This window comes from Lepeophtheirus salmonis, chromosome 14, assembly GCF_016086655.4.
Source record: "Lepeophtheirus salmonis chromosome 14, UVic_Lsal_1.4, whole genome shotgun sequence".
NCBI classification, from domain to species: Eukaryota; Metazoa; Arthropoda; class Copepoda; order Siphonostomatoida; family Caligidae; genus Lepeophtheirus; species Lepeophtheirus salmonis.
The window spans coordinates 26464922-26607359 of NC_052144.2; the positions used below are offsets into that span (position 1 = coordinate 26464922).

Here is a 142438-nt window from a genome sequence, read left to right on the forward strand (position 1 = left end):
ATCATGTCATTAAGCGTCAGATGGACATCCGATTAAAACCCTTCGAGAATGTTTGAAAACGTGTGATTTCTTCACTGTTTGAAATTTTTAGAATACTTGTCCATATTGCAATTCCATAAACAAATTGCCACCCAGTATTTAATTAAAGGTTAAAGATATTGGGTCAGTAAATATAGAATTTAGAAGCAGTATTTTTTTTTAATGAATTAATAACAATTAACCACTTAACCATTCAACCACTTTACCCGGGCATTGAGTTGGGGAGTGTGCTACTGACTGAAAAATAATGTAACACTTTTTTATTTTTTAGACTAAATACTAATTATCTAGTTGGAGTGGAAAAAACATGTAAGCTGGTGCGCTCCTATGACTGCTCATTTAATATTTGTTATATTAACATTTGTACACACATTTTCAAGAAAAGCTCATAGGAGAGCCAAAAGACCTACTTCATTGAATTATCATTGAGCAAATGTTACTTGGAAAAATACATAAAATAATTTATCACAGATGGGTCTATATTCTATAACTGAGCAGCTGATACTACTTTTGACAATGTTACACAAAAAACATTCTAAATTCAAAGTATCTCACATACATCCAAGAGTTAATTTAACATCACTTTTAAAGGGTTATTATTTTGTTTAAATATATTGATGCATTAGCAATAATGCCTAGCATTACAAATTGCAAATCATATCAATCATTCAAATAATTAGATAAAAAATACATGAATTAGAATGATTGACTTGAGTTTCTTGGAAAATAATTTGAAATTTTATTTAAAACAAAAAATATGTAACTAAATGAACTCTAACTAAACTAAAATTATATTTTAAAAATTAAACTGTAAACATATATTAACTGGTAGAAGAGTCGCCCGAAGGATTATATTTTGGGGAGGTCATGATTTAAGGATTTTTTTTTTTTCAAAAAAAATGGAAAAATTAAATGTTTTTGTACAATAATATGAACAATTAAATTTTATATAAAATTAAACTTTTTAAAAATAAATACCAACAAATGTTCAAAAATCCATAGTTACTCACAAAAATTAAGTTTTTGGGCAGAAAATTCCGAAAATTCACAGCTTTTCACAAAAAAAAAGAAATTTGTTGGAAAAAAAACTCAAAAATTAAATTTCAAGTATTATATTTTTTAGAAAAAATAATTGAAAGTTTCATAACAATTCTATAAAAATTACATTTTTTTGAGACGTGTTTCAAAAATTCACAGCTGTGTACTAAAATTTCCACTTTTTATAAAAAAAAATTCAAATCATAAATTCAAAAATCCAAAGCTATTCACAGAAAATTAAATTAGATGGAAAAAAATGTTGAAAATAAAATTAAATTTTCTAGTTAAAAGCAAAAGTATCTTAATTTGGGGGGAGCTACACCCCCTCCAGCCCACTCCCTACAGACATCCCTGAGTAAATAAAGAATAGCTCAACAGTTGGAATGAATGATGATATTAGCCAGGTTTCAAATGATATTCTTTTTTGAAGAAAGGTTAAAAAATGGAAATACGATTATTCATTGAGTACTACGTCTAAAAATGCTTATATGACATCATATCCCTTTTTTTATATTATTTGTTAGCACTAAGTATGGGCAAAAGATAGAGAAAAATAATAATTTTTAGAATAGATAAGGAAAAACGGTGGGAGCTATCGTTTTTTTGGTTTTTTTTTTCATCATTTTTGTAGATTCTTTAATAGATTGTTGTGGAGTTTACATCTTTTTCTATGATAAGAATTCACTGAAATTTACTCTTCTGTATCAGAGTTTTATGAGTATTTTCATTTCTTTATTTTTTTTTGTGACACTTTCTTCCTCCAAAGGTTGTTCTTCTATTTTGTCAGAATTTTTGTAATTAAATGTTTTAAACATTACTTCCAACATTTCATGGGTGTGTTCATTTCTTCTGATGGACTCTTCACGAGCTCGTTTTTGATCTTCCATCAAGATCATCATCATTCTCATCGTCGGATCATCCTTCTTATTTTCATCGACCGATGATAGATTTCCTTTTAATATTTTGACCTTCTCTCAATAAATCCGATTTTCTTTTTCTAATTCATCCTTTGTAGGTATTCTTGAATCTTTCTGTTAACTCGATCTTTGATTACTGCGCCATGTTGTGTTTAGAACGATCCAATAATGATGAGGACTAATTATTATCTTATTGTCACAATTATATCAAATTAAATCATTGATTAATAATCAATAAATTATATATAGAACGTCATAGTCAATCCCATATTAATAATGATTCTTCTCTCCTGTACCTATTGCTAGAGAGAGCGACATTCTAACCTGTTTAGTAAACTACTAAAACCCCAAGACCTTTGGTGTGTTTATATATCCTAATCTAAATTAATGGTTGGTTTTCTCCTTTTTACGTCAGTAATTCATCCTCCCCCTCCCCCTCCCAATCATAATAGACAGCTGATGTTAATAAGGGTCGTAATTATGTTGTATGTATCGCTCCCGCCTTCTCCTTACACTCTGCACAATGCCTACATATAGCTGTTACTAGAGCTAGGATTTAATTCCCATATATTTAGTCTAAAATTACTAAAAAGTTGCATTTTTGAGCAAACTGAAGCCTAAAGGACTGTTCATCATTAGGGTTGTGGAAATCGTGTTTTGCACAAGCGCGCCCGCAAATACAACTTCAACTATCTGGCTCCTTTGTTTTCTTTCGGACATAAAAAAAAACCTTTATTCATAAATCATACTTAATGGCCGATGGGTAATTTCGAACATACTCATAAGATATCTCAATTATGATTTTTTTTAACATTACAACTTATCTGAAAATTTACTACATATAGAAGCTTTCCTACACCAAAATATAGCTTTACTTGGTAATATTTAATCAAAATAATATTATCAAGAAAATGTCTTAATGTTAGTTATAATTTATTGTATGATACAAATAATGTTAAATATTAATTGTCATAATATAAAACTTTGGTATGTAAGTATAGAAAAGCACAATTAAGCTTATTTGATGATGCAAATAAAATATGTGAAGTATATATTAATGGAGAATAGTAGAAACGGCAAAAATGTCTAATGGCTAGTCTAAATTATTTAGTATCAAAGGGTGTTATTGCAAATAAAAAGTCAAGTGGAGTCAATAAATATGGAAGAACAAGAAGTAAAAGCTGTAGGAGATCGTGGAACAAGAGCTAAGAAATATTATGTAGACAGTAGTTTCCAATTTCCTGATAAGAATGGGAATGTTTGCCTTGCAAAAAGTGTCGAATGCACAAGATGTGGCAAGAGAGGGCACTATGCAAGAGTATACATGTCTCTAAAAGAAAACTCTATTTTGATCATCAACTCGATTTAAAAATTTGAACTGAATAAATTACCCATCGATATATGTGTTTCAAAATATAATATCTGCATATGACAGTGGTACAATTGTATCTGTCGCTGGGTCAAGAGTTCAAAGTAAATATCGATTTCAACCCAATTAAAAGAATATATTTTATAATATACCTTTAAATTAAATTATTTATTTATTTACACATGAAGGAAGAGGGATTGTTGTATATTATTAATAAATAACTTCCCTATAAATAACTTTTTAAATGTATATAATATTCTGTAAATTTATGCAAGACAAAATATATTGTTAGTTAGAGAACATAAAACCCATCATTACAGGAAGTGTACTCATAACTTCTTTGTGACCGCTGACCATAAAGGAGGAATAGATAACTTTGGCACGAAATCTAAAGAATAGAAATGAGGCAATAAAGTAACAAACTATTTAAAAAATATTGTTAATATTTACGTGTTGACAATTAAATGATAACAAAACATTAATTCCATTTGGTGGTGATCAACAATTCCCTTAATTTCGTAGTACTTAGACCTCCTTTTCGTATTGATAATATGCATCATACTAAAGACTCTCTCAGCATCACAATTGACAATTGGAGTATTTTTTTATACAAGGTTTTCACTTGTTGAGAGTTTCTTTAGTTTTGTATAGCCAGGATTCTTTTGAAGCACTTCTTTTAACTTGGTCTTGAATGGTACTTCCTTCAAATTTTGAGTCAGATTTTCTATTATGGTTAGGCTGGTAAGAAGAGGCAGTCTTTCCTCAAGTGCAGTTATTGCCGAAGATATTTGAGGAAAATTTTCCTGTATAAGTACGACTTCTTCTCTTAAGGAATCATTATTAATTACTTCTTGTGCTCTTCTGGTTGCTGCCAAATCTTCATCAAGGTTATTCGCTGAAGACGTCAAAGTGATGGTAGTGGTACTCCACTGCTTTTAAAACCAAGTTTCTTATATTGCTATAATTAGTGATGGAGGGAGGGGAATTTTGTACGAAGCAGTAAGTACTCTCATTCTTCTTCCAGAATTCAAAAACATCTTCTTCACATTGGAAATAAGTTTGTTCGTTGGAGGAAACTTTTGTTGAACCATATCTGCAACTGTATGTAATCTATGAGCAATACGCGTAATGTAAATCAATTCCTGGATTTTTTTTTTCGAAGATCTTCTCCTGCTTTGAGACAATACGAGGCGGCATCAGTTTTCCCAATATGACGATATTCTTTACATTGTTTGCGTTTGGAATCTCAATATCAATCAAGTCAATAAGGTAAGGTCTCCCACAGAAATGTCTGTGCAAAGGGCCAATCAAAATTGCCATAATTGATATCCCTTGATGATCTCTTGTCTCATCTATGTAGTACAACGAAAATATCATTTTCTTCCACCTTTTTTTTTATTCTATTCAAAACTCCTTGATATACTTCCCAAACCAAGTTGTTAACGACCCATCGACCTTGAGAAGTTTTTTCAGTATATTTTTTAATAAACCTGGAGAAATTGGGATGATCCAGAACATTTAAAGGGATGTTACAAGACACAAACAACTTTGCTACGTCAAAATTGAATGATTAACCGATTAATTATCCTTCGTCTCCTTGAATCTTGTGTTTCTTGAAGACTTTTACGTTATTGATGTGATGGGAGGTTTTGCAGTGGCGGATTACTTGCCATAAAGAACGAGATAGGTACGAGAAACCGCAAAAATGGCAAGATATACTTTTATTTTCCAAATCATAAGTCCACACATCAGTACTTCCACTGTTAGAAACCCATGAAAAAGGCAAGTTTTCTTCGGCATGATGATGATGCACGTGACTGTGAGAGAGCAGTAAGGGGAAGTTGCCTTGCTGATGATTAGTACAATACTGAGGAAAGTTCATTTAGAAGATGCAAGGGCACCAAGGTGTTTCATTTCTTTTTTTTATATAATCTCTTTCAACCAATCAAATTCGTTCTTTTTCAACAATTCCAACAGCCCTACTCATCATGTACATATTTGTAGCTGGATAAAATGTAAAATAAGCAACTTCATAACAACACATTTTTAAATGAAATCACTTCTAAAATAGTCCAATTTATCCAATCAATTTTCAAATTTTTGGTCAATAATAATTTGCCATTTTTATTTTAAAAATAGGGAAAAGTTGCAAATCGATAACTTGTCCCTATGTTGTCCCATTCTCACCTATATTTTGTGTAAATTGTTTTAAAAATGCATACAAAAATAAAGCTCACGCCTTCTCCTCGCGCTCTCTGAAATGCACACTCCTATTAATAACTTAGTTTACATCACAGTTCTTCATTATATTACAAGGAAGTAATTATTGACTTTTCTATAAAGAGAGGCTCCAATTTGTTTGAATTTCTTCTCAATCAGTCTATTACAATCTACATTTTTAAAGAGTTCACTTTGAAAAAATACCTGTATATTAATTTTATTTATAAAGTATCAAAATTTATTATTCCTCATATACTTGATTTGTGAAGTTTTCTAAAGAAAAAATCCCATAATCAAGCCGTTTTGTGAATAAGAAAGGGAATTCTGATATAAGAAATTAAAGTATAATTTGACGCATAATTTCTTTGTTTTATGCAATTGTATAAACACCCTTATTTCAAGCAAATATGAAATGATTCACACATTCATATAATATCTCGAAATACAATGTGTGTACGTAAGTAAGTACTTGCGAATTTCCAATTCTAGTTCAATTAGCATAATTTAGTCATAAAAGCTTTCAAAAATTGTTATTCTATTGATGTTATAAAGCAATATCGTACAATCAAGAAATAACTTGAAGTTTTTGAAAAATTAAATTTTAAATATTAAACTTTTTAGAAAAAAAAATCAAAAATCCATAGCTATTCTCAAAAATTATAAAAAATATTCTTTAATAGGGAGAGGGGCTACATCCCCTATAGCCCACACCCTGCAAACGCTCCTGTGTCATTATATGTGGTTGCGTATGATGCATCAAAAAAATACATTAGGGTAAATGCAAGTCTCTGTTAAGTCGCAGAAAATCCACATAAAAAATTATTTTAAATTGCTATTGCGACAGTATAATAAACGTATCCGTTGATATGAGTACTATAATTTACAATAATTCAAAAATGTGATAAAGTCCTTAGGGGCCGCGGTTTTTAAGATTAATTGAACCTGATAAAAATCGTTTATTTGGTAACACTGATCATAAAAGATACTGAGACGTCATGACGCGAAAATTATTCTTAAAGAAGAGTGTATAATTATTCAGATTGCGAGGATAACGAAAAGAAAAAAGGGATTATCTGGTCAAGAACCAGCATCACCAACTGAAATTGATGATATCAAAATTCGATTTAGAGTTCAAATATCCCACTAAAACTGAATGAACTTGTATATAATATGTTCAAGTAAAAATTGAAACAAATATCAATCCTATTAATAACTTATTAGATAGTTTTTCAGTGGTGTAATATTGTATTTGACTCTTTAAAAAATCCTCTTCAGTTTTTCATTGAAGTAGAAAACTTATAATGCGTTTTTCTTTGTTTTATCAAAAGAATCCCAGCTTGTTTTTATGTTATCACCATACAATTATGTTAACAACGGAATGAGGGAGTCTGATTGTATATACAACTACAAAATATGGTACCCCTTGTTTCAAATAGTCTGATATTCTTCATTTCTCATTAAATTAGTGATTTTTTATTCTAAAGAGTAATATGTCAAATGTGCAAATCTATATTTTACTGCATATCATCTTCTTTTTATAAGACACTGCCCTTCTTTATATATATATATATAAAACTTCAACATACAACACCATACAACGCGCTTTACTAAAGCGTAACCGTACAGACAAAAAAATATATAAAAAAGTTATAAGCAGTTTTTTTATCAAATAAATAAAAAAATATATTTTAAAGTATCAGTCTTATTTTTAAATATCTCAAAACAACAAGTGAACCTGCGGGATTAATGTGCATAAATTAATCAGCGCATAGACAAATACCATAAATACATATTGCAAATGTATTTATGCAAGTTTATTGTCATGGTGAATGTTGTTGTTGATTAATAGTAACAGGAATACTCAGATATACTCACACCAAATAAAATCCATTATTTAATATATTTAAAATACGATGTCTTATCCCTTTAAAATATAAGAAAATTGTGAAAAAAAGATTTATTTATTATTATTGAACTCATTTTCCCTCTTACAAAATAAAATGTGGAGAGCTCTTTTGTACCTTCAGCTATTACTACTAGTGTGCCTTAATGGAAGTAACAGTCGTCCCATCAAGTTAAGAAAGGATGAAGACTTATCGTTGACGGGTGCCATGGTAAGGAAATCGTTTAGAGAATGCATTTTATACTCTTGTCTATCTAACTATGTACATCTGTTTGACCTTAAAAAAATAAAATAAAACTTGTGCCCTAATAAATATTAATTCAATAGGCCAAAAAGGTTTTTTTAATTTATTTATGTTTTTTCCCAATAAAACTCTGTGTTACTATATACTATTACATGCAAATACAAGAATTAAAGCAAAATTATATATATATTTTGAGACGTCAATCAATAACAAGATATTTCGACTCTTGAAAAAATAGCTTACATAATAATCAATAGTTAGTATTAATTTTATTATATGGTTAAATATTTTTTATTACATTTCTAATGATTTTTGTCTGTTTGAAAGAATAGTAAAAAAATACATAAGCTGGATACAATTAGATCATATATTATTCATTCAATACAAAGTATTTCAACCTTTGTTCAAAGCATATAATTAAGCAACAAATTTCTCTCCATTTAGGCCAATAGTGTATAATTTTTGTATGAAAAAAATATGATATAAAGTAAACTTATTATTTTTTAGCATGAACAAATGTATGTGCAAAAATGAATTGAACTGATTATGGATTAAGGCCCAATAATGTGTTATGAGTACGCTAATGCCCTTATATTAGGTTGGGGAAAAAGTAATTTAGTATTTTTCGCTTTATTTCAATGCTTTATAAGAATCCCATTTAAGACAAGTATGCCCTTTCTGTTAGATATCTTGTTGCCAACGAGAATCCAACTTCATAATGCCTTTCTTGTAGAAGCCCTTGTCTCTATTGGTAAAAAACTCGAACAATTTTTTTTGGACAGGCCTCTATTGAGGTCAAATGTGTACTCCCAAGAGCGTTGGCCATATGCAGGAACAGGTGGTAGTCACTTGGTGTCAGGTCCGTACTGTAGGGTGGATGTATAAGAACCTCCCATCCGAGCTCCCGGAGCTTCATCAAAGATGTGCACGGGCTAGTGTTGTCATGATGAGACACAATTCCTCTCCTATTCACCAATTCTTTTTGCATCGAGCCTTCTACAAATGATTCAAAACAGATTTATGATCGATGTTCAGCTCCTGGGCGATGCTACGAGTGCTAACATGACGGTTTATTCCGAAATTTTCCATGATTTTATCGACCTTTCTGACAACAAGCCAGCCAGTGAGTGGTGCATCATTCACCCCCACTACACCAGAAATAAATTGCTCGAACCACTGTTGTGCAACACGAAACGAAGGAGTATCGGCTCCGTATATATCGCAAATTTTCTTGGTCGCTTTTGACGCGTTTTTCCCTTTCAGATAGTTAAAACGTAAAATATAGCAAATTTCTTCCTTTGAGACCTCCATACACACTCAACGCACTATAATTCACGACGGAACTGTCTACTCTGTCAAAAAAGCGGGTGTAGTATACAATCACACCTTTACAACACCTTATCATATGATCTGATGTGACCAATAATGAACAAGATACACTTAGTTAAACGAAACGGCGGGAAAAAATACGAAATTACTTTTTGCCCAACCTATTATATGATGTTTACGAGTCTTAGCTTGTATAAGCAGATTGTACAAGTTACCATTTGCTAATCCAATAATGCCTTACTTATTTACGTAATCGGGTATTTTAATTACCATCTATGATACCCTTATTTCCTTTGGATCTTTTAAGAAGGCTATTTAATTATGTATTGAGGAACTAAATAATTGTGAAAATTTGAACTTTATAATGTGTAAAATAATAATTTCCATCAAAATAATCAATAATTACACTTTAGGTCCATATTAAGGGTCAATTTAAGATTAATAATTCATTAATTAAAGACTCATGCACGATGAACGGGATACACAAACAATGGATAGAACAATCAAATAAAGAAATACATTGGTCGTTATTACATACATAGCAATACATTAAACAAACCAAATAAATTCTATCGAATTTTGGATATTAAAAAAAATTTCTGTAAATGAGAATAATAATAAGGTCGATATCGATTTGTAAGAGATAAATGAATATAAATGACTGAAAAAATTTGGAAAACAACATAAATAGAAAATATTTTATTAAATAGAATCATTGTTATCTTTTTGTCTTACATCCTGGAACAGTACAACGATCTGGCATTCTTAACAAAATTAAAAATTTAAAACAGCTCTTATAAGTCAATTTATAAAAAAGAAAAAGGGATTGTTAGGACGACTAACGTATAGCTCGCAGAAAAATATGTTCCTTGGACAATATCCTTCTTTTGTGTTGGCCCCATGTGATCTTTACTGCATGTATCTTTCAACCTTCTTTCCTTGAAAGGCCTTGAAAAGACCCAAAATCAGTTGGTACCTATCCTATCCTTTCAACCTTTTGTCCATTATTCATCATTTAAATGAAGGGAATTATTAATAACTTAACGAGAGTTAATTTGAGTTCCATCAATTAACGTTAAAAATACTTATAAGTGTTCTAGTAGTGGAGAAAATGACTTCCTTAAGTGATATTTACTGTCTTTGTTTCATGTATTTTTTTAAATCATATTGAAATAAGATAACATCTACTAATTATAGTTTGTGACCTGGAATAACTAAATTTACTTGTTATTTATTTCTTCATTTCATTTGTTTTCGTCATCTAAATTCTGCGTCGCATAAAATTTTTATAAATATATATTTTGGATAGAAACAAAGTATATACATAGATTGTGTAATGAATTTGACTTTATTTTTTTGGATCCACTTCTACTAAAAAAACAATCATGTTAGTTTTGAAGAGTTTATTCAGTATACGGATTTGCACTGGACTTATAAATGGAGCATATTTATAATATATATTAATTAATTTTTTACGACGCATAATGAATTTGATTATATTGTATGTTCATATAACAGTATTCACATTTCTATTATGAGATTGTTGCTCAGAACTCTGCCTTGTTTTCTCCAGAGTTTATTCTGGAAATGAAATAATATTGAGCTTTTAATGCAAGGAATCGTCATTAAAACTTTGTTAATAACAAATTCAAACATCCTTTTGGGGAAACTTAAAGGCTTTGAATCTTAGTGAAAGTTTTATTATGATCTAAGAAATGGAAATTGATGTTAATTGCCTTGGTAATTACTAATGAACTTGTTCGGTAACTTACTTATTGTACCTGTCGTGTATTCATATAAAAAAGGATGATATGTTCTGGCTGCATGCACTTGTTTAGTTGAAGTAATATTCTTATACCTCTTCTTCAATCACTTGTTTGGAACCCATCCTTAAAAAATAGGTATATTAGATGAAGCAGCCAAAGGAGACACAAGTTATATGTATACATAGTTACATAAAAAAAGAACCGAATTCCCTGCGTCAGTGTTCTTCTTAATACTGTAAACATTATATATGTAGATTGTAGGGCTATTTTATGTGTATACTTGAAAAAGATTTATGTGAATTTTAGAGTGTGTTATCGAAATACATAACGACAAAAAAATGGAATGTCGTATGAATGGTATATCTACTCCATGTCTCAACATGCCATCTATATTGTAGTTTGATTGATTAAAGAATGAATCAGAATGAATTGCATTTTTGTGAGTTTAAAAATTCAAAGTTCAATTATGTATATAGGGTGCGCTATTTTATGTATATACATACAATTTAGAGCGTTTTCACATGACGTCATTTTTGACATTTATGACGTCACTGAAAGTACTCTAATATTAGTGTTTAAATTGAATTGGATCTGAAAGTTCGGGGAAAAATAGTTGATTTTTCAATTTGTTATTTATACTCACGGCCTCTGGACTGTGAGTTTTGGTTTTGTTAAAAGGTTTTGAAGGAAAATCGAATATTGTCCAGAAATTAGTAAAGTTTTATTAGACATTATCTAAAAAACGTCTATGGGGTTACAATATTTATGATAACAAAAATCTGATTTGACAATATTCTATTTCAATATTTCTTCACATTACAAATATTTTACAACAAGTCTTCAATATGTATGTAATGAAAGTAGTCAATTCGTCACTAGAGAAAAATCATTGTTATTATGCCCTATTATGGTGTATGCATAAGAACTCTCTTAAAATAAATGAGTGGACTCTATGCTCAGATAAAAACATAGAATCAAAGCTCCATGAGAGTTTCATCAATGCAATTATCATACATGTTATATGATGATAACCATCTATACAATATATGTAGAATAAATAAAAAATATCAAGACAAAGATGATTTGCAAATTCTTTAAAATAAACACTTATTTTACTACTTATTGAATACAAATTTAGTTTTTAAAGAGATTCAATCAATAATTATGGTAGAAATCGGTCATATCTTTATTAAAAATGTTATTTAATATAAATTCAATTCATAGTACGCTCATTATATTGTTAAATAGTTTTTTGGTATGTTTGTTTGTGTGATAGTTGCAAGGGTCTTGTAGAATGGATTGTTCCATAAAGAGGAGTATTTATTGTTCCTCCCAATTTCCAACTATCTGAAAGACTTAGCACATTGTGTATGCATTTATGACAGTTTCTTAGGAATATTATTCTGTTTTTTTTGCTTTAGGTGGAAGAGGTCAAATAGAACTTAGGTCGTGTTTAAAATTTGTATATCTATTTATGGTATTTATTCGTGATGCAATAAGATCTAAAAACTCGAAATCGATTCAAGATTGTTACAATTATGAGAACAAAATCGGTTTGCATAAAAATAAAAGATTGTTTTTGGTCTTATGTGTACCGAGTGGTCCATTAAAATCGGGACACTTACAATTTTAAAATTCAACTAGGTATATTTTATTAGTTAAAAATAGAATTTCTTGACAGACTTGTGTGAAACTTCAAGATATCTTGTATGCATTGTCATGGACTTGAAGGGATTACCCTGGGTTATTTTCTTTAACTCCTCCTGATCCAATTTGCCCTTAATGACAGAGTCCTTCTTCTTCTGCAACGTTTACAACTTACTGATGGCGTAGACGGTGGTCCTGGAGACCCCCAACTACTTGGAGTGCGCGAATGAAATTCGTCGATCCCATTCAAGTGTCATTTTCTCGACTTATAAGTAAACTTGGGAGCTCAGACTTGTTTTGTAACTAATTGTTTATGCTTTAATATATCGAAATATGAGTTAATTTTAGTCACTCAACCTTAACTAATTATAGAAATAGTAAATGTTCAGATTTCAATAGACCAACCTGTATCTCAACTGTCTGAAACGATATTTCAAAATCAGGGTGAGAGCGATTAAATAATGGACAACAGTTTGAGAAGGCTTGAATCATTCCACGATCAGAGCAATAAATTGAAACCGGATTAAAAAAAAAGCTCCTGAACTGAGTCTTAACACGAGTATTTACCTAAATAAATTAAGAATAGAGTCTTTGACTGATTAAGTATATTTATTGTTATTCAAAAATAAAAAATAAATCGTACATTGCCTACTTAATAATGTAATAATACAAACAGATATGATTTGAAGAAGTGGAGTTTCCGTTTTCATGACTCAATCTGTGTTTTTATACAGAACTGTATTGGAGGAAATGACAAAACATAGTTGGATATCAAATCTTGTTTTCAATTATGCATGAATAACATAGTGACATTGTGCACGTATGTATTCGAGTCAAAAGAAACATGGTTCTTTAATTTTCAACCCCAACTTCTTAGCCTTACAAATGTATGATGTATAAAATTCAATTCCTACTTTTGTGAAGTTTTTTTGTTTGTTATGTTGTTGGTAGAATAGATGATAAATTCTACAAAAAAAAAAACAATCATAAAGTTATTATCATTACAATTCTGGCAACGCCATTATGTAATAGACGTATTTTGCTCAGCAGAGCAAAAAAAACAACAACGTGATGTGCATATATGATACTCTGATCAAACTGATGATGCGAACATTATTGTTGAATCATGAAGAAGTATTTGACTTTTGAAATGTAAATACATTTGTAAATAAAATGAGAATTATTCATTTCATCTAATTAGTACTTTTTGCAATTCCTTTCATTGAAGGGCTGAACTTACGAATATATTCAGCTAGTGTAGTAGAGTCCAAAATTCATATAGTGCACTGGTTCCTAAACTTTCAAAGATATCGATCAATTTTAGAAAAAGTAACGGAAAAACGACCCCAATTCTTTTGTCCAAAAAACTTCCATTTATAGCGATAATAAATTATGGGTTTTTTAATCGTAAAGTAACTATACAAATTGTAAATTCTTCATCGGAGAAGAAGATCTCCCGATCGACATGATGAATGAGGTTATTAATAATACTTCTACAACGCTTCATACGGAATTGTGTATGGTTTTAAAGACAAGAAAGCAGTGGCGTCAGAAGGGGTGGGCTGGGGCACCCAAAAAAATATATTAAGTAATTTTTGTTTTGAAAGAGGAAAAGCTATCGTTCTGGAAGAAAAATTAAATGAGAAAACAAGTTTTACAAATTATTTTTAAGGATTTCATTCCTAAAAAAACATTGAATATCATTTAGTTATGACTAATGATGTTACAATATGTGAGCCTACTGATATATTGTTTTATACTAGTGGAGTCCTTTGCTAGATAAGATGGGGCTACACTGTAATATTTGTTGTTTTCATACGCTAACAACCAAAATTGTATCCCAAATAAGCTGATTGCTGATACATTGGGTAAATGGACACCGTCTCTTTTGTGGGAACAACTATTCATTAACTTCCTCAACATAATTGGGAATATAATATTTGGAACAATTGTCTGTAAATTCATTCCACACTTGGGAAATCATTGAAAAGTTTTCAAACCTCAGGTTTTTTTATACTTCTCATTATAAATCAAATGTCAAAAACTTTAGTAGGATTTCTCAATTTTGGATCATTGTGTTCTTGAATAGTTGACCCCCTACGTTTTCGACCAAAGTCGAATGTATGTTAGACAAATGTAGTACGCCTCTGGTAAGATAAGTCTAATAAACTTCTCAGGTTTAAGTAAGTGCATTATAAAGTAGGGAAACACAACAGTTGACGTGAACATTCGCAACACCAGTGCCCTCTAAGCATTATCTATGCGACTAACACAAAAATGTTTTCGTAGACAGCCTCGATTTTTCAGCTTATTTTCTACTGATCAGTATTATTAACGTTGATTGGTTAAATTGGAATTAGCTCTTATGCAGCTAGGAACAAATTGCCGAAAAATTATTAAATAATAAATCTGTATTTAGGAAGAACTGATTTTGGGTCCCATTTTTTGAGGAAAGGTACAAAAATACAATAAAGGTAACGACGTGCACTACAATGAATGAATATATACCGTCTATGCCGTCGTTAGAATAGATCCGAATACATTTGTTTACATACAAAAATTGATGGAATCGCATGAATAGTTGTTTTTCTTTTCAGGGATAAAAATTTCTTTATTGCCATTACACTGTAATTGTAGAATAAAAACCTATGAAAGCTCCTCAAAATGGATTTAGATTTCAATAGTTATATACATACAGGGGCGTTCGAAGGATTATATTTTGGAAGGCCTTGATTTTTAAAAAAAATTGAAAAAAATTTCTAAAATCCATGGCTATTCACAAAAAAATTCAAAAATTAGTTTTTTTGAAAAAAAAAAAAATTAAATATGAAATTGTTTGGAAAAAATGTTTCGAATATTAAATTTTTCGGAATTTTTTTTTTTTTTAATTTTTAGTTATTCACAAAAATTAATTTTTTTCGAAATTTAATTTTCTACAATTAATTTTTTCGTATATGAAATTTTCTAGAATTAAATATTTTAAAATTTTTCTCAAAAATCCACGGGAATTAACAAAACAATTTTCAAAATTAATTTTTTTGAAATAAAAATTTCAAATATTACATTTTTTGGAATTTTTTTTAAAAGAAATTTCAAATATTACATTTATTGGAATTTTTTTTTATTAGAAATTTAATTTTTTGGAGGAAAAACTATCTATATGTAATTTTTTCGGAAATGAAATTTTCGAAATTTTTTTTTTTTTTAAAGTTTCAAAAATGAAATTTGAAATATTAAATTGTTTGAAATAAAATTTCAAACAATAATTTTTTTCATAAAAAATTCAAAAATGTACACCTACACACAAAAAATTGAATCTTTTGGAAAAAAAACATTTTAAATATTATCTTTTTGGGAAAAAAAAATCAAAAACCCACAGCAATTCACGGATTTTTTATTTTTATTTTTTTTTTTAAATTTAGATATTTGGGTGTAGGGACAACCCTTCCAACCCACCTCCTTCGGACACCTCTTAGATAGGTTATCATCGATGAAATCTAAGTTAGAGTCTCAAATATGTACTAATATGTACATTAACAAGACTTAATTGATATTACATGTATGTTGTCACATATTGACTTCCTAAGTAGCGTTTAAATCATTCTTTGTCTTCGTTTTAACAAAAAAAAAATCCTACTTTATTTCAATGAAACGATTCTATTTCCTTCTAGGGTTAAGTTTTAAGCGTCCGAGATGACACAATGATGTAGTACTATTATAGTAGTATAAATTGTAAATATGACTCCTTGTATCCTTCAGAACTCAACTTTATTCTTTCATCTCTCAAAAATGATTTTGAGTTCAAACATTAAAAAATCAATTTACATCATGCTTCAAATATAACTGCAAACTCAGTGCAGTTTACTGTAGACCATGACAATGTATGTAAGACATGCATTCGCACGCCATTAAAAAGAGTTCAAGTAAGCTTCTAAGGTCATATAAGAATCACAAGGTTATTTGGGCTTCAAACAATGAAAACCGGTTCTATGTTCATAGATACATATTACATTACAAATCCATTATTGAAACAATTAACGTTTGTCGTAAGTTGTAGAAGTTGGACTCTTGGCTTAGTAGTTTTGAAAAGAGTCAAAATTAGCATGAGATAACGTGGAATATAAATGTTTGTACAACTCATGAGTCATCCTAATGTGAAAAGAGAGTCCTAATTATCCAATAAATGTTGTCGAATAACATCACATCTATATTTATGAACATTTGCTCCTCCTCTTTGAAAGGAAGGCATTGATGGATGAACTGATATCCTTACACTTGGGAATTCCAAATAATTGACAACAAGACAAATATATTTAGGTAAATAATACAAGAATGATTCTTTTTGATTTTAAGTTAATATTCAACTAGGGAAATTATACGTTTTTGGCTCTTATCCCTATTTTTAATAACTCTTTAAACTTTTTTTTTTTTTAACTTCTGTGCTAAGCCCAGAATTTTGCATTCTCTTTTAAATGATTATATTCACAAAAATAAAAAAACGTTTTATATAATTATTTCAAAAAAAATTATGTAAATACTTTACGCTCTATACCTTTATTTAGAGATGGGATTTGTGTAAGAGCACACGCAACAACCGTTTTTCCTTTTTTAATTGATATACTAATATTTTTCTTTACCCACATCCCTTCTTTACTTATCATTTGTATAAGCTATTACAGTGATATTAAAATAGAAATTAGCTCACGTGTTTCTATAAAAAGAAGCCTTAAGTCAATTTCGTAAGTCCAACTCCTAAATTCATTCTGAAATATGTGCAAACATTTTGTCATAAAATCCATGTAATTTTGGATTTTTATTAAAAATGATAATTTTACAGGAGACTAAGCGACTGTTTAGGAGTAAATTGCATTGCTGAAGAATCATTTTTAAAATAAAGATGTAACTTTTAGGATATTTGATCAAAACCTAACACCGATTTTTCCTTAAAGATCTTTCTATTAGAATCTGAAGCAGAAATTAATTCTTGATGTAAGCTATTTTCTTCATATGAAACTTCCACGATTATTTGCTTGTCCTATTTTTTCTTTTTTATATAAATGGGTATTCTAATTTATTAATTGTTAATAATGATTTACTATGAACAATAAAATATTTATTACCTATATCAAACTTTCAAAAAGTTATTGAGATATTTCCAAATGGTTGCAAAACTCTGCTTATCAACTTATTTTATAATGTAACACCATTTTCTAGATCTAAAAAATTCGGACTCGAGTCCCATTTAAAATTAAAGGATTCAGACTTGAATATGACTCAAGGATTGACACTCAAAAATATCCTTTGATTCAAATTATTTTTTTAGCATCATTTATATATTTTGATCATTTAGTTATATTACATCCGACTAACGAACTCTTGTTCACGACTTGGATATAAGTCTCATTATACTGCCACACATGATTTAACTTGGAATTGAAGTGAAAAGACTAATGATTGGTATTGTGTCAGTCCTTATTAAGGACTGCAGCCCCATCCAGTTTAGTCTTGGTACGGTGCGGTTCAGTCCTACATATAATTCCAAAAACTTTTAAAGGTCCGTCAAAGTTGACGTCACTCAACATTATTTCTTCTTTTTTTTAGTCAGTTCTAGTAGCGACATCCCAAAAGACCTACAGTATTAAGGCCCGATCCTTAGATTGGGCTTGGACCGGACCGAATATATAAGAACTGACACAACACTACTAATTAGTAGTCGTCTTCTTGTAAAAAATATTTGTGAACATCTCCATCCCAAGATACACTAAATTAAACGTACTTTGGAGCTATTAACTTTGATTCAATAAAATTATTGTAATAATTTTTATTCGCATACAATATATTTAAAAAATATTTTTATAATTTTGGACTACATAATATGACTATTCTATGCGAGGAAGAGAGAGATAGCCAACATAAAACAATACATATAACACTTGTGTATTAAATATCCCATAAATGACAACCTTACAAATAAGTATCTATGTATGTGAATCACCTAGGAGCGGACATTAATTAATATTTTTGTAGGTACGTGAAAGAAGGTCGTGGGAATTCCACCCATCTCTTTCTTTATGTGTTAAACAACATATGATAAACAGATTTCGATCCTTTTTTCAATTAAGAAAAATTGAACACAAATGTGTTTGATCAGAGGGGATATTGATGATATGGTGGGAGTCCCCAGATAAATTTAAATTCATAAAAATACATACGTACGTCATTGTACCGCGTTTTTTCCGATACAACACTTATGGTTCGGTAAGTTTTTAGCCTCTGTCTGTATATACTAAATATTTTTACATTATAAAATGTTGGTTACTTTTTTTTATTATTCTTTATTTGGTTTATATTTATACATAATTTGATTATATAAATATGCCAGAGCAATTGCGTTTGAAATTATTTTTTAAGAAGTCGAACATATATTTTGCGTCAAAAATATCTATTGCGTCTTAAATATTTATAGGGTATTTACAAATCTGAGTGAAAAGAAATAAAACATTATCTAAATTTTGACTTACAAAATGATAAATGTATCCAAGTTATCTTCAGTATACCTCGCAACTACAGTTATACTTGTAGTTAGCGAACGATTTTTCCGCCAGCTGATGATATTATGATTGCTAATTGGAATTGGTTAATATCGGAAAATGTAAACTAGCCCATACTGTTGTAAAAAAATATATATAAATTCATTAATAATAGTATTCTATAAGCAGTGTATATTTTATATCAACCTTTGTTTTTTAGAGAAGTTAAGTATATTTAGAAATAATTTACCTATTTATACAAAAAATGAATTATTAAAGCATAAAATATCGAAAAAACTACACTAATTCTATTTTTAAGATTTAAAATTTTATCATTAAACAGTACCGAACTCCGTGCCGTTGAATGGGGTACCGAACCCTGGGGTTAGCCCTTGTATGTATCTATTTATCATCATGGATTGCCGTCCATCCTAAAATATGACTGTTCTTCCGCCTCAAGGAAAGGCATGATTTGCATATCTTTATCATAAAAGAAGGATTCTAACTTTTGGTTTTGCAATCTCATGATGTTTAAAATACATTCCTGTCAAAACTGCAAACTTCCTATCAACTGAATCGTGATGCTTTCAATATAAAAAAAAATTATATTAATTATCATTTCATTATACATACATGAATGGTTGTTTGTTAACTCAACACCAGACGGATCAATTAAATACCATAAATATACTATAGTTTTATGGCTCTTCCTTCCACACGTTTTTAATTACAGGGAAATATTTTTTACCTATGTAGTAATCATTGTCTGCATTAAACTAAAAACTGTATCATATCTTTTCTCTTTGTTTAAATTCTTCAAATGAGAGATTAATCACTGAGTTAAACCAGGTGAAACGAAATATATGAATAATATTATGCCTACAATGCAGTTAAAAAGGACTCAACATTCGTTATATGTTAAATATTTATAAATAAATATAGGATTGTCATCAATATCCTTAGAAAGATGTAAATTCAATACTGCTATGTTTTCAAGCAATTTTAAACCTGCCTTTAATTCACTAAATGTAATAACAATACTGAGGGAAATCATGGATCCCTTTATGTAATAAAGAGATTAAATTAAGTTAAGCCAGTATGCATTATGGAGGTGAACAAAAGTTGATTTAGTGTTATATAACACACTTGAAGATAGAGATTATTATAACTAGATAGACGAAGTCATAATTTTTCAAAAACTTTATATCAACAGGGGCGTTATCAGGATTTTTTAAGGGAGTTTTTGGAACTTATTTGAAAAAATTTAAAATTAAAACTTTTTGGAAAAAAATTTCAAAAGTACCAAGCCATACACAAAAATTTAATTTTTTTAAAAATAATTTGAATATTAAATTTTTAGAGAAAAATTTCAAAAATCCACAACTGTTTATAAAAAAATTAATTTTTTGCAAAAAAAATCCAAAAATTAAATTTCAAACATAAAATTTTATGAAAAAATTGCACAAATTAATTTTTTTGAAGAAAAATTTAAAAAATCTATATCTATTAACAGAAAATGACATTTTTTGGAATAAAAGTTTTCAAAAATTAAATTTCAAATATTAAACTTTCTAGTAAATAGCAAAAATTCCTTAATTTCTGAGTAGATGCTACAGCCCCTCCAACCCACCCCTGGTTATAGTACTAATTTAAAGTTATACATGGAGTTGAAATGGACGATATGTTGTATCCTCGTTAATGTTAGATCGGTCCTAGGACCTGTATCCAAATCAGTTTTTTTTCTTTACCATTTAACGTCAGTCCTAGCTATCTCTAGGGCTATTCTTCGTTCATAGATAGGATTGAATCAAGAAAAAAATTATAAATGATAGCTAAAACATATATACTTCAGCTATTCACCTCCTACTTTAAACTTCAGGTATCATGTCTCGTGAAAGAAGAAATGTTGTACAACTAAAACGACACAGTTAGTAACTACGTCATTTCAGCTGTTGGAATTACCATAAAAGACCGATAAGGACCGCTCATAGAACTCACAAATTTTATTAGGACCGGAAAGTAGTCTTCTTAAACCGATTCAACACTAATGATTACTAATTGTGAAAATATTACCGCCTTAAGAAGTGTGTTAGAAGATTATATATATACTTGTATATCTATCTACAACCTTTTAAAAAGAGGTCAAATCAAAACAGTTATCTTTATCTATCCTCTTCCAAGCTTTGAACATTAATATTTTGCTTTTAAATAGATAATGATTATACTTATTGTAAATTAGAATATGTTTTCGTATTGATTACTTTACAGACAAATCTTAAACCTTATTAATAACATATAATATATTGATATTTTTACATGTTCTATTGCATTTTTAAACTTTTAATTAAATGGTTAGTTAGGCAATTGACAATTTTTCATTTCATAGAGAGGAATGAGTTACTAAAGTATTTAGAATTCAATAAATTAACTTTGTGGACATAATATAAAACAGCTAACAATTAATAAAGAGAAAATTTTAATATTTTTGAGAAAACGTGTTAATAATAGACATGCAAAAACGTTGCAGTTCCAATGCTAAAAGTATTGTATTTTTATTAATGTATTTATTTTATTTAATATTAGCCAAAGTTCATATGGGATTTTTTGGGAATTCCATTTTCAAAAGTTACACTGATTGATGTATCAAACATTAAGTATGAGAAAACAAATATAATTTGATTTTATTAGTAATTAAATACCTATATATAAATGGACTTACAAATATATTTAAATTGATGATGTGGAAGAGTTTACAAAGCATCTATTTACACAAATATGTACATACTTTGAACATAGGTATGACTGATAGTTACTTATTCAATATTTAATTGCTTAACCAAATCCAAGGACTTTTTTAAATATAACCAAAAAACTATATATTTATTTTAATATGGAAACTAATTTTTTTTTTAAACAGGATTTTTTTCTTGGACCACTGTTTTCATTTTTGTTACGTATATACATATTATCATATTGCTTATTGAAGTTAATTACAATCTTAAATTTTATACCAGAAAACCACAGGGCCAAAGGGATAGAATAAAAAAATGTAAAGACGTACGTATAATTAAAAAAAAAAAAATACGGTATTTAACGGAGTATAAAAGTACCTAAATACTAATGTGAAGCACCACTTGTGTTGTTGCCCTTATCGCCGTTGGACTTAGATTTGATATATTCTACAGGATTTGAATTGGAAATTATTAGGGAAGTCATGATAATATTGATGGATTGATTAAAGTCGTTTTTATAAAGTTATCTAGTACTGTATACCTATATACTAGTGTTGGGTTTCGGTCAGGAAATCCTAGAGCGGTCTGAGATCGTTATATTTTTTGTTGGACCAAATTAGTTCGGTCCAACAAAAAAGCTCGGTCTGGACCGGTCTCATATAAAAATTCAGTTTAGATCGGTCCAAAGGAAATCGGTCTAGACCGATTTTTTGGACTGAACAAGATCGATTTTCCAGATAAATTGTTTATTACTTGACATAATATGTTTTTTCAAGTACAATGACGTTATATGAGTTTTAAAGAGAGATAGCTCGGATTAATTTTGATCCCGCCGTCTTTTATATTTATACAGTACTTGTTCTAGGACTTATTGTTTACTTTAGATATATTTTTGAAAAAAAATGAAAGAATCTAGAAAAAAAAAATTATATATGAGACAGAAAAAAATTGGTCCATAAATTGAAACCGAAAAAAAAATCGGTCCATAAAGTGAGACCGAATCAAAATTGGTCTACAAAGTGAGACTGAAAAAAATCGGTTCAGAGTCTGAGACTGCGGTATGGAGCGAAAAATCGGTCCAAATCGATCTAGAAAAAATCACTTAAACCGAAGGGAAAAAAAAAATTCGGTGCTGGACCGAGTCTCAACACTACTATTTACTCATGAAATATAGAAAGATAAGTACATATGACAAAATATTGTAAAGATAGGAACATAACTTACTCACCTTGGAATAATTATATTTTACTTCGTAGTTGATGTCTCATAATGATTACTGTGTATTAATAATAATTATTTGTTTCCACGTGAGGAAAAAAAAAAAAGGAGTTACAATAAAAGATTGACATTAAAATATGGTTTTACAAAATATGTACTTAGATGATTGATTTACAATTTATTTAAAAAATATCACATTACTTTAAAGAACTTCCTCTATTTCAATACTTGAATTAGATTGTGAATGATAGCAATGCAATATATTTATTGTCTTGTTTCTACTTTTATTTACTTCATTATTCATATACTTTTTGCATGAACAATTTTAGAAAGGGAATTATGATTCAAAATGACTTTCACATACAAAATGGTCAGCAGGTTTCCAATTAGGAAGCTATTTAAGATTTAATATCCATTTTTTTCTTCTTTTTTTGGGAATGGAAAATTCAAAAAAGCGAACGTTCCTCTGAAGCTTTTAGAAATTTGACTCAGTTCTATTTTTGCATCCTTGGACACTAAAAATACTCTGTATTTTATATTAATTTGTTTCAAATTTGCTTTATAATTATATATAATCATAAAATATTTAAGACAAGAAAAAATTGTATTCTTATTATTACTTATTCAAACTTATTAATAATACGTACAATAAATAAATGAATGACGTCATAGAATAGTGACATCTTGCGAAAATATTAAGACAAATATTGAGCATAATATTTCCCAGGCTAACAGTGCTCGATGGGATACTTGATTTAATGCTTTAGTGTTAGCTAGGTAACGTCCTGACACTACCTTTCCTCATAAAAAAAAGAGATAAAATCCCCAAAATCAGTTAGTTCTAAAAATAATTTTCTCTTCATAACGGGAAAAATTGCATGCACTCTTGAGCATGGATTGAGGGGTCTATTCTTTCACAATCCTAGATTTTCATTTATCATTAATCTGATTGTCCCTTCTTGAACCAAAATAAAAGTGAAAAAACTTGTTACTTATAACTTAAATCCAAACATGGATTTGATTAAGCATCACAGGAAGGTGATTGGTTACATTAATACTTAGTAAACTAACGTTATTGATTGAAAATGTTCCCACTGACTTTATTTCATTCATTGACAAGTTTTTGTTTGGGCCTAGTAAACTAAATACTTATTAGGGTTCTTCTGGTCTTTAAACGGAAAAAACAAATTTTTACTTAGCGGTATCCCAAGAAATACTGTGAAATTCAAGTGTTTCTTTTTAAATTTTAAGCTATTCCTTTTTATCATTATCTGATTATCACTAATTGCGGGTCCATCATTTTAAATCTAGTAACCATAGATATAAAATACATATAGTGACGATACATTCCAATACCAAGAGAAATTCTTTGACGTCGCGACAGCAGACGAGAAGAAAAAGATAGTTGAACAAAACAATCGAAAAGATGGTTTACCAAAACAATCGAAAACATAGTATTTTCCGCAACAAGGTCTAACAATTTTATAGTATTAGTATACCCGTAGTAAAAAATAAATGTTTTTTAAGAAGAATAATTAGGTCTTCTACCCTATTTTTTTGTAATACTTTTATTTAGAAAGCCAATAATATAAAATAATTATTTAAAATTTTCTGGTGAAGATGCGTTTGAAGAAATATAATTCAACACAATAGATTAAAATTTCTTCATCAAATTAAGGACTACAAATATAAGCATTCATAAATCCAATTTAAAAGGAAAAGCCTCTCAACAACAAAATATGTATAAAATATTAACTGAATAAAAACCAATAGTATAAAACAATAGGATATATATACATCAATTATCATATCAATTCCTGTCAACAAAGAAATAAATAAATAACAATCAAGCAAGCATAAAACTATATCATTGTAAAAAACGTGAAAGTAAGAGGATTCAAATGACCAAAGTTCGGAGAATACTCACGAATCTTATTCAATTTAAAAAACAACAATTACTTATTCTGAAATTAAAGTATAGTTCAAACTATCTCCCAAACCTATCATTAATATTTCGAAAGACTAAAAATATATTTAAACATAAATTTGAATAAATAGTATTATGCTTCATAAATGATTTGCTTAAAAATACTTTATTGACATCTCTAAATTGATATAATTGTGGTAATAAATTATTATATTACAAGAAACATTTTAAAAAATAACAATATTTGAAGTGCACTCTATGTTGTTAAGATGCTGAACTATTATACTTTGAATGTCTTCTTTTTTTACTGCGTCAATTACTTGCTTACATAATCACTCTATGTATTTTATTTCTATGTCACAAACCCAATCTGATCTGTAAAAATGTATTTTATTTCTATGTCACAAACCCAATCTGATCTGTAAAAAAAAATGAAATACAGAGGAACAGGGTAATTTTTAGTAGATTACATATAATTAAATTAAACTTATATTAGGAAATAATAAATTTCTCAGGAAAAGGATCTCCTTAGAAAGAAACCCTAAAACATATATATATTATGGGAAATGATCATTTTGTCTTTACATATTCATAACTATGAGAAAAACCATATGTATCATTTTTAGAGGCAAGAGATTAGCATAATACATATGCAAAATGTATTTCAATAATATCTTTGTCTATTGCTGATAAACCCTTTTACAGACACAGCCTATTTATATCAATTTGCATTAGCATAGTAAATAATAATGATGGCATTTGAACTTCTTTCTTAGATAATTAAATATCGATGTTCTTTAGACCACTCCTTATATTTATGTTATCCATGACATAGGATGATCAAAATATTAATATATAGATACTTAGATAATAGGTTGATCTTATCTAGTGGGACACATTTTATTATTTTCAATCGGGAATGCCATTGATCTAATGGACATAATGGAGGAGGAAAACAACCCATCTTATCTCTGAACAGAACCATATTAGACGGCTGGAAAGAGCAAAGAAGATTCTAAATTTTATTTAAGCCAGCAAAAATTTGGGCAAAGTTTTGATCGAAAACATTTGCACCGTTGATGCCACTGTGAATAAGCAGAACAACGGCATCTACATCACAACCGAACATCCAGACAATGTCTCATTTTCAATGAGACTCGTCTTGAGAACAAAAAATCTAGCCGGAACCGTAATCTTAGCTCTTGTGGAGTCTTCCCTCCCATTTGTGTGGAAAGGAAGGAATGGCTCAATGTAGATCCTTGCAACGAACTTCTGAATAAGAAAATACTACCTTGGGGCAGAAAAAATTTCGGGGACATCTTTGTTTTCACTAAAGACGGAACTACAAGTCATCGCGCCGCCAAGACCTAGGGCTTCCTGAGATACAACTTTCTGGAAATTTGGGACTTCAATGTGTGGCTGCCCTCCTCTCCAGATGCAAGCCCCTTGGACTACTCTATCTAGGAGTGTCTGAAGGATAGGGTATGTGCTACTCCTCAGAGGAGTGTCAAGTTTCTAGAGGCTTCGTTAAGAAGGAGTGGACCAAGCTCGAGTCTTACTACATAGTCAAGGTCTGGGAGGGATTTAAGCATCTTATTGAGGCAAATATTAGAACTGAGGGCCTACATATAAAATTAAAGTTATGTCGAGCACTTTTTGTATATGTTTTTGTAGAATAAATGTCTCGACAAAAACCTCCTGTTTAAATTATACTCTTGATTTTTTTTTTTTTAAATGTGTACCACTAGATACGATCAACCCTACACTATATATTCGAGTCACCTTGAATGTTATTATTGACTCTTTCGCTGCATCCATTCTTGGGATACATTTGAACGTTAATTACATTATTGCTCTATTGGTTTGGTATACGCAACTAATTATAATAATAGACAGACATAATAAAATAATATTACTTGACTCACAAAATGTGATTTTTTTAATTACTTTGACGACAAAAATGATTATGATGTATTGAGTAGGTAATTATTGACCATAATTAAGTAATAATCATGGGTAATTGTGATGATCCACCCTTCCTCTACTTAATTGGAAGTTCAAATTGTATGGGAAACAATTTTTTATCATTTGTACACAAGTTTATTTTATCCCCAAAATACCTACAAACCCCATTCGAATCTCCAAGTCGATTCGAGTGATCACTTATTGTGATTTATTTTAATTATACCCTTAGAAATAGGTATTTGTAAGGAAATATATTTTGTGGATATACTATTAATTTCCGGTTATGAGTTAAACGTGAGTACGTATAAAATGCTTCAAGAGCTATACCAGGTATTTTTTTTATATTTTATAAAAAAACTATTATTTAATTTTAGCTGAAAAATACAATGATGCCAAAATTACCTTACCTGGTTGAATATAGAAGGAGAAATTTAATTTTTTCTTGGCAAAAATTAAATCGTTTTATCACGCGCAATCGTCAAACTTTTCATGAGAATTTGTTTGTTAAGTTTATTTTAACACTAGATGGCGCATCAAATTTCAAAACATCGTCATAACAACGCATACTTATTAATACTAAATAATTTATCTTGCAGTTGAAGTTATGACAAGTGCAATTAAGTCTAGCATGATACAATTTTGTCACTTAATAGATGAAAGACTATAGTTTACCCAAAATATATTCAAATATTTCTTAAGTCAACAAGAGAGACACAGAAGTTGAAACAGAATATAAATGACGAAATAGTGTAGTTATAACTCACGATGTTTATTAATTTGCTGGACAGTGATGTAATTGGGTTTGGAAAAATTGCAACAATTATTAAAATACTTCATAAAATGATCTACTCAAAAATACTATATTAACTTATTGGCATCTTTAAATTAATATAATTATAGTTATAAATTATTATTATTATAATAAATATTTAAAGAAGTGAAAAAATTGAAGCACATTCTATGTTTTTAACACACCTAAGTATTAAAATTTGAATGTTTTGGTAAACTATTTATTTTCTTTTTTACGGCGTCAACTACTTTTTCACATCATCACTCTATCCATTTTGTCTCTATGAAATATATAGATTGTTTGAGGGCGCTATTATCACATGATTTTATGTCAGCTGCTCCAAGGGGAATTTACTAAAAAAACACATATATATGTACAATAATTATATAGTTATATAAAAACTTAAAAAAGTTGTCAAGAACTTTACTTTGAATGTAACTCCCTTAAAATCTACTCTTGATTTATTTGCATCAGGTCCGATTGTTGTACAATTTCAATTCTATCATTAATGTATGCATTTTAATCAAGTTTTAGACCGTTTTAGGAATTCATTCCATAATATGCTTAATCGTATCAAAATAAATACTATTTTCAAAAAGGTGGGATTAAAGTGTCTGTGGACTCGGTAATATAATCAAGTAATAAATTATAATAAGTAGCTATTCAAAGTGAATGTACTCTTTTAGTTTCTATGTTATAGATTTTATAGAATTATAATGATATTGTCACTCGAACTTTTAGTTTGTAATATTCACCAAAAATTTACAAACACAAAAACGAATGGTAACCTCATAATAAAACTAAACCTGTTTGGGACCGTTTTAATTTTATCTAATACGGTCCGCAAAATAAATCAGTATTGATCCTATCTCACACCTTTGGTATTTTTTAGAAAATATATTTCAATATAAGATTAAATTTCTGTCCAGATCGATCAAGACAAAACAATTAATAAAAAAAAAAAAGTACTGGACAGAGTCTTTTCACTAATAAATTTAATTTGATAGAGACACAATAAAGAATATGTATCAAAACTAGTGTTTGATAGATTTCAAAAAACTAAAAAGACAGCAGTCCCTTTCAATTTAGTCATAATAAAAATTGTCAATCCTAGGACATGTCCTTATTTGTCTTCTATTGTAATTAAAACAGCTGAAACGACGTAGTTGTCCTTTCAGCTGTTCAACATAACATATTTCAAAGAGACTAAATATCCGAGACGCCGTTACCTTCATAGTATCACGCAACTTTGTTTACACAAAGAACCCAAAAAAGGCCCAAATCATCTGGTAATTAGCGAAATAAGTCAACTTTACCATCCGGTATTTATCTCATTTGTATTCTGCTCTTTTAGAAACAGAACATAAGTATAGTATAACTTATTACTTCGTTTATTTATCAAAAAATAATAAATTAAGAAATAGCCATGACGTATCAAGTGTCAGTGAGTTAACACCGTTATGAAGTTTAAAGTAGGAGTTGTTATCATTATTCGTTCTAGCTTTTATCCATAATTGTCTTTGTTTTTATGTTATTTAATCCAAGATATGAGTAAAGAATGGCTAAAAAGATAGGTGGGACCGTAGAATGTTAAAAGAGATCGAAAAATATAAAAAAGACTTTAGGAAATTAGTACTAGTACCGATCCAACACTTATCAAAAAGAATGATTCTAGGACAAAAATCTCAGGAGTCAAAGTCCCAAGTAGGACAAAATTCCTAGAATAAATTAATTATATAAATTTAAATTAGGTTAATACGTATTTACATGTTTATTTTTTAGGCTTATTATTTAAAAAAAATGTAATTGTAACTTGTCTTCAATATTTCTGAATAATACTTATTAAAGAATTATGTTATTAGTTATATATATATATACATATATGAACGTATAAGGAATTAAGGTAGGGTCAGTTCTAAGCATAGTCAAACTAATGTTAAGGATGTCAACCAAATTAGGGGGCGCCAAAGAATGGTAATTTATCAAATATATAAAAATGAAGAATCTGTCTTTCTTTTTCTTAAAAGAAGGATAATCAAATGATAATAACTTATAATCTTTCTTATGGTAATAAAATGACTAGGACAATCATCCCCTCCCCTCAGGTCACCCACTTATTGTTTATGTGTGGCCAACATTCTATGCTCACTTAAAATATTATTTTTTAGCAAAATATCATCAAAACGCGTAGACTGCACAGAATACTCCACAAATAAAAGAATTTTTGAAAAATTATCGCTCTGGGAAAAAATTAATTAATGAGAAAAAAGGATCATTTTTTTACAGATTTATTTTCTAAAAGAAAAGTACAACAAAAAATTATTAATTTTTTCCAAAAAATCCAAATAACCAAGCCCCTCGAAAAAAATAATATAGGAAAACGTGGAATGTTAATAATTGCAAATTATGTAATTAAAATAGAGAGGTTTTGTGATTTTCCCCTGCATGTTCCGAATTTCCTGTCCTTTCTGGATAAGTAAACAATAATAAACATTTCTCAAATCTTTCATCCTGAGTGAGCAAGAAGCAAAAAGGCAGAAAATCTCAGACCTTCTGGATGCCAAAATTAAGGTGGCAGAGATTATGGAGATTGTGAAGTACTCCAGGAGCCTCATTTTGAAGGTGGACAAGTTGATAAAGGATGGAAAAGACCTTTCAAGGTAAGAAGTAAGTGGGAGAATCAACTTGAAAAGGAATTCTGAGTTTCTGGGGGACTTGAAGAAGAAGATCAATAAGAAATCCATGAATCGCCTCTCTAACGAGTTTGAAGTGGACGAGGAGACAATCAGGAGGGCTGTGAAGGAGGACTTGGGGTTCTCCTCTTACACAAGGACCCCACGCCAACAGTTGACAGACACTCTGAAGGAAAGTAGACTGCAGATGTGCATAAAGTTCGTGCATGGATCAAGGCAAATGTATCCCCAGTAAAAAAATTATCTGACCAGAAAATTTTAACCGTGGACAACCATCGGAACGGCCGTTGGCTGGGGGACCACCGGAGGAGGTCAAGGGTGTGTTCTGTACAAAACATCCGGCCCAAACAATGGTCCTGGGTGTCGTACCGTCCGACGGCAAGAAGATGCCTCCCTTCTTTTTTAAGGGTAGTAAAAAAATCGGACAGGAGGCCTACTACAAGATGCTGAGGTTCACCATACTGCCATGGCTCAAGGCCACCTACACAGAGGACAACCATTTGTGGACCCAAGATGGCGCACCCTCACACACATCGGCCAAATGCCAGACGTTCTGCGCCGACAACATGGCTGATTTTTGGCCCAAGGACATGTTGCCATCATCTATGCCAGATTTGAACTCTTTGGACTTTGCTCTGTGGAACACTTTGGAGAGGGAGACTAACCGGACATATTGCCCTGAAGGCCGCCATTGTGAAGGAGTGGAACAACTTGTCCAAGAAGTTCATCATCAACTCCTGCAATGTTTTCCACCGCCGTATGGAGGCTGTGGTTGCTGATGAGGGCAGCCATATTGAGGGAACATGTTCACAATGGTCGTGTCTCAAAGTTTTGTAAAAAATTCAAAATTATTATCAAAAAATAAAATTATTGACATTTTTCTAAAATCAGTCATTTAGTCCATGTTTTGCTTCCGAACCCTGTATATATATAATCTTGCAAAGGCCCCTGAACAGGGTTACCAGATTGGTCTTTTTTATATTTGCCTACAATTAGAAATAAATATGTATTCAATAGTTTTGTTTTATGAAGCCATTTTTCATGAAATTTAATTTAATAGGGTCTTTTGACTATTTATTCATTAGCATTCAAGTTTCGGATTATTCATTTATTGGCACCTGAAAATATGTGAATATGTATATAGTATTGTATTTTTATGGTTGTTCTGAATAATTATTAACAAAGTATAATTTAAGACTAAAAATTTAGGAGTTTATTAGAAAATAGAACAAACATTTTTGACTTGATTTGAAATTTTAGATATTTGTATTTTTCATATAGGAAGGAGAGGGATTTTATAGAAGTAGTAGTTCTTTAATGGGGTGGAATTTAGATCTTTTATTGAAACGTTTTTTTTAGATATCACTGTATATATGAATATTCATAATAAACATGGAAGGTGGTACGAGAATAAAGGTAGTTATATATATATAGAGGATATATGTGTAACTAAGTATAGCGATTAGAAAAAGAAAAACGGTTAATGTGTTTACTCTTTCTTTTTTTTCTTTTTTCATTATTTAATCAGTCGTGAGGGTGTTAACATCTCCTTCTAAAAGAAGAATTATCGCCTATCTTTGGTATAAATTGATCTAAAAATGTATAATAAAATAAATACATATGCATTTAAAAATAGTTATAATATTTTCCCTGAACAAATACTGTTTAAAAGGATGAAGTTCATTCTCTCCCATCAAAATCATAAAACAGGCAGCTGATGATAACAAGGGTCTTAATTCATGTATACCATATGTCTTGCTCCCGGCCTTCTCCTCGCACTCTTATAAAAAAATATCCAGCAACACATTCAGAAAAGAATTTATCTTAAATGTATTTATTAAGAAAAATATCATTATATGTATAACCTTGCCTTTTCCCTCCCCAAAATGGGAGAGTGGGGGGAGTGGCTCAATTGAGCTTCTGAAATTGGATAATTGAGGTAGTAAGGTTATAAACCGTAGTCTTGACGGATTGAATATGAATTTCCAATATATAATTAGGAATAAATAGATGGAAACATTTGTGTGCCAATGATTCTCCCAGAAAGATATATACATTTGTGTTAAGTTTGTGTTTTGAATATCCATGGGTTGTTGAAAGTAACACCAAGCTAGGAAGGAGTGGTAAATATGATGCAAAGATACTTATTTTTTTTATTGAGTATGAGGTTATATTTAAAATAATATCTGATACGAAGAATGTGCTTTGTTGGAATGACGTTCTGACTTTTACGTTGAAAATTATTAGGGATGTGTCGAGGACAAATGTCAACTTTCAAGTAAACATGGAGTCGATGTTATTTGTCCTCTGTGTTACATATTTAAGAATACTTAGTGTAGTATACTTGTAGTATGTTAGCCCATATAGTTTGTATTAAGGCAAAAATATAAAAACTCTCACTATCCCAAATTAAACTAGCTTTCAATTTATAATATGTTAAAGGGGGATTCTAAATAAATTTGTAAATACAAGTTTGAAGTTATCTAGTGATACACATTTTATTATGGAATGATATCTTATCTCTAAACAGAGTAAGTTGGAATGGGCGAAGAAGATTACAAATTTTAGCAAGGCCATACAAATTTGGGCAAAGTTTTGCTCTTTTCTGATGAAAATATTTTTCACCCTTGATTCCACTGTGACTAAGCAGAACAGCCGCTACATCACAATTGAACATCAAGAGAATGTTTTGAAAGCTAAACAAAAATCATTTTTTACATTCTTCATATTTTTGATATAAAAAAAAAAAAAAACACGACCTTAAATTTTTCAACCCTGAAAAAAAAAGAAATACCAAAAATATACAAAAATATAAACATAAGTTTAGTTTAATAACTGATAGCTTTTCTATGATGTATTATAATTGATTATCATTGCATTGGTTTACGATATATCACACATTAAAAGCAGGTTTCTTCCTCTTGAAGATCTCAAAACTCAAAGTTAAATTGAGTTCGGGATGTAATATTTCATTTCTGAGACGGATTACTATGAATAATACCGAGTGGTCCATTAAAATCTGAACAATTTAAATTTTAAACTTCAACAAGATATAATTTATTAATTAACAAAATAATTCCAACTAAATTAATATTATAAATAGATGTGTGTCTGAGCTCTCTTATTCATTAATGTAGCCACCCTTAGCGGCAATGATGGCTTCCAGGCGGCGGCGGAAGGCCTGGCACTCGCTGAGGATCTAGTCCAATGTCACGTCGTCCCAGTGCTGGCTAACAGTGTTTTTGAGGTCCTTGTTGTTTGGATGACGGACACTGAAGACCTTCCCTCAATAGGTGTAGTCCAGAGAGTGGGCATCAGGGCTGTGTAAGTGTTAAAAAGGAGATAATAATAACTCAAAAGAGTCTTGTAACGGAGGAGGTGGGTCTCTTTAGTTGCTGTTGTTAAAAGTGGCATCTCAACCCACACAAACCTCTTTCCAACCAACTTTTTGATAGCTCTCTGGACAGTCTGGTGTAAAATCCTGAGATCTCTTGTATGAGTCCACACGTATTTAAGGAGATTAGTATTGGCTGTTTTCTTAAACTCCTTCGGCTCCAGTTTGGCATTTTTGACAGACATTCTTAACCTCCAACGTTTTGGACTTGCTGATTGCGTAAAAGGTGGCCCTGTAGACGCCCAACTGCTTGGAGTACACCAATGGAAATTCTTCGGTCACGTTCAAGGGTCATTTTCTCGAATTGAACGTAAGGTAGAGACCTCATGTTTTTTTATGATTTAATATATCGAAATATCCATTAATTTTAATTACTCAACCTTCATTAATTATTGAATTAGAGAGTGTTCATATTTAATTGGAACACCCGGTACAGCATACTAAATATAAGTCAAATCCGTTTCCTTGTGAAATTTTCTCGTATATATATATGCATATTCGTGATAAAAATATTTTCAATGCTCTTTTACTATAGGGAATATGTAATCAAGGATTGTTTGATGTAAATCGAATTTGACACCCTCACTCTAATGACTTAATAAATATTGATACTTGAGTCTATATGCATTCATAATTTAAGTACTGAGTGACAAAACTACAAAAATATTGCATGAATGTTACTGACATAATATGATCTAACCGTATGTCCGTACAGTATGCATAGCAACGTTTACATAACAGCTAGACATTCATATAAAACAATTTGAGATTTCGTACAAATCATCATAAAAACAGTATTTGTAAATGACAACTATCTATGGGACATGATCTTTCTTTACTTATAAAAGTTGTTGTTTTTACAAAAACATTTGTATTTTGCGGTATAAAAAAAAAGATTAATAAGGAATAACCTCTTTTTAGTTCATTCATTCCCAATTGAGGTGAACATTTCATTATGAATTACTGGCAAATAGTTTTCCGGCGTAAGACGGTTTATGGAGGGAGCGGAAAATTACATAAACAATGATCTATTCAATTTTTCTCGATAGTTAGACCTCTTCCGTGCGGGTAGGCCAGGTTTAGGATAATAATGCTCTTGTATTTATATGAAATGTATTACCATATACAGATGATTTTTTCAGTGCTAAAATTTTGAAAAATGAGTACCCAATATATAAAATTGAGCATTTTGTATTTAAAGAAAAACACAGTTTTATTAGAATAATTTAAAGTAATTAGGTATTAGAAAGATTTTCTTTGTTAACTTTTTAACTTTGATCTGTATAGGGAGTTTTGAACATACATTAAAGACTGTTCAACGTCCAAATTAGTAGCTGTAGGTAATTTGAAGTTGGTGGGATCTTCAAGAGTCTTGTTAGATGAAGAAATCTCATCAGCACCACCACTAGTTATACGTCCAGCATTTTATATGCTTAGCTATACGGACACATCCTTATTTATCAAACTATAATACCATATTTCCTAAAGGTTGTGTTTTTAAAAAATGCATTGATTTGCTACACTACTTTCCAAATATGTGTTTACCTGAGATAGACGATAAATCCATAGTTTATATTCATATCAAGATTTTATCCGTCATACTTCCTTTTGAAGATCTTATCAAAGTACATTAGTTGCTGATTTATTATGACTTTATAGCTATTTTGACATTAATTAAACAGCTGTTAAAGGGAGCCCCGAATGATGTAGCAAGCTCACCCATATCAATAGATATTGCTCTCCTCAGTCTGATTATGGATACGCTTGTATAAACATGATTTTTTTTATCAAAAATCATTCGATAACTTTTCGCTTTTAAAATTTAAAAATAAAATTAATGGGCCGTTTTTGAAAAAAGCAATATCTTCTGTCGAATTTTCCATTTTTTATTGGCTCAAGAAAAATAAGTTTGAACTTGAATAATTCCTCAACAATTCAAATTTAGAGTAGGGTTTTTATAATTAAAACTATAGCACAGCATTTATTACTAACAAATTATAAATTTTCAGTAAAAAATATTTAAAAACATAAATCATGAATTTCATTTAGGTTTTGGTATGTATTTTCTAGTTGAAATTAGTTATTTTTGTTAAAAAGTAATTTATTTTACAAGGCACATGGAAGTCTAATGAACTTTTGAAAAAAAGTTTTTTATGGAACTATACTTAATTGGTCATTAATATATTTGTGTTATTCACCAAAAATGACTCCTTCCTATTCCAAAAAAGGATACTAATTACTTAGACGCTGTACCTTTTCTACGTATAGCACACACGTTTCTGAACACTCCATTACAAAATTTAGAATAATTTTCGAATTAGTGAAAAAAAAATGAAAGTTATTGTTCTAATATAAAATAAATAAATATAAAAAAACTCATTTTAATAAAATTATTAATATTTTTTACCTCATTTTTCTTAATTTTGCAAACTTTTTCTCTCTATTCTTGAGAATGGACCGATCGATGTCATATTATTTTTTTAAATCTTCTTTAAATTATATTTTATATCAATTGATAATATTTTTCATCACACCATTTTTTCTTTCAGTCAGTTAAATGACTGATAAAAAAAACTGAAGTAATTAAGTATACATATTTAACAAATTTAATATATCGAAATATGAATTAATTTCAATCACTCAACCTTCATTAATTTATTGAATTAGTAAGTGTTCAGATTTCAATGGACCAACCGGTATTCATTACTTTTAGAGAATTTTGATTACTAATTTAAGTATGAGGTTGCTTGTAATACATAACATAAGTTTATATTAAATTTGCAGCCATACAAAATAACTGTCAGACCAAAAATAAAAAAATCTTTTTACGGATTAAACCTAAAATTATAAAGCCTGGTGAGTAAAAAATCCCATTTTACTAACAAAGGGTTAAATAACTATTTAAAATGTAGGGAGGAGCAAGATTAGTTGGTGCACAGGGTAAATTGGCATATTTCAATATTCTAACAAGTTTCTAAAAGGTTTATTTCAACACATTCGTGGAATTGAAAAGTATTTTTTTATTGCATTAAGCAACGGCTCTTTGAAGGTGGTGAGTAAACCCAATTCTTGGCTGTGACTTATTTTATGAATTTACAGCTTCTTAGTAACATTTTCAATATTTTAAGTCTAAATCATAAGAGACGAATTGCACCATAGATGAGACAAGTTGTCATTTCCTTTAGGATAAATATACTTTTTGAGCTTCATCAAGATATATAGGGTATATATTATACAGTTATGGAACAATGTTAAAGTAAATAGAATAAAAATAATGGTAAAAAAATGTGTAACTAGTTTTTTTTTATTATCACTAAAAAAAACTCAACCATAATATTTTTTTATTCACTTATGGGTCAGATAGAGTTGTAGTACTTAGATATAAGTAGACATTTTTGTACTAAAATTGATACATCTGACCTAGGAAATATCTTGGAGAAAATTTACATAAAACTTTAAGTATATTTTCGTTTTTTGGAAATGGTCATCTGAATAATAAATTTGGTTACCCTAAGCTGTTGTCATTATTATTTAACCACCTGAGTAGTAAACTTACTTTCCAACTACATTCAATTATATTCAAAACCTGATTGAGCATTACAGTGTCCTCTTAAAATCTTAAAGACCTTGAATATTTGTTGCGGTGTTATAATTGTAAGTCCTTTTTGGACTACAAGTAGAATTCAGGGTTGACATCGGAGTAGTTCCTCCCTATTTACTTCTTCTCCTCGTACCAGCTGATTGTAGCTGATCAAATAAAGCGTTATGACAGCTATGCTGCTTTTTTCCCAATTATTCTTCAAATTGTCAGGGTTACCATGTTAATTTTCAGTTTCTTTTTTTAATATGCCCAAAATACAAAGGATTTTCATCACTTGGTAGGTATCTCACTATATACAAGTGTTGATAATTTTTTTTCTATACTCAAGTTATCTTCGTCATTTTGTTAATTCGTTTATGCACAATTGGTAGTTACTCTATAAGACACAAAGTTGTCCTACCATGGGTCTCATTGACATTAAAATATACTATGTATTTTTGTCATCTGTTAGTAAGTCTCTTTATTGCCGGCCATATATATTTTGAAAATTGATCTACAAAGGTCCAATAATTTCTTGCAAATATGTAGTTACTCCTAATATCAAAAAGAGAATGTGATAATAAAAATTTGAGTTTTTTTTTTACTTTTTGAGGGAAAAGGTCAAGTTATAGAGTTAAGATGGATGCAAAGAAGAATATTCATTATAACTTTATACATATTACCTTCAAAAAGAAAGAAAAACATGTCCAAAATCATACGATATATGATAGACTCTTACCGGGGGGTCCATTGTAATCTAAACCCTTAACAATTCAATTATCAATTAAGGTTGAGTGATAGAAAGAAGTTAATATTCTGATATATTAAACTATAAGCAATTAGTTACAAAACAAAAAAAAGTTGAACTTACGAACAAGTCGAAAAAATGACACTTGAATGTGATCGAAGAATTTTCATTCGTGCAATCCTTGACGCCGGAAATACTCTGACGGAAGTATTCAAGCAGTTGGGTGTCCTCTCGGTTAGCAAGTCTGAAACGTTGGAGAGGTCGAAGAGCTCTGTCAAAGAGGCCAAACTGTACCCGGAGGTGTTGAAGAAAATTGTCCAGGTCATTCCCTTCAAGTCTATGAGAGCCCATTCAAGAAATATCGGGGTTTGATACCAGACTGTCCTGAGAGCTATCAAAAAGGTGATGGAAAGAGCCTTGTGTGGGTGGAAAGGCTACTTTTGACACCAGCAATGAAAAAAACTCATCTCATCAGTTACAACACTCTTTTGAGATCTTTTGAACTATTTTTTTTTACACTTTTGGCTCACATACACCCCTATGCTAACCCCTTCGACTACACCTTTTGGAAGAATGTCGAGGGGAAGCCTGCAGTGTCTGTCATTCAAACACTGAGGTCTTCAAAGCCACTGTCAGCCAACACTGGGACGCCACGATAGATGACTATATATCTTACGGGTACAGGCCATCCGCTACCTCCTGGAAACCATCATTGGCGCTAAGGTGTATACATTAATAATTAAGAAAGCTCAGGCACTATATATAATAGTAATTTTATTGAAATTATATTGTTAATTAATAAATAATATCCTTTTGAAGTTTAAAATTCAAAGTGTTCAGATTTTAATAAACCACTCGGTATGTCATTATATACTAGGGTGATTTTTTTTTTTTTCGTTTTTTCGAGCTTTGATTGCTGCTTGTTCGTGAAAGTTGTCATATGGTAAGAAAATAACCTGTCCAAAATTTCATTTTTTCTGCGATGTCATCTCTAGGTAGGATATCTTGTTCAAAGTTTTAAAGGAGACAAAATTTCTTTATTTACTCAATACTGATTTAAATACAGCATTAATCATTATTTGACATTCATTAAGTATGATAGACATTGTTCTAACCTGCAAATAATATTATTAAAGTTTATTTCTAAAGCTAACCTATGGAGCAATAGGAGAGAATAACATAAGGTAATTTTTATCGTTCCTTTCTGAAAATATATATATGTATATAAAAAGGATGCACGTTATACGCAGAAATCATCAAATTTTCCTAACTTTTTATCGTTGTTTTGTTCCACAGACAATTTTAGGAAAAAAAAATTAAATACTTTTTATAGGTTAAAAAATGTCTATCAATGTTATTTAATACAAAATAGCTAAAAAATTCATCTTAGTATCTATATTGACTAAGAATAGAGTTGTTTTTTTCTAAATTTTCTTACTTAATCTCTTTTACCAGTTGTATAAGCTAGTTTACTGCCCTTATTATACAGCAAACTCAACTTATAATGTCTAACGACGCATGCACCATAATATACCAACGCTGTTGTAATTTTTGGAGAATCCGACCTATATATTAATTTTATCTCTGGTCAATCCTTTCAAAGGCTTCTACCAAAAAGTAATTAGTGTGTTGGATTCTCGATAACAACAGCTTATCAAACAGTACGGGGCTTAATTGACTTAAATTGGATGAATGTAACACTTCTTATAAAGCATTGAAATAAAGCAAAAAATAAAAAAATATTTTTTTCCTTAACCTAATATAATAAAATAATTAAATACAGGATAAAGGCAAGCCTCTCACAAAAACAACATATAAAAATGAATCTACAAGATATGAAGTCCAATAATCACGGCTTTGTTATTGGAGTGACTCTGAATGACTCATCATTAATAAGACCGATAAATACTACACCTGAAAACATAGTTGAAAAACATATAATTAATAACTTTAGAATAAGAATTAAGTCGTAACTTTAGAAACAGACAAATGTTAGACGAATGATCTGGACTGAATTTTAAAAAAAAACTTTTAATTTGTATACAATTTTGATCTGCCAGTTTCATTACAGTCCATGACATTTTGGTTAACCGTTAATTTTTTTAATTACAACTATATAATTTTTGTGTTAGTAGGGTAATCTTGCTAGCCTATGAGTAGTTCATATACTTACCTACTGTTCTTAAATTAAATTTACCACATCGTTTGTAATACTAAAAATATTTCAGAGTATAACAAAAATACAAAGCAATTTTTTTTGTGTTTGTAGAATCCTTATAGGATTCGGAAGATGTTTCAGAATGTCAAGTAATAGTAATTATAAAACTATTATAAACTAACCGAGGAACCCCATCATACATTGCATCATAAAAATACTCAAACATTAAGATCGTAACATATATTTATTATTGTGGTCTTGTGCCTAATGCATGCATATTGTATATGCAATATTAAAGACCAAAATCACTCTTACTTTTCAATTACTTTTGTATAGCAAAAGTATTTAAAAGAAAAAGAAGTTATATAATGTAGTTTTTGAAGGATATAAGAGTCTTATTTATAACTCTAAAAACTGACTACGTAACATAGACATTATTTACAATCTTTTTATAGCTCATTAGTTTGGTCATTAATGACATCCTGTTCTCAGATATGAATTAAAAATGATTGTTTGATAGTATATACATACTGTGAGATGTCATTTTATTATATAAAGACATAAAAGGTAAAACAAAATAGATTTGTTACTTATTCAACCATGATCACACTAAAAATGAAATATTTATACTGATTAGATGATTTTATTGAGGTTTTCTACCACGAAAGTTTTTCTAAGCTAATGCTTTATAAGAAGTGTTACAATCATCCGATTTAATTCTAGTATGCCCCATTCTGCTTGATGACTTGTTGCCAAGTAGAATCCAACTTCATAATGCCATCCATGTAGAAGCCTTATCCCTATGGGCAAAAAACTTGGAGCAAATTAGTATCCCCAGGCACGTTGGCAATAGACAGGAATAGGTATTAGTCACTTGTTGCTAGGACCGGACTGTAGGGTGGATGTATAAGAACTTCACATCCGAGCTCCTGGAGCTTCTGGCGTGTCATCAAAGATGTGTGTGGACTGGTGTTGTCTTAATGATGTCTTGTCTCCTATTCAAAAATCTGTTCGATCGTCAGCTTCAAACAGTCGAGTTATTCACTATAGAGGAGATAATTGACCGCGAAAAAAAATCCCGGAACCCCTATTGTGCAACACAAACTGAAAAAATATCGGTCCCGTATATTTTTCCAAAATTCCTTGGTCGCTTTTGACGCATTTTCCTTTTCAGTTAGTAAAAATGTAAAATATGGCGTATTTCTTCCTTTGAGACCTCCATACTCGACGCACAATAATTCACGACTGAACTGACCAAGCGCAATACTGTTCGAAAAGAGTTTATTATACAATGACACCTTAACTACTACACTTTATAGTAGGATCTGATGTGACCAATAATGAACAAGAAATACTAACTTTAAAAAAGGAACTGGAAATACGAAATTACTTTTTCCCCGACCTAATAGTTACGTTTCAATTTAATGTCCTGAACAAGTTATTGCATAACTGTAATATCATAAATATCTCACTTTTATGAAGAATTGCTTGAGTTTTTGTCAGTTGTTGATCCCATCTCCCAACCTTTCGGTGAGAAATTAACTGACAATTAGGCAATTATATTATTATCCACAAATTATTTAGTAGTTAAAATATGTTCATATTATATAATTTTTGTTCAACAAATCAACGTTCAGGTCAATAATAAGAAACAAAAGTAGAAAAATCAACAGCTGTCATCTTTTGATGACCTCGAATGACGTATTACTGTAATATGACTATCCTTTATTCAATTAAGTACATAACAGTTCAACAATACCCAACTAATTCCAGACATTTTTTCTCTCTTTTTTTGGAAGAAATGTTGAGAATTATCTTTTTATGGCATGTGTACGCTACGTTCAATGCACTGCTCCATTTCTAGAAGCAAAATAATATAGCTGGTGTGTAATTTACTCAAAGTTAACCATTACAATAGTGAAAAAAAAACAAGGAAATGTCTTTTAATTACGAATCTCCGTTCAGTTTATTGGTAGCTGGTCAGATTTTTTTTTTTTTTCCTACTGTATTTTTTTGCAGGTAATTTTTTTCTAAAACTGAAGCTATACAAAAATAGACTTGGAAAAAAAAATTCCAGCAAAGTTTAATGTTAATGTCAAGTGTGCGCAGACACTTGGAAGAATATCATATTGCTGAAGGGACAGAAATAAATATATATGTATATTTGATGAGGCTTTAATACTATTTAATTATAATTCCCATTCATGCTACGCCGCTTTAAAAGGATAAAATGTTTAATTATTTGCCACGTATTGCAATGATTAACTGTTGATTCTAACAACACTATGCAACAAAATGAAGTTCTTGGAACGCCCGCAGACTGAAACCCATATTTATTAATATTATTTAAGCCATAGAATAAGAATATGACCATTAAAACTTTCAATCCATGAAAGTTTGGCCTTTAAAGCCTTTTTTTTTAAATCAAGTTTGTAGGGTATAACTAAGATTCAGTATATAACCACCAAAATGACACAAAAATCGAGGAAAATGAAGGACCTTACTTAGATGCTAATATCTTTTTTTATTTTTTCTTCGAATGCTTTATATAATAGCTGAACGTATAGACTAGACCTAGCATTTATTAACTAACAAGTAATTAAATTTTTCGTCGGAATATTATTTTAATATACATTCACGCAACCTACCCAGCTTATTATATTCAATATTTTTGATAAATATTATAAACTTAATTGACCATAAATCAATCCAAATCTACCTTTTTTAAAGACAATTTTTTTTAATTGAAATATAAGGTCTATCCTATAAGTTTAGCGAAAATATAAAGCATTTGAAGAAAAAATCAATAAGATATTAGCATCTAAGTAAGGTCCTTTATTTTACTCGATTTTTTGGTGGTTATATACATAATTCATTAAATTATAATCTAGATAACGGAATAAATAATTTAAGGCTTTAAAGGCAAACTTTCGTGAATTGAAAGTTTTAATGGTAATATTCGTGTTCTACGGCTTAAATAATAATAATAAATGTGGGTTTTCTGCGGGCAAAAATGCTGCTGTATTGTGTAATTAATTCATTTCTTAATGAGGACGCTTCAACAATTGGTCTTAATTGACACTCCTCTATCACGAGATTATATTTGACTGTATAATTCTCAAGAATCAAGTTGTGTTTGTCATTGGAGTAAAAACTATCACTAACAAAAGAGCACAAGTACCTGTAAAAAACAATAAGAACAAAATTCACCCAAGAAGTATTTTGAACCTATCAAAATTGCTCTATTTAAATCATTTCTTTCATATTGTTTGCTATTATGTTGAACAAGATATTTGAATAATTTTTTAAAAAGTTTTTTTTTGCACCAAAGCTTAAGGAATAAATGAAAAAATGGATAATAAGAAAATTTATCCACTTAAGGGAATATTTCCAGTCTAGTTTACAATATTTTCTTCTTTTTCATCATTATGGTCTATCCAAGCTGACACATGGATTTTTTTTTAAGTATTCACATCTTTTTTGGGACACACCTTAAGGAATAAAAGCATTATTATTTTTCTTGTTTATTATCTTTACTGCTCCTTAGAGCAGCAGGGTGGTTGTCATGATTTTTGTTACAACGGTCTAATAGCAGTTCGAACCCATTGTTGAAGTATCCTCATAATAAAATGAATCCATTATTAATTAATCAACACTTAAGCATTGCAATTCGTGACAAATGATGAAACATTTAATCTTTTAAAATTGCAGTATGAATAATCATCAAATTTACCTGAGCGGTTTGAAAAGGTTCCGACTTCAACGTGAAGATCAAATCTATCCGTTGACATTTAACACACCAAAGTTTCAGCCATTTTAGAGAGTCAGTTGTTATGTAACAGTTGGTTGAGTTAGTTGATGATAGAGATTTTGAGAAAATAGACTAAATGGAGTATCCAGCTGTCATTAAATATTGTTTTCTGAAAGTGTACACTTTAAATAGATTCAAAAAATAGCAGGCATATAAGGGTTCTGCTTGAAAATTTGAGGTTTATAAATCAATCCAACCCGGAGTAATTGTGCCAAATACAAACAGTGTCTCCTGAAGAATTATTTTGCAGAGAAAAATTGCCAGTATTATTTGAGCGGGTTACAGAGATGGGAGCAACACTGGGAGAAGTGTGTAGAGTTACAAGGTGATAATGTTGAAAAATAAACATTCAGCAAAAATGTTTTGTTTGGTCTGAAACTTTTCGGACGACCCTCCTATTTATTATTTGTTTCAGTGATGTGGCCATTCAGCAAAGTGTCTGTTTGACAAAAGTGGATTAGGCAAAGTGGCTTACGCCAGTAAGGTATTGGACAAGGTGTCCTTGACCAATTCTAATATGGTTTTATTAGAATTATTATTGATTTTATACCGACAAAAATGATAAAACGTAAAGGTAAAGTGATCGAAAGTACTCGTTTGACACAAATAACTTATCTGTTCATTAAAAAAAAGTATAAAAATATGATTACAATTATTTTGAAGTAAACATAAATTGAGTCTGTAATTATTATTATTATGTAACTCTCAATAGTCTTTTTCGCCTTTATATTTATGAGTATTATGTAAAATATATTAAAATCAAACCTAATTGGCAGTTTCTACATGGATTTTTTAACGTCCGTCACATGATTGCAGATACATACTCGATACAGGGGAGTCCACAGGATTACGCATATATATCTTCTTTTTTTTTTTTTGGAGGGGGCCTTTGTTTTTGGATTTTTGAGAATAGCTATAGATTTTCAAAGTTTTTATCCAAAAAATTTGAAATTTAGTTTTTAAATTTTTTTTCCAAAAAGTTTAATTTTTTTGAGAATAACTATGGATTTTTGAAATTTATGTTCAAAAAATTTAATTATTTGTTAACAACTTTAGATTTTTGAATAAAATTACTAAAAAATGTAATTTTTGAGAATAACTATGAATTTTTGAAAAAATTTTTGAATTTTTTTGAATAAAATTTTTGAAAAAATTAATTTTTGAAAATAACTATGAATTTTTGACAAAAATTAATTTTTTTTTCAAGAGCTGTGAAATTCTGATTTTTTTTGTTAAATTAATGGTGAATAGCTGTGTATTTAAATTTCAAATATTACATTGTTTGAAAAAAATTCACTTATTTAATTTTCTAGTAAAAAGCAAAAATTCATTAATTTAGGGGAAGGCTACACCCTCAACCTAGCCCCTGTGTATACCCCTGCGTTACCATAGTGGTAAAACTCAATAGGACTTTAAACGATCATTAAAGTTTAAAACATTGTAAAATGTGATCAATCCAAGCTCAATGCATAGTTTATATCACAAGAAAATGATCCCACGGAGTAATTTAATTTTTTCGATAGAAATTCGACTTCCTCTTAGTATTTACAATCTAAGATATTCAAAGTTTTTTGATTGGATAGAGGGGTCCTTAGTGGCTATTCTTGTAAATCTAACAGTTCCTATATCAGTTATTCCCAATCTTTTTATCACTGCTAAGCACCATAGAATAGTTAATATCTTATGACATATAAAATAGTGTTGAGACTCAGTCCAGCACCGAACTTTTTTATTCGGTCATGTTATAAACAATTTATCTATAAAATCTAGTACAATATTTTTTTTTTTTTGGGGGACCGAACCGAACTTTTCATTTGGACTGATTCCAACCGAACTTTTCCTTTGAACTGATCTAGACCAAATTTTTCTATGAGACCGGTCTAGGATTTCTAGATCGAATACACAACACTAATATAAAATAAGTTCAATCATTTGGTTTATTTATTAATTATGTAATTTTTCGCAAAATACATACTTATATGCCCTCAATAGCTTCATAAATTCCATTTTTGAGGTCTTGAATTGACGCTGGGCTGTTGGCGTAGACCAGACCTTATCTGCATCCTCAACGTGCATTTTATCATTGGACCTTACTTTTTCGAAAATGATGCTGGAGCTACATTTACGGTGAATAAATTGCGCTATTGAGATATGATTAATTATTTTTTATGGCCGGAATTGGATAATATTGATCTAGACAAGGTTTCAAAAAAATGGCGCTACGTGCCACACAAGCAACTAAACCATGGTTCTTTTACGGAAAAGTTTTTAGGAATGTATAATCTCTCGAAGAGGTGATCGCTATTGGCCACCGATATCTTGTGATTTAACACCTTGCGACTTCTTCCTTTGAAACCACGTGAAAAATAAGATCTATGCCAACAGCCAAGCGTTGATTCAAGACCTCAAATATGGAATTCGTGAAGCTGTTGAGGGCATGTAACAGCCACTTTGCGATTAGGTGATGGAAACTTTCATAAAAAGGATACTGTCCTATAAGTGTAGATATGGCATCCATTTAGCTTTTTGTTTTCCATTATTAATGTCATACCTTTTTCTTGAGATTGAAATTATCATTCCATCATTTATCTCAAAAAAAAAATTCTTTGAATATCAAAATAATACCTCTTATTGGAAAACACTTTAGTTTACATTCATTCCAAAAAATTGAATACATAACTCATAATTGATAGAAATAAGGGAGTTGAAATATTGAACTGCGTGTACATATTAAGGTTGGGACGATACGCTAAACCCATGGTTCGGTACACACCGCAGTACACCCTTCAGGGTACGCGGTTTGGTACAGTATAATACTAAAATGTTTTTTAATAGAAATAATCAAGTTTATAATTTTGTTCGATATTTTACTCTTTAATAGTTTATTTTCTGTACAAATAAATTATTCTTAAATATATTTAACTTTTCAGAAAAAAAAAGATTGATATAAAATATACACGGCTTATATGAATGTATATATTTTTTTCCAAAATAAATGAGCATGTCTACATTTTCTGGTAATAAACCAGACCGATTAGCAGACACAATATCCCCTCCTGTCGAAAAAATTATTTTGCTTGATACAGATGTACCTGTAGTTACGAGGTATCGTGAATCTTACTTTGAAAAATGGGAAAATTAATTTAAATTATCTTCCACCATACCACTAGGTTTTTGTCAACTCGGGTGTATTTTATCCTTTTTGTATAAGCAAATACAGAAACTATTTCTTATATAAAAATATGCTTATAGATTAAAATCTTACCAAATATTATATAACATGTTATTACATATACCGTACCCATGATAAAAACGTACTGAACCGAACTACGTTACAACACCGTACCGTAACAGTCTTATTTTTATATGAAGTTAAAAATAAAATTAGGAATGGCTCCTTTTCTTGATTTTTGTTCAAAATTATGTTTATATTGACGCAATACATAACAGGTAGGCTGAAAAATTTGTAGATTAACATAGTAAAACACATTTACTTGGAAAAATTATATTTATTTATTCGATTTAAGTACCTTGAGGGCTAAACAAGGATTATAGAGGACATACCATTTTCCAATGCCATTTTTATACTACGATTTCTCTTTATTATGATCTTTGTTACCTCCAACGTGCATTCTTTTGAGGTTTGCAAATAAGAAAATTCACACAGAGGTATATCTAGATAATACGGTGAGAATTCGTAGCCTAACCCCTGCAACTTTGGCATTGTTTTCAGTTATTTGTGACACGATGCATTGTTTTCATGAAACAACACTTTTTTTCCCTTCAAATGGGCGTATTTTTTCGTGATTTTATCTTTCAAACGCTCCAACAGTTCGTTTTTGATGGATTGCCCCTTTTTGCGGCAATCAATAAATATTATACAATGCACATCTCAGAATACTGATGCTGTAAACTTGCCAAACGACCTGTTGCGTCTTTCCGCGCGTTGGATTTGGTTCATCGCGTGCATTCGACTAAGATTACTGTCGATTGGACTCTGAAGTATGTATACTATAGGAGCCACGTTTTATCCAAAGTCAAATACCGTCTTAAAAAATCATTTTTTTTACGTAAAATAAAATAATTTTATATATAATTTCATATTATGGAATGATTTATGAATTATTGTTGAACTTTTTATCCCGTATGAACCTAGTTTGTATAGGTTGATTCATGATATTTTGGACCAAATTACATATATATATATAGCCAGGAAGATGAATATCATATGTTTTTAATTATATAAATCTAAGTTTACAATAACTTCTGTCAATGGGGCATGAGCAATTTTTAAAAAAAAATGATACCGCTAGGGGATGCAATCAATTGAGCCCTGTTCATATAAGCAAATAGAATGAGAAACTACAGTTCAAGATTAATAGAAATACAATGTTATACCATAAGGCTTTTCCAACGGATGTTTGACTTCCACCTTGCCTTTTTAATACAGTGGTACTCGGACTCAAATAATTTCTAGTATAAAATGTTGTTAATAATTGTTGTTATACTCCAAATTCTGATAATTCTCAAAAGATCGATTCTTGCCGATTGGGATGCACCGGTATACCCCTAGAAAATACATTATTAAACTTTTTTTTCATTAAATTTTGTCAATGTTAGGAAGTGGACATGTGCTAATGTATGTATTGGGTCAATTGAAAACCTAAAAGCCCCTTCTTCCCATGTCAGTTCGTGTCATAAATATAACCATAATTAATTAGTCAAATATTTTATTGGCTGAATAAATATTGATTTTGTTTTGTTAGAGACTCTAACTTAGAAATGAGATTAATTGTTTTTCAAATATAGTATACATAATCCTACATAGTATGAAAGTAGTTTATGTGTGATGTACGTTAGCCTAATAAATAAAGATACAAACGTATTTATTTCAATAACAGAGACAGATACAGATTTTAGGCATAAAAAAAGTTGTTTATAATTTTAACTTTACATAAGGCTATGTTAAATTCTGATAAGACCATATTACTGGACTCTGGAGTCAAGTTTGATTTTTAGCTAATTAATTAATTTTTTTATTAAACAAGATGGATTCCCCGTGTCTCAAGGTTTTTTTATGGTATGCGTTTTCGATTCGAAAGTACAAAAAAAAAAAAAAATATTATTATATCAACAGAAAAAGGGAGAACGTATATTGAATACAAATTAAAAAAGGGAATTAGAAAGAGGATAAGCGAGTTAATCTTAATATGTATCTTAAACAGTAGTAGGTCAAAACTATGACATCTCATTCCAGACATTTTCCGCCCAGATATTTACCCCACCAAACTAACACCTAGGAATCCTAACAAACCTCCATCGAGATATCAAAATTTGGAACTATTTTGGGTAACTCGGAATCCCAAAATGGGTTTAAACCGACTGCCACCATTTACTCCCCATTTACACCCCGAAAGGCCCCCAAAATTTGAAGCTGGTTCGGTTTACATTTTGTTTTGGGAATCATCGGTACCTTCATGCAGCCCCAACTTCCTGGAAATAAATAGAAGTGTTGCGAGTGGCCTTTGAAGATCTGATGGTGGAAGGTTTCAACCCTTTTTGGGACCCGGCGATACAGGAAAACATACCAACTTTCTTGGTATAAATGGGGTGGGGTTGGGGGGTGAGAAGCCATTACTGTTGTTTATATAAGGGGGGAAAGTATCTTGTGGAAATGTCTGCTGACTAAATGCTGCAACACCTGAAAAAAAAATATCATAAAATATATGGAGCCATCCATTTTTTGGCCCTTCTAACATCCCAATATTTCTCTCAGTATACGTGTTTTGTTCAATGACAGCCTTACTAAACAGATTAAAAATAACCAATACTCCTCAAAAAGTGTAAGGGGCACCTCCCAAAACATACAAACTATCCATGGGCCCACAGGTTGTCGTAAAATACAGAACAAAAATCCAAAACAGCTCCAACATTTGGCTTGTAAATGAAGGGTTTTGAGGGGCTCTTAATGGTTCTTTAAATAGTGGAGGTGAGTTTCATCCCAATTTAGAGCGAGGCCGTATCCGAAAACTGCCCCAACATTTAGGTTGTACAACGGATTGGGAGGGGCACTTACTAGTATTTTATATAGGGTTGGGGGGGGTATGTTTCAGGTGGGAAATATTAGATTGGGATATATTGTAACACCATTTTGAGAGCCCCTTATTTATATTCTACGATCGACGTTGTATCGGTCAGCGTTCAGTCAACGCACCATCTTAAACAAAGAATATATATAAAGAACTTTACCTGTTCTTTATAAATATTATTTGATCTTAAATCTTCATTATGGTTGATGAAGGAACATTGCAAGTGAGCAATTGCAATGACAATATATAAATCAAAGTCAGTATTTTCACATGGTCAATTATATTTTAGATTTTCAAAAGTGTCAAAAGGGGCGTGCAGGTTTGATAATATTAAATAATAAAATAAAAAAATCTTTTCAATTTTTCATTGGTGTCTTTAAAATAGCGTGTTATTTCTAGTATATATATTAACTAGGAGGTGTCTTCAGTTAGAATCTGTGTGTGAATTTACAATGAAAGAATAATTATAATGTATTTGGTCAAAATACGTTGTTAAAATCGATTAATTTCTTCTCGTAAAGAGTCAAATATTTTGTTCTTCGTCAAACTAAGGGAATTTAAGTAGATTGATAATTATTCATTAATGGTAACAAATTCAAATAACAGGATGTTCAAACAAAGAATTTAAATACATATGCATATATTATCAATAAGACTCAAATCCTTGTTTAACACATTTTATGACCATTAACTGTACCTTATTTCAAGGTAAAGTAAATATTAATATCAAGCAAATATGAACAATTGAAACTAAAAAATGCCAATAAATTAATTGGCTGAACATCTTTTTTGTTAAATTTTTAAAATGAATTATTACTTTGCAGATGTATTTGATGAAATATGGCTACATGGACAACATGAGTAACTCCAAATCCGCTCCATTACTATCTCCAGACTTTTTAAAAGATCACATCATGGATTTCCAGGGATTTGCTGGCTTAAATCAAACAGGAGAATTAGATCCTCTTACAGTGGAGTATATGAAAATGCCTCGATGTGGAGTCAAGGATAAGGTCGGAAAGGGAAGTTATGCCAAAAGACGACGACGGAAGCGCTATGTTCTTCAAGGAAGTCGTTGGAGAGTTAGAGATCTTACTTATAAAATTAGTAAATATCCTTCTTCAAGTCGTTTGAGTCGGAGTCAAGTCGATAATGACATAGCTGAGGCTCTTAAAGTTTGGTCTGACTACACAGAGCTCACTTTTACTCAAAAAGAAAGTGGGAAGGTTCATATTGACATTAGGTAAAGAGAAACTGACTTTAGGAGAATATGTTTTTCTCCTCCATTTCATGTCTCCATTATTAGAGGCGTCCGCAAGATTATATATGTTTTTAGGGCGGGTGGGGGGAAGGGGGGCTTCATATTTCTATTTTTTGAAAAACAAATCAAAAATATCCATAACTATTCACCAAAAATTAAATTTTTGAAAAAAAAATTCAAAAATGCAGTTATTTAAAAAAAAACTTTTTGGAAAATTTAATTGAAAAATTTTATGGAACGAAACTTCAAAAATTAAATTTCAAATAATAATTTTTTGCAAAAAAAATCCAAAAATTCATAGTTATTTACAGAAAATTAATTTTTTTGGAAAGAAACTACAAAAATTAAATTTCAAATAATAATTTTTTGGAAAAAAAAATTATGCAAAAATCCATTGTTATTCACAGAAATTAAATTTTTTGGAAAGAAAACTTCAAAAATTAAATTTCAAATAATAATTTCTTGGAAAAAAATTGCAAAAATCCATAGTTATTTACAAAAACTTAAATTTTTCGGAAAAATTCCATTTCAAATTTTTAACTTTTTGGAAGTTTTTGTAAAAAGAAAAAAATCTTTAATTGGGACCCCCTCCCCAATAAAAGAATTTTTGCTTGAACGCTTTAATTTTGGCCACTAACGATTTGCCGGAAGTTGAGTTCCCCTGATGCTGGAATTGGGTTTTCCAATGAGGTATACATCACTGTGGAAGGATTTAATACTTTTGTTCGTATTTCCACAGACGCATCCGGTTTACTTATCTCGCTTACCACTTTTCCGCTCCGAAGTTCTTATCCACATGACATATCTCAATTGTTCACTGATATTCATATATACTAGAGTAACCTAGTTCATAATCTGAACATTCAACTTTTTTTTTGTTGTGGGTATGATACATAAATTTATTGGGTACTCTATTATTAGCCATTGCGAAGCTACAGTGAAAAGAATACAAATAATCACGGGTTTTTTGCCTTTTTTTAAAGCCACGAATATTACATTTTCAATGCCAATGCGGAAGGCATAACCGCGGTCCAAAATCCAAAGGACTGGTATATTCAGTTCTTATAAAGCTTGGAGAATGGGGAAAGTGAAATATTAAAAGGTTTGAAGAAAAAGTTAAAATTTGAACAGGTTTATCCTACAGCCCACCACGGCGGACGCCCCTGCCTATATATTTGAACATTTATTCTACTTTCATTCTTACAGATTTGACAGACGGGAGCATGGAGATGGTGATCCTTTTGATGGGGCAGGAGGAACACTGGCCCATGCATTCTTTCCTGTGTATGGAGGGGATGCTCACTTTGACGATGACGAGAATTGGAGTTCTGAGAGTTTAATAGGAACTAATTTAGTTCAAGCTGCTGCTCATGAGTTTGGACATTCCTTAGGACTCTCACATAGTAAAACTCATGAAGCACTGATGGCTCCTTTTTATCGAGGCTACGATCCCAAATTGAAATTAGATGGGGATGACATAAAAGCTATCGAGGTATATTTTTAATCCCTCAATAGATTTTAAACCCCTACTTTATATTGTGCTTGTCATTTATTTCAGACACTTTATGGGAAGAGGAAGGAAAAAACTCCACCTACAACAGTTCAATCTGTGACCCCTCCCTTTGACGTTCCCCGCTTTGGAATTTCTGATCGAGATGAAATCTGCAGCGATTCTAAAATTGACTCCATCATAACAACGAAAAATAAACAGACCTATGCATTCAAGGGTTCAAAGTATTGGAAATTAACAGATGATTCCATAGCAGAGGGTTATCCTCGAAGGATAAGCAGTGATTGGGAAGGATTACCACCTGATTTGGATGCAGGCTTTACTTGGACAAACGGAAGGACGTATTTCTTTAAAGGATCCAAATATTGGAGATTTACAAATCAAAATATGGACGAAGGATATCCAAAACTTATTTCCAAGGGTTTTGTAGGGATTCCGAATAATGTGGATGCATCTTTTGTTTGGAGTGGAAATGGGAAAATTTACTTTTTCAAGGTAAGAATCCTCCTTTCATGGGGATTAGAAAGTGCTAATGATATATCTATGTATTAGGGAAGTAAATATTGGAGATTTGATCCCGAGGCGAGGCCTCCCGTTAAGGAGTCGTACCCTAAACAGATTTCAAACTGGGAAGGCATTCCAAACGACTTAGATGACGCTCTAATGTATTCCAATGGTTATACATATTTCTTCAAGAACGGAGAGTACTGGCGGTTTTAATGATAGGAAGTTTCAAGTATACTAACTTTAAATCTCTTGCATTATGTGTTTCTATCTCCTTATTCTTTCACAGGTCGATAGAACAAATCCTCCTTTTCCTCGACCAACAGGACGATGGTGGTTCGGATGTCCGGAATCTACAGATATTGACGATAAAGGTAAAAATTCTTCTTCTGATGATTCAGACGGTGAAGGAATTCAAAATGATGCTCCTTTTCTCGGTGATAGTTCCAAGAAATCCCATCCCAAAAGTAATACGGGTATTGGTTTATTATGGACCAAGTCTTGGGAGAACGTTTGGAGGAGATTTAAAAACATTCTAGTATACTAAAATGATCCAATTTTCTTCTTCTTTTCTCTCTCTCTCTCTCTCTTTAAAAGAAAGGCCTATATAATTCAACAATTGATTTATAATATATATCAATGATCTTAATCATTTGCAGCTCCTTTTTCTAACTCTTTTAGTAATTCAAAGTAGTTTATATATTTATTTCCTTCATTTGGGCTCTTAATTTTCCTGCTTCTATTATCATAATCTAGAAGAGAGGCAGTGCAGTGCAGTCTCTCTATCTCTAATTTTATATGCATTGCTTCTTATAAATCTTTGATAAATTATTTATATATATTTAAGTAACATAACATCCCAAATGTTATTTTTCCAAACCTATATATTGACAATTTTTTTTTTCCAATTGATTTTATCTTTCCCTTTGTCAAATTTATTTTCATAAATAACAATTATTTCTTGTCTTTCATTGTCCCTATTAAAAAATTGTTGTTATAAAATGTTACAATAGAGAATAATATATTTTGTTATTAGTAACATTTGCTTAATAAACATTGAGTTAAACAATAAAGGCTTTGTTCAATGAAGGACTTCTAAGGGGATTACTTGCATGCTTAGTCAGCTTAATGAGGAAAAGGTGAGAAGTCTTACTTGTATAAAAACTCTATGTGACAAAGAAATCTTTTAAACTCATTTTTATGTGACATTATCATCAATAACCGAAATGGTTCATTTTGAATCCTTCCTTTATTGGTTATTTGTTAACCATATAAAAATGATTTTGAAAAGTAATTAATTATACTTTTGATGCACAAACGACGATAATTAACAATAATAAGTATATGTTACATATCAATAAATAGAGTTGAGTAATATGTAATGAAAAAAATAGTTTCAAGAATTAGAAAAGAAAAAACGGTTGTTCGTATGCTCTAACTTCTTTTTTATTCATTATTTCATAGGTCGTCGTAGTGTTAGTATCTCCCACTGAAAGAAGAATTATCACCTATCTTTTGTGTAAATTATTTTAAAAATGCATAATTAAGTATATATATGAATTTAAATAGGATTATTATATTTTCTCTGCACTAATTATATTGTAAGTGTAGAATTTTTATTTCTTTATAGCAAGAATTTATTTTCTCCCCCACAAAAAAAAAAAATCACATTAACAAAGGTCTTAATTCGATCAAGTATACCGAGAGGTCCATTTAAATCTGAACACTTACTAATTCAATAATTGACGGAGGTTGAGTCATTGAAATTAATTCATATTTCGATATATTAAAGCATAAGCAATTAGTTACAAAACAGAACAAACCTGAACTCTCTAGTTAAAGTACTAGTCGAGAAAATGACACCTGAGCTTGATCGACGAAAATTTCCCTTCGCAAATTCCAAGTAGTTGGGCGTCTCAAGGACAATCGTCTACGCCGTCAGCAAGTCCAAAACGTTGGAGAGGAAGAAGGGTTCCATCAAAAAAGCAAAAATGGATCCGGAGGAGTTAAGGAAAACAGCCCAGGCCAATCCTCTCAAGTCCACGAGGGACATACAAAAGATCTTGGAGTTTTACACTAGAATGTGCAGAGAACTTTCAAAAAGTGGGTGGAAAGAGTCCTGCGAGGGTGGCGATGCCACTTTTGACACCAGCAATGAAAGAACCCCATCTCCTCCGTTGCAAGACTCTTTTGAAGGAGTTTTTTTGACAATTTTGGTCCCCCTACAGACCTGATGCCAACCTCTTTGATTACATATTTAGGGTACATGTCTTGAGGAAGGCCTGAAGTGCCCATCATCCAAAAACCGAGGTCGTCAAAGCCACTGTCAGCCAGAACTGGGACACCATGACCAAAGACATCATCTGCAGCGGGTGACAGGCATTCCACCACCGCCTGAAACCATTATTGCCGCTAAGAGTGGCTACATTAATGATTAAGAGAGCTCAGACAACCGTCTATTTATTATATTAATTTTGTTGACGCTATATTGTTAATTAATAAATTAAATTTTGTTGAAGCTTAAAAATCGAAGTGTTCAGATTTTAATGAATCACTTGCTACCATATGTCTCACTCTAGTCTTCTCCTAGCTCTTTTCTTTTTCCCTTACATACTACTCAACTTTACTAATAAACAATAATATAGAATAAGGAGAGGTTTAATAACTCTCATTTCAAAAAAGTACCGTGTTTTTTTCATATGGAATGTAATTAATTACAAATATTTATTATCTTATAAAGCTTAATTTTGTTCCTTCTTAAATACGCTTTTTATTTTTCAGAGTAAAAGATTAAGAGCCACATACTACATAGAAAGTTTACGAGTATTGATTCTTTTTTTACACCCAAGAAACACCCATCAAAAGTGAGTTAGTACAAGGAACTTTTTGAAATCAAATTATAACTTTTATCAAAAGGATAGACAAACTTCCAACTTCTGATAGCATATATAATTAAATTCATGTTCCGTATTAAATAGTATCTTATATATATATATTATTTTTTTTCTTTTTTCAATAGATTCAGGAGAGAACGACATTCGAATCTTGGGGTCTTCTTCTCCTTGTGCCAGATTCCTTCCTACCATTTACAGTATGATAATTCTGTTTGTCATCATTACCAAACCAATTACTGAATATTTTATTTAATGATCATTATTTCCATTAGTTTTGTATTTAATTCTAAATAATAAATTGTATTTAAACGGGTTATATGCTCATTGTTTCAAATTTAGAAGTTGGGATATTCTCATGAGTTTGGAAGGTATACATGCATAAGAGATTTATAGGTTATTTTTGGTTAAAATAGATGTTTCTTTGGAATTTTTTAATCAAAATATGTAATGTGCATTACTATAACATGGATTTTCTGTTGGAATAATGATGGAATCATGCCTTAAAATTTCAATGCATACACCAACAAAATCTCACTATATAATGAATTTGAATCAGAGAAAGTAAATAATCAAATTAGTATAATAAGAATAGCAAAAATGAATTAACACGGCAACGATTTGAGTAGAAAAATTACTAATCACTTATTAGTTGTAATTATTATTAGACATGGATTATTCATGCAAGAAAATACTAATGGATTGACGAAAAAGCATAATATGATGTACAGGCATAACTTCATCATTAATTCAACAGAAAACAAGCATTTAATGTATTTTAAAGTAATAAATATTACATATTTTGATTTAGAACATTCATCGGGAACATCAATTTCAACCCAAAATAAACAAAAAATGACGAATAAAACTAATTTGTTTATATGTTAATGCGAAATATCTTTGAAGTAAAATGTCCTAAAGCAAAATGAGTGAAGTCAAAATGTCCCGAGGCAAAATAGTTGAAGACACCGGGACCAATATGAACTATGTAATATAAGGTGAGGGCAGAGGAGGTATAAATTAGTGGTTATCTCGTAATATACACATTTATAAATTGGTATGTACGTGAAATTTTCATATTGAAACGGACTTGAATAAAATTTTTGATAGTAGTCCGGCAAACAAATAAAGTTTAGGAATTGTAACTCAATCTAACATAAAGATAAATAAATTAACATTCGGACGAATTTTTAATCATTTAAAAGCTATCATAACTTATTAAAAAAATTCTAATTTTATTTTTGTTATTTGAAATAATGTGTACCATGACCTTAGTTTTTAAATATTTTAAGGTTGGTGGTCTTGGATCTATTGAAATTTTAATTGTATAAATATAATATAGTTATATATCTTCTTTTTTTTAACTATACCTATAATGGTAAAATCATGGAATTAGGAGTATTGATGGTTTTTAATAAAATCTTAATTTAATTTATATACAGGGTCGTTCAAGTACATTCGGACTATCTTTAACTGCATCCTGGTTAATAAAGGAAGTAAGTAGATGTTTAAAATTTTATTTACAAGTTCTAATAAAACAAAAGAAAAAAAATATTCAATATGTCTCCATATTCGCAAATCATTCGCTTGATACGAGGCCTAAAGGATTTGCAGGCCTTAACCACATCCGCGCAGGATACTTTGTACCAGTACTTGATGATGGGGGCCTTCAAGGAGTCGATGCTCCTATGTGAATTGTCTGAAACCTTCCTCTCAAACTCTACCTAAAAGAAGTAATCTACGGAATCTATATGGGGGGAAGGCCAGTTCTGGGGGTCCCAAAATGGCACCTTCTCTTTTTTCAACGATTTTAGGGTATGGTAGCCTTGTAAGAGGGGCTGAGTCTTGTTGAATTGAAACTTTCATCCAAGTTACCCACCCTCTCTTTTGGCTCAAATAAGATGGGGGCATGACACTGACGTTGGTTTTAAAAACGTGCACTCTTTGTGTTTAACCATTTGTCGTTCTGAATGTTGTGGATCTATGGACAGTCCATTGTTTCTCATCCAAATGAAAGCTGATTCGGTTACTATGGGACTTCAAATTGTTCAGCAATTTCCTTCCATGGGCAACCCTTATGGCTTTCATTTTGTCTATAAAGATATGTCCTTTGTAGAGGCTGTAAGACTTTATCCTCAGGTCAGTATTTATGGTCCTGGAGACTGTTGTAATGCTTACTTGATGTTTAATAGGAGTCCCAGGTGATGCCTTCACGAACCGTTTCAGGCCTACAAGGAATCTGAGAGTGGGTTTTTATCACTCCAGGACTTGTGGGCTTGTATCTTATATCCCCCCCTCCTCCTTCCAGCAGTTGTAGACGTATTATACTGTGCTCTTTTGATACCCTGATCATCATCTTTAAGTACGCTGAGCTGTATCACACAAAAGCCATTTCGATGAAGGTGTTCCTTCGGGTCTCCTCCATCGTAGATACTTGTTTTGAATTAAAAGTTATGCAACTAACTTAAATCTAACGCTCAACCTCTCACTCTAAAAAGGAAATAACCGAGTTAAATGCTTTCATTATTGTTCAGGATGTAGTTAAAGATGATCCGGGTTTCCTGGACGACTCGATAGTTAAAAAAAAGATATAACTTAATTTAAAAAGATTCATTTGACTTTTATTGTCAAATAGAATTAAATAGTAACACAGAATTGAAAAGTAATTAAACAGTTGTAAGAATTATACTAATATTTATTTAATTAATTAATTTTTTTAAGCAAATACTTTATACCATTTATCATAGATCTTTAAAAAAATGTATGAAATGTAGCTATTTTAAGATTGAACATTTATTTAAACATTACATTTTAGTTATTTTGTTCAATCAATATTTCTTAGCATTTATTTTATGTTAAGTTGTTTCTCCATAATCTTTCTCCAGAAATTATGACTCTTTTTTAACCCCTCATAACACTTAAGTAAAACAATCACTGAAGATGAACCAGAAAGCCGTTTGGAACCATTTTTATTTATGGGTGCTACACGAAGATGCAAAGGAACCTTTTGGATTGAATTGATGTTTATGACTTTATCCTGAAACATATCGAAATCGATCCATTTATCAAGTATATGTTGACTGGCAATAAAAAATGGGTCACATACGTGAACAAAAGCCAAAAAAGATCGTGGTCAAACCACTTTGAAGTGGCTCTTACATTCCCCAAACATGTATCAACGGCCAAGAAGGTTTTCTATTATCTTTGGTAGGATTGAAAAGAAATCATTCACCATAAGATGCTCCCATCGGGCAAAACACTCAATTCGGACTTATATTGTCAACAACTGACCAGATTGAAGTAGCAATCGACCAGAAGCGGCTAGAATTTGCCAATAGAAAGGGTGTTGTATTCCATCAAGACAGCACCAGGCCACACAAATCTTTAGCGATACACCAAAAGCTCCGAGAGATTGGATGGGAGGTTCTATCGCATCTGCCACATAGTTCATACCTGGCACCAAGCGATTATTAACTTTTCAAGCATTTGCAAAAAATAAAAATAATAATGGTACAAAACTGGTCTCAAGAGAGGCTTGTGAAAATAAGCCGGTCAGATTTTTACCAATAGGAACGAAGACTTCTTCAGTCGAGGAATTATGAAATTACCTGTAAAATGAACAAAAGTTATTTAACATAACGGTGCATCTAAATCGAATAATCCTAATTATGTTAATATTATTGTCAAAATATAGCGAAAAAATGCTCAGAATTTTTTACTTCCATATTAGTAGTTCACTACTCAGGAATTAAATAATAGTGACAACAGTTGAGCAAAAGAAAATTCATTCTTCACATTACCAATTCCAAAAAACCGGCCTGCAAAAAAAAAAAAAAAATACACAGGATTTTCATTACTAATTATGCTAATATTTTTATTTTTTTACTTTTTTTTTCAATTTAATGATCCAATCTCAACTCTGACCAGAGTCTGAGTCCCAGGCTTAACTTAAAATAAGATACAATTTATGTCCAAGAAAAATTGTTATTTTGAAGCATATTTTGTTTTTTGTTATCAGAATGTATGTGTGCTATTTATAGAACAAGACATCATCTAATGTTTACTTTGTGCAAAATATATTTTCTTACAGTTTGAACGCAAGAACATTATCTATTTATACATTTATAATGCATACAGGATTGCGCAAAAAAAAACGTGGACTCTCGAGCCTCATGACCTTCATGACCTCTTTCAAATAGGATTTTGGGGTACTCAAGTATGAGGAAAAATCCAAGTAGCCCTTTCACGGCACTCTTGATGGTCCTATCAGCTACAGAGAAGTCGTTGGTGAGGTGATTTATTGATTTGGTGGATTACTCCTTGATCTTATTTTCCAAGCTGGACAGGAACTCCAGATCCCTAATTAAATTGTTCTGCTGTCCTGGAGAGGTCTTCGCCATCATTCCTTATCTTGGGCCGCCTTGAAAACAATGCTTTTGGAGCACTTCATAATGTCCATAATCCTTGCTACCTCAACTTCAGAATCTAAGAGATCTGTGATACGCTGCTTTTTGGTTTTTTACTCCGTCATGATGAAAAGATGACGAAATATATATTATAGTTTGTTTATCCACAAAGGATGGCTGAACCAATCAAAAAATAATCTATTAATCTTCCTATACCTACCTTGTAAATTATTTCATTAAGATTGATTTAATAAAATATATCCAAAAATTTGAAATTTGAAAATATAACTATTTGTTGTTGATTGAAGAGTTTTTTTTATTAGCCGTCCGTTACTTCCTTTAAAATCTTAACGTGAATACTTCTCCGGGGTATTAGCCAACATTAAAATTGATATTTTAGCAATAATTAGCTTTGACTTTTCACAGTATTTGTAACATCAGAGAAACAAATTGAATACTATTTTATATCCGTGAATTCATACAATAAAATAGTAGATCATTCTCCTCAGGGGCTCTGTGACGTTATTTAATTCATATAAGAAATGTCTTTAGTAAAAAAAAAAGTCATCAAGAAATTTCTTTGAAAAAAAAATAGTAATATTAAAAATATCTTATACAGTGTCCAAAGTAAAATCGTGCACTTAACTTTAAATTAATCTGAATTACTTTAGAGTAAATATTTTAAAATAATAGGCTTCGATATTAAAAGTAGGTACTATTGTGGTTAATAAACAATACACTTTTACAAGCAGTTGATGAAGCATGGAGATATACGTCCACGAAGATATTTTCTGTACAATAATGATTAACGGTGGACTATGACAGCTTCGTCCCTGCCGGATCAAGCATTTCTATTAGGGATCTTATTTGTCGTCTGGGGGTTGATGATGACCTCTCGGTATAGTTTTCTTGCAAGTTAGGGGGACACTTAATCTTCTTGTCACACACGCTAAGATTTTTTACAGTATTGAACCTCTTGTACTTGTTTATTTTGCCCTGATCCATAAGGATCGCATACTGCATTGAAATGGCCTCTTAACTCTTTCCTTCACTGTTAGCACACACCGTCCCTCAGCTCCTTTTTCTTGACCATGATGACTAGAAATTGAGTTTGACCTGAAGACTGTTCTTCGATTTATACTTGTCGAAAAATAATTTATACAATGAAATAACACGTCCGGGATATTTTTTTAAAGATAATGTCAACTGTATGAATAATTTAAAATATATCTAACATTATTTGGTTATCCTTCAATAAAATCCCATAGAATTAAATGATTATTGAATTGAGTATTGTTGGCATTCTTTCATTTGTTAGTCAGATATAACTCATAAACAATCTTTACAAAAATGCAGTAGTTTCATTACAAAAATATATAATAACAGAAAATAAAAAGAGTATGTATAATTTTGAAGAATAGGGTATATGCTTTTAGACCAGACTCTTTACTGACTCATCATACAAAAAATTATTTAAACTTAAAAAAATTATAATTCCTTTGAATATAAGGTAAAGATTTCAATTTTTTTAAATCTGAAGCCTTTAACACTATGTACTTATTTATTAAATAAAGAAATATTTTATGCATAATTTTATTGACATATTTTTGATTGAAAAGCACCCTGAGGCAGAAGAAAATTCAATACAATACATCTTTATGGAAATTAAAATGAACACCCCTGTAAATGAAACAAATAAAATTCCAGAATATATTTTAATCATATCGTTTTTAAAGACTGCTTACGAATATCAATTCAATATATATATTTATAACTTAAATTAATTGATATAATTGCTTCAAATTATTTAAGTTATTTTTATCATTATTTTAAAATCTAATTTTTACTAAAAGTTATTCAGAAATGAGAAACAGGTGTAATTTTTCTTAATAGTTGGAAATATTGGATTCAATAACTCTTCAAAGGACTATATATAATCATTTAATGGATTATTATTTCATATCAGTTCCAACAACTTGTTCCAATCATGAATACATTTGCCTCCCTTCTCCTTATCGCTCAAATCGCATCATTGGCCTATGGTAAGTTTCCATGACTTTATATACTATTTTTTAAGGTTTTATTTAATACAAAATTTCTAATAAGGACAAGGATGTCAAACAACATCTGGGCAAAACTGTGTTTTCCCCTCAAAGTTTAGGGAGATGACACTTACTAAGTGTGTAAAAGCTGATTATGATAAATATTGGTGTGCTACCTCCAACAAAGCTGATGGATCCGTTGATACCTACGGAGATTGCAATGCTGATTGCCCAAGTAAGATTTTCCTATTCTAATTCGTTTTTCATAACTAAATATTTATCTTTAATTTTCAGTGGAAGTTCATAACCCAGCAACAGGTGAGACTTAGCTTTTTATATAAATTAAAACATACGAATTTACTCTTTACTCCTTGATACAGAATGTATCACCACTGGAAATTATCAATGCGTTTTCCCATTTGAATATAATGGTGTAACCTACAACAAGTGCACAGATGCCGATAACGAAGGTAAGAAATGGTGCGCCATTAACAAATATCCCAACTCTGAACAAGCCTACCATTTCGAAGAATGCAATATGAGCTCCCAATGTCAACATTAAAGAGATATTTCATTCTTCTTAACTATAGTAAAATACATCAAGAGTATTATTTCTAATTTGTTTAATGATGATTATATCTATTCAAGTTTATATTTATGATAATAAAATAATTTTAATCTGAATCAAAGAGGATATTATTTTGTTAATGGTGAAATATGACGTCAATATCCTATTTTGTACATAATTGATAATAACTAATTAAATGTTATATCATTTAAATATTACCTAGATTTAACGAAAACAATAGTTTTTTTTTCAATTTACTCCATCAAAATGCTCTTTAATTTTTTTTTCTATCTGGAAGCTTTAAAAAGTAGTAGATATATTTCCATGATAAATTATATATTTTTTAAATATCATTTGTGATTAATTATCCCCTTGAAAAGGCTATGCACGGAAATTGATAGTGTAGATAGGAACTGATCAGTCTAGGTGTTTCATTTCTCGACCCTTTAATAATTAAATCCGCCATTTATATGTGAGAAAAATACAATAATAATTTGTATCAATAATACGTCTACTGAAGAACATATAGCTAAATATAAGTAATCTTTTTACCTTTTCTTCTATTACAATGTCTATTTGGACATTTAAAATAGAAGTTTTAAATAGAAAATAGTTAAGTTATGGGGCATGAACGAACTAAAAAATATATATTCTCCGCAAGATGGAGTGAGAGTCGGTTGTTTGGGAGCATAATATGAATAAATTAAAATTATATTCCTTTTTAATATAAGTAAAATAGTTTATTCAATAATTTTGCTAAACAAAATTTCACAGGTTATTATTTTGTAGTTTAAAAAGGAAAGGAAAAAAATTGTGTTGACTTCCAACCTGTCTCCTATCCTTTCCCAAATCTTTTTCAGAGTTAAAAGGATTAAGAATTGAAATAAATCCTTAAACAATCATAAAAATAAATTTGGTCCTTAACCTCTATATGGATAATCACGCTTTCTAAATTATCACTGAAAAACTTAATATATTGAAACTTGAGTGTCTCTTATCTATAGACAACAACGCTTTTAATTTACTATGCATCAAGACTATTTATGTACATTCACGCTTTAAGTACTGGTGTTTTTAAATTAACTATAAGTCATGCTCTTTTTACGTGTTTTGTTTAAAAAAAACAGAGTTGTTTTGTTCAAAACAGTACAATGTACATACATTAAGTAAATGATATATAATACGGAGTGGTCTATTAAAATTTGAACACTTTGAATTTTAAACTTGAATAAGATATAATTAGCAATATAATTCCAATAAAATTAATACTTTAAGTAGATGTGTGCCTGAGCTCTCTTAATCATTAATGAGCCACCCTTAGTAGCAAAGATGGCTTCCAGGCGGTGGTGGATGGCTTGGCACTCGCTGCAGATGTATTCCGCTGTAATGGTGTCCCAGTGCCTACTGATAGCGGATTTGAGGGCCTCGTATTTGGACGACGGACACTGCAGGTCTTCCCTTCGACATGCACCCAAAAGATGTAGTCGAAGGGGTTGGCATCAGGGTTGTAAGGGGGCCAAAAAAAGAGTCCAAAAGACTCATACAAAGGAGTTTTGCAAAGAGGACATGGGTTTCTTTCATTGTTGGTATCAAAAGTGTCCTTTCCGCCCTAGCAAGGCTCTTTCCATCCACTTTTTTGCCAATCAGTACTGAAACCCTGAGATCTCTTGCATGGGTCCTCATGGAGTAGAGGGGATTGGCATGGGATATTTTCCCTAACTCTTCCGGGTCCAGTTTGTCCTTTTTGATAGTTTTCTTCTTCCTTTCCAACGTTTCGCACCCTAGATTCTGGAGATGCCCAACTGCTTGGAATGCGCAAATGAAAATTCGTCGATTATGTTCAAATGTCAGTTTTTCGACTTTTACGTAAGCTAGAGAACTCAAGTGTGTTTTGTTTTGTAACTTACTATTTATGCTTTCATATATCGAAACATCAAGCTTAATAGAAATACTAGGTTAGACCATCATGAAATCGGGCTTGCAAGAATTTTCAATTTGATGTACTGCGCCGATTGATGGGCAGGACATACATATTTTGACGTCATAGAGTATAACAACGGTATATTAACAAAATTTAATACTATAAATTATATGATTAATATTAATAGTACATAATCATTATTAAAAAGCATGGGGGAATTAAAACATCTGTGAGAAAAGTGTAAAAGTGTATACACTTTTTTTTCTATTAACATTGCAAAATATGATTTTTTTTTAATCCAAAAATCCAGGCCCTCAAAGCCACTGTTAGTCAGCTCTGGGACACCATGACAAAGGACTAGATCAACAGTGGGTGCCAGACCTTCCACCACTGCCTGGAAGTCATCATTGCCACTAAGGGAGGCTACATTAATGATTGAGAGAGCTCAGGCACACATCTATTTATAGTACACACTTTGTTGAAATTCTATTGTTAAGTAACAAATTATATCCTGCTGAGGTTTAAAATTCAAAGTGCTCATATTTTAATGGACCACTCAGTATAAGGTCAATTCGTAGGATATACAATGCTTAGTGAGTTTTTTCATAAAGATTCTCTTTCACAGGATGCTACGAAATATTATTTTATGCTAGTCTGTCAGGTGTTCTTTTGTTATAATAGTTTATTCGCATTTCTCTCACAATAATCCATGTCAAGCTTAAATAACTATTTTTAGACGTAATTGTCCATCTGTACTATAATAAACTGTTCAACAGTAGAATATCACATGATTTTAGACTTTGTTTAGATTTGTGTTTGAAAAAAGAAGGCTGAAATAGACAATAAATAGTATCTCCCTGTTTACACAAGATAATTGTTGACAGCAGTCCTCAAACATAATCAATATATTATTTTTTCTCCATATATTTGTTATTATTTCAATTCTTTAACTTTGCAATTAATAATCAGCATGGAAGTAAAAGGACTACAGTCCACTCTGTCTCCATTCCTTCTCACTAGTAGTCTTTGCTCAAACATAAAAATGTACAGTTTTCTTCGTTGATAGCTATCGATTTTTCTGCATAATTTATTTCAATCAGTTTTTTTAACGTTGATTGGTGGAATTCAAATTATCTCTTGTTAAGCTGTGAACAATTCATAAAAATGATTTAATAATAATCAAAACATTTATTGCTACAATTAAAATAAACATACAATCAGTACGGGCAAATGTAAAAATAACTGTAACATTTGGTGACCTCACAATATTTTATCTATTGCTGCTATATCTAGGACACAGATTGGAGATAATTGTGTCCTGAGCAAAACTAAATGGAACACTTTTCCTTTTAAGATGACGCCATTTATTTATGCTCTCATCGTAGGTATTGACGATGCACAGAAAAGCCATCGTAGCAACACACTGTGTTTCTAAGAAAAGGGGGATAATCCAAAGGAATACCTCCAACCCCCGTATGGGCATCGAACGTATAGGATGACAGAGACCAAGTAATCCTAGTTGATGGATTTTGTCAAGAAGAGTATGTTGGCCTGACGTAATAATGTGTGCCCAAATAAAAGCTCCATATTTTAAGGCAGATTTGACCATACTAAAGTAAGCCCAGAATACTTGGCCATGGCCAAGGCCACAGGTTTGTCAAATAAGTCCCTTCATTGTATAGAGAAGCTTCTTTGTTTTGGACGATTTTGTTCTGAGATGATCTAAGTTTTTTTTAGTCCAATATAACCTCGAGATATTTCATCTCTCGAGAGTATTGTATTTGTTGGCCGAGGTGAAAGTGAATGTTTTGTTTTACATGTGAAAACTGTGACCACTTTCTTGGAGGGGGTAAAAGTTAAACCCTTGGCATGACCCGATTAATTAATAGTCACGAGAGCTTGATTCATAGAAACAACAACGATAAGTAGGGCATCATTTACATAGCCGATACTCCTGACCTTAGTATCCTCAAATAATATAATACTAATACCATATTTGGGAAGAATTGTGTTACTATAAAGAACCGTCTGATTGAAGGTTATATTTTTGCCTCAGTTTGTTTGTTTATAAGCAGGATTACAGGCCGATTGTGAAACAACTTTGTAGGAAGATTATATATGTTAGGAGTAAGAGGCTTTTAAATTTTGAGTAATCTAGGTGAAAGGTAAGGTAAAAACGATAAAAATCAAAACATAATATGGGGAAATTAAAGCTTTAAGCCAATGTAGCGAAACGCAACCGTTAGCTTAAGGAGATACAATAGTTCATATTTTTTCACAAAATATTACTTTTTCTATGATGTCAAATAGTTATTTAATTTATATTTTCAACCTTTTGAACAAGAAATGTTTTTTTTTCCCAAAAACATGACTAAAGGCAAAAAAGCAACTTAAGCCTAATACTGTTCCAAACATAACCTCTGAGTTTAAACCGGAACGGATCATACCTATGGTAAGAAATCAGAAGCCTAGACATACTTGAGAGGAGCATGGGATATTGTTAAATCAACGAGAAGAATTTAGTCCACCCTCAATGAAAACCCCATTCATGCCCGTTATAAGTCATCAATCAGATTGTCATCTCAGAGTCTGAGTGACTTAAAATTGTGGTCAAATATAAGAGACTCGCGCTCTCCTATCCTCTGGGAATTCAATTCATATATAGAAATCCATACTGATGGTGATATTTGTCATCTCTTTTTCGGACGGGAGGTTCGAGCAAGAAGAATAGTCTTCAAAAGAAAGAAAATTACATATCAATATGCCTTAAGGCATAACTTTAGTTCAAATTATTTGCAAATTTCCCTTTAACATATTTGAAGTATAGAGTTCAGGAAAGCTGAATACACTACTTCAGCATCGCTATTGTGGGATGAGTAGTTTCATTGTAGTTCAAAACATCATTTATATTATTAATGCCCCAATTTCTTGGGTGTCTCCTTGGATAAGTGAAATTTTAGCTCCGTGATTCCATGAAGTGATTCACTAACTTACATCATATGACATTGTATTACCTGGATCTTCGTTTTCGGTACCGATTTTTCCAATAGAATTTGAATAGTGGTGTACACCAAGTTTCCCTTAATTTTGAACACTATCTTGAGATGACTTATTTTCCAGTGAATGGTGCAAAAAACGAAGCAACACTAATACACATCCACAGACTGTTTAAAAAGTTCTTTATATGTAGCCATATAAGGCAATTTTCAAGGGAAAATTGACCTTAAATGCATTCTAATGCCAGAAACTCACGATACATGATTTCACTGTATAATGTTTCAATATAAATTCCAAATAGATACAGTAAAAGTGTTATGAACGAGATATCCAATTTGATTTACACTAAGACAATGCAGAATTAATAGCAAACCACTTTAGAAATAAATTAAAATTGTCATATATTCTTTTAATTATTTTTTTATTATTATTAGAGACTGAAAATTTTACATTTTGAACATAGTTGACAGATTCTTCACGAGATAATCCTCTCCGATCGTGATACATGTATGAAGTAGGCTTGGGCATTGAATGGAAAAAAATGGCGTTCACTCTTTCCTTTAATTTCTTTAACGAATTAACAACGAACCGAAAAAAAATAAACGATGAATGGGGAAAAAATATGAGCGGCGTTCATTTTCTTATTGTCCATAAGAGGTAGCTTTTGACTATTTTTTCCGAAGATTACTACATTTTTTTTTCCTTAATTATGGATTGGATTATAAATATTATCTTTGATGGCGGCTAAAATATAGTTTATTTAGTCTAATTTTTTTTTTCAATCCGTTGCTTCGTTTTTTTGTTTTTTTTTTTTTTTTCATATAAAGACTGTATTCTTTTAGAGAAGTTACATATAAACATTTTAATTTACAATTAAAACCCTAAGCTTAAGTCATTACAATAGTTAATTAGCACGGTGAGTCAAAGGATAATTAAAATACTCTGTAGTAGTTCATCACATCTCATAAAAATCTTCAATAAAATTTGTGAAATGATCAGGAAGAAAACAAATGAATAAAACTTATCAAAATCATACCACTAAAAAAATGTAGGATGGAAACAAAAAGACAACAATTAAGCATTGGATGCACTAAATTTTTTAAACAGTCTGTGAATGTGTATCTTCGTTTTTTTGTACCATTCACTGGAAAATAAGTCATCTCAAGATAGTGTTCAAAATCAAAAATATGTTTAAATGGATAAAATAAAAGGTATACTGGAGGGTGATACATTTATTTATCTATTATTTTGTAAAGTTTTTATCTAATTTGCTTATCCGAAGTACATAAGTTTTAATTCGACATTAGCACCTTCGATCTTTATTACTGCGTAATATGAAAGTACTTAGACTTAATTTTTAACACCTCCTTTTTTTTAATATCTATCATTAATTTTCTGGAAAGCGTTGGAAAATATTCATATACTCGAATTTCATATTATACCATTCAATTGCAGATATTTAAAAATATCAAGTTTTACACAATACTGTATTCTGTAATTCTTAAAAATTTAATTCAATTTTTTTGATGTTAAATAAAGTAATAAATTGAAATATCATATTTTATTAGAACATAGATTTTGGTATAGGAAATTTGAGTATACGAATATCTTCCCAGAGTCTCTAGATAATAAATGAGAATTATTCTTATAAAAAGGGAGGTTAAAAATTAAGACACAGAACTTTCATATTGTGCAGTATTAAAGATTAAAAGTGCTAATTGTCGGGTTGAAATTGATTTACATCTCAGATAGATTAAATGGAAACTTTAAAAGATAATAGATAAATAAATGTTTTTAAGTCCATTATAACTTATATTTGATCCATTACACTTCATTTGTAATTTTAAAGGCTATCTTGAGATGACTTATTTTCTAGCAAATGATGCAATTAAATGAAGCAATGGATTGAAAAAAAAAATTTAGACTGGGAAAAATATTAAGAATTTATCTACATTGAATATAAATGACATGAATTTGATGTCTCTCATTTAAATAATGAATGGGAATCCCCAAAATACTTCTATACTTCCTGCAAGTTTGTTTTCTCTCTCCGTAAATCGGCATTACCTACTTCATTTTCTTTATTTTTGAGGATTGTATTATACATAATTGACACTCACATTTAAATTTTCATCGTGAAATCCAATCCAAGGAAATTAATCAAATATCAAATAAAAGGTGAATGGATGACGTTTGACGCTTCTCCCTACTCTTTTTTTTTTTTTTTTTTTTTTGTATTTAAATTTCATATATATGGTATTGAGATTAACCATGCTATCAAACAGGGCCAATCTGAATCAATTTGGCGCCTAATATGCATAATATTAGCCATAATATGTATATTCAATATTATACTGCTACATAAAGCTGAATATATGAATTGCCTTAGACATTTATTATATTCTGAGAAAATATAAATACTTCTAATAATATAATAAATAATTAAAAAGTGTAACATCCATAACCAATGTAGAATATAAAGTTGAACTATGTACAGAAAGAAAACTGTAGACAAGTGTTACAAATAAAAATATTACAACTGTACGAACATATGTATAGTGTATACCGTTGATATGTACTTATTATTTTCATACTAAGAAATGCAGTTATTAACTGGTCGGAGCAGTACATTCAGGTCAGGTTGAAGCCGAAAAAATAGACAAGTGATCCGGGACTAATTTTATTCTCCCACATAGAATAAGCATTCCCCCCTCCAGACCAAAGTCTTGCATAAATGTCTCTCACAATAAATAATAATAATAATAAAAACAGAACCCAGATGTCTGGAGAGGTTTACACTATAGATAAACTATGACTATCAGTGTCATATTATTTCTTCGCCATTTTTAATATAAATTACATATTATTAAGATCTACATAGTATTTTATTCGATAGTATATTATGATATTGTTTATTAATTCTTGATTAAAAGATTAGTTAAAATTAGTTATTATATTATTTCTATGAAGAAATAGGCATTTTTTTTTTTTTTTTTTGGGGGGGGAGAAAATTAATTATTCCTATAAATAAAACTACCTCTATTTTAAATAGCTGTAGTATAGTCTAAATAACAAATATACTTATTTTTATTAATAATTTATGGTAGAAATTTGAGAAAATAGCTTATTCTTTCAATTTTAATAGTTTATTTTCTGTCTACACTAAGAAAATTTGATATTTTAGCAATGTAATAACTGAGAATTTTATTTTGTAATAAAAAAAACTAAGTTTATAAATAAAAAAAAGGAAAAACGGTTGTTGCGTGTGTTCTTTCTTCGTTTTTGTTAATTATTTAATTGGGTGCCGTGATGTTAACATCTATTTCTGTTAGTTAGAAGAAACTGTGAAGCCAGCATTCTTGCTTATTTTTGGTGTAAATTGTTTTGAAAATGCACAATGAAATAAATATATAGGTATGACTTTAAATATGACCTTTAAATGTTTTTTTGTTATTGCTTTTTTGTCTAAAAATATATTTTTATAGTGCAAAACTTTTCATAGAAGTAACATAATAAAAAAAAATGATTTTTTTAAAATTAATAATTAATTGCTGATGCCAAAGCATACAAATATCTGTCCTTATTAACCAATAAAATTGTTTTAATATTTAAAAAAAAAGTTGCAATTTGACACATTTCCTTTGAATAATATATAACAAGGCGATTTTCTTGATATGTTGTATATGTGCGGCAAAAAAATTTAAGGCAATAATTTCCATTAATGCTTTTTTAAATGTAGAAGATTTTCCTATTTATAACAGTTATTCAGTTTCTCTCCTCAAAGTTATATAATAAGGAGTTGATGTTGACATTTATACAACTGGATTAATAAATTGATGATTTGTAGAACATTTTGATTCCATAGTAGAAGGGTCTTTTTGTCGTATAAACTCAATAATACAACTAATCGAAGTGATGTAACATATAACAAAATTTGAATAACATTTACTAAATCCCTTGAAATATTATAGTTTCGTTGGTTGATTTCAAAAATTTGTGGTTATTTTTCCCATAATAATCAAGCATTTTGAACGTGAAAAAATATCACGGAAGGAATATATTAATTAATTCTTCCAAATATTTGCCCTTATGTTTTTCTATATAGCCGGTTTCAGGCATAAATTGAATAGGCAGATATAACCATGATTCTTTGGTAGTTGTTTTGCTCTCTTGAATGCGTGATATCTCCTGATTAATTAATTATAGAGCTGATCAAAGCTATTAAGCTTGTAGCGAAATGGGCCTATTAACTTTTAGAAGATTCCTTCCCTTATTAATATATTTTTTCCTTTCCCCGATATGAGGTTGAGTGACTGAGCCTTGTTGCACTCCAGATATTAGCAGAACTCATTGTCATAACATTCACTTCTTCTTTTCAGTAACTAAATACCATAAATAACTAAAGATTTCTTAAGCGCTCTGTCGTCGCAGCATTTCATGTCAGCAATTGTCGGACAGTAAATCAATCAAATTTATTATTATAATAAGGAAATAAAACATGAAGTGATCATTCAATACTTTATACTCTATAAGAGACAATACAATAACCTTATGTGTAGCGTACATATGAGTTATGACGTATTATAATTATGAATGAAAGGGCCGTGGCGGCAATTATCATATGTGTTTACCCTTATTATCTATTCACTTATTGAATTTTGTGTGGCCCAAATATGATAAAAGAAGTCCTTTTTCCATCCGTGATTGAATTAAATCATTCAAATTAGTGTACAAAATGGCTCATAATTGTCCTACTTTTGGCTTTTTCCCCAAACAAGGGTGATATTTTTCTAGTTTAAAATAACTATTAAGTATAAAAAATCACTTTAAAAAAAAAAATATTTTAATCTATCATTTGAAGTAATTGTATAACCATCTATGTGATATTTAAATCCTTTATTTCTATGGACATAATAATAACATCTTTTGTCATTCAAACAAATCATAAATTTTTGTCTCGGACTGGGTAAAAATATTTTTGTTTATTTTAAATTGTAGTTTTATTTATGAGTAACAACTTCTATTAATTATTATTTTTGTTTTTTTGGTTTTCTAAGTATTTTTTGAAATACAAAAGAATAATATCATTAAGTATTTATTATTCAATTCTCGAATAAAAGTATTCATTATCGAATCAGTACTTTTAGCGCTTGTTTGAAAAGTAAATTATTCAATCAAAATGTTCCATCTGTGATCTGACCAAATTGCATAAGCATGGCATGAATCATACATGCGGTATTTAAACAATTTAGGTGTTACTGATAACTAATAAGCGATAAGTATTAAAAGCTAACAAGATTCCATTCTTAACATAACTATGCCCTGACAATAGCTGACTCATAATCCAATATTGCAGCGCCATCAACTAAAACTTTGTCAGTCATATTCTCTATGCTAAATACTTACTCCTAAAGCATTGATTGTTTTACTTACTCCCTTCAATGTAATATGGACGCTGAGCTTTTTTCATAAACTCTCAACCTCGACTTACAAATAGTAAAAGAAAAATTTGAAAAAAAAAACATATAGTAGGCAGCCTTCTGTACTTTTCTTGTTTCAACCAAGGTAACTAAAAATACTTCTAGTTACCTTGTTTCCAACTGAAAAATATGAGTGAATATATTATTTCAATATTATAATAGAAAAATAAATATTACTTTATTAATGGATTTTATATACAATTTACATTTAATTGAAGTCATTGGTTGATATACAGGGAATGGGCAGGAAAACGTAGACACGAGAGATGAATTTAGAAATACATCCATAATTTCATATTTTCAATAATAGGCATAAAAAATAATGTTAACAAAACATGTAGACAAGGTTTTTCCAAAACATTTTTCACTCAATAAGTCCACCTCTATTATCGATCACAGCCTTTACACATCGCCTGCAGGCATGTAGGAGTTGACGAAAAACTCCTCTGACAAGTTGTCTCATGCAGCCATCATGGAGGACTTCAGTGAGTCCACATTTGGATGTGAGGTCCTTTTGGTATCCCTATCCAAAGTGCCCCATATAGAAAAGGCCAGTGTGTTCAAATCTGGAAGGAAAGGGGGCATACCTTTTTGGACCAAAATCGATCCATGTTATCTGTGCAGATCTTTTAGCACTTGGTGGATGTGTGAGAGGGGCTGCCGTCCTGATTCCACACGTATTTGGTGAGTTCCTTGATGAAGAATAAAGATTCACATAAGTTATCATCAAATCTAAAGGAGTGAGAGAAATGGATAATGTTCATTGAAAAAGTTAGGGGCAATTAGACTTATCCATTCGAATATCTGTCGTGTTTGTTTATTAATTTATTTATTTAATGTACTACAACAGTAAATATTTGAACTAAATTCGAATCACATAGCTACAGCTATGTTGTCTTTATATAATGACCATTAATTAATATAAAAAATCTGCAAAAGTACCCGAATTCATTTACCTGTATGATTCATAAAGCATATGATCAATACTTATTTATCAAACTATCATTTCAAATTGAATTAAAATATACTATCGTACATATCAATTTATTGACCATCATTTCTCGGCCAAATGGTCTTTCAGGGAAATATATATGTGGCAAATTGTCCTTTGGCAAAAATGTTTTCGGCCAATAGTCTGCTCACAGACATTTTCATATAGGTTTACCTCACAAGGAAGGAAATATCAAAATCTACTTAAATATTAAATCTAATAAGTGAGCTCTTGGCCAAAAACGGGGTCGTACTCCATTAAATATTATCCGTAACTCCTGCAACTAAAAACTTAATTGGGGCATTATAGGTATGTAACTAAAAAGTATACCAAGGGGGCTGTAGATGACAATCAATGTGAATTACAACTAATAAAAATATCGCAGGATTAGAAAAATGTATTATTTATTTCGTCATTGTAAAATATCTACAACTCCTAAAAAATGTCTTTAATAATAAAAAAATCTTGTTAAATGAAGAGTTTGTTTTGAAAGTTTATATGTTTTTTTGTTTTGTTTTTTTCCATCACTTTATTATTTTGTTAAAATTAAAGAATAACACTTATATTACAAATTTAAAAGATTATCGTTAAAAAATAATGGTCGATTTTGATTGATTTTTTTTTAAATATAGTTTTAAATTTTCCTATTGTATATTAATAAATATTCAATGCAAGATTTCTAGTTGCGCTAAATATAATTAAGCCGATTATTTGACTAAATATGTAATTACCCTAATCAATTACTCCAGCATATTTGAACTGGGGTTAATATCCTTGGCTCTAAAATATTAAAAACTAATTAAAATTAGTCATATAATCGACTTAATTATTTATAATTTCGTAACTTTATCAAACAACCATTCACTGTATTTTGGTGAACGTAAGCTAATGTAGAAAAATAATATTTTTAAAATGTTGATATTAACAAAAGAAGATATTAGCATTGGTCTTAAATATTTGGATTTGTGAGAAATGGTGGCGTGGTGTTCCAGCAGGATGGTGCGCCCACTCATACGTCCAAAAAGTACCGGAAGGGTTTGGAGTACAACTTGCCTTTCTGGCCAAAGAAAATGTGCCCCCTACTCTCCAGATGCCACCCTATTGGACTTCACTTTTTAGTTGCATGTTGAGCCCAAGGCCTGCACCGTCCCTCACCCAAATATCAACAGTCATCATTGCTGCCAGGGGGCTACATTGATGATTAGGGTAGCAAGTCATTATATTACTTATTTGTATTTTATTGACAACTGGTTACTGAAATGTATCTTCATAAAGTTCTAAATTGAAAGTTAAAAGATTTTTTCGCCACACCTGGTACTATGGAAAATTTAACAAAAACACATAATACTTTCTTTCTTCCTCTGAATAATTATATATACAACATATTGAATTTAGAAGTTTATTTCCGAAGTTACCCATAGACCTAGTCACTCATAATTAAATTACCTAATAAATTATTTTTTAATATGATGTAACGTTTTTTAATAGAACCTTTCCATCTTTAGAAATGTTCTCACATCAAATTCAAAGGTTACGTTTTCTACAATTAATTAAATGTGTGCGTAATTAAGTGTGTGGCATAGAAGTATGAGAAAGGATTGATTTGCTTGAGTCTGCAGATTGAAAGTACACAACCACACCTTACCTGGACCACTCAACCCGCGAGATAAAATTCAGCATACTTAACACTAATGTGTACATGCGTAGTAAAATATTTTTTGATTAATACAGTTTTATTCCAAGGCTGTTACAGATAAGTATTACTTAATTTACACAAACATCTCTATTTTTCAAAAATCGTGTTCATTATTATTAATATTTATGACAATGGCCTTTTAGTAATTATATAACTACGTAAAAAATACACATGTCACATGCGAACTTCCTCTCATCTGTTGATTCTTTCCATTCATATGCTCCTCTTACATAACATAAAAATCACAAAATGTGATCTTTAATAAAAATAATTCATATTATGTTCAAATGTGAAGTCTTAGACTACTTTTCCGATCAACAAGTTATGAAAATAGTCAAATACAATCCTTAAATTCATATGAAAATATATAGTGCTCACATGGATAGACTAAGATGAACAAATTGTCTAGTTTAAGTAACTATACATAAAGGATGTCTTTGGATATTGCAAAGCTATGTATGTAATCAGTTTATCTCCCGGGATCCCGTTTTCTGGGATTTTTGGGGGTCTTAGGTCTGAAGGAAACTTCTGTGAAATCTATAATGTATTATTTCAAAATATAAGATTTATTATTTTATTAACTGTTGTACCCAGCATTGCCCGGACTTATTAGGCGTAGATTAGTACTATTCTTGGTTTTCCATAAGTATACTCATGCGTAGCTGCTAACTCAATACTTAGATGTTCTATCCAAAAGAGTTTTAAAAAATCACAGTTTGGGAAAGAAAAAATATAATTAGATGATACAGGATGTACTTTAGCTCGTTGCAAAAGCTCATTTAAAGTGATATTCATTTTTTTAAATTTTATATAAAGTACTTCCCTTTGTTTTTTTAATATGATCTGAACTACAAGATATAATTTTGCTCCTTTTTTTTCTTTAAACTTTATTGGCATATGATACACATCAGGGAACACTATAGTATATACTTTGTATAGTATTGTGCTGTTTTTCATACATACATTCGGACATTCATACATATAGATAAACTTAGTTTAATTAATACGAGGGTCGTTTGAAAAGTACGAGAGATGACACTCCTGGTGCGTATTGAGATTATGTTTAGTTAGTAGCATCCCTTGGAAGAACACACACCAACTTTCAGCCAGATCGGTTTATTTCTTTCTGTTTGGAATTCGGTAGAATCAAGGACGTGGAGTGATTTTCAAAAAATGGACGAAAAAGAATTTAGTATGTTGATTAAACATTACTTTATGAAAGGCAAAACAACTCAGAACACTAAAAATAAGCTTGATAAATATTATGGGGAACCTTCAATTAATTTTAAGTGGTTTCAAAAATTTTGGATTGGTCATATGGGAACAAGTGACTCTGAACGTTCTGGACACCCTGTTGGGGTTACTAATTCAGAAAACATTGATAAAATACATGATATTATGATGGATGACAGAAGAGTTAAGGTGCGTGAAATTGCTAGTGCTGTGGGTATCTCGAGTTGAACCCCTATTTAATTAATTTTGCGACCACAACTAATGATGTGTGAGCTGGTGCCTTGTCGTGATTGAAAAGGACTTTTTTTTGGGCCACTTGGTGGCGTTTTTCTTGGAGCTCAGTTTTCAAACGGTCCAATAACGATGATTAATATGCATCTGTTCCAGATAGTCGATGAAGATTATTCTTAGCGAATCGAAAAGACAGTCGCCATAATCTTTTGGGCTGATTCCTCAATTCAAACGAATGTCAAACAGAAAGAAATAGACCAATCTGTCTAAAAAAAAAAATTGTGCTGTCTCCAAGTGGTCTAACAAAAAAATATATCTAGGTATGAACGATTCACAACAGTAATATATAAAATGTGCAAGTATTGGTTGAGATCTATGACACCATATTTTTGTGATGTAAATATTAATTATCTATTCATGGAAAATCTTGAGGGAATCCTGTTCAATTTATCTTTAATTTTCAGAAAAATATTTTTTTACCAAGTTCCAAAATAGGGGGGAGGGGCTCTCTTTCATTCAGACATATATTGAGGAATAAGCTGCCAATTAAATCACTTTTTCTGAAAAAGTAAAAAAATTAGGGTTCAAATACGTTCCTATTGATCAAAAGTATGATTCACAAAATTTGAAGAATTTCTATGAGGTATTTTCTAGAGTTAGTGTTCGTAAAATTAACAAATTTAGTTAAGATAAATTTCTATCAAAAGTTTTTATAAACTCTTATGATTAATCATTTTTTACGTGTCTAAAAGAAGGATAAAAATATTTAAATAAAATGTAAACTTTTTGTCCATTTGTTTCTTCATCTGCGTATCAGAGCCAATGAGCGGCTACAGATATGTACAAAAATTTGTAAATACATTTTTTAAATTAGTTTAACACAAAAAAAGTGCCAATTTTGATGAATCCTAACCTTGATGACCTTCTTTTCTTTTTTTTTTTTTTTTTTTTTTAAAGGAAAAAACCTATACAGCCAAATCTGATAAAATAAATCAAAAAATTGTGTCTAATAAAAAAATAATACATTGTAAATTTAGTAAGAGCAAATTTTACAAACAAAATGACCTCCAAGGTCATTTGAAGGCGAGGGCAAGGAAATGCAATATTTCAAAAATTTAGGATATCATATCCATTTTGAAAACGGTTCAAAATTTGGAAATTTAAAAAAAGACTTTTTTGAATCCAATATTCTAAACATTAGAAAATTTAAAATAACGTCACTCTTAGAATGCATAATTAATTTAAGAATAATGCGTAGTATTCACTTACTACGCAGTAGATTGCTAATTTAAACATACGACAAAAATTGTGCATTGCACTATTTTATTAAAATCTTGTTATACCATTTTTTGTAGGAAATAAAAGATTTTCGTGGTAAATTATTATAAGTTTTGTTTTTTAAGCAGTGCATCTATATTATTTAAATTTTATCTATGGCAACAACGTCAACTAAATCTCACAAATAAAATTGGATTGGATTGTTTAATCTGACTAAAATTAACCATTGTTAGAGTCATTTTTTTTTTTTTTTTTTTTTTTGATAAACATTCCAAATGACTCAATAGTTTCAATAATATGGGGGGGGGGCCTCAATTATAATTAAATGCATGCAATGAGGAACTAATTGAATAAAGCAAAATTGAATATTTATTTAAATTTATTACAGTTTGATATATAATTAATGATGTAAAAAACAGGATAACCTTTTATGACGTCACCATAGCGAAATCCCACCAACATAAAAATTCCCTTTCTATTTTTTAGTACATATACCTTGCAACACCTAAAGCTCATAAACTGTTTGAGCAAACCCTCCATACTTTAGTCTCTAGAGCTCACTAACAAAAACAAAGAAACAAATGCTCTCTGTATGCTACTTACAAAAAATTTGCAAGCGTTAATTCATTTTTACATACCAGTGTTTATATTTTAATCAAATCTTAAACATACTGTGGACTCTGTATACACGTTCCATGTTATAGCGTACACCCCTATAATATTTTATAAATACGACTACATTGTTATTTCTTTTATTAAAATATGTTTATTCTCTACTGAGTGCGGCAAAAAAATCTTTACACTTTCAATCTTGAACTTTATGAAAATATATTTCAGCAACCAGTTGTAATAGGTTATGTCAATAAAATGAAAATAACTTATATGATGTCTTGGCTACCCTAATCATCGATGTAGTCCCCCTTGGCAGTTATAATGTCTTCCAAGCGGCCATGAAAGGCCTTGTACCCATTGCAGATGTAGTCCTTAGACATGGTTTCCAAGTGTCGTTTGATGGTGTCCTTGAGGTTGTTGATATTTGGGTGAAAGACAGTGCAGCCCTTAGACTTAACATGTACCTAAAAAGTGAAGTCCAATGAGTTGGCATCTGGAGAGTAGGGGCCACATTTTCTTTGGCCAGAAAGACAAGTTGTCTTCCAACCACTTTTGCCCTTTTTTAGACGTGTGTGCATGCACATCATCCTACTGGAAGAAACCGTTCATGTCCAGGTTCCTGCTGGAGATAAACCAAATGCTTTGCAATCTCTGTTGGTTTCTTGCCAACGTCAAAAGTGCGTGGACCAAAATTCATTAGTCATGTTCATATGGTATTTTCTCGGCTTCTAAGACACTTAGGAAGATCTAATTTTTTAGTTTTTTAGTGTTTGACCGGAACAATTTTACAACATTCATAAAATCCTTGATTTATGTAGCAAAAAAGAAGTGTAAGATTTTTTCGCCGCACCTGGTATGTTCAACCCTGCAATATTTCTTTAACTACATTGTTATGTCTTAGATTAAAATATGTTAATTATATAATCAGAAAGTACTTTATACAATACACCCTGTGACTGTTTTTCATACATTCATTCATAAATACAGATATAATTTGTATTGCAAATTTGTATTTCCTCCATATGATTGAATATTTAAATTTGGCCCAGTCCAAAAACAGATTAATCATATAAGTCCTTGTAAATAGTACTTTATTTTTTATGATTAAGAATTCATTAAACTAATTATAATCTATGTTAGATCTGCTTTGTGTGTGTAAAGGGTTCTAGGATACTGTGCCAAAAATATTTTTGATTTTTTTTTCTAAAAAATTTATTTTTTAGATTTTTGAAATTTTTCTGCCAAAAATGTTATTTTTTTTGAACAGCTGTTTTTTTTTTTTTTTTTTTTAATTGAGAATAGCCACGGGTTTTTGAAATTTTTAGTGAGCAGCTGTGGATTTTTGAAATTTTTTTCAAAAAAAATCCCCTCCCACACAAATTAAGGAATGTTTGCTTTTAAACAGAAAATTTAATATTTCAAGTTTTATTTAATTTTTTTTTTCCCGAAAATTTCATTTTTCAAAAAGAATAACTTTCAGTGAATAATTATATATTTTTTAAAAAAAAAAAAATTAATATTTAAAAAAAAAAAAAGATATGTCTATAACTATATATCTTTTAAATTTTTCTCAAAAAAAAATTAATATTTCAAATTTTATTTTATTTTTTTTTTCCCGAAAATTTCATTTTTCAAATGTTTTTCAAAAGAATAACTTTCAGTGAATAATTATATATTTTTTAAATTTTTTTCAAAAAAAAATTAATATTTAAAAAAAAAAAAAGATATGTCTATAACTATATATTTTTTAAATTTTTCTCAAAAAAAATTAATATTTCAAATTTTATTTAATTTATCAATTTTTTTCCCCCCAAAAAATAATTTTTCAAATGTATTTAAAAAAAAAGATTCAGTGAATAATCAAGAGGGGTGAAAAACAAATACCCAAAACACATAGTTCCCAAGGATAGAATTGCTTATTATGGAAGAAAGAGGGAATATAGGAGTGTAATAGACTCGGAGAGGCGTCATCACTGGAGAAAGAGATGTGCTCAATTGGACTCACAACAGGCTATAATTGTGGCAATTAAGCGACAAAATGGAAAAAATAAACCTAGATTGGTCATCCTACAAAATGAAGCAGGAAACTTTTCCATTGAAGAAAACTTAAAGAAACTAATCTCAATGCATTTTAGCAATGCTACTGTTTGTAAACAAGGCCAGAAAAAAAAATGTGAATGAAGGGACTTAGACTTAGGAACACTCATGTTATATGGGTAAATGTTATAAATAATTCACTTGTGGAGGAAGTATTTAGCTCATCCAAAAATTTAAAAAAAACCTGGCTTAGCACAATTATTTTTAAAAATGTATCAGAGGAATACTATAAGAGATAGCTTCTATATTTAAGCTGTAACTTAAATTTTCCTATGTTCCTAAGATATGGAGCGAAGAATTTCTCATTTTCTTACCAAACCCCAGTAAAGATGAATATACACATCCGAAAGCATACAGACCAATTACCCTAGCGAACACAATAGTTAAAAGACTACAGAGAGTGGTGTATTGGCATATCGGATCGTTGAGGCTAAAAGTACAATTAATTAATCAGTTTGGTTTCCAAAGGGGTAAGTTTACAAATTCGACAATTGGTAAAGTGGTTGATACGGTAGAAAGTGCCGTTTTTAAAATGAAGCATGCCATAATTGTTTTCTTCGACAACCTTGCTTAAGGTGCCATGGAAAAATCTTTGGAAAATAATGGTATTGACACATGCACAATTAAATGGTACAAACATTACTTGATAAACAGAAAAATCACCTTTTCTCAAAAGGGATTAAGTTTCTTCTTCAATCCAACAAAAGTATATCTTCAAGGGGGAATTCTATCGCCATTCGTATGAAATTGCGCCATTCAGCACATTATCCAACCTAGGCCGGACTCATTACTTACTATTGGTTTTGTAGATGACATAGCCTTGGTGATAACTGGGATTGCTCTGACTTCAATGGGTGATATAATTCTAAAGCGAATAAGCGAGATGAACTTTTGTATATCTCAAATGGATCTCAAGTTTAGTGGGTCAAAGACTAAAGGGATGTTATGTACCTGGGCACGTAGAAGTAAATTTTCCTAAGATCAAAATATATGATACAACGATAGAGGGGTGGGGAGGGGGAGGGGATCAATACAAATACCTTGGTGTTATAATTGACGGACGACTGGGATGGGGTCCTCATGTTGATCATACCGTAAAATAAAAAAAAAAGTATTATTTGCTGCAAGAAACTTAGTTGGTTACCAATGGGGCCTACGGCCTATATATGTAAAATGGATTCGAGAGGCATACTTGGAATCAGTGATATGTTATGGAACAACAATATGGGCACCTCGAGTCATAGAAAAACAGGGAAACATCACTAAGTTTCGAAGGGTCAATAGACTAGCCTGTCTCTTGATGTGTAGAGCGAACACCAACAAAAGCAATGGAGATTATTTTCAATATGGAACCTTTACACCTTAATATTAAAAGACATACGATGACAGCCACATTAAGAATTATGGATGATGTTCCAATCACATGGATTGCACAGTCAAGAACAAAAGGAGGGCAAACCCTTCGCCAACAAGATTCAGATAAAATACTCCACAAATTTGATACACCCTTGGAAAAAATTAATCATAAGCCTTATAACTGTCCTTCTTTTGGGACTATGAAGGAAGGGATATTTGCAAATCCTTGATGTATAAATGTAGTCACTGATGAATCAAACATGGAAGATAAGGTTTGGGTATGGCTGTTATAATTCATTTGGGACGAATCTATTCTTGACGGCTATGGAAATTTAAACGGTATAACACAGTGTTTCAGGCGGAGTTGGAAGGAATTTTTCAAGCATTGCGAGCTCTTGTGGGGATCGAAAAGTATTTAGGTTGTCCGATGGTTTTTCATACTGATAGTATGGCTGCCATAGATTGTCTGTCAATAAAAAAAGAGAAACCTTAACTTAAAGGCTGAGATAGGCAGATTGAAAGGTTCTGTAAACATGTTACTGGTAAAGGGCCATGATAATAATAAGGCAATGAATATGTAGATGCACTAGCTAAAATGGGATGTAAAATGACTGAAAAAACTTCATTGGAAGTCTCACTGGTCACAATAAAAACTGAAATAAGAAAAAAAAAATATGTCTGGTTGAACGAGTGGCGTGGTGATTCAAGTTGTCGGCAAACAAAGTACTTTTTTCCTCGTCTTTGTGAGGGATGGAAAATATATAAAGAGAAAAGAACATCAATTAAAAAGGTTTTAAGTTTTGTGACCGGTCATATTCCCTTGAAGAAACATCTAAAGAGGATTTTTATTTTATTTCTAACAATGTGATGATTGCATTTTGATGTGAAATATACTTCAACTTCTGGGGTATATGCTATACGTACGGGTTGCTGCATTAAATTGGAGTTTCCGTGACCTTGGGGCGGCTTTGTCGTCGCATATGCTCCAGGGGTAAGAATAGAAAAAAAATATATGTATTTTTGAAATTTTTCTCAAAAGAAATTATATTTGATGATTTTCTGTGATTAACTATATATTTTTGAAAAATTTCTAAATAAATTTAATACAGAATTTTTTTTATCTAAAAGTTTTATATTAAAATTTAATTTTTTTTTTAAATTTTTTTGGGAACAGTTTGAGATTTTTGAAATTTTTTGCATATAGTATTAAGTAATACCATAATTTTTTTAAGATCTGGAAACTCCCTTGGTTATTTTTTATGATTCGTAAAAATTCAGTACACAAAGACAGTTCGGTCCTCAGATCTTTTCGGATAATAAAAGTTTATTTATACTACACCTGGGTACTTCGGATCTGTGTCTATGTGTGTAAGGAGAAAGATGTCAACCAATAAAAACGATATACAATTTTAACTGTTGACCTGGAAATGAAATTAGCTAGTACATAATCCGACAGCCCTGACCTAATAATAATTTTAAATGTTATTGATACAGGCACATGAATTACATTTACAAATATTTAATTATTTTTTTGCACGTTATGAGATAAAGTTTTATTGCTATTTAGATTTTTTTTTTTTTTTTCCAACTATTGTTTATACGGAAGAGATTAAAGGAAAAACTAGAAAATAGATCTATATTAAATGTGAACTTAAGTTGTGGGATCATTAGTGTTGTGTCGTTCCTTATTTATTTTGTCCAGTACAGTCATAGGACCGGTCCTTAACTATCGGACCTTGGAATTTTTCATATAAAAATCGACGATATATTAAGGCCAAAAACATATATTGAAATAAGAATATTGCACATATCTTGCAAAAAATATTCATTTTTTCATTAGAATGCAATATAAAACTTACTTATTTAATATATTTTATTATATAACGGAATAACTAAAAAAGAGAAAAACACCCAAAATGACGTCATGAATTATACTTTTACCTTCTTTAAGGACTGACAAGTGGGACTGGTCCGCGATCTTTGGTCATAAATAAGAGCGTACACAACACTAGGGAACAGTTTAATATTTTTTTAAATATGTACTTCATAAAAGAAACATGTTCTTAGATTTTCTGCTTTAGAAAACAAACAAAGATTATAATAATATTTTCATTGTTTTAGCCTCAAAAAAACAATTTTGTAATAAGATCAACATTTTAATAAATAAATACGTTTAATTTCAATATGGTAAATACGATTTTCTCAAATCTTTTATTTTCGGTAATGAAACAACCTTTCATACTGTGATCAGTTAAAACACTAATAATTAATTATACATATTTGCAATTTCCATTTAAAAGAAACAACGCCTTACTTTAGTGATTACACGTTCATTAATATCTAAATAAGTATTCCAATGAAATGTTTTGTTCCTAAGAATATGCTTCATATTTTCTCAAGGACAGTTCTACATTAATGTACAATTGACATTTTCAGTGTATACATTTATTTATAACTACTTATTTTATGTATATGGGTAGACATATACGAGTATTTTGTATATTTTTAAACACTTTTTTGAACACTTACCGAGCGGTCCAATAAAATCTAAAGACTTTGAATTTTAAAATTCAACAAGATATAATTTGTTAATTAACAATAGAATTTCAACAAAGCGTGTACTATAAACAGATGTGTGCCTGAGCTCTCTCAATCATTAATGTAGCCTCCCTTAGCGGCAATGATGGCTTCCAGGCGGCGGTGGAAGGCCCGGCACCCACTGTGGATCTAGTCCTCTGCCATGGCGTCGTAGTGCTGACTGACATTGGCTTTGAGGGTCTGGGTTTTTGGATGATGGAACCTCCAGGCATTTCTCTGTACAAGCCTAGTCAAGGGGGTTAGCATTAGGACTGGATGGGGGTAAAAAGTGTCAAAAAAAAAAATAGTTCAAAAGAGTCTTGAAACGAAGGAGATGGATTTCTTTCATTGTTAATGTCAAAAGTGGTCTTTCACGGTGTAAATCATTTACATAAAAATTGAAAAAAATCATTCCCAGTTATTTAATAAATTTCACCGGATGATTAAAATGGTCATAATCAAATATATATAATATTTTACGTTATCTCTGATCATAATAGGAATGACGTCACGTAGCCATATTCGTTTTACTCCTTATCGAAGATTAATGAATATGTTATGGATTGATTACTTATCTATTGCATAATAAATAGATACATATGATGAAACGACGTAGCTCAATAGACGACGTGCTCGGGAGAAATTATTCTCATGATCTCAATGTGTAATGAAGGTTTGCACCTCGGTCGTTCCAAGAGAAAGAAATATAAATTATATATATTGACTTCAAATACAATTCCTAGGTCCGATGGCGTAATTGTTATACGTATACTAAATCAATGCAACTCCATCTGTCCAATTCATAATCATTCATAATAATAAAAAAATACTTGAATAGAATTTTACAATATTTTCCCAGCACTACTGTTAATGTTGAAGGTTCTCCTCTCTAGAGGGTCCCAATTAAAGATTGTTGTGTTGGAAAAGCAGTGTATTTCATTGACAACAAAGCATTAACTAATGAATCCTCTTTTCTTCTTCATGACTTCCCTCATCCTCCTGGTCATTTCGGTAGTAAGATTCTCCTGGTCTCTAGGAGCCAAAGTTTCCCATATAGATTTTACCCGTTTTGGAGGCAGACTGTTACACTTATCCTTCATGATGCCCTAGAAATTTTCGATTGGTTTCAAGTCCGGACTGATCCCAGGCCATGGGTCTTTCTCCCAAAAAAACAAAAGGTAGATGCTCAGAACACCACTTTTGAGTAGACTTTGAAGCATGAGATGGAGCAATGTTTTGTATGAAGATAGTCTCAGAATGCATGGAAATTTTTTTGGGCTAGAATTGTTTCCCCATAGGAGGCAGAGCAAACTTCTCAAGAATCTTGGTCTGATAGTAGATACTATCAATCTTCTTCTTGCAGTCTATTACATGAAGATCACTCACTCCCAGAGCCCCAAAAGCTCCCCAAACCATGATTTTTAGCGGGTGCTTCATAATTGGCACATACGGAACGTCATCCTTTTTCTTGGCCCATAAACGATCGTTTTACGAATTTTTTGAGCCTATGATTTGAAAGAAGGTTTCATTTGACTAGACACCACGTTTCCAGTTATCCAGACTCCATCCCAGCTTGTCCTTGGCAAAGGCAATCCTCTTTATCTTCATTTGGTCTGTCAACAGTAGCTTGGAAGCCTGTATGTAGGCCTTAGCACCAACATGTTTTTTTATTATTGTCTCACAGTCTCTTTAGGCACCTTGTAACCCTTTGCAGTCAGTATAGCTGAGAGTAGATTGGCGTCTTTTCCAAAAACACAATGAGATGACTTGGCAATTGGGGAGATTGAAGGAGGATGACCTTGAATTGGCTCTGTCCTCGTTTGTAAGCTCCTGCCATCTCTGAACAGACCTTAAACTGACCCCAACCTCAGTAACAATAGCTTGATAGATTGAACCACAATGTAGCTTGCATACAACAGCTACCCTGACCTCCAAACGTGGAGACATTTCTATGGAAGAAGATAAATATGGGGGAAAATTTTCCTTCTTTTCAGCAGCTAGTAACAACAACTGACATAACTTTTTTCAAATAATTCTTGACGAGAATGTAGTGTAAACAGTACTACAACAACTGCGTTTTTCATGCAAAGGGTGTGATTTACTGATTTAATTCGCATGAATTTCTTTCTATCATTTTGGATTAAACAGAACAAATCAAGCAGTAAATGAAAAAGAGTGAGAAATTGGAACCTGACTATCTTTAATTGTCACCCTCTCTAGCCGCAATATATTTTCACACACCCAAAATCATATGACAGACTGCTGAGCCTTGTTATGTTAGCAAGGATCTTAATTCAAGAAGCTCCCGCATTCTCTTTGCGCTCTACAAAGTTCCCATCCCTAGTTATAACAAAGGATTGCACATTTGATTCTATCGATAATCCCTTTTCCCAGCTGAAGCTATGGACGATGCACACATGATATTTTAATCCTACTATTACCTAATATGTCGAGCTTGAAAAGAAAATCTCTTTGACTTCTCTATGGTCTGTATGCAAACTTGATGGCATCATTTCCAATTGAGAGTAAAATAAAACTATCGTTTTTTGCAAGGTTAATAGAAATACAGGGGTATACCATAACGCGTGTCCGACTTATGTCTGACTTCCACTGCGCTTTTAATATTGACGTCATAGTAGATGAGTGGTTGCGTCTTTTATTAAAATCTGTTTTTCTTACCCAGCAGTTGTACGATAAATTAAATTGAAAATTCTAGCAATAGTACGTCATAGAATATGATTTGTTGTGTTTTTTGTCAAAATCTGCCTATCATGCCCAGCAGTCGGTACAATACATCAGAATGAAAATTCTAGTAAGCCCGATTATATTATAGTCTAACCTTGTATTTCTATAAGCCTATGTTAGGATTATCCAATTTAGATCAAATATGCACCGTTTTGTCAGATAACTTTTGTCCATTTTGAAAGAAATTTCATCATTCCCCGATTGAAGAAGTCTTCGTCCCTATCGGTAAAAAACTTGACCAGTCCATTTTCACAAGCCTCTCTTGAGGCTAGTTTTGTACCATCAATAAATGTTTGAAGAGGTGATAATCGCTAATTGATAATCACCAAACGCAAAACTTTGAATGAAATATTTTAGGTGTACGCTTTACCTTTAAGGAAAAATCCTCAAAACTTTTTACTTAACCTAATATGAATAAAGTAATGTACCCAGATAATATTTTACTTCTTATCACTTCGTTTTAATCCTTATCGAGGTTGAATATATGTCTTATGAATGGATTACTTTTCTATGTAATATATTTTTAGAGGTATTTTGTAGCACTTACTATTTCTTAAAAATTATTTGTTGACTTGTGTATTATATAATACTCATATATTCGACTCATCGTTATCAATTAATTTTATATGAAAATATTCAGTAACAGAGCTCTTATGTAGAATGGCTAATATTAGCTTCTGTAGGGTTAGTATGAATGTTTTTACATTTTATGTATACATTTTTTTTTTTTTAATATTTGGGAAAAGGTAACTTCATATTATTCGCATTATTTCATTTTTTCATCCGATTTAACCCAAATATACCCCGTTCTGTTCAATATCTTATTTCCAACGAGAATCCAACTTCATAAAGCCCTTCTCGTAGAAGTACTTGTCCCTATTGGCAAGAAAACTCGGACACCAATTTTCACAGGCCTCTATCTTAGATTTTTAGACCCAAGCTCGTTGGACATAGACGATACAGGTAATAGTCACTTGGTGCCAGGTCTGAACTGTAGGGTGGATGCATAAAACTTCACATCCAAGCTCCCAGAGCTTCTGGTGCGTCATCAAAGATGTGTGCGGTATGGCATTGTCTTGATGATGTCTTGTTGTTTCCTATTTAACCTTTCCTCAGAATAGAAACAGAAAAAGGCCTGAAATCATCTGGTAGCTAGCCGAATAAGTCAATCATACAAATTGCTATATATCTCATATGTATTCCCAGGCTATCGCCGTCATTTATTTTTCTTAACCATTTTAAAATATATTTTGTAATATATCTGCATTGTATTTTATTTAATAGAATATTACCAAGATATACTATAATAATCTATTAAAAGCTTATCTATTAATTTGTATTACTATATGACAGCCAAAATTTCATCATATAAATAATAAAATGTCTAATATATATCATATAAATGACGAAGGATCAACAATAAATTGTATTCCTGTTCTTTTAGAAACGGAGCATAATTACAGAATAATTACTTATTACTTTGATTATTTATCAAAAAGAATACATTATGAAATAGCCATGACGTATCAAGCGAGAGGAGGGAATCGACAGCTGACAACAAAATACTTTGGGTGAGCTATAAATTATAGCTCACCCAAAGTATTTTGTATCATTATAGCCTATAATGAAAAGATATACATTGCTTTAAAAAAAGGGCGGTAAATATGAACTTGTTCCTAAGATTATTATGCTTCCACAGGGGTTTTTATAGGTCTTTACCTAACGGTTCAGATGTTGATTCAAAGTAAAAGTGCATTCTAAAAAACGTGCATTGAACTAAAAGAAAATATATTTTTATACATATATCGAAAATATAGTGACTCAAAATTTGCTCTACCAAAGGGTCAAGCAGGACCATAAAGGGCTAGACTTGGTTTGTTTTCGGGATCATTATTAGTAATTGGAATATACAATATTACGCATGAGTTTAATAACCAGATGTGTTAACTTCAGTCACGTAACTTGAACTGACTTGAGACTCAACTTGGAGATTTGACATAAATTGTTTTTGTTTCTGAATTTTTGTAAAAGTGGTAAGTTTACTATTGCAATACTTCAAAAGTCGTACATAATCTAGAGTTGTATATTCTAAACATTTCCTAGTGTGTGAGAGTTTTTTTGGTAGTTGACAATCTAAACCATATAGTGCCGGTTTAGATTGCCAACTACCAAAAAACACCCGATTCTCTGATTCCCCATTTCGATTAATCGTTCCTTCACAATCTCTTTGGACGTGTTTCTTTCATTATTCAATGGATATTTCAGTATGTATATTATTTGACAAGGTTCCTATCACTACTCAAAACAATAAAAATAATACATTAACACGTATCCTAAAAAATACTTGATAGTTGATATTAGATAATATAATTTAAATTTATATAAAAAGAGAAAAAAGGCATCGTTAACTCTAGCACGAGCGTTCCTAATTAATCTATTGATATCTGAAGGCTAATTCGTAAACAATATTGTCCCATACTGTAATTATAGCTTCATAGGAAGTTTACATAGGTACATGTTGATAAATTATTATATTTTTTCTCAAGTATCAACGCCGCATCTATGAGTTATACATAATTGAAGGTCAAAGTCTGGAATAAAGAAAACAAGTATTTAATTACAAGGTAAGATGTTAAATTGAATTATACTAAAAATCCATAGAAAGAGTGAGGACTAAATATTGTATATTCAATATATACTTTTTATAAAAGTAGATGGTAGGTCGATTTTTGTTTGAGTATCGGGCAAATTATAACTATGAAATAATACTCCACAAAATCCACGAACAACGATACAGTCCATAGGGCAAATACTTTGTCAGTTGCTCCAACAAAAGTAAACCCAATTGCTCGATTATTATGTTTATATATGTATTTTCCTAGAAAATTAGTTAGTACCTACTAATTGGGGAACATGGCTTAAACTAAAGTGTTGATTGTTTTAGATTATGAAAGTACATAATTACATGTATCAAAGTACTATGAATTATGATACAACAATACTCAAAATAAATAAAAACTTATGACATAATCTTAAACATCATATTTTGATGATACATCCATGTGTAGACCCAGGGGGCGTAGCAGCCCCCTTCCTATAAATAAATTGTATATTCTACGCCCTTGTTATTTGGATCAATCCTTATGTAACATTGGTAAACGAATCATATACATATTTATGCAGGAGATAATTACCAATATAATTAGTTTGTCATTTATGAAAAATAAGAACATTTAATTAATTATTTGCAACAATAAGTAATAATCTTAAAGGTTATTGAACTTCATACAATGGACTATTCACAATGATTTTTTTAGTTTATAATTAGTTCTTATATATTATGTATTGTATACATCCCAAAAAATCAAATAATCCAGTTATATGTAATTTGATGCTCGGTGTTATTATTAATTATCGTCGCTTTGTAATAACACATTAACAATAAAATAATATAAATATTCTAAAAAAAAACAATTCAAATTAGAATCTGCTTTAAAAAGTTACATATATTTTTTTTAAAAATAACATAAATTGAGAGACTTGTTATATGTAATATTATATTATCAAGAAGTATCCACCCAATTTGATCCTTTTCCATAAGTAGTTAGATGAGTTCTTTATATATTAAAATATATACGTTAGGGTAGAGAAGACTTTGAACTCTCATCGTTTTGAATTTTTCATCAATTCATTATTACAAAGCGCTCATTAACATCACTGTAATTCTTAAAAGGAGCTGTGAGCACTTTTGTATTTGGTACATTCAGTCATAATTCAGGACTGTTGCGGGAATCAGTTTCTCAAAAGTAAGTCTAAATATATCTTTGGTTTGGCTAATGGCTATGTTTTAACTTATATTTCTCACCTTTTTTTTAGCGGCTATTCATAATGCGAACCTATCCAATTCTTGAAACAGAGTGTGCAAGTGCTCCTTCAAATGATATATTTTTTAGAAACTCATCACCAAAGACTCCTTTTTGTAAACCTAAAGAGGATGAATATAAATATCAACGTTCCCGTGTTCTCGATATGTCTAAAGAAAAGCTTTATAATATCATGGATGGTGGACCTCGATACACAAAGTGTAGATTTAGTCCACGAATCCCCAGTGAATATTACTTCAAGTCCGTACTCATTCGTAATATTGTCTGTAAACTAGAAGATGAGATTCGATATGACTTGTTGGTACAATTCACGAATCCATAAGATCTACATCTATTATAAGAAAACGACGATTCTTGAAGAAGAAAATCGGTTTGGTGGTTTTTGTTTGTTTTTTTTTTTTTTTTTTTTTTTTTGAAATTTTGTTTGTGATAGTGTCGCAAAGTTTTTGAATACGTCAGATCTTTTTCAGTTAATTTATTATTGTGAAATTACAAATGCATAGCCTAACTTTTAGCATTGTGATATGAAAATGATCTTACACAAGAACTCAAGCTATAGGCCTTGAAAGCTCCGTTCACAAATGATTACGCTTATAAGAAGTGAAAATAATGTTAATACACGTAACACTAAGCTCCGCTGATGGAAATCACTTTCTTTAACCAATGAAAATAAAAACAGTTTGTATGAATGACTGAGAGTGAAATATAAAGAACTATGTTTTAGAATGAATAAAAGTAAAAATATGTAAGGTCAAAACCAAAAATAAACTATATTTCGAAATGCATTATGAAATAACAAAAAAAACCCGCATTATTACAACACTTTGCTTGGACTTTAGTTGTTTTTGGATGCATGACTGTTAGTTGCAATGTAGTGGTACAAAACGACGAGTAAAAAGAGCGTCACGCCCAAAATGTTGGCAAAGACTCCGAGTTGAATGTCAGTGATCATTGTTGGATTATGTCTGAAATAAGTAAAGAAGAATTAATTGACTTAGATTTATCAATGATATAATATATACTTTCTGTTTCAAGTAAGCTATTAAATTTATTATAATTATAAGTATTAATAATTGAATGACTACAGCATATTGTAACATAAAAATAATTGATGTGATTAATAAATTTGTTAACTGATGGATGTCAACTGACTCCAGGGGATCTGAGCCCTTCCTCTTGGGCACTGGCTTTAACTTCTAAGCCTTCAAAACAGGGCCAATCCTCTTCTTCAATGCTACTTCGAATCCTTTTAAATGCATTCTTGGGAGCAGTTTTACCTGTCAACTTATGAGATAACTTTTTTACCAGAAAACTCTCAGCCATCACTTTTTCGATGAAGAAGCTGAGAACGTAGTTGAGCACCACAAACGCTAAAAGGGAGAATCGATAAGGAAATTTGACATCATTGGGATCAAACTCAAGTTCAAAAAATCCAGCAAGTTTTTCTCCAGGGTATAGTCCCAAAACTGTAGTAAAACAGTTTAAAGTAATTAAAGCAATTAAAAAATAATAATTGGAGTAAAAAGGATTTCTGTATGGAGGACCCTTAGAAAAAGCAGCTGCTAAAATGAGATACTGGTATGACGATACAAAGAAAATTGTAGTCGTTTCCCAACAGAGAACTTCCTCATCGTCAGGATTAGGGATGACGGGATGATACCAATTATTCCTCAATAAATAAAAGTAAGCTCCAATTTGAACACCAAGGCAAACAAAAATTTGACTGACAATAGAGAAAAGATTAGTTCCCGAGATTAAAGAGCCTGTTGGCCGCTTTCTTTCAATTTTTGGATAAGGCCTCGTCCAGCTCATTAATACCGCAACTGTCGTTGTAATGATCAAATCGATGTAAAGAAATTGGGTGTCTCCGAGATTGGAGTTGACACTGTAGAGGGTTAAAACAGATATGAATTGCACTATACTATAAAGAGCCATGTATTTGAATAGCCCAAAAGAAGTGACGAGAGAACATCTTCCTTCTTGAATGACAGTAGGAACACAAGTTATATTTTGAATCGCTGAAGTGAAAGGAGCTGCTACAGAAGCTTCAGCTTCAGATAATGAAATCCCAACATGAGCAGCCTTAAGGGCACTACAGTCATTTGCCCCATCTCCACACATTCCAACGACATAGTCGATTTTTATTGCTTCTTCAATTAGTTGAGCTTTCTGCTCTGGATCCATTCGTGCAAACACAGTTCCTTTCACTATGAATCTAGGAAGTAAGGCCCGGTAATGGAGACGAAGATTTTTCCAAGTTTTTCCATCAATAGCGAAATGATAGTTGTTCCTCATTTCACCCGTGTCGATAATGACATTATTGCCATCTGATGTACTCCTTTCATTTGATTCATTGAGTAATGTTGGTGTTATTTCCAACTTATCAGGAGTTGCCTCAACTCTCATCACGTCGTCCGAAGGACCTATTAGACCACACTCACGTGCGACACTGATAGCTGTTAAAATGTTATCCCCTGTCACCATAACACAACGAATATCGGCTTCCGTAAGTAGATCGATAACGGGTTTCGACTCTGATTTTAAGTTATTGCGCATGACAAGAAACCCGAGAAACTTCAGCTCCGACTCTACATATTCTCTTTTCAACTTTTGGATTTTATGCCATTTAGTATCATGCAGTTCTTTGGTTGATAGAGCAATTACGCGATAACCTTTTAGAGTTAAGGCTTTAAGATTCTCATGAAATCCAAGTGGTACTTCATTACAAAGACCAATTATTTTCTCAGGCGCTCCTTTCACAAATACTCTGAAAAATTCATCCCCTAGTTTTCGAACTATAACGGACATTCGTGCCACTTCTGAGCTGAATGGAAATAATCGCATAATACCAAATTCCAAGGTATCTTGGATTTGAGCATTTTCATCAAATTGAGATTCAACAAAAGCTGAAAATTAAATAAATAAATCAAAATTATTTGATGATATGATTATATAAATATATATTTAACTACCTGAATTTTTTGGTTTAATTACTGTAGGAGTAAGAATATCAAACTTTTTGTGGTCATCTTCTACTGGCTCTTCAATACACCATCCAGTTGCTTCAAACATTTTCACATCTAAAGGATCTCCAGCCAATTCTCCATTAATTAGTGTAAGAGAATGACATGTCGCTAAACACCAAACAACTTCAGGATCCGTAACTTCATCCACGGATGCCCATTTTTTAGAGTCATTGCTCCCACAAGAAACGACTCCGTCAAAGTCCAAACCATCTTCTGTCAAGGTGCCAGTTTTGTCAAAGCAAATCAACTTCAATTTGCCCCCAATGTTGATTCTTTGTGGTGCTATACAGAAAATCCTTGAGTTCTTTTTTAATCTATATTGAGCATAAAAAGAACCAACAGTCATTGCAGCAGGCAAAGCAGGAGGAACCACTATAGTAATAATATCTAAACATCTTAATATAAGTACGTGTAAAGGTCTATCCCACATAATATATAAACAATATACGATTCCCACGGAGGCAATTCCAAACAATACTCCAATAAATTTAATAGAATCTCTATAAAACTTAAAATCTACAGATTTGGGATACAAGATTGATCTCACTAATTCCCCTTTTGCTGTTGAGAATCCAGTACGTACAACAATCGCCTCAACAGGATTTTCAGGCCCAAGATGATTACGAGTTTGAAGTACTTTAGTCCCACAATAAAGTGTATGAACACGGTGTTTGTCTGAGTCATATGCACTTTGCTGAATTAATTCAGTTTTTGAAACAGGAACAGACTCTCCAGTGAGCATAGATTCGTTGACTAGAACGGATCCTGAAATAATAACAGCATCACAAGGTAATACTTGATTATCCTTGATAACCAGCACATCTCCTGGCACTAAGTGAACTGGATCCAACTCATCATTTTCTTCATTCTATATTTTTTTAAAAGGAAAAGAATTAGTATATGAAGTAACTACTCAAAAAGTAACACGTGATATTACATTTGTAAAAAACATATAAAATATAGAGAAACACTTGTGAATGAAATGAAATATATACGTTTAAAAAAAAAAACGAGCATACATGAATGAAATTAAAGGAATATTCAGGCATGATTAATGCAACAAATTCTATATACATATATTTTTGTATCATGTTGGAAAATGTAGAAGGAATAATTAATTTTTAATGTAAATTGCTAAATGGAAGTGAAGATTCTATTTCATAATAGGATTTGATATGGAAGTTAAATATGATATCATATTTTTTGTTTTAAATCAGATACAACTGTAGGTATATGAATCGCAAGAAGAAGAAAAAAAGAATTCCTCTAGAATGTACCCTTGAAGACTTTACGTGAAAAGTTGAATAAGTATTATATGGATTCGATTCGTTTTCATTCTGCAGCCACGTTGAAAGCGACTAAAAAAGAAGAATGGAATAAAGTATTACCGGTTGGAATCGAGTCATTTCTCTCAGAGCTTTGCTTTGCCTCCTCGTTTCGAGAAGAGACAGGAGGATGGATAATGCGGAAATGATAAAAATGCATCCCGCGTAGAACATGTACTCATCCAGACTCCATAGGATAATGGAAGCAATTTGGAAGACGTAGAAGGGATGAAGGACCTCGGTGAGAAGGAGATGTAGAATGGATGGAACTTGCACCTCCGAAGAGTTATTTCCATAGATGAGTCGCGCATCCTCCCGAGAAGAAGGAGGCTTCTTTGTCAGGATTTCCCGGTAGGTTGAAGGGATAAAGGTTTGGTGCGGGGCGTGATAGGCGTACCGCACTCGCAGATGAGTAAAACTATGGAAATAAATGGATCCCACCATGGGGAGGAGAGACTCCGCCTCAGGCTCATTCTCCAGGGGCCAACGGATCGTCCATTCCTCAGGGAAGCCGTGCCGACAAGACACGTCTTCAGAGCTGATCCTTTCCACCTTCGATCCATCCAAAAGAACATAATCCGCCTTGGAGGCCACGCAAGGAATGTAGAAAAGTCCTAGTTTCCAGTCCATACGCCATCGTCCCAGGATGAGGTATCCCAATCCCAATGAGAGAATCCCCACCAAATGGTAGATTCCCTCGCGGAAGAGGGAACTCCGGAAATACTCAGCTCTATGGGAGATCATCCCATGCTTTCCGAGATTTCCCTCGACGCAATTCCGTCTGTCCCTTGTGAGTAGTACAAGAGACCTTTTCAGTACTCGATGTCGTTGTCGTTGTCGTTGTAGCTTTCCTCTCTCCTTCCTTAGTTTGTCTTTAACTTCACTTTGACTCTCTCTCCATTTCACCTAGCTCGCCTTCCCAACCCTTCTCTCTCCGCTCCCTCTCCGCTCCCTCTCCTCAACTTATTCTTTTTTCAATCATCCATCCAATAAAAAATACGATATACATAGACTCTCTCTCTCTCTCTCTCTCCTCTCTCTAGCTCTACACTTGAATTTCTAAAGGGAACTTATTCTCAGTTTCGAGTCAAAGAACCAATCAAAATACAATAATACTTTTCCCTTTCCATCCAAAGTGACGTGTTGACTTCTCACTTCTCTTAGCTATTCACTTAGCTATCTTAATCTATCCTTTTCAGCTCAATCTTAAAAAAGTTATTCCGATCCAATAAGACTGACTGCGCAGATAATCCTCAGGAATTCCAATTTATGCAACATCCATTCACTCACCTCTGGGACACAGATCACTGAAACAAAAAGGGTATTTTGCTTTTTTTAGATTTACAAAAATAACAAAAATACAAAAAAAAGAGTGCTCTGTAGTAAAATGTAATAATGAAACAAACCTTGCTCTGATATGAACCGCTCTCTCTCACAAAATCAATTCGTATATTCTGTTACGACGACATAAAGCAAACTACTTTCCTCTCTATTAAGTAATTAGATATTACTATTATAGAGCAAATGTTAGCCTGATTAATTAACTTTAAGTGATGTGAGTCCACTGAAAGTTTGAAAACTGGAGGCTTTAAAATAAATACACTAAGTTTATTAGAATTTGTGATTGTTTCGGCACACTTCAATACTAATGAGTAATGATGTTTCACATTGAAATGATAACTGAAGGAAGAAGAAATTACTTTCCTGTTGTATTTAGTTAGACAATATATTAATGATAAACACATACTGGAAAACTTATCTATATAATGATTTTTTTTTTTTTTCGTTCAAATTTTCGAACGAAACAATGATACTGTTGGAATGACCTTATATATTATGGTAGTGCGTATTTGCAGTCACTGTACGTTTATATTATCAGTGATCACCTTGAACAATGCAGTTTTACAGCAACTAAAAAGAGCCATAAATTTAGTCGATACGTAATGGTTTTTGTTTTTTGTTCCATAAAGTTATTATGACGTAACCAAAGTAAATCATTCATAGTTAATCTTAGTCAACGGATTTTTATGTAAAGCTTCTTTTTGAGATGAAAAAACTTCCTTGACTCGACCTTGCTTTCCTAACCTCTTAGATATATTTATTCTCTTATAACTACAATAGGACATAGTTGCATTAAGTAGTGTAGTGTTCAATCTCACGTGACCATCGTCTAGTATCAACGTTTCTTCTTCGTTATTTCTCTTGTTCTTTGTAATAACTATTAAATTATTTATTTATATACAACTAGAAAACGTACGTTTGTTGACATTCATTCAAACAAAGATAACCCATTTATTATGACAATCAATTTGTGTTTATAAATTCATGCTTATACACAGTATTGGGGACGTTACTTGGAATAAGTATTCAATGATTACTAGTTACTTGAGCCGTAACTCAAGAGCAAAAGTGATTAAATACTCGTAAATGTAACTGGTCCCCGTTATTTGAGTATGCATATGTTTTCAATACGAAATAATCTCAAAATTTTCATATTTTTCTACGATTCCATAAATAAATAATGTAATTACAAATGAGTTAATACTAGGTAAAGTACTCTTTTTTAGAGTTTTGTCAGTTCTTATTTATTCGGTCCAGTCTAGTCTTAGAACCGGTCTTATCATTCCTTGGCATCGGTCCTTAAGACCGTCAGTACTAAAACTGATACAAAAAAGATTAAATAAATTTGAGTGACGTCATCAAAGACCGAACTTAATAAGCTTTAGTACTGAACTGGACGAATCTGCAGTCTTCAATCCTAAATAAGGACCATCACAATACTACACTTCGTCATTTGTAATGATTCATTTTTCTATCTATACATTAAATGCGAGTGTCTGGGTGTGGTTGGGTGTATTTGTCCGAGAATCACGCCCAAATAAATGAATAGATTTTCCTGAAATTTTTCAGTTATAGTTTCTTAAGGCTCATTTCATATAGAACAAAAAATAAAGGCGGTAAAATTTTAAAAATGGTTCTTTCTACATGTTGGATTTTTGTTAATCATATGATCGAAAGATAAACGAACGATAGTTCAACTTGATTCTTTTTTTTTCTTTAAACCTTATAATCTTGTTTAAAAAAAAAACCAGAAGAGTTCAAAATTAATTTTAATTTCGTAATGTCCCGGGCAACGCTGGACAAACCTACTCTAGTAGATAATATAACACATGTCCAGAAAAGTCCGATTCTTCGGTTAGTGAATTATGTCCTAAGTGTGACTACTTTTGTTATTTCCAAAATAATGGATTAAAAAATAAGGTTTTAATTTTAAACTGCTTTTTGATGGGAAAAAATGCCGTTCAAGCTAAGAAATGGCTTGAAAAGTGTTATGGGGACTCTGCTCCCTAAAGCAAATAAAAATTAAAAAAAAAAAAAAAAATTTCAACGAAAAAAAATGTGTTTTCTTTGTTAAGGCCGCCACTTTTCACCCCATGTATACTCAGCAGTGTATTTTGACTAGTATTTAACTTATGTAGTTATTGTTCATTAACGCAGAGGCTCCATAAAAATTTAAAGAAAAAAAGACTAAAGTTATGTATGAGACTGATAAAATTATTAAAACTAAAGTTTTTTGAGTAACGGGTACAGTCTTTTTTTGTGTATATAATTGGAGGGAATTAATTTATAGTTGTGACTTAAATGTTAGTAAATCTCGCTCAAACTAGTTGTTAAATGTGTGTTTTTATAATAAACGTTAGATTTTCATTTCTAAATTTGATACTGTTTAAAGGAAGCTCCGTATGATTTAACGAGTATATTGGCTTGGTATTTTTGTAAACAAAAGCTTGTCCAAAAATCCAATGTCAAATAATTTTGATTTTCACCAATTGGACAAATACATGCATGATCGACATGTAGTGATTTAGGAATTCAAGTTAGACCTACAAGATAAGAGTTAGTAATCCATATTTTCGCTGATTCATGAGAAGAATTAAATCGATATGATGATGAAATTTTAAATATAATATATATAATAGCAAATTCCAAGATCACCTTCGACGAAAATATATATAGATACATGAATTATTACACAGTAAGCACATAGGCATTGAATGAAGAAAAACAACTCTAGGGTCCGTTGTCTATTCAAACCTCATATGATTTGATTTATACTTTTAATGTAATCAACATTTTGTGAATCTAAATTAATGATTTGTAAAGTGAACAGAAAATTTTATAAGTAATATCCTTTCAAATGATGGAATCTTTGATTTTGTTCAAAGTTCTTGGATTGAATAATGTTTTATGTGAATTATATGACAGTTGGTAAATATTTTAGGTATGAGTTGTATTTATGGAACGGATTGTGGTAGGTTCATCCAGTCAAGTAAGTGATAGTATCTTGTCATGTATAGAATAAATGATTGTCCATCAGGATGATGTCTTAACGCTTCTTCAAAAGGCATATCCTTACAGACAAAATGAAGGCCATCCGGGCTCCCCATGGAAGAAAATTGCTGAACGATTTAAAGTTCCATGGTAACCGAATCATTTTTGTTCGGATGATAAACAATGGACTATCGACAGATCCCACAACATCCAGAACGACAGATGGTCGGCCACAGAAACAGCTAATGTTCTCCACGTCATTAAAACCAAGTTTCCAGCTAGCATCATGATCTTTGGAGTCATTGGGAGCAACAAAAGGTATTGTCAACTCCTGTCTGACCAAATGATATCTGGAATGAAAGCTGAGGCCCATGAGTTCCTTTTTTAACAAGACTGGGGTCCCTCTCACAAGGCTGGCAAGACCCAAAACTTGTTTAAAGAAGAGAATGTATCATTTTTAGACCCCCCCCCTCACCAGTCACTCTAACTCCCCCTATATGAACCCTACGGATTACTTTGTTTAGGTGAGTTAGAAAGGAAAGTCTCAGCAATTCATATAACTGCATCTACTACTTGGAGGACTCCATCATGTCAAATTAAATTAATGTGTTGTTTTATAAGAATGTCACTTGACTGCATATTCTAATTATTCATAGTTAAATTATTCGTTTTAGGCAACCTTTGAAGAATCAATGTTTCTGCAGAAGTCTCCAAAAGGACTGGTTTGAAACATAATGCAATTACAAATTTATTAGAACATCCTAAAATTTAAAAACATAAAAAACTTTTATTTTTGTTTTAAAAATTTTTATTCTTTAATAAAGTTAATAAAAATATTAACAACTATTTGATAAAAAATAATCGATCATGAGAGAATAAAACCTATAAATTAGTCGTTGCAATAGCTGTAGATGAAGACTTTATTCAGTTCCCTTATATTTATGTTGTTGTTGTAGATTTTTTTTCTGTCCACTCTTTCATTTGAGTCCTTTAGGTATAACCAAAGATGAAAATCGAGTGTCGAATGGGCATGTTAAAAAAACGAAAATCAAGATGGTAACCCTACAGTTTTAAAACTAACAATTTGAAGAATGTTATGGAGGAGAGAAAGAAAAATGCTCATGACGTTTCATTAGATCAGCTACAATCAGCTGTGAAAAGAGAGGAAGAAAAAAAGGAAATAAACAAGGACATCGTGTAACAAATCGTTCGACTAAAGCATTGGTCGTATCAGTATTACAATATCCATAAATTATAATATTTCAGTTAAATCATTGGTTTTAGATAATAAATAAATTCTAATAATACCATTTATAATTATTAATATTACACGTGATTGGTTTAAAATCACATGATTTGCTTACCTTGATAAGCATTACACCTATAGAAACAATTAGATATGAACAAATTAAATCTCTTACATCTCCCAACCCCAAAGGAACTAAAAATAATTTAGTTGTAAAGCTCGTAGCTTTGAAACAATATATTATTTGTATTTATCAGTTAAGTGATTAACAAACTACAATCCAAAACAGATAAGGTCCTCATTACGATTCATGATCAAATTCATTTTGAAAAAAAGTTCAAAACTCGAAAAGAGTTATAGAGCATAAGTTTTTGAGTTTTCTAGTAATGCCAGGTAGTCCATTAAAATCTGAAGACTTACTAATTCCATAATTAAATCAGAAATATTAAATTATACTTTAGTAATTTAAAGGTGAGATCGTCGAAAATTTGGAGTGAATATTGAATTTGAGAGGGTAGTCCATGAATAGCGCAAAAAAGTAAGTTGTTTATGCCTTCTATAAGATGGATGTTGGATGGCAAAGAAGACAAATATAACTTGTTTTTTAGCGGACGTAATGACGAAACTTTGTTTTCTTCAAAATAACTCATTTCCAATTCGTTTGACGCTCAAAACTTTTTTTTAAATCTGGAAAATAATAATTGAATATTATATAAGAGTCCTAATTTGCATGTGAAAGAATACACAGAAACAATAGAAGTGAACTAGTAAGAGGGAAACATTAGCTCCAAGAGTTTTTGAGTTGAAATAACCCATTTCAAAAAAACTTGAGAAATCAAAGAAACAAATAATTTGAAGCTTAAGGTAACGACGATAGAGAGTCGTTTCATCCTTTCTATATTATATATATATTGGCCATTTTATTATTTCTATGAAGAAATTTTGGCTATTTCTTCATAGAAATAATATAATAACTATTCATAACTACTCTTTTAATAAAATATTACTAAGCAATATCATAATACTGTATCGAATAAAATACTATGTAATTTATTTTAAAAATGGTGTGAAATCATATCACAGTTATAGTTTGCGAGTATATAAGATATAAATAGCGGTTGGTGTGATTGTCTTATTTGGCTAATTACCAGATAATTTTGGGCCTTTTTTCTGTTTCTTTATGGACGAAAAGGTTGCGTGATATAATAAACATAACGACGTCTACAATATCAGGGAAGGGATGGAAAAATGTTGCGTGAAGATAACTTAGAAACGTTGCGCGAGAATATGTGTTATATTTTAAATAATGAGTAGAGAATAGTTTTATCTCTTACAGACATATTGTACATTTTAATATTTGTAATTGTATCCATTTTGATTAGTTTAACTATTGTTATGTCATTTTATATTTATTTAATTATTGTAATGTCATTTTATATTTATTTTTTAGCAAAATATATATTGATCATATATCTCAAGAGGATTTTTATTCAGAGAGGAAGAATTGATTTATCAAAAAGGCCAAACTGGACCCTGAGGAGTTAAGGAAAACATATTTTAAGGATTTCAGCATAAGAGGTTCCTTGTTAATTAAAGGATAAGACTAATTGAATAAATAATTTTCGGTAAAATAAAAGTAATAAAATTTTTTGCAAGAGTGTATTTATATTAGTTTATAAATACGGCGACAGTTAGTAATGCCGTATTGCGGAAAAATAATACAATTTCCTAAATATAATTACGATTATCTGGCTAGTAGCTAGAAATAACTTCAGACGAAGTTCAGTCATCTTTTGACAAAAGTCCTTTAATTTCATAACTCGCAATAATTTGAGACGCTATGAAATTGATTTTATTAAATTAATAGTATTCCTTGACTTAAAGTGGTTCTTTCGAGGATGAGTTGGACAACCCAAGAAGTTAATTTCAAGAATCTACTCCTACTCAAGTCCTTCTCATTAGTTGACTTTGAATTATAATTTGGATTTAAGTCCATTAAAACGAATCCATCTATTCGTCTCATTGCCTCAGTTTTCCAAGTTTCTTCGGAAATAGTTTATATATGAGTATGAACTGCCTCTCCTCATCCTCATTTAGATGCTAATGTCAAAGAAGTTCAATCCTCGGAATCTGTTTCTTTAATGACCAAGGACTGAGTCACTAAGGAATGATTACTTTCTGGCTTCTAAATAAAAATAATGACTACAATCAACAGCTATAAAGAATTTATCTTCATCCAATTTATAGAAATCTAAATATTATGTTTATTGGAGCCCTCTGATCTCTTGTGCAATGTAAATGAATAACTATGTTTTTGTAAATTTTCTAGTATTTTTGAATTAGATACTCATAACTCAGACTTATTTTTTTATATTAATATTTAATGCATACATGTTGATATCCTGATGGTTCTTTTAAATATATTTTTTGTACCCTGATATCCAATTCAATTAATTTATTTAATATTTACCTCATAATTTTTTTCTTAAGGTAGGAGTATAAATGCAATTAAAAAAAAAAAAATTACTACATATTTTTTCTTGATTATGGGTTTAATTATAATTATTATCTTTGATGGTGGCTATAATATATAGTTTATTTAGTCTAATAATTTTTTGAATCCGTTGCTTCGTTTAATTGCACCCCTCACTGGAAAATAAGTCATCTCAAGATAGCCTTCAAAATCACAAATATGTTGTAATGGATCAAATAAAAAGGTATAACGGACGTTAAGGCATTTATTTATCATGTAAAGTTTTTATTTCATCTGTCAATCAAAAGTATATAAATTTTAACTCGACATTAGCACCTTCAATCTTTATTAATGCGCAATATGAAAGTAATTTGTCTTAATTTTTAATATCTCCTTTTTTTTCAATATCTATCATTAATTGTCTGGAGAGCGTGGGATGATATTCATTAACTCGAATTTCCTACATCAAAATCTGTGAAATGAACTACGCACGACTGATAATCTTATATCTATCTTATGGATATTTCTTCAAAAATGTCTTCCTTCGATGTGGTTTAATAAGAGGTCCTTCCTCCATTCTCATTAATAAAGGCGATTTGCAATTAAAAGTTAGATCTGAAAGGAATAAAAGGAAATTTTGTATAAAAAATTAGCTCTTTCTTCGATTGAAATAAATCATACTTCATAATTGCTTTTGGATGACTCTTTCAAGTTTCACCACCAATTTCGAAATGAAATTTTCCGACAAAATCTTTAGCCACCTGAGTATATTCTATAAATCTCATTCAAGACTGCAATGGGTCTCCAATCATTTAAACAACAGTCAATATTTTTCTTGGGAATTAGAACAATCCGTCTTCTTTTCATTGAGTTTTGTGAGTTCTCCATCCTTTTCCATTGACTTACCGATTGATAAAAGATTGGGATTAGTTTCCTCTTTTTCTTGTAAAAGAGTCTTTCCACACCATCAAGACTTGACATTGTATCTCCCTTGATAGACCAATCAACATATTCAGAAATGTTTGCATATCTGAAAACAGCCTCCTAGGAAACTCCTATCTTTGAATACTGGCAATATCCTGGAAATGTTTCTGGAAGCCTACAAATTATCCGATGTTTTATTTTTCACTTGAACATAATTCCCCTCATTTAAGTAGCTAATGAGTAATCTTTATGTTTCACCTTTTTAAAGCAATAATTTAAACTTTGTTATATTTCAACTTTTCTCCCCAATCTTTTATTTCCAGACCTCAGATATTCTGATTGCATTGATCACATCAGCGGCATCGGCTCGAAGTAGGGGGAGGGGTTAAAATCTAATTCAATCTTAGGCTAACTTTTTGGATGAAAGATCATCTTTTAAGCATCCTAAAAAAAAGAATAGAAAGTAACAGAATCCACGGATACAACCCACCACGGATACTTGAAGAAACTACTAAGAACCCTTTATAACCACCCAATTGTGCCCCTAGGAACAAATAGCAGATTATAATTTTAACCTACATTTAGCAGTCAGGCAAGGGAAACTAAAAAAACAACTGCTTAGTGCAGGTTACCATTTAAACAAGGCTTCATATTTTGTAACAATTTTATACTTGAAAACAGGATCTGGCCGAAAAAACAGGCGGCCATTAGAACAGGCTTGACTGTATGTAGTTCTTTGAATCTAGTGGTATGCGAATTCGTCAATCAGTACTCAGGATTTGTGAAGTAAATAAAGAATACTTTTTTAAGTTGGCTCGAGTATTTCAAAGACGACTATTTGCATGTAAAAATGAGGTTCAATGTTTACACATATGGAACAACATTGAAGAAGTATTATAGTTATTAGCTTAACTGAGAATAGTGCTAATTCCATGTATAGAGCATCCCTAATTTAAAACTGCCTTCTCATACAAATTATTTTAAAAAAAGTGAAATACAATTTCATAAAGATATGCTACTAAAAGGCCAGACTTACTACATAATATGAATTAATTCTACCTTAGGTAGCATCTAAAATGTTTTGTTAGCCTATTATTTATGTTCTTTTGACCGTTTCATTGATCCTTCTCATCCATTTGGTATTTTGGGAAATAAGGAATCAATTTTTTACGAATAAAGTGAAACGCATTCGTCTTTCAGAGTGGGCTCACGCGCAAACACTCCTAAACCTTGCAGTTTTCATAGTCTTTTCTTCAAGTAATTGGAATCAATTCTTTTCTAAGTAAATATTTGGCTCAAAATAACGACTATGTCCTCATTTTACTGAAGAGAGTGAGTCATTCAAGAGCCTTGTAATGAAGCATAAGAAGCTATGTCATCAAAGAGGATCATATCCGTATATGGCTTATTGTAGTGGACATCCCGGTTTGGAAAGGAACAAAGGAGGCGTATGACTCATTGGGCCCATATAAAATGGTGAAAGAGAATGCTTATTAATTGGATTGTAAATCCTAAGCATTTTTTGAGAGCAAGTTTGTTATTGTAGGCAATATAAATAGTTTTGGTTATTGTCAATAGGTTTTTTTAAATTAGTATTTCATTCCTCAGGAGATAATTTCTTATTATAGAGTGTAACCATCTGTGTGATCATGACTGACGGAGAGTAACGCAGATGATTTGTTAAGTAATAATGAGTGTAAGTTGGACTGTTGATGGATGAGAAGGATCAATGAAACGGTCAAAAGAACATAAATAATAGACTAACAAGACATTTTAGATGCTACCTAAGGTAGAATTAATTCATGTTATGTAGTAAGTCTGGCCTTTTAGTAGCATATCTTTATGAAATTCTAATAATGAGTATAAGTTGGACTGAGAGTAGAATTAAGGATCGAACGCAGGGCAATTATTGCCCATGTCCTTGTTTTATGCGGAGCAAGAATCATATTTATTTCCTTCCTCTTACAGAAATATCTTATACATGTATATTTTATATTAAAAACCTAAATTTATGTAAGGAAAATTAATATTATAAATTAAAAGACGTACTTATTATGTGATCATTCAACAATGATCTCATAGACAATTACAATAATTAACATTTCAACTATTATCAAATGTTTATCGCATCACTATTTAAAAAATATAACGAAATAAAAAAGGTTTAAAGTAAGAAGTTTTAACACTTTATTATTGCATTACTTCCTGTTGATCCTTCTTCTTTTGGTGGACGCTTTGGTCTAACGATTTGAGGAATATTTTGGAGGAGATTATATTCTCCCTTCTGATTGTAATCAGCTGTCTCAAGGGAGGAGAAGGAAAGAAACAAGAACATTGGCAAGAATTACTCCGATGTTGATCTTCAATTATACTCTGAGTTCAACAAGTACTTACAATATAACTCTTCAACAAATATTCAGGGTTACACTTCGTTTTTTATAAGCATACACGAACGTTCAATCAGATTTTGAATATAATAGAATCTATTTTGGAAAGGATGTTTACTACAATGTAGAAATTAAATAATAATGACAACTGCAAAGGAAGAGAAAGTTCATTCTTCAGATTACCAATAACAAAAAAAAATGCAGGCTAAAAAATTTACAGGATTTACATAACTATTCATATATATTGAACTGGTATTTCATTCTCATCAATCAATTGATCTCTTGACCATTTTGTCCATCTCTCGAGGTATTGCCTTTTTATTAGTTCTTGCTACGTACATGACTGACTGTATTTTTGGCTATTAAGGCTTCTATTTGAACTTTTCTATGTGATTTGGCACAGTTTATCTTATCCATTACCCTTTGTGATTCTGTAGTTCCCTTATTTTTGTACCATTTTGTCAACTCTTATAATTAATTGCCTCACGGAAGGACATAGGAAATAAAATGTGCTCCAAATTTTCCATTGCCAAGGCACATAAAGTGCAGTATTCATTTCTTAATGCTGAACTGTTTATAGAGTAAAAGGGGAAATTTAATAATCATCAAATATTCCTTGTTTGGGAGAGGGGTTACAGACCCTCCAATTATATTTAATAAATTAAATATGATTATTGGTCGAATGTCCTAAATTGTCCTTAGGCAAATAGTCTAGAATCAGAGGCAATATAAGTAAGTCCAACTTTTAACTATATAGTATGTACAACTTCAAGTGTTGCTTGAAGCAAACGATTGGTACTTTAAAACATATTCTAATACTTTATAAAATGTATAATTAAACAAATGAAAAGTTAATATATAATGATTCAATTAAAATCAGATATTTTAGAGCTTATATTTTATTAAATTGATAGTATCTCTAGCTATTTGTATTTCACATTGTGTTATTAGCTTCCTTGCATTTTCTAGGGAAATTGTAAAACATAGACACAACATTGTCTTCAAAAATATGGTTACTTTTGCAGTAATGTATGTTATCTGTAATATACTTGTTTACATATAACTCCTTCCAGTCTTATTCCTCCACGCATTCTCCTTGTTTCTCTCGGTCATAGGTCAAAAGGATATGCTTCTAATTCAACCAATCACCGTTTAGAACGCGGATTAAGAGAAAAGAAGAGGGAAAATCGACAGGTAACAAAAAGTACAAGTTATATTTTTGTGTTATAGAGGCAATGCCGTAGTAAGACCAAGTGTAGCTATATAATAAAAAAAATAATAGGTGACTAATATTTTGATGAATATTCAACATATGGAAGTGGGGAAAAGTGTCATATTTTTTTATACGTATATGAAAGTATACTGCCTAAAAAAGGAATTAATATGGATTAAATATTGATATCTTACATATGATTATGATTTAAAATTGATAATGACCATTTATTGTTCTAATAGTTCATCAAAGATTTGCTTATTTTTACTATTAAAACGAAAATTTTTAAAACGTATACCAATTAAATCACTTTAGTAAAAGAGTAAAAAAACCCTTTAAAAAATGAGAAGATATTCTAAATTTTTGAAACATTGCTCGTCCTTGCCCTCGGAGGTCATTTTTTGTAAAATGCTATGCAATATATTTTTAATAGATACATTTTTTTGATTTATTTAATTAAACTTGCCTATATAGATGTTTTTTCTCAAAAAAAAAGGTCATCAAAGTTACGGTAATGCATTTTTTTTTTGTTAATTTAAGTAGAAAAAGGTATTCGCAATTTTTATAGACATCAGTAGCCGCTCATTGGCTGTGATATGCAAATGAACAGACAGATAGGCGAAAAAGCTTCATTTCATTTTATTATTTTTATCGTTCTTTTAGACACTTGAAAATAGTTTATCGTAAACATTTATGAGAAAAACTTTTCATAGAACTTAACTAAATTTGTTAATTTTACTATCAAGCTATTATCTGTAATATACGGATGACAATAAAGCAAAATCACATTTTCCAATAAAATTTTCAAAATTTTAGGCCCATTGAGCTACTTCTAAATAATTATGGAAATTGTGTAAACTTTATGAATCGTATTTTTTTAGCAAAAGGAATGCATTTGCTGCCAATTTTTTACTTTTTTACTAAAATTGCCACCTTATTGTATGCAATTAATTTATTTTATCAAAAGAGTACTTTATTTTTAAGTTCAATGACTTTATAAACAATATAATTATATTTGCTCCGTATTAAAATCTTGGGATCTTAAAAATTTCTACAGTGATTTTTTTTTTATGAAGTTCCACATATTTTTAGGAATGTTACATTCTATTTTCATCTGATTTGAATAAAATTTATTAATCAAATGATCCATTACTGGGAAACTCAAAAATTACATGCAGATCAGTCAATCATTCAGAGCTCTTTTTCACGATGAATTTGATCATAAATTGTATTGTTTTGGATTATAGTTCTTAAATCACTTACCTGATGGATAAAGATATACAGGTGTGCACGTCTAAAACTGAACACTCCTTTAAATTTTATAGCTTGAGGGCTTGACGAAGGATTCTCTTGTAGATTTTAAGGCCAAGATCTTTCTTAAATAACCGGTCCATGATCCTTTTGCTAACGTCGAACTCCCTGGAGATGCCGGTTACGGCGAACTTGCCTCTCTTGACCTCGACATACTTTTTCACGGTAGCAACCATTTCGTCCGGCCTTCAAGGCCTTGACTTAGACCTTGTGGTCGCCTCAGGAGTTTCTTTGGCTACCACGCTGTAAACGGTGGTGCGGCTTCAGTTCAGAGGTTGCTAAGTAATATAAACAACTTTTTTTTATTATGTGAGGTATGTGAAAATTAAATTAATGTGTTGTTTTATGAGGATGTCACTAGGCTCCACATCGTAATTATTCGGTTTAGGCTCACTGAAGAATAAAAGTTTATGAGAAAGTCTCCAGAAGTATGGTGGTGTTTGGTACATAATACAATTTGAACATTATAGGATAAAATATAACGAAAACTCCCGTTTAACAGAAAAAAAAAATTGAAAGTATACATGAAATTGTGTAACGCATGTCTTGATTATTGGCCACATATAATTATAATTAATTATTTAAGTGTAATATTTCCTAAATATATGATCTAAGTTTATAGTGTAAAATGCATTTAATATTTAAAAAGTAAATTCGGTTATTGTTAACTTCAGATTTATTTTAAAAAGATAAATTTTTATTGAACTCTATAATAAAAATAAGAAAACAATGTATTAACAACTATTTTATAAAACCTTCTTTAATCATAAATCATGGGAGAATAACAACCATATATCAGTCGGTGCAATTGCTGTAGATTTAAACCTTGTATCTTTCCTTTATACTTTTGTTGTTGTTGTAGATTTTTTGCCTGTCCACTCTTTCCCTCGAGACATTTAGTTCTACCTTATGATTGGAACGTAGAACGGAACAGAAATATTGGCTGAACGTTGAACGAAAAAAATAATAATAACGGAACGCCAAAATAGCGAAACGCTTATTAGCCTGAAAATATCCAGCACTTGGTACCATTTCCTCGAAAGTAAATCGCAATGAAGCATTGCTTTCTAGAGGTTTAAGCATCTATCAAAGGGTGGTTTAATGGTCCTAAGAGAACATTTTTGAAATTAAGAAAAAGCTTTTTAATGATTCATGTCATTTTCATAATGACCAGAATTTTGATCCCAATGTCTTCCGCTGATATGGCTCAAATTCAATGCAAATTTATAGAAATATATTCCATACAAAGTGCAGGTGTTTTTCTAAAGTGAGAACACTCATTAGAATCAAATCACTCAATTTAAATTGCAGAAAAAAGAATCAAATGCTAATGCAAGGAAGCTAAAAAAATTGCACGATTTAGAATTCATGTGTAATTATTATATTTTTCGAAAATCTGTCATTCATAAAATTTCATTCATTACATATATTATATATAATTAAGATATATTACTCTATAATAAATCCTAATAACCCTCTGAAATAAGTCTAGATATTATTTTTACAAAGTTCATAAATAAAATATAGGAAATACTAAGTATCAAAATTATAAGGAACAATTCTGGCTTGATCGGTTTAATTTTTTTTCTTATACAAGCAAAATCCAGGCCTTCCTTCTTGCAAAGTCTTTGGGGAATCGGCGTTATGAAACGTATTAGGGTTTTACAAATAGCCACTGCATAGATTCTTTTAGTTTTAGTTATCTAATTAAATTAAACATATAATAAATCAAAAATATTATCAGATTTTATTTATTAACATGAGTTACGAGACTTTAATAGTTTATGAAATTTAAAAACTTTCCTTTGACATATTCTTTAGTAAAATATTGCTTAAAAAATATTGAACAACCACTTCTATGAAATCATAACTTTTAAGTTACATTTTTAACGTTTTAAATTCATGTTGTATTTATTTCCAAAAGTCCTAAATACATTACCAGAAACAGAAAGAAATATATTTTTAAACAAATCTACTGTGCTTGTCTAACCTTGCTCTAGTAAAATTGGGTCAATGAACCTACAGAATATAAATTAGAATATACTTTATTTTTAATATCAGTCAAATATACAAATTTAATAAAATACGTATAATATATTGCAAAAACATATTTAGTATGACGTCAAACATATTGTATCATGTACTCTTTATTTTTAAAAGAAACAAAAAAAAACCGCCAAAAGTAATTTAAAACCAGAAAGTAATTTTTTCACAATAATGAAGTTAATACTAAATAATCGTAAGGGATTGTTCATATCTTAAAAGTAATTTCTAATTCAACCAATGATCAATTGGTAATACAAAAATATAAATAAAAAAAACCTTCTAATGGAGGTCGATCCTTTTGCCCAAAATTGATTCAATTTGTTTGGCAATTACACCTGAGTATATTCTATAAATCTCATTCAAGACTGCAATGGGTCTCCAATCATTTAAACAACTGTCAATATTTTTCTTGGGAATTAGAACAATCCGTCTTCTTTTCATTGAGTTTTGTGAGTTCTCCATCCTTTTCCATTGACTTACCGATTGATAAAAGATTGGGATTAGTTTCCTCTTTTTCTTGTAAAAGAGTCTTTCCACACCATCAAGACTTGACATTGTATCTCCCTTGATAGACCAATCAACATACTCAGAAATGGTTGCATATCTGAAAACAGCCTCCTAGGAAACTCCTATCTTTGAATACTGGCAATATCCTGTAAATGTTTCTGGAAGCCTACAAATTATCCGATGTTTTATTTTTCACTTGAACATAATTCCCCTCATTTAAGTAGCTAATGAGTAATCTTTATGTTTCACCTTTTTAAAGCAATAATTTAAACTTTGTTATATTTCCACTTTTCTCCCCAATCTTTTATTTCCAGACCTCAGATATTCTGATTGCATTGATCACATCAGCGGCATCGGCTCGAAGTAGGGGAGGGGTTAAAATCAAATTCAATCTTAGGCTAACTTTTTGGATGAAAGATCATCTTTTAAGCATCCTAAAAAAAGAATAGAAAGTAACAGAATCCACGGGATACAACCCACCACGGATACTTGAAGAAATTACTAAGAACCCTTTATAACCCCCCAATTGTGCCCCTAGGAACAAATAGCAGATTATAATTTTAACCTAATAAGAATTAAGAACTACTTAACCGAATTATCTTTCTACGAACTTAATATAATATGTATGATATATTAATATAAAAAAACACAGGTTTAGCATATTGTCACCTTTATTGTATCATGCAGTCTTTATTTCGAAAAAAAAAACATAAAAACGCCAAAAATCCATTAAAATCAGTAAGACAATCCTTCCCAATAACGGAGTTTCTACTTAATAATTGTAAGGAATTGTTCACATCTTCAAAGTAATTTATAACTTAACCAATGATCCATAGGCAATACAAAAATATTAAAGGTATTATAAATCTAAATAGTATAATAAATTTATTATCGAATATAATAACAGTGTTTGATCTAACTAAACAATCATAAATACCCACAAAATGGTGTATAAGATCTCAGTTATCCTAATAAACAAATGAGTGTACAAGCTGCTAATAAATATTAAGAAACGTGAGATGGAGCCACAATTATTTTGTTTTACAAACAAAATAATAATAATTACGTTGTTACAATATCCCTAAAAGAAAAATTATTCCCTATTTTTGGTGAAAATTGTCTTTAAAATGTCACATAAAATAACTTAATATTTATTTTATTTTATTTATTTTAACATTTTCCCTTCAGAAATGCTATTTTAAATTATGAAAATTCTCATTTTTATAACAATATCTTATGTGATTGAAGGACTTAGCACAGTAGTCAATACGATCTGGGATTCCCGATAAAAGTTTCAAAACCAAAGAAAATATCCTGTCATAATTTGAAAACACTGGTTAATCATAATATTGGATTAAAACAAGATTGTAAATCATGTCTTAAAGATATGAATGGTTCTATTTATCTACTAATTTTATATTAACTATTAGAAAATAAGCCATACAATTCAAGTTGTTTTAGTATTTCATTAAATTATTGTTTTGATTAAATCCTCTATTTCATTTCTTAACTATCTTACCAAAAATAGAAATCCAAATAAAGTGCCAATATGTTTAGTGCTTTAACTTTTGGGGACGTACCTTTTTACACCCGTCCCCCCCCACCCACCCCCGCCCCATCAAAAAAGAAAAAAGAATAGGGATAAGGTTCCCCTCTAACTCAACAAGATGACGTAAACACGTACAAACATTACAAATAGTACATATTCTATAGACAGATGTAGATTTCCTTCTCTAGGAAAGACCGGGCGAGAACCTACGCCAATTGAATTTAAGAGAATAATTTCTCCCAAGCGTGGCGTCCACTGAGCTACGCTGTTGTGTTGTATTTAATTTGACTTACATATATAAGTGTATGAAAAAAAGAATCTGTATATCAGTATAACGAAAACAAAATATTGTACCAAAATGTTTAATTGGAAAGTCGTTTTTGTCCTGTCTCTGCTAAGTATACTAGATCATGTGGATTCCCAAGAGTGAGTATTGTTATTCATTTTATTGAATTCATTTAATGATATATTCAAGTTCTAGTTCTATATGCAACTTAGAGGTTTTTAAGGGATTTTGGGTAGAAAATACAGCTTTAAATAAGCTTCGTTTTTATAGAAATATAGGTATTTGTCTCCACTAATACATCTTTCAAATATTCTAATTGAATGAACTTCTTAACTGTAGGAACTCCTGAAAATATAATTGAAAAAATGAAGAATCAATCTAACTCAATGAACATAACTAAATTGGAGGACGGATTTAATATTCAATTTTCGGGTATAATCTCTTTTCATATTTATATGACCTTTTAATCCATGCATTATTTCTAGAATATTCTCTGGAACAAAATGATCTGAGATTTGTAATAATTCGTAAAAAACTTTATCCTGATATCGAATTGATCAATAAGAAGGAAGCCCTTGTATTCCTTAACTGCCGAGGAAATTTATTCACCTCCACTTATAAAATAAATCCAGCTGAGGAGCAAGTTCCAGAAAAGAGAATGCTTACAAATGAGAAAATACGCATAGAGAGAATGGCACACTCTGGAGTAATGTTTGTTCGTTATGAATATTCCAGCGATGAGAACAACATAATCTATAACACAGTTTATTTAAACACCGAAACCTTATAATTTTTTTTTCAAAAATAAATGATTAACATATCAGGTACGTCAGCATAGATGAGGGGCCTAGCTCATATAATTTAATAAAATATTAGTAGAAGAGATTAAAACCTCTTAGCCTCCCTACTGCGGACGTCCTTGCATATTAAATATCAAATTTGTTTAATTGTGAATAGTTTAATTTATTTTTGTGTCCATCAATTTGTCTGGGTTGATTGTATAAATATACCACAAATAGGGTCAAACCTACATTTAGCAGTCAGGCAAGGGAAACTAAAAAAACAACTGCTTAGTGCAGGTTACCATTTAAACAAGGCTTCATATTTTGTAACAATTTTATACTTGAAAACAAGATCTGGCCGAAAAAACAGGCGGCCATTAGAACAGGCTTGACTGTATGTAGTTCTTTGAATCTAGTGGTATGCGAATTCGTCAATCCGTACTCAGGATTTGTGAAGTAAATAAGGAATACTTTTTTAAGTTGGCTCGAGTATTTCAAAGACGACTATTTGCATGTAAAAATGAGGTTCAATGTTTACACATATGGAACAACATTGAAGAAGTATTATAGTTATTAGCTTAACTGAGAATAGTGCTAATTCCATGTATAGAGCATCCCTAATTTAAAACTGCCTTCTCATACAAATTATTTAAAAAAAGTGAAATACAATTTCATAAAGATATACTACTAAAAGGCCAGACTTACTACATAATATGAATTAATTCTACCTTAGGTAGCATCTAAAATGTCTTGTTAGCCTATTATTTATGTTCTTTTGACCGTTTCATTGATCCTTCTCATCCATTTGGTATTTTGGGAAATAAGGAATCAATTTTTTACGAATAAAGTGAAACGCATTCGTCTTTCAGAGTGGGCTCACGCGCAAACACTCCTAAACCTTGCAGTTTTCAAAGTCTTTTCTTCAAGTAATTGGAATCAATTCTTTTCTAAGTAAATATTTCGCTCAAAATAACGACTATGTCCTCATTTTACTGAAGAGAGTGAGTCGTTCAAGAGCCTTGTAATGAAGCATAAGAAGCTATGTCATCAAAGAGGATCATATCCGTATATGGCTTATTGTAGTGGACATCCCGGTGTGGAAAGGAACAAAGGAGGCGTATGACTCATTGGGCCCATATAAAATGGTGAAAGATAATCCTTATTAATTGGATTGTAAATCCTAAGCATTTTTTGAGAGCAAGTTTGTTATTGTAGGCAATATAAATAGTTTTGGTTATTGTCAATAGGTTTTTTTAAATTAGTATTTCATTCCTCAGGAGATAATTTGTTATTATAAAGTGTAACCATCTGTGTGATCATGACTGACGGAGAGTAATGCAGATGATTTGTTAAGTAATAATGAGTGTAAGTTGGACTGTTGATGGATGAGAAGGATCAATGAAACGGTCAAAAGAACATAAATAATAGGCTAACAAGACATTTTAGATGCTACCTAAGGTAGAATTAATTCATGTTATGTAGTAAGTCTGGCCTTTTAGTAGCATATCTTTATGAAATTCTAATAATGAGTGTAAGTTGGACTGTTGGACTGAGAGTAGAATTAAGGATCGAAAGCAGGGCAATTATTGCCCATGTCCTTGTTTTATGCGGAGCAAGAATCATATTTATTTCCTTCCTCTTACAGAAATATCTTATACATGTATATTTTATATTAAAAACCTAAATTTATGTAAGGAAAATTAATATTATAAATTAAAAGACGTACTTATTATGTGATCATTCAACAATGATCTCATAGACAATTACAATAATTAACATTTCAACTATTATCAAATATATATCGCATCACTATTTAAAAAAATATAACGAAATAAAAAAAGGTTTAAAGTAAGAAGTTTTAACACTTTATTATTGCATTACTTCCTGTTGATCCTTCTTCTTTTGGTGGACGCGTTGGTCTAACGATTTGAGGAATATTTTGGAGGAGATTATATTCTCCCTTCTGATTGTAATCAGCTGTCTCAAGGGAGGAGAAGGAAAGAAACAAGAACATTGGCAAGAATTACTCCGATGTTGATCTTCAATTATACTCTGAGTTCAACAAGTACTTACAATATAACTCTGCAACAAATATTCAGGGTTACACTTCGTTTTTTATAAGCATACACGAACGTTCAATCAGATTTTGAATATAATAGAATCTATTTTGGAAAGGATGTTTACTACAATGTAGAAATTAAATAATAATGACAACTGCAAAGGAAGAGAAAGTTCATTCTTCAGATTACCAATAACAAAAAAAAAAAAATGCAGGCTAAAAAATTTACAGGATTTACATAACTATTCATATATATTGAACTGGTATTTCATTCTCATCAATCAATTGATCTCTTGACCATTTTGTCCATCTCTCGAGGTATTGCCTTTTTATTAGTTCTTGCTACGTACATGACTGACTGTATTTTTGGCTATTAAGGCTTCTATTTGAACTTTTCTATGTGATTTGGCACAGTTTATCTTATCCATTACCCTTTGTGATTCTGTAGTTCCCTTATTTTTGTACCATTTTGTCAACTCTTATAATTAATTGCCTCACGGAAGGACATAGGAAATAAAATGTGCTCCAAATTTTCCATTGCCAAGGCACATAAAGTGCAGTATTCATTTCTTAATGCTGAACTGTTAGTATAGAGTAAAAGGGGAAATTTAATAATCATCAAATATTCCTTGTTTGGGAGAGGGGGTTACAGACCCTCCAATTATATTTAATAAATTAAATATGATTATTGGTCGAATGTCCTAAATTGTCCTTAGGCAAATAGTCTAGAATCAGAGGCAATATAAGTAAGTCCAACTTTTAACTATATAGTATGTACAACTTCAAGTGTTGCTTGAAGCAAACGATTGGTACTTTAAAACATATTCTAATACTTTATAAAATGTATAATTAAACAAATGAAAAGTTAATATATAATGATTCAATTAAAATCAGATATTTTAGAGCTTATATTTTATTAAATTGATAGTATCTCTAGCTATTTGTATTTCACATTGTGTTATTAGCTTCCTTGCATTTTCTAGGGAAATTGTAAAACATAGACACAACATTGTCTTCAAAAATATGGTTACTTTTGCAGTTCATACCTAAATAAATGACATATTCTTCATCATATATGCAAACATAATAAATTAAATTAGTTTTTATTAATTTCCTATTTCTTCAGACTGTCGATAAACAATTGAAAATAGTTTTTGAGGATTTTTAAGTTGAGTCAATTCATTCTAGCTTGTATGGGGGAAAAAAGTAGTAACAAGGAAAATTTGCCCGTGGAAGATTGCCCATGATAAAATTGCCCGTATTTTGTTCAAACTTCATGATGAATAATAACTCATTATAAATTCGCTTAATATTATTTATGAAAAATATATTTAAACAATTTTTTTTTGTTCCAATAACATTATTTTATTTCAATAATTAAATCTATATCTTTTTTCTTTGGTTTTGTAACGGGTACACTCAATTTTAAATTAATTTTTGGTTTTGGTTTTTGGAAAGTTAGAATATCTAACTGATTTCTTTTTGAAATAATTTAGCTAATCCTGTAAGTAAATGGTATAAAAAAAGGTATTCTGATATTATGTATATAAAGAAATATCTATATTTTATAAATTCCTACATAGAATAATAGTTTATCGTTTTACGTGGGTTCCTTGAATGTATTGGATCAATTAGCGGTGATTTTAACAGTCTCACACTACCCCCCGGGGCACTGGCCAATCTGAGGGAGGAGAGTATTCAACTATATTTTAGGATCCCCATAGCCATTTATTATCCATTTTATATCTCCTCATCCTTTATTGTAACAATTTTTCTCAAAATTAAAGGGTCTACCTTGGGGAATGGCCCAAACAACTAAGTTAACAAATGTGTCATAAATGTTATTAAGCAAATATATAATCTGTTATTATTCATCATGAAGTTTTAACAAAAGATTGGCAACTTTCTCCATTGCATCTAAGACAAGAAATGAGGGAGAAATTAACATTATCAGGAATAATAAGGATGTTAATACGTTGTAATCTTCATTATACCATGCATCTTTTCCTCAAAAAGAAACAGAAAAAGGCCGGAAATCAGATGGCAGCTAGCCAAATAAGTTTGAAATAATAAGGAAAGTGTACGGCACGTCAAAGTTTGAAAATAGCGTTTATTTTGGTTTGCTCTTAACTTAAGAATATTGATTCACTATTATATATTTATGAAAGTTTAAGGTAAGGGTCTTTTTAACTACAAACAAAAATAATCTTGTTCCTAACTTGAACTAAAAATAATTTTGTGTAAATTTATCGTTAAAGAAAGTTAAACGCATGTCATAAACATTTTTGTAACGATTTGTACTCAATAATATTTACTTCGTACAATTTAGTTATTTGTCTTTTATCATAGGTACAATCTTTCTTACTAAAGTTTTTTTTATAACTTTGATATATATGCCCCCTAACAAAATTTCACGTGAATAAAGAGAACATTCTTCTGTTGATGATGCTTTGTCACAGAAAATATTCACTAATTGGTATTCTTGTGAGACAAATATATAATTAAGTCCCACATATCCTTTTTCTGGAAATAAAGATTTATTCCTTTACAAAATTACATAAAAGAATTAATTTGGGAGGATATCATTTTTCCAAACTTCTTCATCGTAGTTACTTACAAATTAATGTAGGCATAACATTTGTGATGGTATAGAAAGGCCATTAAAGCAAAGGTACTAAAGTACTTACAGGTCAATGAAAATTTCGAATATTCATTGCAATATTATCGATACACACATTTGATTCTGTTATTTTTTCAACAGTATAAGGAATAGTGTTTTAATTTAATTTAAACTTACAGCATTATATTTAGTAAAATATTGCTAAAGAAATATCAATCAACCACTTCTATTATTATGATAACTTCCAAATTAATTTCTTACTATCTAAATTTATGTAGTATACATTACCAAGAGTCCCGATGACGTCACCATAAAAAGAAAGAGAGATATTTATAACATCAATGAACCTTTCAAATATATCTTCATTGGAATATTAATTATTGTTTCAATATAACTGGAGTGTATTAAGAAACTACTAAGGTTCTTCTTTCCTTCCTTCTTCTCCTCGTCTTATTCTTCTTATTATTTAATATGTGTATATGTAAAGTACTGTTTACCTTCTATCTGAGTAGAATAAATAGCTGTAACTCTCATGTATTTATCAGAGTAGTGTCGAGTAACGATGTTATCTGTAATATACTTGTTTACATATAACTCCTTCCAGTCTTATTCCTCCACGCATTCTCCTTGTTTCTCTCGGTCGTCCTGGATTCCCAATATTTAATAGTTTGTATCTTTCAACCTCGTCAAGACACACTAATAACAATATAAGGATAAGTAATTTAATGTCAGTTAAATATACGTATTTAAATAAATAAGTATGTCATATTTAAAAATGTATATATTGTAGCACAACGTTATTTTTATTGTATCACACAACCTCTACTTCGAAAATAAATAGAAAAAAGGGCCAAAATCGGTTGAAACCAGTATGACAATTCTTTGCAAAGACGGAGATATGATTCAATAGTTGTAAAGAATTCTTCATAGGTCAAAAGGATATGTTTCTAATTCAACCAATCAGAACGCGGATTAAGAGAAAAGAAGAGGGAAAATCGACAGGTAACAAAAAGTACAAGTTATATTTTTGTGTTATAGAGGCAATGCCGTAGTAAGACCAAGTGTAGCTATATAATAAAAAAAATAATAGGTGACTAATATTTTGAATGAATATTCAACATATGGAAGTGGGGAAACGTGTCATATTTTTTTTTATACGTATATGAAAGTATACTGCCTAAAAAAAGGAATTAATATGGATTAAATATTGATATCTTACATATGATTATGATTTAAAATTGATAATGACCATTTATTGTTCTAATAGTTCATCAAAGATTTGCTTATTTTTACTATTAAAACGAAAATTTTTAAAACGTATACCAATTAAATCACTTTAGTAAAAGAGTAAAAAACCCTCTAAAAAATGAGAAGATATTCTAAATTTTTGAAACATTGCTCGTCCTTGCCCTCGGAGGTCATTTTTTTGTAAAATGCAATGCAATATATTTTTAATAGATACATTTTTTTGATTTATTTAATTAAACTTGCCTATATAGATGTTTTTTTCTCAAAAAAAAGGTCATCAAAGTTACGGTAATGCATTTTTTTTTGTTAATTTAAGTAGAAAAAAGGTATTCGCAATTTTTATAGACATCAGTAGCCGCTCATTGGCTGTGATATGCAAATGAACAGACAGATAGGCGAAAAAGCTTCATTTCATTTTATTATTTTTATCGTTCTTTTAGACACTTGAAAATAGTTTATCGTAAACATTTATGAGAAAAACTTTTCATAGAACTTAACTAAATTTGTTAATTTTACTATCAAGCTATTATCTGTAATATACGGATGACAATAAAGCAAAATCACATTTTCCAATAAAATTTTCAAAATTTTAGGCCCATTGAGCTACTTCTAAATAATTATGGAAATTGTGTAAACTTTATGAATCGTATTTTTTTAGCAAAAGGAATGCATTTGCTGCCAATTTTTTACTTTTTTACTAAAATTGCCACCTTATTGTATGCAATTAATTTATTTTATCAAAAGAGTACTTTATTTTTAAGTTCAATGACTTTATAAACAATATAATTATATTTGCTCCGTATTAAAATCTTGGGATCTTAAAAATTTCTACAGTGATTTTTTTTATGAAGTTCCACATATTCTTAGGAATGTTACATTCTATTTTCATCTGATTTGAATAAAATTTATTAATCAAATGATCCATTACTGGGAAACTCAAAAATTACATGCAGATGAGTCAATCATTCAGAGCTCTTTTTCACGATGAATTTGATCATAAATTGTATTGTTTTGGATTATAGTTCTTAAATCACTTACCTGATGGATAAAGATATACAGGTGTGCACGTCTAAAACTGAACACTCCTTTAAATTTTATAGCTTGAGGGCTTGACGAAGGATTCTCTTGTAGATTTTAAGGCCAAGATCTTTCTTAAATAACCGGTCCATGATCCTTTTGCTAACGTCGAACTCCCTGGAGATGCCGGTTACGGCGAACTTGCCTCTCTTGACCTCGACATACTTTTTCACGGTAGCAACCATTTCGTCCGGCCTTCAAGGCCTTGACTTAGACCTTGTGGTCGCCTCAGGAGTTTCTTTGGCTACCACGCTGTAAACGGTGGTGCGGCTTCAGTTCAGAGGTTGCTAAGTAATATAAACAACTTTTTTTATTATGTGAGGTATGTGAAAATTAAATTAATGTGTTGTTTTATGAGGATGTCACTAGGCTCCACATCGTAATTATTCGGTTTAGGGTCACTGAAGAATAAAAGTTTATGAGAAAGTCTCCAGAAGTATGGTGGTGTTTGGTACATAATACAATTTGAACATTATAGGATAAAATATAACGAAAACTCCCGTTTAACAGAAAAAAAAAAATTGAAAGTATACATGAAATTGTGTAACGCATGTCTTGATTATTGGCCACATATAATTATAATTAATTATTTAAGTGTAATATTTCCTAAATATATGATCTAAGTTTATAGTGTAAAATGCATTTAATATTTAAAAAGTAAATTCGGTTATTGTTAACTTCAGATTTATTTTAAAAAGATAAATTTTTATTGAACTCTATAATAAAAATAAGAAAACAATGTATTAACAACTATTTTATAAAACCTTCTTTAATCATAAATCATGGGAGAATAACAACCATATATCAGTCGGTGCAATTGCTGTAGATTTAAACCTTGTATCTTTCCTTTATACTTTTGTTGTTGTTGTAGATTTTTTGCCTGTCCACTCTTTCCCTCGAGACATTTAGTTCTACCTTATGATTGGAACGTAGAACGGAACAGAAATATTGGCTGAACGTTGAACGAAAAAAAAATAATAATAACGGAACGCCAAAATAGCGAAACGCTTATTAGCCTGAAAATATCCAGCACTTGGTACCATTTCCTCGAAAGTAAATCGCAATGAAGCATTGCTTTCTAGAGGTTTAAGCATCTATCAAAGGGTGGTTTAATGGTCCTAAGAGAACATTTTTGAAATTAAGAAAAAGCTTTTTAATGATTCATGTCATTTTCATAATGACCAGAATTTTGATCCCAATGTCTTCCGCTGATATGGCTCAAATTCAATGCAAATTTATAGAAATATATTCCATACAAAGTGCAGGTGTTTTTTCTAAAGTGAGAACACTCATTAGAATCAAATCACTCAATTTAAATTGCAGAAAAAAGAATCAAATGCTAATGCAAGGAAGCTAAAAAAAATTGCACGATTTAGAATTCATGTGTAATTATTATATTTTTCGAAAATCTGTCATTCATAAAATTTCATTCATTACATATATTATATATAATTAAGATATATTACTCTATAATAAATCCTAATAACCCTCTGAAATAAGTCTAGATATTATTTTTACAAAGTTCATAAATAAAATATAGGAAATACTAAGTATCAAAATTATAAGGAACAATTCTGGCTTGATCGGTTTAATTTTTTTTTCTTATACAAGCAAAATCCAGGCCTTCCTTCTTGCAAAGTCTTTGGGGAATCGGCGTTATGAAACGTATTAGGGTTTTACAAATAGCCACTGCATAGATTCTTTTAGTTTTAGTTATCTAATTAAATTAAACATATAATAAATCAAAAATATTATCAGATTTTATTTATTAACATGAGTTACGAGACTTTAATAGTTTATGAAATTTAAAAACTTTCCTTTGACATATTCTTTAGTAAAATATTGCTTAAAAAATATTGAACAACCACTTCTATGAAATCATAACTTTTAAGTTACATTTTTAACGTTTTAAATTCATGTTGTATTTATTTCCAAAAGTCCTAAATACATTACCAGAAACAGAAAGAAATATATTTTTTAAACAAATCTACTGTGCTTGTCTAACCTTGCTCTAGTAAAATTGGGTCAATGAACCTACAGAATATAAATTAGAATATACTTTATTTTTAATATCAGTCAAATATACAAATTTAATAAAATACGTATAATATATTGCAAAAACATATTTAGTATGACGTCAAACATATTGTATCATGTACTCTTTATTTTTAAAAGAAACAAAAAAAAACCGCCAAAAGTAATTTAAAACCAGAAAGTAATTTTTTTCACAATAATGAAGTTAATACTAAATAATCGTAAGGGATTGTTCATATCTTAAAAGTAATTTCTAATTCAACCAATGATCAATTGGTAATACAAAAATATAAATAAAAAAACCTTCTAATGGAGGTCGATCCTTTTGCCCAAAATTGATTCAATTTGTTTGGCAATTACACCTGAGTATATTCTATAAATCTCATTCAAGACTGCAATGGGTCTCCAATCATTTAAACAACTGTCAATATTTTTCTTGGGAATTAGAACAATCCGTCTTCTTTTCATTGAGTTTTGTGAGTTCTCCATCCTTTTCCATTGACTTACCGATTGATAAAAGATTGGGATTAGTTTCCTCTTTTTCTTGTAAAAGAGTCTTTCCACACCATCAAGACTTGACATTGTATCTCCCTTGATAGACCAATCAACATACTCAGAAATGGTTGCATATCTGAAAACAGCCTCCTAGGAAACTCCTATCTTTGAATACTGGCAATATCCTGTAAATGTTTCTGGAAGCCTACAAATTATCCGATGTTTTATTTTTCACTTGAACATAATTCCCCTCATTTAAGTAGCTAATGAGTAATCTTTATGTTTCACCTTTTTAAAGCAATAATTTAAACTTTGTTATATTTCCACTTTTCTCCCCAATCTTTTATTTCCAGACCTCAGATATTCTGATTGCATTGATCACATCAGCGGCATCGGCTCGAAGTAGGGGGAGGGGTTAAAATCAAATTCAATCTTAGGCTAACTTTTTGGATGAAAGATCATCTTTTAAGCATCCTAAAAAAAAGAATAGAAAGTAACAGAATCCACGGGATACAACCCACCACGGATACTTGAAGAAACTACTAAGAACCCTTTATAACCCCCCCAATTGTGCCCCTAGGAACAAATAGCAGATTATAATTTTAACCTAATAAGAATTAAGAACTACTTAACCGAATTATCTTTCTACGAACTTAATATAATATGTATGATATATTAATAAAAAAAACACAGGTTTAGCATATTGTCACCTTTATTGTATCATGCAGTCTTTATTTCGAAAAAAAAACATAAAAACGCCAAAAATCCATTAAAATCAGTAAGACAATCCTTTTCAATAACGGAGTTTCTACTTAATAATTGTAAGGAATTGTTCACATCTTCAAAGTAATTTATAATTCAACCAATGATCCATAGGCAATACAAAAATATTAAAGATATTATAAATCTAAATAGTATAATAAATTTATTATCGAAAATAATAACAGTGTTTGATCGAACTAAACAATCATAATTACCAACAAAATGGTGTATAAGATCTCAGTTATCCTAATAAACAAATGAGTGTACAAGCTGCTAATAAATATTAAGAAACGTGAGATGGAGCCACAATTATTTTGTTTTACAAACAAAATAATAATAATTACGTTGTTACAATATCCCTAAAAGAAAAATTATTCCCTATTTTTGGTGCAAATTGTCTTTAAAATGTCACATAAAATAACTTAATATTTATTTTATTTTATTTATTTTAACATTTTCCCTTCAGAAATGCTATTTTAAATTATGAAAATTCTCATTTTTATAACAATATCTTATGTGATTGAAGGACTTAGCACAGTAGTCAATACGATCTGGGATTCCCGATAAAAGTTTCAAAACCAAAGAAAATATCCTGTCATAATTTGAAAACACTGGTTAATCATAATATTGGATTAAAACAAGATTGTAAATCATGTCTTAAAGATATGAATGGTTCTATTTATCTACTAATTTTATATTAACTATTAGAAAATAAGCCATACAATTCAAGTTGTTTTAGTATTTCATTAAATTATTGTTTTGATTAAATCCTCTATTTCATTTCTTAACTATCTTACCAAAAATAGAAATCCAAATAAAGTGCCAATATGTTTAGTGCTTTAACTTTTGGGGACGTACCTTTTTACACCCGTCCCCCCCACCCACCCCCGCCCCATCAAAAAAGAAAAAAAGAATAGGGATAAGGTTCCCCTCTAACTCAACAAGATGACGTAAACACGTACAAACATTACAAATAGTACATATTCTATAGACAGATGTAGATTTCCTTCTCTAGGAAAGACCGGGCGAGAACCTACGCCAATTGAATTTAAGAGAATAATTTCTCCCAAGCGTGGCGTCCACTGAGCTACGCTGTTGTGTTGTATTTAATTTGACTTACATATATAAGTGTATGAAAAAAAGAATCTGTATATCAGTATAACGAAAACAAAATATTGTACCAAAATGTTTAATTGGAAAGTCGTTTTTGTCCTGTCTCTGCTAAGTATACTAGATCATGTGGATTCCCAAGAGTGAGTATTGTTATTCATTTTATTGAATTCATTTAATGATATATTCAAGTTCTAGTTCTATATGCAACTTAGAGGTTTTTAAGGGATTTTGGGTAGAAAATACAGCTTTAAATAAGCTTCGTTTTTATAGAAATATAGGTATTTGTCTCCACTAATACATCTTTCAAATATTCTAATTGAATGAACTTCTTAACTGTAGGAACTCCTGAAAATATAATTGAAAAAATGAAGAATCAATCTAACTCAATGAACATAACTAAATTGGAGGACGGATTTAATATTCAATTTTCGGGTATAATCTCTTTTCATATTTATATGACCTTTTAATCCATGCTTTATTTCTAGAATATTCTCTGGAACAAAATGATCTGAGATTTGTAATAATTCGTAAAAAACTTTATCCTGATATCGAATTGATCAATAAGAAGGAAGCCCTTGTATTCCTTAACTGCCGAGGAAATTTATTCACCTCCACTTATAAAATAAATCCAGCTGAGGAGCAAGTTCCAGAAAAGAGAATGCTTACAAATGAGAAAATACGCATAGAGAGAATGGCACACTCTGGAGTAATGTTTGTTCGTTATGAATATTCCAGCGATGAGAACAACATAATCTATTACACAGTTTATTTAAAAACCGAAACCTTATAATTTTTTTTCAAAAATAAATGATTAACATATCCGGTACGTCAGCATAGATGAGGGGCCTAGCTCATATAATTTAATAAAATATTAGTAGAAGAGATTAAAACCTCTTAGCCTCCCTACTGCGGACGTCCTTGCATATTAAATATCAAATTTGTTTAATTGTGAATAGTTTAATTTATTTTTGTGTCCATCAATTTGTCTGGGTTGATTGTATAAATATACCACAAATAGGGTCAAACCTACATTTAGCAGTCAGGCAAGGGAAACTAAAAAAACAACTGCTTAGTGCAGGTTACCATTTAAACAAGGCTTCATATTTTGTAACAATTTTATACTTGAAAACAAGATCTGGCCGAAAAACAGGCGGCCATTAGAACAGGCTTGACTGTATGTAGTTCTTTGAATCTAGTGGTATGCGAATTCGTCAATCCGTACTCAGGATTTGTGAAGTAAATAAGGAATACTTTTTTAAGTTGGCTCGAGTATTTCAAAGACGACTATTTGCATGTAAAAATGAGGTTCAATGTTTACACATATGGAACAACATTGAAGAAGTATTATAGTTATTAGCTTAACTGAGAATAGTGCTAATTCCATGTATAGAGCATCCCTAATTTAAAACTGCCTTCTCATACAAATTATTTTAAAAAAAGTGAAATACAATTTCATAAAGATATACTACTAAAAGGCCAGACTTACTACATAATATGAATTAATTCTACCTTAGGTAGCATCTAAAATGTCTTGTTAGCCTATTATTTATGTTCTTTTGACCGTTTCATTGATCCTTCTCATCCATTTGGTATTTTGGGAAATAAGGAATCAATTTTTTACGAATAAAGTGAAACGCATTCGTCTTTCAGAGTGGGCTCACGCGCAAACACTCCTAAACCTTGCAGTTTTCAAAGTCTTTTCTTCAAGTAATTGGAATCAATTCTTTTCTAAGTAAATATTTCGCTCAAAATAACGACTATGTCCTCATTTTACTGAAGAGAGTGAGTCATTCAAGAGCCTTGTAATGAAGCATAAGAAGCTATGTCATCAAAGAGGATCATATCCGTATATGGCTTATTGTAGTGGACATCCCGGTGTGGAAAGGAACAAAGGAGGCGTATGACTCATTGGGCCCATATAAAATGGTGAAAGAGAATGCTTATTAATTGGATTGTAAATCCTAAGCATTTTTTGAGAGCAAGTTTGTTATTGTAGGCAATATAAATAGTCTTGGTTATTGTCAATAGGTTTTTTTAAATTAGTATTTCACTCTTCAGGAGATAATTTCTTATTATAAAGTGTAACCATCTGTGTGATCATGACTGACGGAGAGTAACGCAGATGATTTGTTAAGTAATAATGAGTGTAAGTTGGACTGTTGATGGATGAGAAGGATCAATGAAACGGTCAAAAGAACATAAATAATAGGCTAACAAGACATTTTAGATGCTACCTAAGGTAGAATTAATTCATGTGATGTAGTAAGTCTGGCCTTTTAGTTGCATATCTTTATGAAATTCTAATAATGAGTGTAAGTTGGACTGTTGGACTGAGAGTAGAATTAAGGATCGAAAGCAGGGCAATTATTGCCCATGTCCTTGTTTTATGCGGAGCAAGAATCATATTTATTTCCTTACTCTTACAGAAATATCTTATACATGTATATTTTATATTAAAAACCTAAATTTATGTAAGGAAAATTAATATTATAAATTAAAAGACGTACTTATTATGTGATCATTCAACAATGATCTCATAGACAATTACAATAATTAACATTTCAACTATTATTAAATGTTTATCGCATCACTATTTAAAAAAATATAACGAAATAAAAAAAGGTTTAAAGTAAGAAGTTTTAACACTTTATTATTGCATTACTTCCTGTTGATCCTTCTTCTTTTGGTGGACGCGTTGGTCTAACGATTTGAGGAATATTTTGGAGGAGATTATATTCTCCCTTCTGATTGTAATCAGCTGTCTCAAGGGAGGAGAAGGAAAGAAACAAGAACATTGGCAAGAATTACTCCAATGTTAATCTTCAATTATACTCTGAGTTCAACAAGTACTTACAATATAACTCTGCAACAAATATTCAGGGTTACACTTCGTTTTTTATAAGCATACACGAACGTTCAATCAGATTTTGAATATAATAGAATCTATTTTGGAAAGGATGTTTACTACAATGTAGAAATTAAATAATAATGACAACTGCAAAGGAAGAGAAAGTTCATTCTTCAGATTACCAATAACAAAAAAAAAATGCAGGCTAAAAAATTTACAGGATTTACATAACTATTCATATATATTGAACTGGTATTTCATTCTCATCAATCAATTGATCTCTTGACCATTTTGTCCATCTCTCGAGGTATTGCCTTTTTATTAGTTCTTGCTACGTACATGACTGACTGTATTTTTGGCTATTAAGGCTTCTATTTGAACTTTTCTATGTGATTTGGCACAGTTTATCTTATCCATTACCCTTTGTGATTCTGTAGTTCCCTTATTTTTGTACCATTTTGTCAACTCTTATAATTAATTGCCTCACGGAAGGACATAGGAAATAAAATGTGCTCCAAATTTTCCATTGCCAAGGCACATAAAGTGCAGTATTCATTTCTTAATGCTGAACTGTTAGTATAGAGTAAAAGGGAAATTTAATAATCATCAAATATTCCTTGTTTGGGAGAGGGGTTACAGACCCTCCAATTATATTTAATAAATTAAATATGACTATTGGTCGAATGTCCTAAATTGTCCTTAGGCAAATAGTCTAGAATCAGAGGCAATATAAGTAAGTCCAACTTTTAACTATATAGTATGTACAACTTCAAGTGTTGCTTGAAGCAAACGATTGGTACTTTAAAACATATTCTAATACTTTATAAAATGTATAATTAAACAAATGAAAAGTTAATATATAATGATTCAATTAAAATCAGATATTTTAGAGCTTATATTTTATTAAATTGATAGTATCTCTAGCTATTTGTATTTCACATTGTGTTATTAGCTTCCTTGCATTTTCTAGGGAAATTGTAAAACATAGACACAACATTGTCTTCAAAAATATGGTTACTTTTGCAGTAATGTATGTTATCTGTAATATACTTGTTTACATATAACTCCTTCCAGTCTTATTCCTCCACGCATTTTCCTTGTTTCTCTCGGTCATAGGTCAAAAGGATATGCTTCTAATTCAACCAATCACCGTTTAGAACGCGGATTAAGAGAAAAGAAGAGGGAAAATCGACAGGTAACAAAAAAGTACAAGTTATATTTTTGTGTTATAGAGGCAATGCCGTAGTAAGACCAAGTGTAGCTATATAATAAAAAAAATAATAGGTGACTAATATTTTGGATGAATATTCAACATATGGAAGTGGGGAAACGTGTCATATTTTTTTTTATACGTATATGAAAGTATACTGCCTAAAAAAAGGAATTAATATGGATTAAATATTGATATCTTACATATGATTATGATTTAAAATTGATAATGACCATTTATTGTTCTAATAGTTCATCAAAGATTTGCTTATTTTTACTATTAAAACGAAAATTTTTAAAACGTATACCAATTAAATCACTTTAGTAAAAGAGTAAAAAAACCCTTTAAAAAATGAGAAGATATTCTAAATTTTTGAAACATTGCTCGTCCTTGCCCTCGGAGGTCATTTTTTGTAAAATGCTATGCAATATATTTTTAATAGATACATTTTTTTGATTTATTTAATTAAACTTGCCTATATAGATGTTTTTCTCAAAAAAGGTCATCAAAGTTACGGTAATGCATTTTTTTTGTTAATTTAAGTAGAAAAAAGGTATTCGCAATTTTTATAGACATCAGTAGCCGCTCATTGGCTGTGATATGCAAATGAACAGACAGATAGGCGAAAAAGCTTCATTTCATTTTATTATTTTTATCGTTCTTTTAGACACTTGAAAATAGTTTATCGTAAACATTTATGAGAAAAACTTTTCATAGAACTTAACTAAATTTGTTAATTTTACTATCAAGCTATTATCTGTAATATACGGATGACAATAAAGCAAAATCACATTTTCCAATAAAATTTTCAAAATTTTAGGCCCATTGAGCTACTTCTAAATAATTATGGAAATTGTGTAAACTTTGTGAATCGTATTTTTTTAGCAAAAGGAATACATTTGCTGCCAATTTTTTACTTTTTTACTAAAATTGCCACCTTATTGTATGCAATTAATTTATTTTATCAAAAGAGTACTTTATTTTTAAGTTCAATGACTTTATAAACAATATAATTATATTTGCTCCGTATTAAAATCTTGGGATCTTAAAAATTTCTACAGTGATTTTTTTTTATGAAGTTCCACATATTCTTAGGAATGTTACATTCTATTTTCATCTGATTTGAATAAAATTTATTAATCAAATGATCCATTACTGGGAAACTCAAAAATTACATGCAGATCAGTCAATCATTCAGATCTCTTTTTCACGATGAATTTGATCATAAATTGTATTGTTTTGGATTATAGTTCTTAAATCACTTACCTGATGGATAAAGATATACAGGTGTGCACGTCTAAAACTGAACACTCCTTTAAATTTTATAGCTTGAGGGCTTGACTAAGGATTCTCTTGTAGATTTTAAGGCGAAGATCTTTCTTAAATAACCGGTCCATGGTCCTTTTGCTAACGTCGAACTCCCTGGAGAGGCCGGTTACGGCGAACTTGCCTCTCTTGACCTCGACATACTTTTTCACGGTAGCAACCATTTCGTCCGGCCTTCAAGGCCTTCACTTAGACCTTGTGGTCGCCTCAGGAGTTTCTTTGGCTACCACGCTGTAAACGGTGGTGCGGCTTCAGTTCAGAACCTTGGCCATTTCAGTGGGAGTTTTTCCCCGCCCAGAAAGTTCCAAAATTGCGACTCGACCTTTCTACATATTATGGGCTGTTATTTCACTGTTGCTATTTAGATTTTGCTGGAGTTTTGTTTATAACTAGTAAAGGCTCTTGCCTCGAAGTATAAACTGGTTTTAACTCAATGAAATCACGAATATATGCATGGCGTTAAGTTTAAAGGAGTGTTCAGTTTTAGCCGCGCACACCTGTATATATCATTAGACAGTAAAAGAGCTGTGTAACTAAATTATTTTTCAAAAATGTTTTTAAATTTAAACAAATCGTGTAACAAATCGTTCGACTAAAGCATTGGTCGTATCAGTATTACAATATCCATAAATTATAATATTTCAGTTAAATCATTGGTTTTAGATAATAAATAAATTCTAATAATACCATTTATAGTTATTAATATTACACGTGATTGGTTTAAAATCACATGATTTGCTTACCTTGATAAGCATTACACCTATAGAAACAATTAGATATGAACAAATTAAACCTCTTACATCTCCCAACCCCAAAGGAACTAAAAATAATTTAGTTGTAAAGCTCGTAGCTTTGAAACAATATATTATTTGTATTTATCAGTTAAGTGATTAACAAACTACAATCCAAAACAGATAAGGCCCTCATTACGATTCATGATCAAATTCATTTTGAAAAAAAGTTCAAAACTCGAAAAGAGTTATAGAGCATAAGTTTTTGAGTTTTCTAGTAATGCCAGGTAGTCCATTAAAATCTGAAGACTTACTAATTCCATAATTAAATCAGAAATATTAAATTATACTTTAGTAATTTAAAGGTGAGATCGTCGAAAATTTGGAGTGAATATTGAATTTGAGAGGATAGTCCATGAATAGCGCAAAAAAGTAAGTTGTTTATGCCTTCTATAAGATGGATGTTGGATGGCAAAGAAGACAAATATAACTTGTTTTTTAGCGGACGTAATGACGAAACTTTTTTTTCTTCAAAATAACTCATTTCCAATTCGTTTGACGCTCAAAACTTTTTTTATATCTGGAAAATAATAATTGAAAATTATATAAGAGTCCTAATATGCATTTGAAAGAATACACAGAAACAATAGAAGTGAACTAGTAAGAGGGAGACATTAGCTCCAAGAGTTTTTGAGTTGAAATAACCCATTTCAAAAAACTTGAGAAATCAAAGAATCAAATAATTTGAAGCTTAAGGTAACGACGATAGAGAGTCGTTTCATCCTTTCTATATTATATATATATTGGCCATTTTATTATTTCTATGAAGAAATTTTGGCTATTTCTTCATAGAAATAATATAATAACTATTCATAACTACTCTTTTAATAAAATATTACTAAGCAATATCATAATACTGTATCGAATAAAATACTATGTAATTTATTTTAAAAATGGTGTGAAATCATATCACAGTTATAGTTTGCGAGTATATAAGATATAAATAGCGGTTGGTGTGATTGTCTTATTTTGCTAACTACCAGATAATTTTGGGCTTTTTTCTGTTTCTTTATGGACGAAAAGGTTGCGTGATATAATAAACATAACGACGTCTACAATATCAGGGAAGGGATGGAAAAATGTTGCGTGAAGATAACTTAGAAACGTTGCGCGAGAATATGTGTTATATTTTAAATAATGAGTAGAGAATAGTTTTATCTCTTACAGACATATTGTACATTTTAATATTTGTAATTGTATCCATTTTGATTAGTTTAACTATTGTTATGTCATTTTATATTTATTTAATTATTGTAATGTCATTTTATATTTATTTAATTATTGTAATGTCATTTTATATTTATTTAATTATTGTAATGTCATTTTATATTTATTTTTTAGCAAAATATATATTGATCATATATCTCAAGAGGATTTTTATTCAGAGAGGAAGAATTGATTTATCAAAAAGGCCAAACTGGACCCTGAGGAGTTAAGGAAAACATATTTTAAGGATTTCAGCATAAGAGGTTCCTTGTTAATTAAAGGATAAGACTAATTGTTTCTAACTTTTTTAATGTCCTTTATCTATTCATTTCCCCTTGAGATTTGATAGGAACTTATCAGAATATAATGAATGGATTTACCGTTTTTTCATAACCCAGATGACTATTTTTACATCCAAGGACAATGAAAAGGTCTGGTACAAAAGTTAAAAGTTCAATCAATTTAAAGTTTCAAGCAGCTCTAAAAAATTATATTCAACTTATTCATTCATAGTATATTCAAGGGAGTAAATATATATAATTAGTAAGTATGATAAAAGATTTAAAAAAATCGATTTGTAGGCTATAATAAAACTATTTGATTGAGTTTTTTTCTTTAATAAAGTGAACATTTTCACTGGTTGTTTTCTTTCTACAGAATAATTAATCCTCAGTAGCATTTGTATATATATGTATTATTAACTATATATTTCTTTTGACAAAAAGTCAGGTTAATACACTTGTAGGAGTACTTACATTTAAAATGTACCGATTTTATGATAATCAATTTTATAAGATTATCAATTATCATCATATTGAAATCCACTTATTAGAATTAAAAAGAAGTATTCAATTGATATGCCAATTTTAATTACGACGAATATATCTCTGACAGTTATAAGTAGAGATTTATTGAAAATGGTCATTCGGAAAAGTGCCCCTTCGTTAAAATTGTATACCATAATAAGGTTTTCGGCAAAGGGTCCTAAAACCATTCTTAACTATTTGTACAGGTAAAAAAATACCAAATCGACCTAAAGTCCTTGGAGATTCTTATTTTTTAAATAGGTATTTTTTAAAAATAAAAGATGGAATATTTTTCTATAATATGAGCTATGTTACTCCTTATCACTATGATTGATGAATAAGGTAAAATGGTCCCAAAGAGAAAGTCGTTTTTCATCATTTTTCAGACTAAAATTGGAACATGCGAGTTCAGAAGGGGATACAGAATCAATAAAAACACTTTATAATCATAAAATACTTTTTACATCAGTTTTATTCGTCGTACTTCAATTTGGTGATTTTCTTAATAGTGAAAATGTCTCTGAACGATAATAGTTACGATTGACTATAATCTAAAATATTTCGGGAACCTGTCCATCCTGGGAAAAAATTAGATCAGTTTTGGATTTTGCGCTCAAAGATAAATTATATCAATGGTGAAAATTTGGTGTTCCTCTATCTTATAGATAATGTATATTTTCTTCTCTAGGAACGACTGGGGCGCGAACCTACGTTTAAAAAAATTAATTACTTATTTTTTGATTTGGAGAAAAATTATCATGTCATTAACTCTTACGTCCATAACAGTTCTATGACTGCAATGAATCATAACCCAATTTTCTTTAATTATGGGTTTCATTTCCCAAAAATAGATATCAAACATACATAACCAGTAATGAAAAACCTGTATTTAATGGGTATGTTATATTATTATGTTTATTGGAGCCCTCTGATCTCTTGTGCAATGTAAATGAATAACTATGTTTTTGTAAATTTTCTAGTATTTTTGAATTAGATACTCATAACTCAGACTTATTTTTTATATTAATATTTAATGCATACATGTTGATATCCTGATGGTTCTTTTAAATATATTTTTTGTACCCTGATATCCAATTCAATTAATTTATTTAATATTTACCTCATAATTGTTTTTCTTAAGGTAGGAGTATAAATGCAATTATTTATTTTAAAATCTATTGGTTGTGGCTAATATCAAATTAATTGATTTTAGTTTATTTGATCACTTGAATATTATCATATGATTGAAAATGAGTAAAAAATAATGATTTCCATACTACGCCACATCTAACATAACCTCTAAATAAAATATTCACTTATAAATTTTAAAAATAAAGATTTTAATCAATGAAATAAGTCATTGGTGTTTGCAGAGTGAATAAATACATGTTGCGAAGTTTTAAATTTACATGCTTTTTTGAAGGCGAAGTATGAGGACGTTACCGAACAAGATGCAATTATTAGAATAAACAGTTTCAATCAAACCATTTCCGATCTAGCTCAATTCATTTCCTATGAAAAAATATCATCTATTGCTCTGATTTTCAAATAAAAATAATAATTATAGAACTGAACAAGAAAAAAGTTTATTACTTACTTTTTAGTTGAATTACTTTACATCGAGTGATCAATGCAATCATGTGTTATTCCAATTAAAGAGTCATAGCATTCATATATATATATATATATAACGTAATCAGGCTTGGACATTAAACAGAAAAAAGAACAGCGTTCACTCTTTTCGTTCATTTTTTACGAATGTAAGACGAACGGAAAAAAATATGAACGGCGTTCATTTTTTATTGTCCATAAGAGGTAGCTTTTCAACTATTTTTTTCGAAGATTACTACATATTTTTTCTTGATTATGGGTTTAATTATAATTATTATATTTGATGGTGGCTAAAATATAGTTTATTGAGCCTAATAATTTTTTGAATCCGTTGCTTCGTTTAATTGCACCACTCACTGGAAAATAAGTCATCTCAAGATAGCCTTCAAAATCACAAATATATTGTAATGGATCAAATAAAAGGTATAATGGACGTTAAGGCATTTATTTATCATGTAAAATTTTTATTTCATCTGTCAATCAAAAGTACATAAATTTTAACTCGACATTAGCACCTTCAATCTTTATTAATGCGCAATATGAAAGTAATTTGTCTTAATTTTTAATATCTCCTTTTTTCAATATCTATCATTAATTGTCTGGAGAGCGTGGGATGATATTCATTAACTCGAATTTCCTACATCAAAATCTGTGAAATGAACTACGCACGACTGATAATCTTATATCTATGTTATGGACATTTCTTCAAAAATGTCTTCCTTCGATGTGGTTTAATAAGAGGTCCTTCCTCCATTCTCATTAATAAAGGCGATCCGCAATTAAAAGTTAGATCTGAAAGGAATAAAAGGAAATTTTGTATAAAAAATTAGCTCTTTCTTCGATTGAAATAAATCATACTTCATAATTGCTTTTGGATGACTCTTTCAAGTTTCACCACCAATTTCGAAATGAAATTTTCCGACAAAATCTTTAGCCAGACATTCCAGAATTCTGTGATTGATTACTTAAATCAAAAATGACGGTTTTCTTTCAAATTGAATTGTTAACAGTTAAATTCATACTTGTCTATAGGATAGCCGATATGTCATGAATATTTGAAAAAGGAATAAATATTCCTCTTAAAAAATATCAATAAAGTTAAATAAGAAAAAATGTGTTTTACCATTTTTTTTTTTTTTTACAAAACCATAGATATTGATTTAAAATACAACGGTAGTGTCCTTCTATAAAATATCCCAGGATTTAAAGTATTTTATTCATCTACCTGATGGATTATTAAGAACATTGGTTGAAGGAGGTCTTCTTTGCTACAAGTAGTTTGATCATATTGACCATTTGGAGTCAATGGATCTGATTGGTCCTGTTCACCTTGTGTGGGACTTAAAATACCATCGTTGATGTTCGCAATATGTACCTCCTCTACTAAAGCTTTCAAGTATTGATCAGGAGTGATAATCATGCTTTTGTTATTAATAATTATGTTTCCATTCTATAAAAAAGTATGGGTTTATAAATTACAATTTCTTAGGAAGATTTTAAGACTTTAAACGTGCCCAATTTTCAATGTCGATCAAACAAATATTTTCCTCCACTGGATTTTTACTTGTTTGAGACCAAGGAAAAAGGGATGGAACTGCATCTTGTTTGAAATGCCGATATGTTTTTCCTCCCATGGAAGCTAGAGTTTGGCTTGCCTCTGGTAAATCTTCTGGCTTGAAGTGTTGTCCACATAACATAGAGTGGCCCATAAAACGTATTCTCGTCTCAGACTTTCATCACTACTTATGTGTTTATACTTACTTAGACCTAAATTTGGTCATACTTTTTTATTTAACATAATCAAATTTTGTTCAATGAAATAAATATTTATCTCAGTTTAGTAAGAAAATTGTAGAAATAATCAAAGGATGTCATAAACTGTACAAAACATCACTCTAAGATCCTCTAGGTTTGGGCTAGATAGGCTTGTATAATGAATACTGAACTTGTGAATCAGCTCTGTGGAATCTTGCCACGAAATTTTTTGAGAATTTATTTCCTAGACCATTAAAAGTTTTGCATAAATTAACCCCAATAATTATTTAGACCTGTAACAAATAATAAATGTATATGTATAATACATTCGTGTGTCGCACATATATTAATGAGACTTGATAACCCATTATTTAGAAAAGTTATGTGGGGAATATTAAATCCTCTAACCAATATTTTTTAAAAGACCGGTCTACATATCTATATACAAGGACTTGTCTAGCTTTCATCCTTTGGGAGGGGGGTTTAGCCTTCCCATAAATTATCAATACCGTTATATAGTTACTTAAATAAATATGTTTATTTTATATCTACAGGCTTCTCCGCCTAAAATACAATACCTTTTGAAAATTACAAAAATTCTTATATTTCAATTAATAAAATCAAATATAAAAAAATTAATTCATAAATAAAATCAAGGGATACTTTATTTACATTTTCAATATATATAGCCGACTTTTGCCTTAATTACCAGTTCTACGCTGGTGTAGAGCATTGTACAGTAGTTTGTTACAAAGTTTGGCTCTAGGTTGAACGAGACAAAAAGTTTGCTTGCATATACCGAGTGGCCCATTAAAATTTGATCACTTTGAATTCTAAGCTTCAACAAGTTACAATTTATTAATGAACAATAACATTTCATCAAAAGCAAAACTATAAATAAATGTGTGTATGAGCGCTCTTAATCATTAATGTAGCCGCCCTTAACGGTAACAATGGCTTCCAGGCGTTTTCAAAAAGCCTGCCACCTGCTGCGGATGTACTCCTTTGTCATGGCGTCTCAGTGCTGGATGAAAGTGGCATTGAAGACATCGGAGCTTGGATGATGGTGACTTCCTGACTTCCCCTCGACATGCACCAAAAAGTTGTAGTCCAGGGTCTTGTCATCAGCGCTGTAGGGGGGATGGGTCAAAAGTGTCAAAAAAGAACCACAAGATCTCTTGCATGGGCCTTCATGGACTTGAGAGAATTGGCCTGGACTGCTTTCTTAAACTTCTCTGGGTCCAGTTTGGCCTATTGACAAAGTTCTTATTAATTTCCTACGTTTCAGTCTTGCTGACGGCGAAAACGGGGGTTCTGAAGAGGCCCAACTGACTGGAGTGTGCGAAAAGAAATGTTCAGATTAAAATGGACCACCCGGTATGTTGGTATGTTATTTGAAGATTATAACACAGTTTTTTTCAAATGCATAATAATACCTTTTATATAATAAATAGGGCTATATTCCAATGCCTGTAAGAATAACTTAACGCTAACCTACCGAAAGGGTTCTAAACATAAAAAAGATGTAAGATTGACCATAGTCAATGTGATTTTATACTCCTTTCTTCGTCCAAGTAATGCCGGGTAACCCTTTGCTAGTATTCAAATATAACATCTTGTTTGATTAAATTTTTTGAGGTAAAAATTACTTTATGATAGTTTTAAAACCATGTCTCGTTATTTGAGCAAAGTGACTTTCAGCGGGTGTCATCCAAGGAATACTAAAATTACTAAAAAGGAAAAAAAAATATTGCGCTCACATTGGGAGGATGGCTCTTTCTTCTTATGCGAGGTTAATAGAAATACAAGGTTAGACCATCACGTACGCATATCATACCAACTACTAGGTAAGAAAACAGATTTTTGACAAAACACACAACCACTCATTCACTATGACGTCAATATTACAAGCGTGGTGGAAGTCAAACATCAGTCGTACATGAGTTATGGCATTAACCTTGTATTTCTATAAACATTGTTCTTATTTAACGACAAAATTGAAAAATTACTAGCATGATTTATGAATATTGATTAATAAATTTATCCGACTCGTAACAATGTCATACGATCTTAAATTATTATTTCTGAACTTATCCTAAATTTTATTTGTCCTTTAACTAAATAAATTTATTTTTTAGCTAGACAAATTAAAACTTAATTTATAGTCCTTTATATATACATTTAGCATATTTTTTTTTAAATTAGTTAAAAAATAGTTTTTATTCCGTATTTAATGATAAAAATATATTATTGGAAGTACAATCATTTGTTAGGTCGAATGAAGTTTGGCAATGTTTTTGTTATTCTACTGATGACGGAAAATATTTTATCTCCAGTATACAATGCAAAATTCTTCATCACAACGTTGACAAGTTTATCTACTGTTTTAAGAATATAGGTAGAGAAACAGTGACCAGATTTGCAGGTTGTAGATATTATTTTAAAGGATATTGGATAACATATAGCATTTAAACAAATCTAACGCCTATATTACTACAAGCCTCATGCATAAACCCTGTGACCAATTAACTAGCCCTTGTTAATTAATATCCTAACAAAGAACAGTTTGTTCATTACATTTTATTTAAGGGCACCTATTGCAGAACCCCCACTCAACTAAAAGTTATGTGATTTTAGAATATTGCTACATTTAGTGTAAACATATTTGTCGACTTTAATTTTATTATTTTACTTGATTTAAGGTCATATGTATAGTTACAACTTTTTGAATAATGATTGTGCTATATATCTGACAATATAAATACTATTCTTGGCTGGTGTTGAAGAACCTCTAGAGAAAATTATATAGGGTGTAGATATTAGAAATGATTCTTTTTTGGACTTTGTATGGATCGTCTTGAACGAGTTCAATTGTATTAAATAAGGAAACTATTTACATTTAAGTACATAGTATCCTTTGGATATTTGTTAAATAAAAAGTTTTTCACTAAAGTACAACTAAATAAATTACTAAATTCTTTTTGTTGATTTGGAATCAAAGATTGATTAAACGATGAAGAATTCACATATATATATATATATATTTCAATGACTAGAATTATTTAGTTATTTTAGAGGAAGATATCTTCAATTGATACATGTATCATGGTACATGCATCTAACTATTTCTGGGTAACAACAGGCTATTCCTGTTATTGTAAATGATAAAACCCCGTTTTATAAGTTTGATTTCCCTTTCCATAGAATTTTCCATTAGAGTATTAATAATAATTGTGATATATATAAAATACTATTTTACGCAGAGGTGGTGATCCAGGAAGGTAAATATTTGGACATATTAAGTTATCCCATCTCTGAAAATAATTATAAACTTTTTTAAATTGTGGACCGCATCGATGAGGAGATGAACTCGCTTTGAACTATCTTAAGGGTGAGGAATTGAGGTCTGAAGATTACCTCCACAAAGATTACGGATGTATAATTTACTATTTACCTTGGGAATGTCAACAGACAATGCCACAACAGTGAAACCTATTTCCCAAAGAGTCCTCATAGTGGGATTGCACTGATTAAACAGTAACTCCACTATTAAGTTTACCACTAAGATGTGAGTAACAACATCTGTCTATTTCCCCGAGGATGACTTGATAATGAGGCTTAGAAAATTGATTATTTGTAGTTCCCAAAAATTTTCCTCTGACAAACTTTACTATTTGGCCTGA

At 30.6% G+C, this 142438-nt stretch overlaps 5 protein-coding genes and 2 long non-coding RNA genes across 10 annotated transcripts; 5 read left to right on the forward strand and 2 right to left on the reverse strand.

Moving 5' to 3' along the window:
* Positions 1 to 7276: 7276 nt before the first annotated feature.
* LOC121129741 (stromelysin-3-like) lies at positions 7277 to 56592 on the forward strand. Its single transcript, XM_071893590.1, is given in 8 exon segments — positions 7277 to 7697; positions 50932 to 51350; positions 52575 to 52860; positions 52927 to 53373; positions 53431 to 53592; positions 53594 to 53614; positions 53672 to 53756; positions 56402 to 56592. Coding segments are annotated over 8 exon segments (1662 nt in total). The 5' UTR covers positions 7277 to 7583; the 3' UTR covers positions 56530 to 56592.
* LOC139907285 (uncharacterized) lies at positions 9480 to 10999 on the reverse strand. Its single transcript, XR_011783767.1, has 2 exons — positions 10832 to 10999; positions 9480 to 10640 (listed from the first exon to the last, which is right to left on the reverse strand). It is a non-coding gene; the product is annotated as an uncharacterized lncRNA (long non-coding RNA).
* A 5980-nt stretch (positions 56593 to 62572) lies between the features above and the next one.
* LOC121129747 (epididymal sperm-binding protein 1) lies at positions 62573 to 63410 on the forward strand. Its single transcript, XM_040725465.2, has 4 exons — positions 62573 to 62721; positions 62786 to 62956; positions 63016 to 63039; positions 63102 to 63410. Exons 1-4 carry the CDS (start codon positions 62667 to 62669, stop codon positions 63281 to 63283), a joined length of 432 nt encoding a protein of 143 aa, XP_040581399.1. The 5' UTR covers positions 62573 to 62666; the 3' UTR covers positions 63284 to 63410.
* Positions 63411 to 90914: 27504 nt separating this feature from the next.
* On the forward strand, positions 90915 to 94653 carry LOC121129616 (uncharacterized). Its single transcript, XR_005868459.2, has 2 exons — positions 90915 to 92309; positions 92380 to 94653. It is a non-coding gene; the product is annotated as an uncharacterized lncRNA (long non-coding RNA).
* Positions 93134 to 98639, reverse strand: LOC121129614 (polyamine-transporting ATPase 13A3). Of its 2 annotated transcripts, none has more exons than XM_040725341.2 (4): positions 98145 to 98639; positions 96802 to 98067; positions 95360 to 96281; positions 93134 to 95293 (listed from the first exon to the last, which is right to left on the reverse strand). In XM_040725341.2, the coding sequence occupies exons 2-4, from the start codon at positions 97480 to 97482 to the stop codon at positions 93531 to 93533; spliced, it is 3366 nt and encodes a 1121-aa protein (XP_040581275.1). In that variant the 5' UTR covers positions 97483 to 98067; positions 98145 to 98639; the 3' UTR covers positions 93134 to 93530. The 2 variants fall into 2 exon arrangements, with proteins under 2 accessions (XP_040581275.1, XP_040581274.1); XM_040725340.2 differs by having other exon boundaries at positions 96802 to 98045; positions 98145 to 98629.
* Positions 98640 to 115008: 16369 nt separating this feature from the next.
* LOC121129772 (uncharacterized) lies at positions 115009 to 115959 on the forward strand. Of its 2 annotated transcripts, none has more exons than XM_040725497.1 (4): positions 115009 to 115152; positions 115202 to 115290; positions 115352 to 115444; positions 115498 to 115959. In XM_040725497.1, the coding sequence occupies exons 1-4, from the start codon at positions 115085 to 115087 to the stop codon at positions 115800 to 115802; spliced, it is 555 nt and encodes a 184-aa protein (XP_040581431.1). In that variant the 5' UTR covers positions 115009 to 115084; the 3' UTR covers positions 115803 to 115959. The 2 variants fall into 2 exon arrangements, with proteins under 2 accessions (XP_040581431.1, XP_040581432.1); XM_040725498.2 differs by having other exon boundaries at positions 115018 to 115152; positions 115208 to 115290.
* Positions 115960 to 127198: 11239 nt separating this feature from the next.
* LOC121129098 (uncharacterized) lies at positions 127199 to 128148 on the forward strand. Of its 2 annotated transcripts, none has more exons than XM_040724771.1 (4): positions 127199 to 127342; positions 127392 to 127480; positions 127542 to 127634; positions 127688 to 128148. In XM_040724771.1, the coding sequence occupies exons 1-4, from the start codon at positions 127275 to 127277 to the stop codon at positions 127990 to 127992; spliced, it is 555 nt and encodes a 184-aa protein (XP_040580705.1). In that variant the 5' UTR covers positions 127199 to 127274; the 3' UTR covers positions 127993 to 128148. The 2 variants fall into 2 exon arrangements, with proteins under 2 accessions (XP_040580705.1, XP_040580706.1); XM_040724772.2 differs by having other exon boundaries at positions 127208 to 127342; positions 127398 to 127480.
* Positions 128149 to 142438: the final 14290 nt, after the last annotated feature.

Bases quoted from the DNA above. Each gene is read 5' to 3' on its own strand.
- LOC121129614 (XM_040725341.2), bottom strand. From the start codon at position 97,482: ATGATCTCCCATAGAGCTGAGTATTTCCGGAGTTCCCTCTTCCGCGAG. The intron at 96,282-96,801 runs GTAATACTTTAT...AAAAAAATATAG, and splicing joins AAATGACTCGATTCCAACCG to AATGAAGAAAATGATGAGTT. The intron at 95,294-95,359 runs GTAGTTAAATAT...TTTAATTTTCAG, and splicing joins AATTAAACCAAAAAATTCAG to CTTTTGTTGAATCTCAATTT.
- LOC121129098 (XM_040724771.1), top strand. From the start codon at position 127,275: ATGTTTAATTGGAAAGTCGTTTTTGTCCTGTCTCTGCTAAGTATACTA. The intron at 127,343-127,391 runs GTGAGTATTGTT...GATATATTCAAG, and splicing joins GATCATGTGGATTCCCAAGA to TTCTAGTTCTATATGCAACT. The intron at 127,635-127,687 runs GTATAATCTCTT...CTTTATTTCTAG, and splicing joins ATTTAATATTCAATTTTCGG to AATATTCTCTGGAACAAAAT.
- LOC121129747 (XM_040725465.2), top strand. From the start codon at position 62,667: ATGAATACATTTGCCTCCCTTCTCCTTATCGCTCAAATCGCATCATTG. The intron at 62,722-62,785 runs GTAAGTTTCCAT...ATTTCTAATAAG, and splicing joins AATCGCATCATTGGCCTATG to GACAAGGATGTCAAACAACA. The intron at 63,040-63,101 runs GTGAGACTTAGC...TCCTTGATACAG, and splicing joins AGTTCATAACCCAGCAACAG to AATGTATCACCACTGGAAAT.
- LOC121129772 (XM_040725497.1), top strand. From the start codon at position 115,085: ATGTTTAATTGGAAAGTCGTTTTTGTCCTGTCTCTGCTAAGTATACTA. The intron at 115,153-115,201 runs GTGAGTATTGTT...GATATATTCAAG, and splicing joins GATCATGTGGATTCCCAAGA to TTCTAGTTCTATATGCAACT. The intron at 115,445-115,497 runs GTATAATCTCTT...CATTATTTCTAG, and splicing joins ATTTAATATTCAATTTTCGG to AATATTCTCTGGAACAAAAT.